At 42.3% G+C, this 121,896-nt stretch overlaps 2 protein-coding genes across 2 annotated transcripts; one reads left to right on the forward strand and one right to left on the reverse strand.

Annotated features, from left to right (window-relative positions):
- Positions 1-38,527: 38,527 nt before the first annotated feature.
- On the forward strand, positions 38,528-39,589 carry LOC139455436 (calphotin-like). Its single transcript, XM_071236990.1, has one exon. The coding sequence runs from the start codon at positions 38,528-38,530 to the stop codon at positions 39,587-39,589; it is 1,062 nt and encodes a 353-aa protein (XP_071093091.1).
- Positions 39,590-61,170: 21,581 nt separating this feature from the next.
- LOC139455447 (histone-lysine N-methyltransferase SETMAR-like) lies at positions 61,171-121,560 on the reverse strand. Its single transcript, XM_071237000.1, has 3 exons — positions 121,425-121,560; positions 61,727-62,104; positions 61,171-61,592 (listed from the first exon to the last, which is right to left on the reverse strand). The coding sequence occupies exons 1-3, from the start codon at positions 121,558-121,560 to the stop codon at positions 61,171-61,173; spliced, it is 936 nt and encodes a 311-aa protein (XP_071093101.1).
- Positions 121,561-121,896: the final 336 nt, after the last annotated feature.

The following is a 121,896-nucleotide window of genomic DNA, read 5'->3' on the forward strand; positions in this document are numbered from 1 at the left end:
TAGAATATTGCCAATAGTTATAAAGCCAACTCACTCACTAACTCATCTCATCAGCTCGCGTTATCTCGTAATCTCGCTTTGTTCCAGTCTCGTATCATTACATGTCATCTCGCGTTACTTCATATAATCATATCTTATAATTGTACATGGTCATCTCGTAGTGTGTCATATTATTATTAAGCGCTATATCGTATTATCATGTCGGGTTATTTCATATCATCTTGCGTTCTTATATATTATTATATCACATTACCTCATACTACAATTTCTCATTATTACCATTGCTTATTTTCAAAACCCTCATGGTGTCATGTCTACAAAGAAATTGAATCAAGACATTTACCTACAAATTACGACCCGTGAAGATCCGGAGTAGAACAGGTCTTCAGCAACCCATGCTTGCCGTACAAGGTGACTATGCTGGTCGTAAGAGGTGACTAACGGGATCGGGTAGTCAGGCTCGCTGACTTGGTTGATGCATGTCATCGATCTCAATTGCGTGGATCGATGCTCGTAATATCAATCACTGGATTGTCTGGTCTAGAATCGATTATTTACAGACCGCGGTCATATAGCTGGAATATTGCTGAGTGTGGCGTAAAACAAACAAACAAACCAACCAACCTACAAATTACAGTCAAAAGGTGTAAAGCATCATGGTGTTATCGCTCACGTGAATAAATAGCATCTGGGGGCAATGTGAATGTTTGTTTCAACGAAAGCATCACCCTTTCTGTAGATTCAGATCCAAGGAATGGTGCCCACCAAAGCAGTGTTTACAGACAAAGTAAGATCCTATATAATCAGCTTGACGATCGGCTTTCATCAGTTCAGATGCGTTTTCGCGAACTGATCTAAAGGGATTAGACCATGAACCTGTCATTGTGTAAAGTCATGACCATTTTTTAACCAACCAGATCAGATTATGTCCGAAAAGAAACTATTCAAAAACACACCGATACATTGATGACATAATAAAGTGTAGCCATGTTTGTGTAAAACAGACGCATTTGTAAGACCCAAAAGGATGTTTTGGCGTAACAGGATCAGTAAAGCTATATCACGTTGTTTGTAAACAATCAAGACAAACGAATGATAAAATGTGCAACAATCAACGTCGTTGTTGCACGATGACATATGATCATAAATAGTCATACATTTTAACCAACCAATCCCCTTTTTAGTGAGGTCATTCTGTGCCGCTGCCTCATGGGATCATCACGTTAACATTGAACATTAGCTTGTCCTTTCTGCTGTACAAATAACGGCCGCGTGTGGATTCTGGGTTAACATAGGCTTGCTTGACGTATGAGGTGACTTAATGGGTGGGGTGAGTGAGTGAGTTTGATTTTACGCCGCTTTTAGCAATATTCCAGCAATATCACGGTGGTTGACACCAGAAATGGGCCTCACACATTGTACCCATGTTGGGAATCGAACCTGGGTCTTCGGTTTGACGCGCGAACGCTTTAACCACTAGGCTACCCGACAGCCCCGGATGGGGGGAGAGACTCGGTGACACTCAGAGATGTTTAAACAGTGAGTGAGTATTGCTTAACGCCGCATCAGAAATGTTGCTGCTATTCGCGATGAGGATGCTTAAACAAAGAAAAGAAAGATCATTAAATGAATAGAGAATTGTTTAGTATTCACGCACGCGCGCGCGCACGCACGCAAACTCTCCCGTTCCCAGATACCTGCACTTGTCGTTAGAGACCAATCGGGTGGTCAGACTTGATTCATTGCGTGTCATCGTATCCCCGACGGTGTGGATTGTTATTCATTACATCAATCACTGGATTGGTCCAGAGTCGATTATTTACCGGCCATCGTCATATAGCTGGATCATTGCTGAGTGCGGCTTTAAACAACAGACTAGCAACAACATCAATCAACCGATATCATTATATTTCTTGTGCCATCAAACTAACCAGAAGTGGACATCCCGACCGGACATAAAGCACGGGCTGTACACATTGTACCCGTGTGAAGAATCAAACCCAGACAGACATTCAGCATGACGAGCGAGTGAGTTTTGTTTTACACCGCGAGTAGCAGATTTTACAGATTCAAATGAATAAATCAACAAAGAGGGTGTGGTGATCCTGGCAGAGTCAGGCTGGTTAGGCTCATCGTCAGCTCAAGGCCCTTGCCGCCTTTACACGCAGCCCAGACCGCGAATGGGACTTCTCCCAGGAAGCGCTGCCTAGTCAAATCCACCAAGAACTTTTCGGAGAATGTAGCGACTCAGCCTCCACTCAGCCAACACTGCAGCCTTCTACCCAGATTGTCAGAAGGGCGGTATTCCTGGCAGCAAACCCGGGTACTCTCCCAATGTCAGTCAGGTACCAAATCTAAGGCACCGAAATAAATGGGGTGCGGACAACTGGGTACTTGGGATGCAAGCGTGTCATTTCTGAAGCGAGCTCCGCATATTTGCCATGTTTTTCCCGAATCTTGTTAATCACATCAAAAAGGACAGATTTTAATTATATAAATGGTTTCATTGGATTTATCAAAAATGGCAATGTTAGGTGTATTGGCCTGGATAAGGCTGAGGCTGTATACGGGCCTATTCTAAAGAACTTTTTTAATGATCATTTTCCATGACGCCCTCTACATACTCCGGGTCGTACCATGCATGGACCTCTGAGTCACAACCATGGCGAAGGCGGTAATAAAATGTTGCTTAAGATACTGTGTTTGTGCCAAAGCTGGGCATCCACTGACAATGTGTTGGACAGTTTCATTAAATTCATTACATAATCTTCATTTCCTATTCACATTTTAATGCAAAATCGTACACTGACGGTTTCGACTGGAAAGTGACTGGTCCTGTGCAGCGAACAGAAAGCATTCTGTGTCACTTTTCAGCATCCGTCACAAACACATGCAAAGGCAAGTCAATTGTTCACACACAAAAAAACCACGGGAGCATGTCTTCATTAAAACTGTTTGAAAGCTTTATTTAGGCCTTGAATGTTGTAACCCTGATCAAACGACTTCTGGGCAAGAGCCGTACGACGCTCTTTGAAATCTTGGTATAAAGAGTATGCTCGAATATATCAAAAACTTGTGAAATGTAAACACCAAAGGCCCGAACTGCTGAAATATTGATCGACATGAAGGGAAAGTTGACTTGTCATATAGTCTTATGGAGAGTGTTTAGTCACTCAGAATCTTTATGCATAGATTTTTATAAGAAAAGACGAGCCGGCCTCACTGGTCTCTTTTATCTTAACGTTAGTCCTTTCACTCATGCGTCCGGATTCACGAGGTTTTTACGTATGTATCTATTGATGGACAGACTCGCAGATACGCATCTAACATCTGAATGCACGAGAGCTCACGTGGCGATATTCACAGCACGTTCACCACCACGACACACATTCAGGGCATAGTGTCTGAAGAAACGGAGTTGAACCGTACGTTTTGTTGTTGTTTTGACAATGGCCGAAACAGGAATGTGGAAGATAAACATTCGCCGATAAATACCATAAGGATATTTGGTGGGAAATATTTCAATAGTCGTCTTGACGCCCAACACGAGACCGACTCATTTTGCAATTTTCTGGATCATTTGAGACTTATAACGTGTTCTCTCCCCTCCGTTCAACACAAATCTTGTACTTTAGCTTGAGGACGAAGCGCCTAGCCTAGTAAACTTTAACCGAGGATTTTTCGTTTGAAATGTGGTATTAAGTGCCATCCGGTTAGAAGCTTAGTGGATGAATACTCCACCAGAAGGAAACGTCTCTTAAAACCCTGCAAATGTAGGAATATTCCCTTTTCCGATGTTGCAAACTGTCTTAACAATATTTTGATGGCGCAATAATGCTTCATTTAGCAAATGACGCCCGACATTGATGCGGAGAGAGGCTTATTGTTTCGAGATTTGAAACAACAATGGCCTCCATTTTTCAATTTCACATCCAAAGCGCACGTGAACCGCGCACTACGGACATGCGCAGTAATGCTACCCTGAGGACTTGCAGCAAAATAGTATTTTCTTGAAGTCAGGTACTGTATGCCCTTTAGAACGGATCACAGCAAGAGATGAGGAGTTTGACATTACTGCCAATTTGGCATGCGCAGACGGATCTGTAATAGTACTTATTTGAAAAAAACAAACAAACAAAAAATACTAATGATTTTAAAGAGGAATGTTAAACATTTTTCGATAGGCTGTACCTACTTTGATACTTATTTTCTCCAATTTACAGCTCTCTCTATTCGGTCATATTTCTACTTGGTTCTTGAAGAGCACAACTTATAAGTAAACAGACACATTTGTACAGAGGTAATAGCACCCTTTTCGCTATCATTGCATTCGTTCAATACTTTTCTCAAATGGACTTATAAAGACGTCTGTTTCGTTAAAAAGGTAAGACTGAGTACCAGAAAGTTAAAAAAAAATGTCCAAGGACAAGTTAAACGAAAGTAAAGTAAATTGGAAAACGGTTTGTTTGCAGCATCATTGTTTTACAAAGTTGTTTAACAAAAAGTATAAAATATGTGTTAATGCATCAAAAAGTCGTCAGTCAAGTAGCTTTTGTTTTACCATAACTTACATAAAACATTCAGCTAATGTAATTTGTGTCTCATAAACACAAATCTTATATAAATATAGGATGCATTGTGCAAACGAAATTGAAAACTAGAATCTGAAATAACGAAATCCGTTTGGAATGGCCAGTCGTAGAGTATAATGTGTTTGATGGATACAGAAAACATATTTCCTCGGTGACCAAACCCTTGAAGTTATACACGTGTATGTTGTACATTAGTGCTTTAACTCCTCAGAATATTTTACACAGACTGGTCAGTGTTCATTAGAGTATAAAGTTCGTTTCCAGACTGACCGCCTGCCCAGTGTCCAGGATGGTCATGAATGAAGATGAACGTATAGAATGTCTTTGTTTTGAAGACCACTCGGTAGCGAATTTCTGTCCTGACCGATCCGCCATATGTATGATTTATGAGATGCTTGTCCCCCTCCCCCCCCCCCCCCCCCCCCCCCCCCCTCTCTCCCAAGCCCCTTACCCCACTGATGGGATTCAGACATCCTATCCAGTGGACCCTTCCTTTGATGCTTGTTTTGCATGGCTGATATGCAACCCTGCGGAGCAGCCACGGCCATAGTAGACAGTGGTCAAAGAGGATGACCGCTCCTAGTTTACCCCCTGTCCCAGTCTCCTGGCGTTCGGTCGGTGCTCAATATCAACTCTAATAGGTTAGCGTATCACATATTACTGCCAACATCGGCGAACTACAGTTTGGACACCACATGGTAAACATGGGTTGTACGTTTTTATGGAGAGTTGGGGTTGCAGTTATTTTTGTTCCATACCCTACGTTCCCACCCCACCTCAATGCAACTCCTGAAGTAAAACGTTAGCTCTATTATAGAACGCTTTAAATACCAAAGCTCTTCCGACCCGTATGAACCTGTCCCTGTATATGTCGTAATGTATGATTTACGATGACCGCAATGCCGCTCCACCCCACGCAAACAGATCATCGCTTCCAGGCCTTTGCCCCCGTCGTGGTGCTGTCAGCTGTGACTCTGGCCGACCCAAGGAGTGACGGTCCCCGAAATGACTCCGCACCAAACCACCCCATTAATTCCCCACCGTTGTCCCCCTAGTATCACACACCGACCATGTATCATGGCCACCACCCACCCGGCCCCTCTGTCCAGACATGTTCCCCATCTATGAGATGAGATGCTCCCACGGTCCACATCTCCAACCAAGCGTACTTCAACAACAAACTGTCCCTCGGTCAATGGTCAGTCCTTCACGGACTGCCTAGGACTGACCACATCACTCGTCCAGGGCACAGCGCCACCGGTTAATTTCTAACACATGTGGAGATGAAATAAACTTTGCTCCTCAGCATGACATGAATTTGGTATTCTCTTTGTTGGAGCATGTGGGTTCATACAGTTTTATTGCCGAAAGAGGGAGTATGTGTAACCTCCAATAAATGACGTTTACGGCAACTGAGCAGAGAAGGCGTTCTGTTCCCCTGCCTGCGTGTAATAAGCCGGAACTTAGCGGGTTTCTCTCATTTTCCGTGCCATTGAATTGTCACAGAAACCAAACATTCTTACCACCGTTCCCCGCTCTCTGACAAAAAACTCTATTTTCTCGGCTACAGTCGTTTTACAAAGTAAATTACGAAATATACACAGAACGTTTTTTGGCGATTGCGACAACCGAAAATAGGTTCACTGATAACGACATTGTTACGATATCATGACGAATGTGTAGATGGATCATTAAAACTATCACAACAGACGTGGAAACGTTTGTCATGTAAATAAGCGGTAATGTACGTGTTTGTCGGTGTAGTATTCAACGGGTAATGTACTCAGAGTGCTGTAATTTACTTGGCTGCCAACACTCAGAACTCATCGGACATCTCACTATGGAGATGCACTTTACGGAAATAGGTTTGCCGATTGTACTGGAATCTGTGTGACGTCACAGTCTCTTTGTGTTAACTGGTCCCAACACAAATATGCGCATTGTACATGGACGTGACCTGTACTTGTACCTTACATCATGGAGCATGAGTGCATGGGATGACGGGCTGACGAATCTGACAGTAATGGTTTCAGGGAATTTTCAAAAATAGCACATGCGGTCCATTTTCTAATTATCGTTGACTCCATACCACGCGTGAGGTCACTGGTAGGGTAGTATGACGTACTGTTTCAATAAACAATATCCCAGTCCCACCACGTCATGGGACCACAAGAATGGTCTTCATCTTTATGTGGCCCCGGCAAACACTTTAACCGTATCTACCAATACAGGAGAGCGGGCTATGCAATATATACCATCAGGGGCATAATCGAGAGCACAATGTCTGTCCGTAACATTGATGTCGTACAGAGGACCAGAGTCGAGAGCACCATGTCTGTCCGTAGCATTGATGTCGTACAGAGGACCAGAGTCGAGAGCACCATGTCTGTCCGTAACAACTATGTCGTACAGAGGACCATAGTCGACAGCACCATGTCTGTCCGTAACATCTATGTCGTACAGAGGAACAGAGTCGAGAGCACCATGTCTGTCCGTAACATTGATGTCGTACAGAGGACCAGAGTCGAGAGCACCATGTCTGTCCGTAACAACTATGTCGTACAGAGGACCAGAGTCGACAGCACCATGTCTGTCCGTAACATCTATGTCGTACAGAGGACCAGAGTCGACAGCACCATGTCTGTCCGTAACATCTATGTCGTACAGAGGACCAGAGTCGACAGCACCATGTCTGTCCGTAACATTGATGTCGTACAGAGGACCAGAGTCGAGAGCACCATGTCTGTCCGTAACATCTATGTCGTACAGAGGACCAGAGTCGACAGCACCATGTCTGTCCGTAACATCTATGTCGTACAGAGGACCAGAGTCGAGAGCACCATGTCTGTCCGTAACATCTATGTCGTACAGAGGACCAGATTCGAGAGCACCATGTCTGTCCGTAACATTGATGTCGTACAGAGGACCAGAGTCGAGAGCACCGTTACTGTCCGCATCATCGACGATGGGGAGCACGGGCATAATTGACGTAGCCGTACATGTTTGTCCAAAACCGGAAATATTTTTGTGTGAGATCAATGAAGTACACTTCAGCAACAGCAACACATTTCAAGAGCATCATGTCATACCATCCCATAGAACCTACCCTTACAGAAAATGCACCACAGATGTGAATGACGACGCACCCCATATCCCCTTGACCCCCACCTATCAACATCAACCCCAATCCCAACCCCTCCCCACCTTCGAGTGACCAGTCTCCAACTAGTGATGTCCAGTGCCAGCAGTGCAAACACTTCAGGTATGCTTGTCCACTTTCACGGAGTGGCTCAACTATGCACTGACCTGTCCACATCGCCGCTGTGGATGGACCTGAGTAGAATGTCGTTTCCACCCCCTGTATCATAACAACTGTCCGCCACTTGAAACTTTCCTGGTATTCGAAACCTGTCGAGGAGAACCAGATCGCTTCCAACGTTAGGAGATGTTTTTGTCTGGAACCCCCTAAAGCTGCATGTTATCATATGGCAGAAGCCTACGCTCACGGCTGCTTCGCCAAGGAGATATATTCGCTTTGTTCCCCCTTCCCCCCCCCCCCCCCCCCCCCCCCCCTCCTCCTCCTCCCACCTTCCCCTCCCCCTCCCTTCGGGCACATCTGGTCAGGGTGGAACCGTTCTTCATTTTGTGTATACAAACCCTGATGTATCTGTAGAAATTCCTACTATATATCAGGATATCTACATCTCGGGACTAGGTGTGAGGATGGGTTTTGGAACTGACGTAGCTGACTCTGATGGGTGACGTTCATGAAATATCCGCAGTATTATCATCAATCTTACGCCTCAGGAGACACTGAGTGCATACCCGTCATAGGAATTAGTCCAAGTCATTATAAATGAGACATCACACGAGTTTCAGATGTTATCCCAGTGCAGTGAGAACACATAGTTCTAGTTCACACATCTCACAGAGTGACTTTAGAGCAGAACATTTCACCCCAGTAACCCGTCGTTTTAAAGCACGTTGACTGAATTGAGAATCGGATGGTTGAAATGCATTTCCTCTGGGTGTTCGTCTTTGCAATCCGACGGCTTTGATTTATATCATATTATCAACCAATGTCTGTTTCAGATTCGATAATAGACATGAGCATTGTTTTAAGCGGTGTAAAACAATAGTCACTTACACGTCAACAAGTACATAAAGAGCAGGTCTATGTGGTTGCATAAGATTGTGCAACACATGAAACATGCATTCTTATGTTTAATTGAAACAACTGCATCATTCTTGTGTATTGTCCTCCAGATCTTTACATAATATCGATGCATTGTTCTCTACATCTTCTCACAATATCGATGTATTGTTCTCTACATCTTCTCACAATATCGATGTATTGTTGTTCTCGACATCTTCTCACAATATCGATGTATTGTTCTCGACATCTTCTCACAATATCGATGTATTGTTCTCGACATCTTCTCACAATATCGATGTATTGTTCTCGACATCTTCTCACAATATCGATGTATTGTTCTCGACATCTTCTCACAATATCGATGTATTGTTCTCGACATCTTCTCACAATATCCATGCATTATTCTCTACATATTCTCACAATATCGATGCATTGTTCTCTACATATTCTCACAATATCCATGCATTATTATCTACATCTTCTCACAATATCGACGTATTGTTGCATTGTTCTGAACATCTCACAATACAAATGCATTGTTCTTTACATATTCTCACAATATCGATGCATTGTTCTCTACATATTCTCACAATATCGATGCATTGTTCTTTACATATTCTCAAAATATCGATGCATTGTTCTTTACATATTCTCACAATACCAATGCATTGTTCTTTACATATTCTCACAATATCGATGCATTGTTCTTTACATATTCTCACAATATCGATGCATTGTCCTTTACATATTCTCACAATATCGATGCATTGTTCTTTACATATTCTCATAATATCGAAGCAGTGTTCTCTACATCTTTTCACAACGGTGAACTTTCAATCAGTCAACTTGACAAACGGACACATGTCACCACGCTTCTTGTTTTGGGGGGTTGGATGTATTGCAAATTCCTGTTATATTTTTGTTTTATTTTTTATTTTTGTTAACATGACAGCATTTAATATGTGGTGTATGTTGCGTTTCCTTCGTGAGTGAATATAGTTTTACACCTCTTCGAGCAGTATTCCAATCATACCATGGCGAGGGACACATAGATTGTGTTTACATTGTACCCATATTGAGAATCGAAACTGGATATTCGGTGGGACGAGCCAATACTTGAACCACAAGGCTAGTCTCACTATTGCCTCGGTGGGCATTCCGTTTCTGATTAGACTCCCGGCACCCAAAGATTTTCGTCAGAGCCGTCTTAAATGAGGATCGGGTTGTCACAATCCAAGATCTGGCTGGTTGTGGGTTACTGTTGTCCATTATATCTACCACCGGTCTGCGAAGCCACGTTCAAGTATTTACAAGCCTCGTGATGATGGTATATATAGCTGACTGCTGCGTTAAACAACATTTACTCCATTTCCGAGATGAATATAATAGAGAATATGCCATTTATAAAACAATAAATTTTCTCCTCTATTTCTACCTCTAACGATATGGAAGAGAGCTAGCTGCACTTGCTTTTTGAAAATCTAGAATTGTTTTGGTTTCATAAAATACAATAACATATTCCACAGTATTGGTGCGGGACAACAGTCACATATCCCCTTCTTGGCAATAAACTTCATTTTATTAGATTTGACTAAAATATTACAAAAGTTTCAAAACGTTACTTGGTTGAAAGAAATGGTCCTAGGGTCCTAGACACAACAATGATACCCGTATAAAATACATCACCATCGATTAATATCATCTTTTGTTTGGTTCATTTATAGCCACCGTGGGTGTATACTCTCTTGACATGCAGTTTAGTATTTAGCAACGCATGACTTTGAATGAATTGCCCAAACACCAATATCTCCTGTGATGGGGAATCCATCATTGTGTTTTGTGTATTTGTTCACAAACTAACCTTTTTAGTTACTGCTCTTTAACCTGAATTATTCATATTTATTGAACAATTTGTTATATTGTTAATACCCTCGTGTTAACCATGTTGAATGTTTAATGGTAAGAAAATATTATTTATTACAAATCTTCATATCACTGATGACAAGCAGAGCGCAACGAAGGGCAATCATGGATTAGAAATACCAGTCAAAATAATATGACTATTTGATGTAATGGCAGTTCACGACCAGAATTGAGTAAATCACCAAGGTTTATTTTCATAAGTCAGCAGTCAATCACGAAAGTTCGTTATGCAGTTTAATATCCAGAGTTACATTTCTGGCAAATAGGTTTTGTGGTTGGTTCGTAGTCCGTGAGATTATGAATGATCAATTTTCCGCATCGGTGTGTATCTCCTACACGCCAATTTACCACGTGGTCTGCAGGGATCTGCGCGTACTACCCTCCCGCGGAGTGCTGCCCCCACATCACTACAACGCTCTCATTTCAACAACACCGCACCAATTACAGTCGAACCAGATGCAGAGTAAGACTGTTGTTGGGGTACTTTGAAAAACTGGAAAATCACCATAGCCTCATAAACTGTTCTCATTAGAATAGTTATTGGAGTTTCAAGTCTTTGAAATTCAATCTGTAATTCTTTCTATTTCGAACCTGTAGTAAAATATTTTAAGTTCGTGGAAGTGTTGAAAGCAAGTCACAAAGACAAAATGATGATTGACATGAGCGTGCGCGGAGATAAAAAATCCTTCATGGTTTTCATCACCAGTAATTGAAGGGTTTTGTTATTTTAGCTCCGTTTGCAATAATTCACGGTTGTAAATATATTGCGAATAGCAACGGTCACCCTGCTTACGACATTGACCATTTTTTCCCCAAACATCTCATATGCTTATTTTTGTCCAAAATATGAATCACATGGAGGCAACTGGATAAACATATCTTCGAAACAGCTTAAAGTAAATCAAAGAAACTTTTTACGACTTGCCGTATGTCGACATCCTATACCTATTTTCGGCAGTCATGTCAATGAAGATCTTAAACATGGGCGTCGTGTGAAAGCTTACAACTATTATGTGGCTCATATTCATTTCAAGAAAGATTTATGAAGTAATATCTTAAGGAATCCAAGAGGTTTCCGAAGAATTTGAACGGACATCTTTCCAAAGATTCCCGAATAGCTCACGAGACGACGGGTTCCAGTGACCCCTGTGTATTATGTAGAGTTGTTGACATACGGAGATTGATTCTCATGTTTTCTTTCTGCTCCAGTCGGAATCCTCACTTACAGATGATGATATTACCAAATCGACGATGCAAGTAGCGTTACTTGCCTTTGAAAGGGAATCCTTATATTTGAAGGCACAGTAATACCGGTAAATTGATTTGTTATGTACATATGTTTACGTGGAGCCCAGATGAAAGGTGGCGTATGGCAGAACGCTGGAGTGTTGCTGTCAGGCGTGTGGTCGGGCGAGTGTCTGGCATCAAAAATTATTGACAGCAATAATTGACAGTTATAGACATCACACGTGATGTCCGTTACGCCGTTAATTTCTTACCTAATCGAAAAAAGAGTGAAATTAGCATCAATGCCGGTGGTAAGGATTATGTGAGCTTTTTCTTTCACACCTCATCAGTACTGACATTTTTGGAAGAACTCTTCGAATTAGAATGTTTCCAATGTCTGAAAATGTGTGAACTGAACTTATGTTGCCAATATTTTCTTTATGTATGCCTTCACATTCATATGTATGTCCTAATTTAGGCTAATAGCGTCAACCAGCAGCGGATCCTGCCACGGATAAGGAACACAAACCTGCGCAATAAATTGCGGCACCTTCTAGTTCTAGTCCTCGTACACCTTCCAGCGATGCATATGAAATGGAAATGCTTGTGGCGTCACTACACCATTGCTTCTTACACTCGGCAAAATGAGTTTTGTGAAAAACACATGACAATAGAGATATCAGATAAATGGAATGGGTATAAAGTAGCGGATGCAAAGTCAAACTCATGCACGATTACATTGAATGTTATACGAAACACATAGATGCGAGTGCTCGCATTATTTTTATTATCCCATTTCATTCCTGCTGCTTTTTGTACAGAGAAAGGTGTTTGGTTGGTAAGAACATACACTTTCATTATCAGAACTCCGGATTCCTGTCGTGAGAACTAACTGACGATGTGTCATACTGTATCTCCAGGAGCATGACGTTATGGAACAAAAGCCACAAGTCACCGAACAAAGGCATTCGGCTCGCTTCAGTCCTATTTATAGTTCATCTCGGCGTTAGGAGGAATCCATATTGCAACTGACTTCATTGGTGTCACTACTTCACGTTGCTATTTTGTTACACAACATAATCTTACGGCAGTATTGACCGTTGCACGATATTGAATCGTTTACCTTATTTCTATTAGCCTTATTTTACAAAAGAAAATCACAAAATCGGCCGCCATGTTGACTGTACCGCGAAATCACCCACTATCACGAACTCCATTGGTGCCCGAGTGACAGTCATGTAACGGAATAAACCGAGTCGACCCGAATGTGTGTCATTGCAACTGTGCTGACGTTTTTTTTGTGAATTTGAAGATAAAGCCAACGTTTTGTTGCGGTTCTTTTAAAAAATCGAACGTTTCGTTAATGTTGTCAACAACATGTGTAACTTATCTTAGTCCTGGCAAAGCAGGTATGTTCACGTTTCTGCTGCACCATCACGGAACGCGTCTGTGTTGTGAAACCACTGTTCTTTGACAAAACACCTGTATATGTGCTCCCTGAAATTCACGGGTCATCAGCTCCTCCATGTTCCTACTAACTCCTTTTATTTACATATAGCTCCTATAAATGTTTCACAGCCTACTTTGAAGAGTGGCCATCCGTTCTTCGCCGCCATTCCGAATGTCATCGCGAACATGAGCCATTGTTTTTACAGCAGAAAATATGAAAATCCCAGAAGAGTTCAAACACCATGCATAATTAAAAGAACACCCACGATGGAAACAGAGGGAACATTGCACTGCCAATTCTTCTAGAACGATGGCGATCGTCCTTAAATTGCCAGTTACTTCTTAACGCAGGGCTTTAATTTTTGGAACTACTTTTTGCCACCGACATGGCGGAAGAATGTTGGGGTTATTAGGCTTTATTATGTGGATAGGTAGTGTTGCCGATCCATAGACAGTTTTATCACTTGCATGCAATTCTGTTGCCCTTATCTCTCTGAAGTTTGTCTCGACACAAGATTGCTTTACAAGCCGGCTACACACTTCGTTTGTTTAATATACTTTGATACCCAACTATCCGCCTACAGGTTTCATCATGTCTGCCAGTGGTGTTAGATTGACACGACCTACGTACTGCTTATTTATCAATTAAATACAAATGAACATTATCTGTGGCAATTTCTTCGTCTTCTTATATAAAACTAAGTTACATTCCTTAAAACGTTGAGTGCCACGACTCTTGGAATCTAGGAACTCCTGGATTTGCCGACACTATCGTCGATCAAAAAAGGGTTTGTGTTGCACGCAGCCAAATGCAAGATAAGGGATTCTGAGACTATGACGTCACAGTAAACATGATGCCTACTTTCGGTTTGTGGCCGTAACATTCTCATTGGAATATATCATCATGTACAACTGTACTGTAGTGTAGGGAATGTACATATATTTCAAGTGAGTAATTCGAATCGAAGAGAACGCCCAAAGGCCTCCGGGCATAATTCGGAAAGATGTTCAGATAAAAATAGCTCACCCAAAGTTCATACAGAAGTATCCTTGTTGAATCTGTGGTTTTGAAACTATTCTAACGGTAATGGAATTTTCGGGATTTTTTTGTAGCAAGAGAGAAGTAAGAATAGTGGTGGTCAAGTGGTAAGCGTCTGTCTGGAGAGTGGAAGGTCCGTGGTTCGATTCCCGGCCGCGTCATACCAAAAGACGTCAAAAGACGCCCTGCCTGGAGCGCGGCATTAGAGGCTTAAACAAGGACTGTCGGCACGGAGTCAGTATTCTGTGTTTGATTGGGGTATGGGGCATGGTATCTCAGTGGGCTAGCACTATAAAAATCGGCATTAGTCCGGACTAGTACAAGCTCGTCGCTATATCACTTGACACCCATGAATAGGTCTTCAGCAACCCAGGTTGCCGTATGAGGCGACTATGCTTGTCGTAAGAGGCGAATAACGGGTTTGGGTGGTCAGGCTCGCTGATTTGGTTGATGCATGTCACCGTATCCCAATTGCGTGGATCGATGCTCATTATGTCACTCATTGGATTGTCCATACCCGATTAATTACAGACCGCCGACGTATAGCTTAAATTTTGCTGAGTGCGGCGTTTAACAACACAAACAAAGACTTCACCTTACCTCATCTCATCTTAATCGAGGTTAGGGGTCAGTGAAAATAAGAACTCGGGGCCAGGACCCTGATGTATAACGGTTAAATAACCTGTTATACACAGTATCCCTGACTCTCCCTGCCTCCCCATCTCCACCTCAAATTACTACCGTTTTCCATTGTGCTTAAAACATTGACTAAAATATGTCGGTTTGATAATAATATCTTTGACCAAAATCAGGCACCTTTTTCTGTGTTTTTGGCAATGATTCATATTCTTTACGCTAAAGTGAAGTTTCAGGTGAGATGGAATGTTCTTTCAAACAGCACCTTTGTTGTAAAATTGCTGAAAGTTTTAAAACACTTAACAAACATAATGGTAGCTGCGAGATGATTTCATCATACTCAGTATCCACACACGTCTCGCTCGGTTGAAACTTTGAACACGAACCGAAGACGCGAAACAGTTAAAATCGTAATTCCAAAATTCTTGTGTTTGCTTTATTTTCCGTTTTTGTTGATTGAAGGTGTTTTTGCATTCTGCCTTGTGCGTCGCTCACCCATTGTGTTTGCGTGTCGCTAGTGTTTTTCTGCCTGTTATCTTAAGGTGTGCATCTTATGTGGCCTGAAGTATATCCCAAAGTTATCCCCCGAGTTGTGTTAGTTATCCATCTTTTGTTATCTCCAAATAATCTTCCCATCGTTAAGCCCTCTTTTTTCATCATATATCAACAACAAATCTTGATGGGACTTTTTACTTCATGTACGAAAATAGGCATTTCACTGGCTATTATAGCCTAGTACTTTATCCAGTTAAAACCTCAACAAAAGGCTTTGTGAAAGCACATATGGCCATGCACTCAAAACTACCAATTTCCTCGCGTTCCTAGCCTTGCTCCAAGGCTGTGCTGAATGATATGTCCATAGGTGTGTAGTAATTCTATCCTTATATTAAAAAAGTCTAGATAAACGGACAGTTGTAAGGTGGCCAGTCTTTTACTGTTCATATTTTTTTAGTCTAGATGTTATGATTTAAACTAATAACGTTTGACTTATAAACATGTGCAAGTCTATCGCGTATCATACCCTGCTGGGAATACAAACTTTGAACCGCTTGGTGAGTTCAAAAACGTATGAAATCGTTGAATTTCAAACAGCATGACGCATACACAGGGCATAAATCTTGTACGCGTGCGGGGTTTTCCCGAGGGTGGGGACTTTTGGACCTATCATCGGCATCCTCATAAACATCCCAGACGGCAACAGGGTCGACAGTACCGCGCCGACTACAGCACGGGCTATCGTGGACCACGCGTGGCTGTCTTTCATCGGAAGTGTTTCTCCCTGAAACAGAAAGAATGCAAATGAGAAAAATGCTTGGACTTCCAATACCGTTGAGAAAAAAACAACAAACATAAATCGCTTTGTCCTGCCATCTGGGGGGTTTATGACCATGATGGTGTTTTGTACCTCACGCTCTGCGCACGTTGTTCGCCCCATCTCGTGGCGATAGACCTATTTGCCTCCTTATCCATATGGCTTGGTTGATTAACTGAGTCTTAATATCTTCAAACGTCACGATGATGGTTTGTACACACACGTGAATTGATATATGCAGGTTACTGTCTATGGACAAGAACTGACACCAGCCCTTGGCTCTATGGGAATATGGTGATAGACATAAATTTATATACTCGTCGCCAAATGACACGCGAACAATAGAAACATATTGATTGGTTGGTTTGTTGTTTTACGCCGCACTCAGCAATGTACCAGCTATATGACTGCGGTCAGTAAATAACCTAGTCTGAACCAGACAATCCAGTGATTGATATCATGAGCATCGATCCACGCCAGAAACCTATGATTGTGGGTTCGAATCCCGGTTCGCCCCAATTATGTTTCTAGGTTTGTCAGCACCATACCCGTGCTCGTGGGTTTCACCGAAGTGGTAAACGTCTGAGACCTGCATCACTTTGGGCTTTCCTCCCACATTAAGCTGACACGCCGTGATATAACTGGAATACTGTTAAAAGCGGCGTTAAACCCAACTCACTCACTCAAGAGTTACCACTGTGTCTTTGTTCTCATCACAATATGCTACATGTAATTTCTAAACGTAACACGCTAATCCTGCACGAGACAAATGGAGAATCCCGAGTCATGGATCTATGACGTCACATGTGATGCTTTCGTGAGCGTCTGTTCACACAACATACCGGTATGTTCGTTTGTGCATCTAACTAATCTATCAATACTTCATATAAATAGGATTTCCTTTCATCGATTTCATGGATAGAAGTGGCCGATTTGTTGTGTAGAGTTGTGTCCCTTAATTGTGACAGGATCCATTGCCAGTTTTATTCTCGGATTCGCACCTTTATTAGATTACGATCATTGATCTGCGAGCTCCTTTCTAGGCCGTCACGGATGTGTTTAATCTCCATGATCTCCGCCCCTTGGGCCTTCCTCCGAGATCAAGCTGTCACGTGATGTAACTGAAATACAGTTCAGGGTGGCGTACCATCCAACTCTCTCACCTAGATCGAACGTGAAGATCCGGGTATCAGCAACCCATGCGTGGTACACGAGAGGTGACTATGCTTGTCGTAAGAGGCGACTAACGGGATCGGGTGGTCAGGCTCGGGTGACTTTGGTGTATGTCATTGTATCCCAGATTCGCATACCAGTGCTCATGATGTCAATCATTGGATTGTCTGGTAGAGATCAGATTATTTACATACCGCCGTCATATATCAGGAATATTACTGAGTGCGACGTTAAACAATAAACAATCAAACTCCGCTAGATCGGTACAAAGAGGTTGCCTAGACTATTATGTTATCTAGGGGGAAATGTGTACTTCGCGAACGTTTGGTCACAATGAGACTGACGCTGAAGCATGGCCTGTATGTCAAATACCTGAAAACATCTGAACAGTGCAAGATCTCACTAGCGCAAAATAACACCTCCATAAGGAAGTACTGAGAAAGTAAGATCACCCGCGATAAACCCATCTCTACTATGACGCATGCGCAGGACGTCGACCCTCTAAAAAACATGTATGCACAGGTCAACCGTCGGTGTCGCTTTGATGTCGGCCTGTTGCTTGATATCGACACCGCCGTTGTATTTGGATAACACTCTTTACTGATAAGAATCATGTGATATTGGCGAACTCAAATCATAGTCTATATACTGTTACGAGATACACACTAAGTGATGAATGTTCAACACCATAAAATGACTGCATCGGATATTTGAACACAACTGTACGCTAGCATCATAGTAAACACAGTACTAAATTTCACATAATTTGAAATAATCCACCGGATTGACATACTAAGCCATGGCCGGCGATGGGCTGGCAAACTGTTTAACGTATCATGTCGTCACGTCGAAAGTCCGGTTTCGATTCCATACATGGGTACAATGTGTTTCTCGACGTGATAGTGGTGAGATATTGCTAAAAACGGCGTATAATCAAAGTCTATATTGTGATACAACGGTTCTTACTTCGCGCATCAAATCACATGAGCACCTTAATTAAAAAAATGAAAAGATTTGGAAAATATCTGTTGACGCAGAGTTGGCGGTGCATTTGCTTTGCAAATCCTGCAATCGACCGAAATCTGCACGACAGTTTACGAACCGGATGTCAATTTCATTAAGCTATTTAGATTGGACTATGCATAGACTCGTTAGTCCAGCCAAACTTTAACTCAATACTTCCAGCTTCGTTTTGCGAGGATGGAAACTGGACTTTTATGGTCAGTTAATTTCCTTGCCTGGGATAGATGGAACCCTGTGAGCACGGGTATATTGTGCTGCTGATATTTAAATAAGACTTTATAAATGATAAGTTGTTATGCGATTTTATTTCATTCTTTACTCCATGATCGTCATCAAGAATGAACTCAACCGGATTTACATCTTGGGGCCACACACTGAAATACCTCGTCGCCCTCATCCGCCAGAAATACATCGAAGCAGACAGGGACCAATACATCCTCCCTTTTCAACCGATTTTAGTCTTGGAAAACAAATGTGCCCTGTCCCCTGTGCTCCGTGCCCTGTGCCCTCTGCTCCGTGCCCTGTGCCCTGTTTCCCGTTACCCGTCCTCTATCCCCTATCCCCTATCCCCTGTCCTCTGTCCCCTGTGCCCTATGCAATCCACTGTGCTCTGCCCCCTGTCCCGTGTCCCGTTTATAGACCCTATCATCACTGGTGGCTAGGTAACGGTAAAACCCCCCTTCACTACTGTCCACTAATCCACTGTTCCATTCGATCAACCATTTAACAAGTACCATCCACACGCATTGGTGAACCATTCAACAAGAACCAACACGTGTCATATACACACGCCAGTCACCAATTCAACAACAAAAGCGTACCATCCACACCAGTCGGTCAGTCAGTCATTCAAGGACAAACGCATACCACCCACACCAGTCTTGTCAAACATTCAACAAAAACAAACGCGTATCATCCACACACGTCAGTCAGTCAATCATTCAACAACAACAAACGCGTACCATCCACACAAGTCAGTCAATCATTCAACAACAACAAAGGCGTACCATCGACACACGTCAGTCACCCATTTAACAACAACCAGTGCGTAACATCATCACACGTCGTACAAACAATCAACACCAACCAACACGTACCACCCACACAAGTCAGTCAAAATTTATCCAACAACCAACGCATACCATCCGCCAAAGTCATTCAACACAACTAACACGTACCACACACACAAGTCAGTTAAACATTCAACAACCAACGCATACCATCCGCCAAAGTCATTCAACACAACTAACGCGTACCACAAACACAAGTCAGGCAACCATTCAAACAGCAACCAACCCGTACCACCCACACAAGTCAGTTAAACTTTCAACAACCAACGCATACCATCCGCCAAAGTCATTCAACACAACTAACGCGTACCACAAACACAAGTCAGTTAAACATTCAACAACAACCAACGCATACCATCCGCCAAAGTCATTCAACACAACTAACGCGTACCACACACACAAGTCAGTTAAACATTCAACAACAACCAACGCATACCATCCGCCAAAGTCATTCAACACAACTAACGCGTACCACAAACACAAGTCAGTTAAACATTCAACAACAACCAACGCATACCATCCGCCAAAGTCATTCAACACAACTAACACGTACCACACACACAAGTCAGTTAAACATTCAACAACCAACGCATACCATTCACCAAAGTCATTCAACACGCGTACCATACACACACGTCGGGCAACCATTCAACTGAAGAACCAACACGTACCACCAACATAAGTCAGTCAATCATTCAACAACATCACATACCATCCACACAACCCAATAAAAAATAGCGCCACAGTCGGTGTCGGAGACACCAAAATGTCCAAAAGGTGTTAAACTGAAACCCAGTCTTTGGCTACAAAGTGAGAATTTCAGTAGCGTATCAATGATTAGAGATGAAAGATACACAACCTAATCATCTATGTACGTCAAGGACGCGTGCTTCAATGAAAATGTAATTAAAACTGTTTATCAATAATTATAAGGACAGTTATGATGCACAGTGTGCCCCTTTTGAAAATGGCGTTGCAAGATGCAGATAGAGCCGTGAGCCGTTCTGTTTAAAAGCGATAATCAGCATGCCCCGAAATGACGCAGAAAGGTATACATACATGCTCAGTCTATTCGCTTGACGATAACCAGAAAGGCATGTTAATGAGAGTGAATCTGGATTTTTACGATGTTTCTCTGAAGTCCAGGAATTTAATGGCTACAAAGACATGTTAAAGCTTATCTGAAGTTGTTGTTAGAAGCATTTTTTTCGTATAAAAATGGATGAAAAAGGTTTAAGTTCGATGTTCAGACATGATAAATGACACTAGTCGGCGTGAGATGGCGATATCATTAGATTCGTGTTTACTTACCCACATTTTGGGATCTAGATACGTATATACTATACGTACGAATTCATACGGCTGGAACAAAGTCATAACGTACGGCGTCATTCATCAATACATACTAACTGATACACATCCACGTGGTAATACGCGTCAGGGGACTGAATCACGACGTATCGAGACTTATTCGATAGCCTAGCGTGCACTCGTCACGTCGAAGACCCGGGTTCGAATCCTACAATAGGCATCGTGAGTGAAGCCCATCTTTGCGGTGATATTTTAGGAATAGAGCTAAAGTGTAAAACCAAACTCGCTTATTTAGTGACGGTGCTGGGTTGGCCTCACAATTACAAACACACCACACATCTATGTGGGCAAACAATTCCGGTGAAATTTGACCGCAAAACTTATTGTTAGCTCTGCTCACTCGCTGACTCACTAAATCATGCCAACATGTCTTTATACGTGTGGCTCTACAGATCCAATTGTGTAAAACAACATGTACAAACCACGAGTGAGTGAGCTGAATACCGCTTTTAACAGTATTCCAGTTATATCACGGCGTGTCAGCTTCATGTGGGAGGAAAGCCCGAAGTGATGCAGGTCTCAGGCGTTTACCACTTCGGTGAAACCCACGAGCACGGGTATGGTGCTGACAAACCTAGAAACATAATCGGGGTGAACCGGGATTCGAACCCACAATCAGGTTTCTGGTGTTCCAAAGGGACGCAACTCTGCACAGCGTGTCGCGGCGCCTTAGACGATTGGGCCACCCGTGCCCCCTGTACAAACCATAAGTCAATAATTGAGATGAGTGAGATCATTTTGCTGCGTATCGAAATGGTAGAGTATGCTTAGTTATGTTAACAAGACCCTATTCACTCAATGTGCAATGTGTTAGTCATCTGTGTTAGTACCGACTGATACAGGGCGGTGGGTAGACTTCTGGTTAGAGCATTCGTTAGTCACACCAAAGGCCAGCTAGGTACACACTGTGAAGTCCATTTTTGGCGTCCCTAACTGGGATATTGCTGGAAGATGAAAAAACATGCTCGCACCACACCCACTCACTCACTCAACCATGCACACACACACACACACATACACACACACACGCACACACACACACACACACACACACACACACACACACACTCTCTCTCTCTCTCTCTCTCTCTCTCTCTCTCTCTCTCTCTCTCCCTCTCTCTCTCTCTCTCTCTCTCCCTCTCTCTCTCTCTCTCTCTCTCTCTCTCTCTCTGGTTAATACGGGACCGCCATCGTGGTCACGGAAAGCGGGAGGTCCTGGGTTCGATCCCCGGCTTCGTCATACCAAAAGACGCTAAAAGATGGTACTTGTTACCCTGCCTGGCGGACGGCGAAAAAAAACAAAGATTGGCCGGCTCGGAGTCTGAGTGTGTCTGAGTGGGGTATTCATGTTAAACTGCGACATGGTATCTCAGTGGGCAAGCACCAGACGTCAGCACCCACACCACCTGCATGCATGTCGCTATATACGTGTAATAATCTTGAACGCGACGTTAACCCCATTTCACCTCACCTTTAATAAATACGTTCATATTTAATGATCATTCGCTTAGATACCAATCAGGCAATACTCATCGATTTTATACAACTCAGAAATTGATATTGAACCTATTGAACTCTTTTAGCACATCATCAGATCAGCTGTATCTTTCACAAACAAGGTGGTGCCACGTGCTATCAAATTATGCCAACCGGCAGCTCCATTTGTCCGCAGTAAAAACACTCACTCGGGCAAATATCTCCCTCATTCTACATCGCCATTAATCTGAGCGATGGGCTGACAACTATTTGGAAATGGAGTCAGTTTGTTTTTCCTTCCGCAAGTCCTTTACTTCCTAAGTGTTAAAGGTTATTATAACAGATATTTTCTCGCATGTTAGATAAGATCTTAATTCTGTTGAGTTACTGCCTCTACTTCCGTAGAAAAGTATAATATTTGATATCATTTCTGAGTACCCGTCTTCCTATGGTAATAAGCAAAGGCTTGATCTCAACCAGATGTGTTAAATTCTTAACACATGATTTCAAACGACCTTTGTAAAAAGTTTGCTCAGGGGAGGTAATCGAGGCCACATGTTATAAGGCTGCCGTATAAACAGCCCATTCAGATACACGCGCTCGTCGCCTCGCCGCAAATTCCGTCACCCCTTAAGGTGTATTATTGAATTTTTACGCCAGTAATTTTTCCATTAAGATATTTACATTAGGTGTATTGAAAGTATTTATTTACCTGCAATGATTTACGCAGAAATTGGCGCACTTCAGTCGTACAATTCTTTACAGAGCTGGAAATAGAAAATAATTGTTTGGATAACAAACTCAGAAAATCTACGATCATCTAAACAGTAAAGTGTCCAAAGGAGGGGTTTACAGTCATTGATAAATTACGGTGGTGTTAGCAAATGCCTAACGGGAATGACGTCACAGTTATGGAGTGGAATAACAGGCGGGGCCACCAGTATGAGATTACGGTCTTCTGGAACTGATTTCTTTGACGAAGAATAAGACAAGCGGTGTTATAATTGTTAGATATCGCACGATCATGTTTCCATCTCACATAAGAGGTTATTGCCGTCGATGTTTGGTGGCAGTTTGCGTGTGAGTACATTATTTGCGAGGAACTACTTTGCAATGAGACACCGACCGTTGTAAATAATGGATCATTATCTTAATCACTGATTCTGCACCTGATTCTAGTCAGCCGGCCTAAGATGCACTGCATGACCTGTACAGGTCACCGGGACTAAATACTAATGGGCTTGTTTTATGCCGTTTAAACTGAGCGGCTTTTAATACAGCGCGGATATCTACCTCCCCCGTGTCATGCATGCCAGACAGGGTAGCAACAAGTACCATACTTTAACGTATTTTGGTATGACGCGGTCGGGGATCGAAGCCCGGACCTTCTGCTCACCGGGCGGACGGTGAGCAACTCTGCACAGCGACCTTCCGCCGTAGACCTAGACTAACATTTAGTCTCTGAAATCTTATATTACACAATATCCTTCTTGACACTAAATAAAAAAAAAATCCCTATGCTGATTCCAGTGGAATAGAGCTAGCTTGAGCTGGCTAGACTTGCTTTTGTATGCTTTTGTATGTATTTCTAGATTTATTATTTTTTCATAAATAAATATATTCCACGGTCATGGTGCAGGACTACTGTAGACCACACGTGCGTACTTCTCCCACATGCATAAGAGGCACTTTTGTTGTTATTTGTCTTTAGTGGTTATTATCATCAGAACCAAACACAAAAGACAGATAACATTCAATTTGATAATCGTGTAAATATATTTGTTATCAACTACAAGTAATTGTCACAGGAAAACAAACCTAATGTGTCAGTTTTCACACTACACAATGTTTTGGATTATTTATCTTGCATGCAGTGTAATATGCAATCTTTTGAAGCCGATTGTACGCAGGCCAGTCGCTATTTACTGAATTAAACATGGATGTCTGTATCACTTTACTCGGTAATAACGTGACATAATCCTAGAACCAGTCAGACCCGGCCACGTCACGCATATTTAAACAGCACCCTCATGTGGCGCCCGCATAAGTCAATATGTTGCATAATTCAATTAACCTGTCTATCTGAAGATGAGGTCGTTCGGTTTGTAATCCCTTCATCTGCATGATAACTGACAATAAAATGTTGTAATTCGAGTTATTAAACCTTTTCTTTGTAAGCTCGTTTGACTTGGCGTTTGGACGCGCGAAATCCGTCGTGCCAATAGATACCCGGCACGCAAGCTTTCAATCATTGACCGATTCAAAGCCACGCTTTAACCAATTGAATATATCTCAATTGCAAAATGAGAATTAATTTAACGCGTATTGGGTGTAATATAGGAGTGGAATGTAACGAGTAGTTAGATTCTTTCTGCGATTATGTATTTTTAATGTGAATCTCGTTACGGGTTCGTTGCCAGGGGCAGACAACTGTAATTACCTCCCCTCATCACGGAAGCTTGTGATTAAGGTAGGATGATGTTTTCGATGGAAGTGTGATACAGGATTGGTTCTTTAGAATATTTGATATGCCACTTTTGGGAATATCATTGATATGTATGCTGGAGTTATGGTTCCCGCAAAATGTATCATGGAAATAATTCCATTTACCCTGAACTTAAACCTTCCGAAAACTCGTTTGTCGGTTCATTATATATAATTGGTATATTGGTGCTGTATAATTGATATGTTGGTGCTGTATAACTGCTCTGTTGGTGCTGTATAATTGGTATGTTGGTGTTGTATATTTGGTATGTTGTTGATGTATAATTGTTCTGTTGGTGCTGTATAACTGCCCTGATGGTGCTGTATAACTGCCCTGATGGTGCTGTATAACTGCCCTGATGGTGCTGTATAACTGCTCTGTTGGTGCTGTATAATTGGTATGTTGGTGTTGTATATTTGGTATGTTGTTGATGTATAATTGTTCTGTTGGTGCTGTATAACTGCCCTGATGGTGCTGTATAACTGCTCTGTTGGTGCTCTATAATTGCTCTGTTGGTGCTGTATAACTGCCATGATGGTGCTGTATAACTGCTCTGTTGGAGCTGTATAACTGCCCTGATGGTGCTGTATAACTGCCCTGATGGTGCTGTATAACTGCCCTGATGGTGCTGTATAACGGCCCTGATGGTGCTGTATAACTGCTCTGTTGGTGCTGTATAATTGCTCTGTTGTTGCTGTATAACTGCCCTGATGGTGCTGTATAACTGCCCTGATGGCGCTATATAACTGCCCTGATGGTGCTGTATAACTGCCCTGATGGTGCTGTATAACTGCCCTGATGGTGCTGTATAACTGCCCTGATGGTGCTGTATAACTGCCCTGATGGTGCTGTATAACTGCTCTGTTGGTGCTGTATAACTGTTCTGTTGGAGCTGTATAATTGTTTCTGGTGGTGTTGTATAATTGGCCTGCTGGTGCTGTATAGTTGTTTCTGTTGGTGCTGTATAACTGCTCTGTTGGTGCTGTATAACTGCCCTGATGGTGATGTATAACTGCCCTGATGGTGATGTATATTTGTATGATTTAAATATCGACATAATATTTATAGCTGAAAAGTTGTTCGCTGCGGCGTAAAACAATTTTAAAAAAAACAGATGTATGCTGATGATGTATCGGTGGTCTGTTGCAGTTGATGATGTGAGTGGCCCACTTCGTGACACATCGCACATTGTTTAACAATGCCGCCCATTATCATATAACCCTATGACCCTCAGGCTCCGCCATAGAAATAGCCTTTCGGATTTAGTGAAACGGTTTCACAAGACCTCGCTGATCAGTTTCATACATAGTACTTTCGCTGTCTCATGACAGCTCTTCAGTGTAACTGACAATGACATATAATGACGTCATACTTATGTCATTGTCAGTTACACTGAAGAGCTGTCATGAGACAGCGAAAGTACTATGTATGAAACTGATATAAAGAAGATGATGGACTAACGTGGACTTTATTATTTTATTATATATTACATGTACAACGATTGAACATTTACCTCATTTTTGTATATATATATATATATATATATATATATATATATATATATATATATATATATATATATATATATATATATATATATGCAGGTAGGAATTAAATGTGTTACCTCCCGCGAGCAGTATATTATTGGACGTAAAGTGCTATATATATCTTTGCCCAGACAACACGTGCATTTCAGCTTAGAGATGGGTTTATTTACCTTTCTGTGTTCGAGATCCCCGTTGAATGATGTAATGAAAACTATATCATCACTTAGCGGCAGGGAAAGACATTCCTTCTAGCTGCGTCTCATTCTTCGTTGAAAGCGCCAACATTTCCCAAGTCTTGCTCACTCTAATGCTGGGGGTTTAATTCCCTTTTCCAATAAGTCGTATCAACGTCAAAACGAATAAACAAATTTGCACATTTCCATTTAATTGAATTACAAGTCGGAAACTTGCCTGGATTCGTAGAAGACGTATTATCAATGTTCTTAGGCACAAGATAATTTCAGATATATTCCAAGGTTTAGATTCTGCATGACTGTTCTTCGTAATCGATGTAAGTGTCTTGCAAGTGCAGCATCATTTATTGAGTGGTAGACACATTCTCGTGGATGTCATGTGTTAACCAGGTGGGCATAACAGGTTCAGAAAGTTTATCTTCCGTTTCGTATTTTGACAGGGAACTCTGTATATTTTAATGAAATCATGTTTTTACCCCAAAACCCCACTCTCTTGGAGTAGTTACGCTATGAGCGGGTAACATTTTGAATTAGTGTTTTTAATATCCATATGTCAAAGGCGTTTTTCTTGCTCGGTAAGACGAGTCTAATTATGCAAAGAACAGTTTTAAAAAACTTAAAAACAAACGGGGAGCGAAAACATATGTGTTTATAGTAAATGTGAGTGAGTATTGTTTACGCCACTTTTCGTAGTATTTTGCCAGTACTACAGCTGGGACTCACTCATAATAATAGGGGACGGTCGGGTAACCTTGTGGTTAAATCGTTCGCTCGTCACGCCGAAGATTCCCGATATGGGTACAATGTGTGAAGCCCAATTCTGGTGTCCCCCGCCCTGATATTGTTGGAATATTGCTAAAAGCGGCGTAAAACCATCTCACTGAACTCACTCATAAAAATAGTATTCACACTTTGTACCTGGGTCATCAGTGAAATGAGCTAGCGTTTTAACCACTAGTGAGTGAGTATGGTTTAACGACGTTTTTAGCAATATTCCAGCAATATCAGGGCGGACGTTCATATACCGCGCTTCCAACGCTCGGCCCACGCTCAACCAATGCCCGCCTGACGCCAATCTGACGCGGACCCGACGCATTTGAATTGGGCTCACTTTCTAAATGTCTAGTAAGGCGCCACTAACCAAATCTCATCTGCCCCACTGAAATGGAGTTTTTGTATCATTTTAGGTTAGTCTAAACTACACCTGAATATAATTCCGGAATACAAAAGCGGCAAGTCATCGTAGTAGTAAAAGGGTCCTCTCGTCAAATCCTGTGTTCGATTCCGCACACAGATTCAAGCCAATTCCGTAAGCCCACTGACAACTGATAAACACAAACACCCATGTCCCACTCATACCTCATACCTGAAAAAGTCTCCTTTCGAGTACCTCGTTACCCATACTGTAAATAATCTGAGTTTTCCGCGAGCGAGGTGTAAACTGTTGTCGTTGAGGTGTAGACCAGGTATCTGTTCTTGCCTTCTTCTTCCTACACTGTTACAACTGCGTCATTACTCTCCTAATTAGCAAAGAAACCTCAGAGAGATCGTTACCGTGAACAAGGCGATTTAGCGCGAAACGACCAACCCTACATATTAAAAAGTTCTTACAACTCTCGAGTTTTCGTAGTAAACGTCAGTCGCGTTTGTGTTCCACTACGCCTTGCTCACTGTTGCATTCATCTTCACTTTATAAACTGTATACATACAACACAGAGCGTTTTTGCCTATCTATTTCATCCAAATTCAAGGGAAACAACTTCCATAAATCTCAGTAGCAATAAAGAATATACATAATTTAAATGTTTGTATGTTTTAACTTCTTATGAAAATAATCACTTGATAACAAACTTTATACACTTTTATCAACAGTCTATCAATAACATGAGAACAGGTATGTAAAATTTAAACCATCTTTATCGTAAGAGGTTAAACAAATTCATACATCCCGAGAAAGCGCGTTTTTTGCGGCGTTGGCGTTTGATTACCTCTTGACAGGGGTGCTCGTTATATAAAATCCAGGATGGGTGTCGGAGCTACGGGGGCTGATTAGAAGGATGTTGCGTTTGTGTTTTAATGGAAGGCTTCAAGAAATCAAGAGGATGTGGCGTCATGGTCATCGTGATTACATCACGTCCCAATACATACTTAACTATAAGCATGTGTTTAATGTACTTTGATCTTGGCTACTCTCAATATATATACACTCTTTCCGATAGCCCTTCTTACCACTTCCCCCCTAAAATCGTTGCCAAAATAATTCTTCTTTTCACTTTCATCTTATCTTTGCAATTGACGCATATACATCTTCGTTAATGTTCAGTCCATGTCTAACGCCAACCCTGCAGTTTATCCTCGCGATCCATTTCCCAGCAACCCCCACGTTCCATCATCTTCGGCCATGTCCCCTGATTGTGATTTTGTGTCCGTTCCCATTGTGCTCCCTGGCTTCAGGGACCGCCTCCGTTTTCTTCTTGCAGACCGTCCGCCTGGAGAGCGGAGAGTCCTGTATGATCCCCGGCTGCGTCATACCAAAAGACGTTAAAAGATGGTACTTGTTGTTACCCTGCCTGTCGCTCGGTGGTCGACTCGGAGTCAAAAGACTGTGTCTGAGTAGGCTATTCATGTTAAACTGCGGCATGGTATCTCAGTTGGCTGGCATTATGAACTCGGCCTTAGTCCGGACTAGTACAAGCAGCCACGCACGCACGAACACACACACACACACACACACACACACACACACACACACACACACACACACACACGTCGCCATATAACTGCTATAATCTTGAACGCCACGTTAAACCCCATTTTAATTTACCTCACCCTGGCTTCAGAATCATCGACCTGGTACAATCTTCCATAGGCTCATCACGCTCAAAGATAATCTGATCACTTCACTCACTCACTGTGGTTCTATACATAATATGATTGAATTACTTTCCGCTTTGACATAAGCATCGTATGTTATTACGCCTCCATCGAACCATAAAAAATATTTTCAAGTACGATTAATACAGTCATGCTTTAACATCAATCCAGTCATATCACAAACTGTATTTGCGTCGTCAATTTTGCAAGTCCTGCATCAATCAAACCCTCCCGAATCAACCCTTTATTAATTCAACAATATCACAGCCAGAACCTGAATCTAAACTACAACAACCTAGCTTGCATTAGCACATCCTTATATCACTACTCAACGCACTCAAGCATCCATATATTAATCATCAACCACACCAACCAGCTGGCCCGAACCCACCCTACCTCTTCTCCTTCCCTCAGATCCTCACGCCACGCCACGCCACGCCTACCCTACCCTACCCTACCCTACCCTACCCTACCCTAGCCACGCCACACACCACAGCAAGCCAATATCTTCCTCTTCTGACAGATCCTGCAATTTGTTGTGCAGAGTTGCGTCCCTTGGCCACGCCAAAAGCTGCGAATGTGCCACAACACAACATAACACAACACAACAACATAACATCTTCCCCTTCTTTCAGATCCTCACTCAACACCTTTCTTCTCCCACGCCACACCAGCTAACCCGACCTCACCCAACATCTTCCCCTTCGATCAGATCCTGCAATTCGCTGTGCAGAGTTGCGCCAAAAACCAATGATTGTGGTTTCGAATCCCGGTTCTCTTTGATCTAGGTTTGTCAGCATCATACCCGTGCACGTGGGTTTCACAAAAGTGGTAACGCGAGAGACCTGATCACTTCGGGCTTTCCTCCCACATTAAGCTGACACGCCGTGATATAACTGGAATACTGTTAAAAGCGGCGTTAAATCCAACTCACTCACTCTTGCTGATCCTCACTCAACACACAGCTTCTCCTACATGACATCAGCTAATCCGATATCACCCACACCCACCCCTACCAACGCCAAACCCCATTCTCACTAGTCATATCTCATCGTACTTGGAAATATGAAGAGAAGACCCACAGACAATAACCTATCTTTATTTTGAGCTCAGCTGCCGCTTTGAGGAACACAACAGATGCGATACTTCTCTTTACGACCACATCCCGGCACCATCAGCATCTATGCCCGAGCTAGGGTCTGAAATACACACATCTCAAATTAAATTCGAAATCACCTTTATCTTGACTTAAATAATGAAGCATAAATCCCCAAACGACCACAGAAGCACGCGGCTATACATTAGAACACAAACAGCTGATACAAGTTCTCATATTTTAAATTGAAACAGATTTTAACTCCTTGAATAGAATGGTGTTAAAAATAAACTCCCTCGTCTTTCATGTCCGCCTACAAGTTGAGATACTATGGTCCTTGTTTTATACAATTTGGCTGAAATCTCCGAGGATTTGCCCCCATAGTCAATTTCAACATTCTCAGTTTACATATAACGTCTAGAATGTAGCCCCGGGCGATAAGGATATAGTGCTATACACATTTTTGTGAAGCATTAAAAGATTACAGTGTAATAAAGCCATTAAACTATTTCAAGTTGGTGTTAGGCTACGTAATAAAATTAATTCAAAATTTAACTCGATAAAATATAATTTATGGTTTCCTCAAATCGAGGTCATAGTGAACGCCCTACTCTGTCAAGACACCGCTTATTGCAATTGGAGAAGAACTGGAGAAGAACACTGAATAATTAGGAAAGCGGTTATCTGGCATACGTAGACTGGGTTCTGTCTGGTCATATCTGTAATTACCTTGGCGGTGCGCTGTCAAATATTAGTGCCACCTGGGCGGCAAGTGGGTGGGTGTAACATACAACGGAAAATAGAGTCGTGAATATTCGGTTCTGAACGGAGACATTCGGCTTGTCCCGGCATGTAAGGAGAAACTGCCTGTTACATAACTGACTTGTTCAACTGTATATATGCGCAAATAGTTCAGACAGACAGGAACCCAGTCAAGTTGCACAGTGAACGAGTGAGGGATGTTTTTATAGTTTGGGAAAAGGGGACACAGAGAGAGGGGGTGGAGGGAGGTGGGAGGAAAAGGAGGGAGAGACCAATATGATGACGTCAATCGGTTGTTGCAGTTGAGTCAGGAATTGACTGGTTAAACGTGTTAAACTTACGTAACTATCGGTCATGATGCAAAAAATATTATATTTATATCAACCATAACATGATTTAAGTTGGTGAAATCACTGGAATCGGCTGATTCCGAAAGTAGAATCAATAGGTTCGAGTTATTTCTCCAAGACAGAAAAGGGAGGGGGGGGGGGGGGGGGGGGGGGGCGGGCGTCGTAAAGACAACAATACACACGCCCAGAGAATTTTAGCATGAAGCACAATCTACAGCATGCTACCTATGCACATGGTTGATCTACTCAGAGCTTTTTATCCATTGTTCCGGGGGCACCCCAGAGTCCCGATAATGCGCCGTCACTTGTCCACAATTTATTACTTTAATACCAAATTAGCCCAGAAAGAACATATACCCTTTGAACCCGGAAGTCCAGAATTGCCAGCCAGAACACAGGTGGTGAAGTCGATCTCTGATAGTTTCGATAGGTTACTATGATTTAGAATGTATTATAAATACGTTTCTTCAACAGATTCACCTCTGAGAGTCGACATCCTCCTTCACGTTTAATTCAGCTGATAAATTCCGAAGGCGTTACTGAAACCTGGCCACAGGTGAATCTTTTTCTTCGGCGAATTTAAGCAATCATTGTCAGTATTGTGTTACGTGAAATATTCGTTTTCTTTAGAGAATTCAAGGATCTGATATAAGACCATGTTCAAATTAATTGCAGGAAATTGTTTCACGTACAGCACGTTGCCTGATTTAGACCGAGACTCTGTCTACAAGGACTAGGCGGCTGCGCATTCCAACAGAGAAACCGTTTATACCTTTGGTTAGTTCCACAACGGGGCTGCTGCCTACATCTTTGAAGTCACATACGCTAGCATTCACACGCCGTGCACGTACAGGCTATTTATAGATCTATAACGGAAACAGCACATCAATATTTATCAATATTTAACCATTATGATGACGTCATGCTATCGTTGCATTTGATTCTGAGCCAGGAATTCACTGGCAATTTTGAACGTGCATTTTCAAAAATGTAATACTGTCACAAATGTAGGTCATTGTGAAAAATTATAGATGTATGGGAAGGAAACTAATCAAAACTCTGGCTCTCGATTATGAAAACGCCCTATATAATATTATGTACAGGCCACAAAAAGGCTCGCTTGATCACGCGGAACTAGTAACATTCATACGAACCTTATTCAGTACGTCTGCCATGGTACCATAGTTATAAATTCATGAGATTCCTATTAAGATTTTTGAACGAATATCATTGCATAATGTTTGAAGCATCCAGGGTATAATATCTTCTTTATTTTATAATGAGTGTGAGTGAGTTTGATTTTACGCCGCAATATCACGACGGGGGACACCAGAAATGGGCTTCACACATTGTACCCATGTCGGGAATCGAACTCGAGCTCTTGCTTTAACCACTAGGCTACCCGACCGCCCCTTATTTTATAATACATACCGTGGACCCCTTCGCTAACATAGTTCGTTTTGAGTCCGAAATTACGCTGAAGTAACCGTCCAATGAAATTGCCACCATTGGCGAGAGAAAGGCTTTGCGGAGTTACTGACAGGAGGTATGGTGACGTCACTGCCAAAGCGAACCTGAAGTAGAAAATTGTTCCAGGGTATTTATCGTAATAGAATCGTCGATACCCTACATTACCGAGGATATGTTAGTCGTTGTCAATGTAGTTTCACCAGACCTACCCCTATATGTCTGGTCATATCTGTAATTAACTTGGCGGTGCGGACCACCCCACCCCTATTTTGAAAACCAAATGTACTATGTTGCAGGCAGTAAAATAATCTGAGAGAGGATTTTGATATATTGGACGCTACCCTTTTAAAAATGCTGGATCCGCCCTTGATAGGACGGACATTTGCAAAACGGGTGAATGACAGTGCTGATAGAATTCGCCTGCTCATGCGTCAGTTCTAAACAGTGGAGACATGTTCTTAACTATTTGCGTATTACCGCCCACGCGTGGCTGGTTGTTCTCTGTGTTCAATCTGATCATCTCGTGACCCAGCACAAATATTTAGTACTCAGGACAAATATTGACTCAGTAGGGTTTTTTATATATGTACATTTGTATTGTACATACTGGGTCATATTGACCTTCCTAAGTGAGGAAATATTTGTATAATTTTTTGTTAGTAAGGGGTGGGTAAAGTTCACAATGCTCGTAGCGGTCAAATTACAGCGGCAGGCGCCACAAATTGTTTAAGAAAGTGTGCCCACATGAATCCTTTGTGTATGTCAAGGGCGAACGCACTGTGTTTTGCTATCCTAGTACCCTCACATCATGATGAGTGAGAATGGTTTTACGCAGTGGTGTTTTATCAATATTCCAGCCATATCATCCCGGAGGACGCCAAAAGTGACGTTAAAGAATGTAGCCACGATTGGAATCGGTCTTCCGTGAGAGTTTACAAGGCTACCCCACCACAGGGCAACCCACACACCCGGGTCACATTGTGATACCTGTTATACCCGGTCGTCTAAGACACCACAATTAACTGTACAGACTTTCATCCCTTGGGTTTGACACTTTCATATATTGTTGGATCGAATCCCAAATTTCCCCTGAATGTAACCCTTGATTTGTAATCATCCAACCCATGTTCGGAGGATTCAGAAAGGTGAAGATTGTCTTAGATTTCGTGTTTCCTCCCTCATTGAGCTTACGCTCCGTGATAGGAATAATACACTGTTCCTAGCCCACTTGAATAAAGAACAATTCTTCCAGGAATTTTCCCTGAACTGAAAGCCGCACTAACTTCCTATGTACCAGCTTTTGTTAATTCAACTGAAAGATACACTAGCTTCCCCTGAGACACTATTGTTAATTCAACTGAAAGATACACTAGCCTCCCCTGAGACACTATTGTTAATTAAACTGAAATCCGCACTAACTTCCTCTGTACCAGCTGTTGTAAATTCAACTGAAAGAAACACTTAGTCTAACTTTCTCTGTATCAGCTGTTGTAAATTCAACTGAAAGATACACTAGCTTCCCCTGAGACACTATTGTTAATTCAACTGAAAGATACACAAGCCTCCCCTGATAAACTATTGTTAATTCAACTGAAAGATACAATAACTTCCCCTGAGACTTCCCCTGTTAATTCAACTGAAAGATACAATAACTTCCTCTATACCAGCTCGTGTTAATTCACCTGATACCTAACTTCCTCTGTACCAGCTCTTGTTAATTAAACTGAAAGATAGAATAACTTCCTCTGTACCAGCTCTTGTTAATTCAACTGAAAGATACAATAACTTCTCCTGAGACACTGTTGTTAATTAAACTGAAAGCTACACTGACCTCCCCCTGAGACACTATTGTTCATTTAACTCAAATCTACATTATCTTCCCCTAATCTGTGACAAACTACGTTAACTTCCTCTTTGACACTATTGATAATTTAACACAAGGCTATATTAACTTCCCATGTTACACTATTGGTAATTAAACTCAAGGCTATATTAACTTCCCATGTTACACTATTGGTAATTAAACTTAAGGCTATATTAACTTCCCATGTTACACTATTGGTAATTAAACTCAAGGCTATATTAACTTCCCATGTTACACTATTGGTAATTAAACTCAAGTCTATATTAACTTCCCATGTTACACTATTGGTAATTAAACTCAAGTCTATATTAACTTCCCATGTGACACTATTGTTAATTAAACTCAAAACAATGTCAAGTTATCCGGTGACTATTGTTAATTAAACCCCAAGCTACATTAACTTCCTCTATGACACAATTGATAATTTAACTCAAGTCTATATTAACTTCCCATGTGACACTATTGGTAATTAAACTCAAAACAATGTCAAGTTATCCGGTGACTATTGTTAATTAAACTCCAAGCTACGTTAACTTCCTCTATGATAATAATATTGTTAATTAAACACAAGGCAAAATTAACTTCCAATGTTAACTGAACTCCAAGCTTCGTTAACATCCTCTGTGACATTATTGTTAATTAAACTCAAAGCTACGTTAACTTCCTCTATGACTCATGAAATCCCGATGCCCGTTTACTACCACTTTCACTTGCCGACCCACCATGAAATCTCCCTCCCACAAGCTACCTAACCGTCGTGGCTGGGCCCGGGTGGTCACATACTTCGCAGTTTTATATATAGTACAAGTCAGCGTTTGTCACTCGTTGGTCGCTTTCTTTAGAGATCATAGTTTTGGAGTGTTTACATACACTGCATTTCCCCGTTAAGAGCGACAGTAGATGAACTATACCACTAAATGTCAACTCTTTGTTTGAACACATGTCTGCCTATGAATTCATCACGGAGTCTATCAATGTTAACAGCGTTTTGTACTCGGTGAGTCCTTTACGCTATGTATAGCTGTTATCACTGTGCCATGATCGTGAAGTAAATGTACCAGTAAGCTCAATTAGTTTTCTTCATAAATATTGTTTATCCGTGACATTCAAAGAAATACAGCAGTGATTTTGTTTTAACGCCGCTTTTAGCAATATTCCAGCAATATCACGGCTGTGGACAGAAATAAGCTTCACATATTGTGTACCCACGTGGAGAATCGAACACGGGACATTGGGCTGATGAACGAACGCATGAACCACTCGACTACCCCAATCTCATGAGAGAGAACAGATGGGTTTGAAGGTATCTCCCACTGTTGTGTCTGCATGACTACCTTGTGAGGTTCATCACTGAACAGTGTAACCTCGTTAATCCGCATTTTCCCAGTCACATTGAAATCTTCCGGATTAACAAATGTCCGTATTAACGAATCATTGTTACGGAACAATGTCGCTTTGCACACGTATTAGAAATGTCAGGCAGTAAGCGTTCGTAAAATAGGGGGTCCGGATTAACGAGGTCCGGACTCACGAGGTTTTACTGAATATCAATATTTGTGGTCTTTCGTCTTTTACTTCTTTAGATTTAAACTTACATGGAAATGTAACTCTCGATGCATGTGCACTACACAAACGTTTAGTTTCGGTATTTGCTGATACGTAACACATACGAGATCCTTGTGAGGATTTCTGGGAAGAGTTGGGATTATTTGTCCCAAGTATCCCTTGTTTGTTTGGTTGGTTGTCATACGCCACAATCAGCAATATTCCAGCTATATGACGGCGGTCTGTAAATAATCGAGCCTGGACCAGACAATCAAGTGATTGATATCATGAGCATCAATTAACACAATTGGGATCGATGACATGCATCAACCAAGTCAGCGAGCCTGACCACACGATCCTGTTAGCCTCCTTTTACGACAATCATAGTCACCTTTTACGGTAAACATGGGTTGCTGAAGATCTATTCTCCCCCGGAATCTCCACGGGTCCTATCCCATGTTTGAAGTACAAGACGACTTATAAGGGGTAGCCCAGTGGTTAAAGCGTTCGCTCGTCACGCCGAAAACCCGGGTTCAATTCCCCACATTGGTACAATTTTTCTGGTGTGCCCCGACGTGATATTGGTCGAATATTGCTAAGACCTCCCTCCCTGCCTCCCTCCCTCACTCAATCACTCACTCACTCACTAACTCACTCGTCTGTCTGGCCCATGTTCGATTTTCCCCTGCCACCGTGATACATACTACTTCACTTTTGATCTTGTCATGATGCACACAAATGATTCTCGTGGGTCAAGTGAATATTTAAATATATCTGACATATCTGATTATCCTTTATCAAAAGTTGAGTGATTTATTTGGAAGTTGCTGGCTGCGGAGTTAAGTATGATTCACTCACTCATGCTATTAATATGATGCTTTCAGTCAATTATTATCTATCACCGATCCATCGAAAAGACAATCAGCGGCCGTACAGGAGTAGGGAGTGGGGTAGGGAGAAATGGGGCGTTTAGTATTATTTCCAACCTTCAGCGACGTGCATACATCGTGGTTGGTCGGTCTCTGTGTGTGCGTGTCTGTATGTGTGTATGTATATGTGTGTCTGTGCCTGTGTTTGTTTGTGTCTGTGTATGTATGTGTGCGTGTTTTTTGTGTCTCTGTGCATATGTGTCTATGTCTGTGTGTCTGTATGTGTATGTGTGTTATTGTGTATGTGTCTGTATCTGTGTGTGTGAATGCGCGTGTCTGTTTGTGTATGTATTTGTGTCACTGTGTATGTGTGTCTGTATGTATGTGCGTGTCTGTGAGTTTTCTGCGTGTGTCTGTGTATATGTGTGTCTGTGTTAATGCGTGTGTATGTGTGTCTCTGAGTATGTGCGTATTTGTGTGTGTATGTATATGTGTCTCTGTGTGTGTATGTGTCGGGGGGTATGTCTGTGTGAATGTGTGTGAGTGTGTGTCTGTGTATATGTGTGTCTGTGTTATTGCGTGTGTGTATGTGTGTCTCTGAGTATGTCAGTATTTGTGTGTGTGTATATCTGTCTCTGTGTGTGTATGTGTCTGAGTGTGTGTATGTGTGTGAGTGTGTATCTGTGTGTGTAAGTATAGGTGCCTCTTTGTGTATGTGTGTGGGGGTGGGAGGGTCTGTGTGTATGTGTGTGAGTGTGTATTGTATGTGTGTGTCTGTGTGAATGCGTGTGTGGATCTGTGTATGTGTGTGTATGTGTGTATGTGTGTGCCTGCGCCTGTGCCTGTTCCTGTGTCTGTGCCTGTTCTTGTGTCTTTGCCTGTGTCTGTTCCTTTGCCTGTTCCTGTGTGTGTTCCTGTGTCTGTGCCTGTGTCTGTGCCTGTTCCTGTGTCTGTGTCTGTGCCTCTGTCTGTGCCCGTGTCTGTGCCTGTGTCTGTGCCTGTGCCTATGTCTTTTCATGTGTCTATGCCTGTGCCTGTGCCTGTGCCTATGTCTGTGCCTGTGTCTGTGCCTGTTCTTGTGTATGTGCCTGTGTCTGTGCCCGTGTCTGTGCCTGTGTCTGTGCCTGTGTATGTGCCTATGTCTGTGCCTGTGTCCGTGCCTGTGCTTGTGTCTGTGCCCGTGTCTGTGCCTCTGTGCATGTGTCTGTGCCTGTGTCTGTGCCCGTGTCTGTGCCTCTGTGCCTGTGTCTGTGCCTGTGCTTGTGTCTGTGCCTGTGCTTGTGTCTGTGCCTGTGCTTGTGTCTGTGCCTGTGCCTGTGCCTATGTCTGTGCCAGTGTCTGTGCCTGTGCCTATGTCTGTGCCTCTGTGCTTGTGTCTGTGCCTGTGTCTGTGCCTGTGTATGTGCCTATGTCTGTGCCTGTGTCTGTGCCTGTGCTTGTGTCTGTGCCCGTGTCTGTGCCTCTGTGCATGTATCTGTGCCTGTCCTTGTGTCTGTGCCTGTGTCTGTGCCCGTGTCTGTGCCTCTGTGCCTGTGTCTGTGCCTGTGCTTGTGTCTGTGCCTATGTCTGTGCCTGTGCTTGTGCTTGTGTCTGTGCCTGTGCTTGTGTCTGTGCCTGTGCCTATGTCTGTGCCAGTACCTGTGCCTGTGCCTATGTCTGTGCCTCTGTGCTTGTATCTGTGCCTGTGTCTGTGCCCGTGTCTGTGCATGTGTCTGTGCCTGTGCTTGTGTCTGTGCCTGTGCCTGTGCCTATGGCTGTGTCTGTGCTTGTGTCTGTGCCTGTGTCTGTGTTTGTGCCTTTTCTTGTGTCTGTGCTTGTGTCTGTGCCTGTGTCTGTGTCTGTGCTTGTGTCTGTGCCTGTGCCTGTGTCTGTGCCTATGTCTGTGCCCTTGTCTGTGCCTGTGTCTGTGCCTGTGTCTGTGCTTGTGTCTGTGCCCGTGTCTGTGCCTCTGTGCCTGTGTCTGTGCCTGTGCTTGTGTCTGTGCCTGTGTCTGTGCCCGTGTCTGTGCCTCTGTGCATTTATGTGTTTCTGTGTCTGTGGTTGTATTAGTCCGGACTCACTCACTGTCTCAGTACTAGCCCACTGAGATACCATGCTGCAGTTTTAACAGGGATGATCCCATCTATTACTGTTTTATCCCTTCAATGAGGATCCCCAGGCAGCAACAACACATTACCAACTAACGTCTTTTGGCAGGACCCAACCGCCGACCCTCCGCTCTAAGGGCAGACGCATTATCAACTACACTACGGAGGCGGTCCAGTAATGAAGGAAATGAGACCTCACGTCATGATATCTTTCTCCGTCAGAATGTTTTATACAGCTAATGGCAACCGGAAATAAATATATAAGGTAACGTGTGCACAAGAGACCATAATTGCTAGGCAGCAGGTGAATTTGGAAATTTAAATTTAAAAGAAATATGTCATATCTGTTTTATTAAAGCTCCAGCTCAACAAAACACCAGTAATGTTTAAGCCGAGAGAGATCTGGTGTCGAGTTGTGAGTCACATGAGGTTATATAAATTCCGATGTAAAGATTTTCCACATCCAGGTATTTGAGTCCGCGGGTATATATCAACAGCTGTCGGTCGGCATGGACAACAAAGGCTTTGCGTTGAATCACGCGTCGGGTGATCTTCTTCAAAAAATCAATTTTATATGAAATCAGTCAGGCTCGATTAGAAGAGCTTCGTCAGTCAATTTATTGCTGTGAACATTATCCCAACCTTACTATCGCAGTGTGGATACATAGGCTGGTGCGAGCAAACCAAATATTTAAGGTTCGATGCCAGATTAACATTCGGCCACCTCAGGCCCTCTCGCATTCAAGGCAATTCATTATATGGCTTCTTACAATAGCAATATCAATAATAAAATAATAATATACACGTCAAACACGCATTCGGACACATTCGTGTGAAATGAGTCGACTTCAACTAGTCGTAGTTACCTATTGGTTGACCTACATTCAGTCACCTGGAGAATGTCAACAGAGGTCACGTGTTTTTACTTCCTTGTAGTCACGTGACCAGGATCATAAATCACGTGACGATGGCTACAGTGAAGTGTTTACATGAAGACAGGACAATCGTCTCTCCGAATATGAGAACCCACTGGCAGAGACCCTTAAACATGCTCATTGTTATGTTTCTATGCTAAAAGGAAAGTATAGCTTATCAAAGTTAGTTTAAACGAACGTTGAAGTCTTGGTCACCGGATTAAATCCCACTGCTAAAACAACTGGAACCAAATGATTTATTTACAACCTATTTCCTGAACTTTTAAAGTGTTTTGTGCTGGCAATAAAAAATATTTTTAGAACACTGAGTGATTTTCAAAGTCGTTGTACATTAGGTGCAAACCGTTTCTCTGTAAGAACCTTAAAGACTTTGATCGGTGTTTTCGTTTAAACTAGTAACAGTCGAGTGCCTATCAGATTTCTTGGGTCACTTCCCAGCAACGGCAATGGTTATGTCACAACGCCGTCTAGACGTCCCCAACGTTGCTGTGCTCTGCCGTCGGTTACACGGTGTACAACATGATCACTCACGGGCATGATCAAAGCCAATAACTCTATCTTTGTCATGTTGGCTGTTTCTAGTCGGGTACTTGAGAATTCTCTGGGAGAGCTTCCCATAAACCGTTTTTCAAGAGATATTTGGTGTTAAGGGATAAACGCATACATGTGACAGATAAGAAACGGAAACCTTACGTAGAAGCTTGGTTGTATGTCACACTTGCGTATTGACGCAGTGGTATTTTTCGATCCGATTTCAAAATATTCCGTTGATATTCCTCTCGTATCCTCACTCAACACACAATGCATTTATCTATTTATTAACCAAATTACCGGTTTTTTAATATCATTTTTCGACCAGAAATAGTTTTGGGGAGAGGAAATTTAGGGGATAACTGCAACCGACTAAAAAAATAACTGAATTCGGCCAATTGGCACACCCGGCAAATTTGATTCCCGACTTTCCATTGTCCTCGTCTTCAAACTCAAATATAAGTGATGCATTTTAATTTTTAAAAGATCATCCAATGACACAGAGATAATGTCTTGACACTAATAACAATGACCTGACGAAGCCCGAAATAGGAAGAGTATAGTCCCTCCTAGTGACAGAGAAATTAGCATTAGGATTATTTTTTGAAACCGAAAAATGTATTGATAATAAATTATTAGTCTAAGTCCCTCTGTCCTTTTTTTAAGCGAGGCTCATACTAGGCCCAGTAAATCTGAGTATTTCACATGGTATTTATCTAACTGAATAAAGGCAAAACAAGACTCGTGTGTGAGGTGGTTGGTTAAACGCCGCAATGAACAGTTTTTCAGTTATAGTACTGCGTTCAAGCTTAAAAGGGGAGAAAGGTTAACTAGATAGCAGAAGGTAATCATTTTGGCGAAACTGACAAGGACAGGCATGGTGGTGACCGACCAGTGATCACAAGCAGATGAATCTGGGAATTGAACCCCCAACCAGCTGATCCTGGAACAGCATTCAGACGCAACTCGGCATGGCGCTTAGATCATATAAGGGGGCATGGGTGGCCCAGTCGTCTAAGGCGTCGCGACTCGCTGTGCAGAGTTGCGTCCCTTGGGCGCGCCAGAAACCTACGATTGTGGGTTCGAATCCCGGTTCGCCCCAATTATGTTTCTAGATTTGTCAGCACCATACCCGTGCTCGTGGGTTTCACCGAAGTGGTAAACGTCTGAGACCTGCATCACTTCGGGCTTTCCTCCCACATTAAGCTGACACGCCGCGATATAACTGGAATAATGTTAAAAGCGGCGTTAAACCCAACTCACTCACTCACTAGAACATGTATATGAATCACTGAAATCAGTGTTGGCAGCAGGTGTTCGCGAAAAAGATAAGCATGTCCTGCTCTACTGGCGGCAAAAGTACAGCCGTTAGATATACACTCAGATGAACAGCTGATCACAAAATACTAATAGAATATGAATAATAAAATTATTTCCTATATAAACAATATATCAATTTATCACATCATCGGGTATTACAAAACTCAAAGAAAAAAACAGAAATAGTCATTATTCCTTTAAAACAATTATCCGTCACCAAATTCTGGTAATTAAATTAAGCAAATTAAATTAGTCGTATCAGAGATCCACCACGCTAGACTCGCTGGTATTTCAGCAAATCTTAGAATTCTGACATATTTGAAAAAAGTCGCCAGGCTCTGACGACGTCAGGTCTAAAGTCTATCTGGTGCAATGTACTTAGTGCTGCCATCAGAACCAGGTCAATGTGTTACCTGACACTGCTTATACGTATGTAGATTTCCGTGCGAGTCGTTTCATTCGAAAATATGAGCTTGATTGACAGCTGCTTTGCGGCCATAACATGTCCGTCTTTTGGGGATGTGTAGGGGCGAACGTACATTACATGTTTGCGTCTAATTACCTGGGCTGATCAGGAGGATTTGGTTGGTTGGTTTGTTGTTTAACGCCGGACTCAGCAATATTCCAGCTATATGACGGCAGTCTGTTAATAATGGACCAGACAATCCAGTGATTGATATCATGAGCATCGATCTAAGCAATTGGGATCGATGACATGCATCAACCAGGTCAGCGAGCCTGACCACCCGATCCCGTTAGTCGCCTTTTACGACAAGCATTGCCGACTTTTACAGCAAGAATGGGTTGCTGAAGACCTATTCTACCTCAAAACTTCACATTTCTGAACAGTAGAAACTTTGTTACGTTGTCATTTCTCAATGTCCGTCGTCTGTCAGCGATTGCGTTTTTCGATTTTTCTTGAACCACGAAATAGATTGAACTTAAAGTTTGTTAATAAATAAAAGTTACCATGGCTTAAAATGGATGTGTCTGACTATGGCATTGTTGGTGGTGTTCTGTTCAACCTAACAACACACTGAGGCACTGGCATTTGACCACGCCTACTTCCACATGTCTCATAACTTCATTTCATGTAAATATTAACAGAACTAGCTTTAACTTGACAGCTAGCTAATACAGCTCAGTGTCAATATTGACAATTGTAGTGAGGTCACCTAACACCTGCATGGTCGGTCATTTTTCACTGTTAGTGTAAGAGGGAAGACCACTGAAAACACAACTCTATTACAATCAAACCTCGTTAGTCCTAACCCCGTTAATGCGGACTTTCGGACGATTACTGCAAATATGCGCCAAATAGGGGGGGGGGGGGGTAAATATTGCTTAAATCAAGTACACCACTATCGAATAACCTCTCTTTCTTTGTTGTTTAACGCCGCAATCAGCAATATTCCAGTTATATGACGGCGATATGTAAATATGGACCAGACTATCAAGTGACTGGCATCATGAGCATCGATCCACACAACTGGGATACAATGACGTGCATCAACCAAGTCAGCGAGTCTGACCACCCGATCCCGTTAGTCGCCTCTTACGACAAGCATGGGTTGCTGAAGGCCTATTTTACCCCGGATATTCACGGGTCTATCGAATAAATATTTCTTGCTTGTTTCATTTTTAGTCACCACCAAACATGGGCGTATGCTATCTTTGCCCGGCGGTGTATATTGGATCAAAGTTTTGTAATAGTTGGTCACTCAACGAGAGTGGTTTCACCACCGTCGTAGACGGCGAAAACCTTCATCACTCCGGACTTTCCTCCCACATACCGCTGTAAGGGAAATAATGTTTAGAGTGGCGTTAAATCAGACTTACTCACTGAAAGCTTAATGATTCTGTGCCATGTGTTTGTATGCCCATTTGTCCATTAACATTATTGATTAGTTTAGCTGTCACAGGAGAAGTTGTATAAAAATCTGGGTCTTACAATTTCTTTTAATTTATGTCCGACCACTTTCTGGTCTGTGTTTGTGTATCTCGTCACTATTTCTTTGGGGTTTTCAGACATTTAAACCATGGAAGATGTAATTTATATTTCCTATAATATAATTTAAGGTGAATTATTATCTGTGAGATAAAGAATTGTGTTGTGTTGACAGTTGTCTGAGAATCTCAGTTGTAGCTGGATGATAAACTTACACTTAATTACACTAGCAGCACTCAAGGGTATTCAAACTATCAACAAAGCAGAACATGAATGGCCGAGAGCTCTATCTGACGGTGCTTCGAGGGGTGTAGACTAACATCTAGTCTCTGAAATGAACACATCGTACAGAAAAAAAGTTGTTCAGTTATCTTAATAAAAATATAATAAAAGGGAGCCCAGTGACTCTCTTCATTTTCAGATACTGCAGTAATCTAGCTTGCCAAACATTATAGACTTGTATGGGCTGTATTTGATATATATTTTTAACAGGGTCTGTAAGACAGACTACGAGAGGTGCTGTATCGCCAGATAGTTGTGGGTGCGTAGTTGTACTAGTTAGAGATCTGACATTGTACATGCATACACGGTTCCTAAGTTTGTTTGTGTGGTTTTTGTTTAACGCCCCCGCACCCCGCAATATTCTAGCTACATGACTTCACGTCGATAGCGCGGGGTGGATTTCCCCACATGGGTAAAATATTTTGAACGCATTTCTGGTGTCTGTCCATGCTATTGCTGGAATGATGCGAAGTAAGTTCCTACTCACCACCCAACCACTCATTTAGCGATATCTGATAGCTAGCAAATAATAACCACTCACTCATTCAGCTATATCTTGAAGTAACCAAGGCAGTAGTTAACCTTTTTTGAGACGGGAAGGGGGGCAAATATTTGTACAAGTATCACTTATACCCAACTTGATTCAAATAAAACTGTTTCCTATAAAAAAAAAGTCGGGGGGGGGGGGGGGGGGGGTGGGGGGTGGGGGAGGGGGTTAACAACCAGTTAACGTTGTGTAACATGAACAACGCCGCTTCCCAGAGGTCGTTCGTACATTGTGAACACCTGATCCCCTTCTTGAATCTGCTCCGACAACAACATTGCTCACTAAGGGCCTATAGCCATGACATACCTGAGTAGAGCGTGCACTATGATCTGATCAAAGGATGCTGGTTTACACCGCAGTATTCAAACTATATCACGGTAGTCTGTAAATAATCGAATCTGGAGTCTGGACCAGGCGAGTCCGAGGTTGACAGCATGAGTAGAGATCCACGGCGCAAGAGGACGGTGGCGTACAATGTGCCAGGTCACATATTGCGATCGCACGGTTGTCAATAGTCGGCTGTCATGACACGCATTACAGGTGACCTAGTCCTGACTCCCAGCAATATATTCGTAACATGAATATGTAAGGCACTGTAGTTGCACCGTAATGTAATTTTGAATACGGCGATGCAAGGATATGTAATTGGTTGGAGGGTGGTTATTTTATCATAGGGGCAAGGTTGGAAATGGGGGGGGGGGGGGCTATCAGGAATCAGGTCACCCACATCACTGTGGGCAGGCAAAGCTCACTACACCCGTTTACATGACATTTTAATGATTCGGGTCCATTCATTTGACCTCTCATGGATTAAAAATCTCAATGCAGTACATAAGATGTGACAGAGGTGTCTATTTCATGTACATATCAGTACTGACCTGCAATAGATCCCCCGGGTTGCTGGGGCCTAACACTATTACCCTAATCACCAGCGAACTCGGCTGCAATCTATAGCTCTATCGCATCGGCGTGTTTACGTAACTCTGACACAAGGGATTTGTAACAAAATCATGTTTTGCATGTTTTTAACTGCAGACCTTAATCCGTCAAGTTGGATACGTGTGGCTTGGATTACACGCGATGTACAACAACCTGTCAATCAAAGATACATATATCAAAAACACAGCCCCCCAGCAGAGCAGCAGAGGGGAATATTTGAGTTTGAGAGCAGGGAGTGAGGGTTTCGCTCTGTGCGACTGGTCGAAGTTGGTGGAGGTGAGAGACCTATCATGGGTGGGTGGAGAAACGAAGAGCTAGACACTTTTAGGTGTGATGAAATGGGGTTTAACGTCGCGTCCAAGATTATTGCACTTACATAGCGACGTGCATGTGTGTGGCTGCTTTTACTAGTCCGAAATAATGCCTATTATAATAGTGCCAGGCCACTGAGATACCATGCCACAGTTTAACATAAACATCCCACTCAGACACAGTATATTGACTCCGAGCCGACCAGTCCTTGTTTGAGCCCTTAGGCAGGGTAACAACAAGTGCCATTTTTAATTACTTTTGGTATGACGCGGCCGGGGATCGAGCCCTGGACGCTCTACCATTGGACCACTACGGCGCTCCACTGTTTGGAGACCCACAAGAGACAGCCAAACGTTAGTAAAATCTATTTTAGTCCGGTATCCTCTACAATTTATCATACTTTTAAAACGTCCTTCGGTGATTACGACGACATATGTTAAGCCAGATGACGGTGACAGTTAATTTCCCCCGGTAATGCACAATCCACACACACCAAGCAATGTTGCGACCCGAACCCTACCTGTCCCTTTACGCATGTTTAACAGTGAAAACATGGATACCGCCTCACTATTTTTATACATCCCTTTGAATGTTCGAATTTCTTTCCGTGTATGTCCTCTACACGCCCGTATGATGCCCGCTGTCTCTTCATATGTTTGGGGCGGTCGGCTATCCTAGAGGTTAAAGCATTCGCTCGTCACGTCGAAGACCCAGGTTCGATTCTCCTCATGGGTACAATGTGTGAAGGCCATTCCTGGTGTCCCCCGCCGTGATATTGCTGGAATATTGCTAAAAGCGGCGTAAAACAATACTCACTCACTTACTCACTCACTCTTTATATGTTCATACGTATCTATTCGTTGCTTTCTAGATCCTTCCGTCACAATTGTTTGTACGCCTGTCAGCCTTTCGTCCATGTCTGTTCACCTCTGTCCCTGTCTGTAGTCTGTTTTCTGTATGCTCATGTCTGTTGTTTTCTGTCTTTTCTCTCAACGCAGTCTGTAGTCTTACATCCCATCTGTTATATGTACGTCCCTTGTATGTTCTCTGTACGCCTTGTATGTTCTCTGTACCCCGGCCTGTTCTCTGCACATCTGTCTGTGCTCTGGACCCCGCCTGTTCTCTGTACCCCTGTCTGTATACAATACGTCCTGTCTGTTCTCTGTACATCCATGTCTGTTCTCTGTACCCCTGTCTGTATACTATACGCCCTGTCTGTTCTCTGTACACCCATGTCTGTATCCCCGTCTGTTCTATGTACCCCTGTTTGTTCTATGTACCCCGTCTGTATACCATACGCCCATGTCTGTTCTCTGTACCCCGCCTGTTCTCTGTACGCCTGTCTGTACACAATACGCCCATGTCTGTTCTCTGTACCCCGCCTGTTCTCTGTACGCCTGCCTGTATACTATACACCCTGTCTGTTCTCTGTACCCCTGTCTGTATACTATACACCATGTCTGTTCTCTGTACCCCTGTCTGTATACTATACACCATGTCTGTTCTCTGTACCCCTGTCTGTATACTATACACCATGTCTGTTCTCTGTACCCCGCCTGTTCTCTGTACCCCTGTCTGTATACTATACACCCTGTCTGTTCTCTGTACCCCTGTCTGTATACTATACACCATGTCTGTTCTCTGTACCCCGCCTGTTCTCTGTACCCCTGCCTGTATACTATACACCCTGTCTGTTCTCTGTACCCCTGTCTGTATACTATACACCATGTCTGTTCTCTGTACCCCGCCTGTTCTCTGTACCCCTGCCTGTATACTATACACCCTGTCTGTTCTCTGTACCCCTGTCTGTATACTATACACCATGTCTGTTCTCTGTACCCCGCCTGTTCTCTGTACCCCTGCCTGTATACTATACACCCTGTCTGTTCTCTGTACCCCTGTCTGTATACTATACACCATGTCTGTTCTCTGTACCCCGCCTGTTCTCTGTACCCCTGCCTGTATACTATACACCCTGTCTGTTCTCTGTACCCCTGTCTGTATACAATACGCCCATGTCTGTTCTCTGTACCCCGCCTGTTCTCTGTACCCCTGCCTGTATACTATACACCCTGTCTGTTCTCTGTACCCCTGTCTGTATACAATACGACCTGTCTGTTCTCTGTACATCCATGTCTGTTCTCTGTACCCCTGTCTGTATACTATACGCCCTGTCTGTTCTCTGTACATCCATGTCTGTTCTCTGTACCCCGCCTGTTCTCTGTACCCCTGTCTGTATACAATACGTCCTGTCTGTTCTCTGTACACCCATGCCTGTTCTCTGTACCCCCGTCTGTATACAATACGCCCTGTCTGTATACTGTACGCCCATGTCTGTGATCTGCACCCCCGTCTGTTCTTTGTACCCCACCTAGTCTCTGTACCCCCGCATGTTCTCTGTACCCCCGTCTGTACACTATACGCCTTGTCTGTATACTGTACGCCCATGTCTGTTATCTGCACCCCCGTCTGTTCTCTGTACCCCATCTGTTCTATGTACCCCCGTCTGTTCTCTGTACCCCACCTGTTATCTGCACCCCCACCTGTTCTCTGTACCCCCGTCTGTTCTCTGTACCCACCTGTTCTCTGTACCCCCGTCTGTCCTCTGTACGCCCATGTGTGTTGTCTTATGTCCATACTTGCCCCTGTACCCCTGTCTGTACACTATACACATGTTTGTTATCTGTATCCCCGTCTGTTCTATGTACCCCTGTTTGTTTTATGTACCCCGTCTGTATACTATACGCCCATGTCTGTTCTCTGTACCCCGCCTGTTCTCTGTACCCCTGCCTGTATACTATACACCCTGTCTGTGCTCTGTACACCCATGTCTGTTTTCTGTACACCTGCCTGTTCTCTGTACCCCGTCTGAATACTATACACCCTGTCTGTATACTATACGCCCATGTCTGTTATCTGTACCCCCATCTGTTCTCTGTACCCCCGTCTGTATACTATACGCCAAATTGTATGTTCTCTGTACCCCGCCTGTTCTCTGTACCCCGTCTGAATACTATACACCCTGTCAGTGCTCTGTACACCCATGTCTGTTTTCTGTACACCTGCCTGTTCACTGTACCCCCGTCTGAATACTATACACCCTGTCTGTATACTATACGCCAAATTGTATGTTCTCTGTACCCTCGCCTGTTCTCTGTACCCCGTCTGTTCTCTGTACCCTCGCCTGTTCTCTGTACCCTCGCCTGTTCCCTGTACCCTCGCCTGTTCTCTGTACCCCGTCTGTTCTCTGTACACCTGCCTGTATACTATACACTCTGTCTGTTCTCTGTACGCCCATGTCCGTTCTCGTACACCTGTCTGTATACTATACGCCCATGTCTGTTATCTGTACCCTCGCCTGTTCTCTGTACCCCGTCTGTTCTCTGTACCCTCGCCTGTTCTCTGTACCCTCGCCTGTTCTCTGTACCCTCGCCTGTTCTCTGTACCCCGTCTGTTCTCTGTACACCTGCCTGTATACTATACACTCTGTCTGTTCTCTGTACGCCCATGTCCGTTCTCGTACGCCTTGTCTGTATACTATACGCCCATGTCTGTTATCTGTACCCCCGTCTGTTCTCTGTACCCCGTCTGTTCTCTGTACCCCTGTCTGTATACTATACGCCCATGTCTGTTATCTGTACCCCCGTCTGTTCTCTGTACCCCCGTCTGTATACTATACGCCCCGTCTGTCCTCTGTACGACCATGTCTGTTGTCTTATGTCCATACTTGCCCTCTCTACGCCCTGTCTGTTCTAGGTACGTCTGATTGCAGGCTGTGTCAATTGAACTGTTTTAGCCCGCCAACACCCCACCACCCTCAACCTGTCGGCCCAATCTACGTCAATCAGCACACCGACAGTCTGCACGCCGATCATAGCCATGCGTCACCGAAGAGCGCGCAAACTCAGACACAACTCCGATGTTACAATCGTGTATATAAGTGAACACATGGCCTACCGCAAACTGGTTTGCGCCAAACCTCAACAATATTTACCTTATCCATATTAAACGAACCCCAAGCCAGGAGCTTGCAACGCGCAGTTGGCAACCATGATCATTGGGACAATGCTGATCGATAGGTGGCAGAAAACCTTGGCAGGAGTAACTAGTCGATAAATGACTGTCCCAATAACAGAGTACTATATTCGCGACGCCGGTATTTAAACGCCTCTCGGTCACATAGCGTGCAGTTTGTACGACATAAGTTATCGCCGACGACCGGGCATTGTTTGATATTAACAGTTTCGTAATCGACATTGTTCCTGAAATAAATTATCAATTTGAATTGAATCAATTTGTCATGAAATCTATCGACTTCAAAATGCTCAGAGCAACGGCGGCATGCCTTTGTATGGCGTTGGCTTTCTAGTCTAACGCAGGGGAAATTGGAAATAAATGTTTTGTCTTATTTAACTAGTGTATATTACTATTCTTCATCAATATGTTTCATCAATATGTTTCATCAATATGTGCAGTTAATAGTGTGTCGGTTGGGTTTAACGCCACATTGAAAAGGGTCATATTTATATATCGGCGCTTCAGTTTAATATTAGACACATCGGCTGTATTCAGCCATGTCGTGGCGCAGGTGGAAGATCTTTCAGATGAAGATGTTTGTTGGTGAAGTCCACGAGCACACACAAGGTGCGAACACGCTAAAGAAGCACGGGTTGCTCAGTCTAAGACCCCGTAATGATCTGTACAGAATTACCTCCCTTGGGAGTACAAGACCCGTATAAACTAGGGTTCGAATCTCAGATTAACTCTGATCAGGATTTTTGGTACGCCAGTACAATACCCGGATTTCCCCAGCATGATAAACGCGAAAGACTTGCGTCACTTTGATATTAAAGCTGACTTGCCCACATTGGAATGAAATACTGTAAAATATAGTCACGTTAACCCAACTCGCTCCACCATGGATTATATCTTATTATCGGACTTATTTGAGAAGGGGGCACGGGTGACCCAGTCGTCAAGGCGCCGCGATTCGCTATGCAGAGTTGCGTCCCTTGGGCACGCCAGAAACCTATGATTGTTGGTTCGAATCCCTGTTCGCCCCGATTATGTTTTTAGGTTTGTCAGCACCATACCCGTGCTCGTGGGTTTCACCGAAGTGGTAAACGTCTGGGACCTGCATCACTTCGGGCTTTCCTCCAACATTAAGCCGATACGCCGCGATATAACTGGAATAATGTTAAAAGCGGCGTTAAACCCAACTCACTCACTTATTTGAGAATTTACTCAGGTGATACTGTTCTTATACATCTTGGCCACTCGTAACCTCAGGCGTAGGAGATGTTAGAATATGGGGAATAGGTTTTTATATCGATACATCCATTTATTAGAAGACATCATCCGGACTTCTGCTATAGACGGAGGAATTATATATATCATGTGAAATATTCACATGTTCCATTGTATTGTTGTTGAGTAGGTCTCGAGAGCATAAAAAAGGTTCAAGTTTTTAAGCCATGTTCAAGCTCTTGCCCTTACATTGTACATACAAAGACGTATACAGATCTATATACGTCTTTACGTCTTTGGTTAATGGTAGTGGGTGGGTTAGTTTGGTGTAACACTGCTTTGAACAGTATTTCAGTAATATCACGGCGTGTCAGCTTGATGTGGAGGAAAGTGATGCATGTTTTAGCCGTTAACACTTTGGTGAAGCCAATTTACCCTGGTATGGTGCTGACAAGCCTAGAAACATAATCAGAGCGTACCAGGATTGGAAACACAATCATGGGGTTCTGACACGCCTAAAAGACGCAACTCAGGACCACGACAAAGCGGGTTTTAAATAACTGGGCCATCCATACCACCTACATTGTCTAAAACGAATTTATTTCTTTAAAAATTGTTATCATGTACAAACACTTAAAGAGAATATTCCAGAATTTCAAGAAATTGAAATTATCAAATACTAGTATACATTTTAAATCAAACAACCACCTCAAAGTGAACATACAAGTAATATTAACATGCAATACATATATTTAAAAAATAAAGTTGCCTTTAATTATCTTCATGTGTAGTGTAATAAAATATAGTTTTGCCCTTAACTAGTATAGTTACAGCACGAGGACGTTTGTCATCGAAGTCAACATCATCACAGAATCTTATTCAAGATTGTTTTAGATGTATATGATCTAAGTTTTGGACTCGTATTTGGCAAAAAGCATTGAGTGGTAAGGTACTGTTTTGGAAGTATGGTGAAACCCACAAGACTCGTTTTCCCAGTTTTTCAAATCATCTTCTACTAACGCAACATACAAACACTTCCTATCTCATTAGTGCCCCTGGGAACGCTGCAGCTCGGTCATTTAAATGTTTTAAACCAAAACATAATGATATATTCTCCTGTGTGTCCAGTCAGTAACACTGTGGGTATGATTTAGAAGCTACTGGTGCTCGTTGTGGAATTTTTTTCTCATTTGCTGGATGGGTTAACAACGGCTGTGCACTTTATTGCTTCCGTCTTCGGCGATTTATTCTGATCTCGCGCACGTTCACAAGATAATGGCCTCTGTGTCTGACACTGCGTTCCTGTCAAAGCTAACTTTAAAACAAACAAAGTCATTTCAAGATGTTCGGACGGAACAAACACCCCGTCCACCCTTTCTTGATGGGAATTCGTGTTTGGGTGCTTTGGCAAGTCGAACCACGTGACACTTCATCTTTGTCACGTGACGTATGTCGAACCAATGGGAGCTGAGTTTGGGCTTTTGGGGATTTCGTGCAGTAGGTACACACGATCTGATTGACTTGAAGTGGATTTTGATAGCATTAGTGAGTATAATTAATTAAACACCTTTATTTTTATCTCGTAAGTGCCATGTCTGCTCACATAATGTACTTGACAGTTATTTCCGAGGCAAGTGCCTCTGATTGTCACAGTCACTTGGAGTGAGTATGGTTTTGTGCAGCTAAAGCAATATTTTAGCAATACACCACCGCCCCCAGTCAATCGGAGTAATTCGGTATGGTTTTAGGCGCTTTTAGCAATATTCCTGTAATATCGGGAGGAATCGGCCGGGGATCGAAACCTTGATCTTCCGATCTCAGGGCTGATGCTCTATTCACTACAACAGAAGTGAGTGAGTGAATGTGGGTTTTTTCAGCAATGTCCAACTTATAATGGAGTCCTCTTAAAAGTCGAGTCTCGGTCAGGCAAACCATTTTTTAAACAGCATTAAAGACATGAATACAATAGGTCATAATTGCCCCGTTAGGCTTATCTAACTGCCAAACAAATACATGTCCAGCTGCTGATGATGGGAATTGATCAATAGCAAGCTCATTCAAATCAGATCCTCCAACCTTACTCACTGGGGATTCCGGGTCATTACCCAAAGCTTGTTGTAGGGGATGAGGAATACAATAAACATCAATTCAGATACATCACGGTGTGAGGTTCATGTGCAACGAAGGTGGCGCAGGTCATGGACTATTTTTTATTTGGTGAAATCTGGGAGCAGGGATCTGGTGCTGACAACCCAAGGGTCATCAGGACAAATTCTGGATTCAAACCTATCCTCCACACACACTGGTAAGACTAAGGGACGCAACTCTTCCCAGTGGATTATGATACTTTAGACCAGTGGGCTAAGACGAAGGAATGAATAAAAGTGTTCATTAATTCAGATTTTAGATTTCCAGGTTTTTTGTCATTGATTTTAGTGAAAATGGGTAAACAGTGGTCGAATTAAGGAATTATGCTAGTCGTTCCCAGTCAATGCACGTTACCAAAATTAGAAAGACGACATTTCTGTTCTGGGTTAAGCGATACAAAGACGGTTAAATGAACAGAAAATGACCGATCGAGCCACAGTGTTGCTGTCGCTTGTGCATTCTATGTTTCTGAAAAGGACGATCTGTAACGAGAGCTGTTTCGACCTACCTATATTGGAAATGCCAAATTTTGAACTGAAGGAAAACTTTGAAATACGGTATGAATGATCAGACATGTTCAAAAGGCTGACAACAAGCCTATTTTCTGTTTCACTCTTGACTCAAGCAATGCCATGAAAGTAAATGAATGAAACGGGACGTTTTCCCGAACTTCGAATGAAAATCTGACTTTGAGCAAATCCGAAACCTACGTTGAAGTCTTTACCAATGCATATACTGTCTCTATCAGCGTGCCCTTATAAAGCAGCTTGCGTTAACGACTTGCGTTTGTTCAACTGTTAGAAAAGAAACGTGTCTTGACGACCTCCAAAACCAGACTTTTACATACATTTCAGCCTTATCCATACAGTCAGCGTTGTTATAGGGGTAATAATCTATGTAATAACTTTCATAACGATTTACAAACTTATTCAAGTCCAGAAAGGTAATTGACCTTTGGCTGTTTCGATGAGACCAAGTGAGAATGTTGCATATCATCATATATTGCCAGGAGAACCTGTCTGTGCGTAGTTTGCACCTGTTCCAACTCAAGCATGTGCAGGTGTGAGCAGAATGTCACATAGTTGATTTCACACCAACCGATGCAGCACCATCGATAGATTAGCATTGGATTACCAACAAGTCAATATATCTCGGGCATCAGCGCGTCACTTAAAATCCAGTCCGTCATTTCTATATGCTAATAAATACAATATTTTTCATATTTCCTGCGTCATATGAAGTTAAGCATAGTAAAATTACTCTTTTATCCATTGAATATAATGCTACCGCCCGTCTCACTTTTGAGAAAACTGCCCGAGAAACACATATTTGAACAGACTATACTACAAGGACTTTCCACTACACATTTAGACAGCTATGTTCAGACACGGTAGATAAGGAAGCGTCTGAAAATAAAAGAGACTCAAACGTCAAATGCTAATTTTGTTTATTTGTTTCTTGTTTGTTTGATGTTTAACCCCGCACATTATGAACAACGTCCCACGCTGACACACAATCAGCCAAGTCACGAAGCCTGACCACCCGATCCATTCTGATGTCAAGGACGACTAGCATGTATTCCCCGGGACATAATTCTAAACCGCAGTCCCCTCGAGTATACATTTCATCGTGACCATATCAATAAATGACGATCAATTATCATAAATGATGCATATCTGGTAAATGTAAATAGCGCTAATAGCTTTGCAAGAACTATTCGTCACCACTCGCCCCTTTCCGTAACCTTTTCGGCTTGTCCCGGAATAACACGAGTTGGTCACGAATGTGCAAGAACCTCCACGCCGGAATGTTCTCTGACTGACGTGAAACTGCACCCTCAGCAAAATGGTCCTCAAACGGTGATCGTAATGGAGAATAATAATAATTTTCGAATCCTATATTTTATTTTCTGAATTTACTTAGCGTTTCATGTGTACAATTTGTGATATATTCTTTTGTAATATGACTTTTAAATTTCATTTGATCATATCCATGTATGCCTTCTTTATTCTACTCACAACTAATTGATACACCGTGCTGCAAGCAGACCCCGCCTGAAACTAATCAAGCTTGATAAAGATGGTTCAGTACGCATGACGTTCAGTTCATGCTCACGCGGTTCATAATTAATCATTATTTAATGTCGATCTCTCTTTTGATAAAGCGGAAAGAGTAGATCTACAGGTGAAACTACAGTTTTTATGACATCATAAAACGAGTAAACTTTAACGATCTTGACGATAACCGGTTCCTTAAACCATTTTTAAAAATCATCATGCTTCCGGAATTTTGAAGAATTAAAACGTCAACGTCCGACAATACTCACTGCCAAAACAGTCTCCATAGGGCGTAAAAGGCAAAACTGAGATGGAGATTAGATATATGGATCACTGAAAATCACATGGGTGAGCAGGTTTGGTTTTTATTGTTTTTAAACGTTTTAAATCAAATTATATTGATTTTCTTTAAACTGAACAAGAATTATCCTTTAATTGCTGACTAAGCGCCTGTACAATTAAGCTTAAGATGTTTTCAATTGAAAATCAAATACATTTATTAACTGACGGCCAAAAAAGACTTTGCCATAGTTATAAAACACTGTAGTTAAAAAAACACAAAAGATAGATTCAATAAGTAAAGTGTATGGAAATGATCAAAATCTCAATGAAATCAACATTTAAAATGACATCATACAACATTAGATATTGGCATGACTTTTGTCCAAATTGAGGTTGGGTAGCACTAACAAGCTTACAACGTAATGGACAAAGAACACACACATCTAAAATCTAAGTTCAACGACACGTCATATTAATAGCGTGTATGGACACCCCTGCTTCAAGACACGCAAAAAAACTCTCCGGTGCATAGAAAAACTCGTCTGATGATGTTACGTGGGATACGTCGCCATTCTTCTTGGAGGGCCCGGATCAGTTCTTGTCGGTTGGATGGAGGGTGTGATCGCTGTGAAACAGGTCAATCCATGACATCCGAGAGGCGTTCTGTGGGGGACATGTCTGGGGAGCATGCAGGCCACGGCAACACGTTGACGTTGTTAGCTGCAAGTGGGTTCTGTACGATTCCCGCTGTACATGTGTATTGGGTCATGCATTTCTGTGGTAGTTTTTGATCAGTGTGAGTGTCTATCATGCTGTCTGTATCATTTCTATACCCTTAGTGCTCGAGTGGTTTTCGCAATTTCTGAAAAGGAAACGTGTAATGGACGTATATCACTTTCTGCATAGATCTGTTGTGTTTGGACGATGTGTTTTGCATTGATTTAGTTTGAACTTGTGTTTTCATTTTTTTGCAATTTCATTTTTAAGTGGCAAAGTTTCTTTTGGCCGTCAGTATATGATAAAATCAACCGAGAGATATAGTTTATTTTGCCCTCAGTTTATATAAGCCTTTTTTCTTCCACTACATGCCTTGACTACCAGAGGGGAAATAAAATATTGTTATTGAATAATTAGATTTCCATGGTTAACCTGGATAGATATGCAGGTGCAATTTCCCCGGGGGCACCGCCCCGCCCTACCATATGTCGAGGGGTCCCCTTTCATCTAAACACAGATACATGCTTTACGTACATCTGTGTAGATCTTCTGTTTACCATGTCAGCTGTTTACATGTTCCCAAGAAAGGTTTACATTTTGTAAATATTAGCTTGAAAGATGTTTTCCGTAACGAATTTATTTTATTGTTTATCGAGATAACTAGACTGGTTACGTTTGTGTGTTCAGATGTAACTTTTCCAGAACAGAGCTAGAGCCTGGATGGTAATTCAACGTTTGGTGGGGGAAACATTCTGAAATTCGAATCCAATCACTTCTGTGTTTTCTCATGCCACGTGTCAAGTATGATTGCGAACATTGATTTTGAGAAAAAATTACCCGTTAAATTACCAGCCAGTGGGTTCTCCTTTTTATACGTAATTTTACGCATGATAAAAGTCTGTAAAAAATGATTTTAGTATTACGACTGCACGTGGCACTTTCGATTCGATTTGCTATTGACTCGTGAAGGTGATGTATGGTTACCGGCAGGGCAGGGCTTCTTACCCTTTTCGCGAACACCTGGTGTCATAACTGATTTTCACTGATCCATTCATATCATTTTCATCACTATTTTGCCTTTTGAACCCCATGGAATCTGTTTCGAGGTTATTCTGGCGTTGACGTTGTATAGCTGTCTGAAGGGTCAGGGTCAAGGGTCAAGGGTCATTGTTTTCGTTATCTGGACCATACCGTTATCCCAAAAGAACCAAGACAGTGTAACCCGGCTTAACTGCACCCACGTAGTTGGAAACTCCGCCTGATGGACGAGTAGTGTGCAGAGCTGCTTACACATCAGACAGATCCACTGGTCCAGGGTTCGAATCCGCGATTTATCGTTATGTTCCTTGGTTTGTTAGCACCATGTCTGTGCTTGCTGGCTTCACCAAAGTGGTAAAAGACCTGTATGATCATGGGATTCCCTCCTACACTACCCTTTGGATGTAACAACATAATGTGGTTCATGGAGATGTTGTGATGTGCTTTGTTAAAGGGGATTTCGACGAAATTCTACTGTTCAAAGATGCGTGAAACCCACTACTTATTGTACAAAACGTATGTCTTCAAATATATTGACAAAGATCTATAAAAACTCGCTATGTAGGGTTTTTTTCATTTGCAAAAGGTACAAACGTACAATGTGATACATGTATCACCGTTGCTCTCAGCGTTTTTATATTCTGTTGGGTTTTTTGTGTGTTTTTTGTTTGTTTGTTTGTTTTTGTTTTTGTTTTGTTTTTGGAGGGGGGGTCATTTCAACACTATGTGTTGTGTTTGTTACATTTATTTCACAACACTCAGCAATATTCCAGCTATCCAGTGGTTGACATCATGAGCATCGACCTACGCATTCCTGTTAATCGCTTCTTTCAAGCATGGGTTGTTGAAGACCAATTCTAACCCCGATCTTCGCAGGCCTTTTATAGTAAATAGCCCTATATCTCATTGATTCATTGAATCGGTTCAAAGTGATCATCTATGTTTTGAAAAATGTCGATTACGAGACCGTAAATATTTAACAATGTCAGCTCGCGGCAACAAGCCTGACCAAGCAATCCCGTTAGACGCCTCTTAAGACAAGCAAGTTAGAAATGGTCTTCAGCAACCCATGCTTGTCATAAGAGGCGTCTAACGGGATTGCGTGGTCAGGCTTGTTGACTTGGTTGAAGCATGTCACCGTATCCCAATTGCATGGCTCATTGTATTAATCACTGGACTGTCTGATCAAGACTCGGTTATTTACAGACCGCCGTCAAATAGCTGGAATATTGTTGAGTCCGGAGTTAAACAACGAAAAAAATAATAACTTTGATCATAAAATACCCCCCCCCCCCCCCCCCCAATTTTCCAAAAGCCCTGCATCAGCGCTTCACGTGATCAGTTCCCAAGAATAATTGGCCATAGTAACCGCCTGACTTTCCAGGCGTCCAAGCAAGTAATGTTTTTTTACGCTATACATACATGTACGTCAATCGCACCACTCCTCCATGTTGGATCTGAAAACGAGGCAGTGCCCCAATCACGTGATATTGAAGTATATACATGTATGCATGTGACATGGCGATTGCATCAGATAACGGTATCAGTTGACGTGATATGCAAACAGAATTATATCATGACAGTGTAAACCTCCGCTGAGTGTAAAACATATTTACATGCCTCGTTATATAACGTTCAAATGTTATAGAGTATATTTCACAGCATGAAAACTTTTAGTTAAACAAATAGAAGTATTTATTCAAGGGATATATATATATTGGCGTGGGTTTGGACACAAGTTCTGTCGGATTGACGGTCATGTTGGCTATCTCCCATCTCCCTCATTTGCTCTCAATCCTTATATCAAACAAAACCAATATCCCTCATACTGACTCGCAAAGCGACGACAAGCTGAGTTTGCTTGCTTTAAACGGGATAGAAGTAAAAGGGGTATTTGGTTATTGCTTATCACCATTAATCCTAATGTCTCCATTGATGTACTGTTTACCTACTAGTTAATGCATTCTGTTAAACACCTTGCCCGTGTGTTGACGCTGGTTTGCAGTTTAAGTCTAAAACGAGGCTTTGGTTATTTACTCTATTAGACTTTGACAAGGCTATACATGTAAGCCTTGTGTAAGCCTGATGTAAGCTCAAAGCGATGAATTTGTGTCCTTGTTTATCGTTATACAGTAAACTACTATAGTATACATGTATTATAGTTTATTGCAGAGTATCTATTTTTCCTTCTTTTAGCGTTTGATTCAAGAAAACTTTTCATAGACTTGTCACTATTTTTGGCCATGTAGACAGCGCATTTAGAGGGATATTAGATTCCCTTGCGTTCTGTTTGTGAGTTAATTGCAGATTCAACAGCCTGTATCGCGTAGTGTTTCTTCTGCATTCTATGTTCTTTCTTTCACTTGTCTAGATGGACTTGATTGCAAACTTCGTGATAAATGTATACAATTCTATAGTAAAGTTTGGACCGAGTCCAAGATTCGAGTTAGCGCAATGTATTTTTATCTCGAATTCGAGATAAGCGGGCAAATGCATATGTACTGAGGCGGTCGGCACGGACAATAGGAGACATTGGTACATCGAGATAACAGGGTTCGACTGAATATTTTTATGAATTAATTTAATTTGTTATGTACATCCAGAGAAAAAACATTTAGACAGAATCCATTCTTGTTATATTTTCTGCTTTTTAGAGCAGTAGAGACCTGTCAGTTGACATTAGGCGTGCAATTTGACACTTTGTTTTATGGTTAGGTATCAAGGTATATACCGCCCCTAGTGTGATCGAAAAAGGACAAATAAGAATAAAATGATAAAGGTTTTCAGTTTGGTTACAAGTGCGGTAAAGCCAAATACGCACATGTTTTGGAATTATTTATAATTATTATTCAACCGGTAAACCGGACTCGGCTCTACATGACGTTTACAACAGGTAAGTGAGTGAGTTGAGTTTAGCGCCGGTTTGTAAAGTATTACTGTTATATGTACTGAGTGAGTGAGTGAGTTGGGTTTAACGCCGCTTTTAACAGTATCACAGTTACATCGCGGCGTGTCGGCTTAATGTGGGAGGAAAGCCGGAAGTAAGGGTCTCAGACGTTTACCACTTCGGTGAAACCCACGAGCACGGATATGGTGCTGACAAACATTGAAACATAATCGGGGGGAACCGGGATTCGAACTCACAATCGTAGGTTTCTGGCGCGCCCAGGGACGCAGCTCTTCACAGCGAATCGCGGCGCCTTAGACGACTGGGCCACCCTGTCCCCGTTATATGTGCTGAAGATACGCGGGCCATTCAAAATATAACCAGCCTAACCTATTTGCTACTGCTCCTCACTTCTTCTTTTTCCACATAACCACCATTGAGGTCTATGCACTTTGTCCAGCGATGTGTGAGAGCTAAAAGCCCGTTGTGATAGACACCATGGGGTTGTTCGTGTAACCACCCCTCCACTGCTGTCGTGAGTTCATCATCGGACCGGAAATGACGTCCACGCAGTTTTTTCTTCAAGTTTGGGAAGAGAAAGTAGTCGCTTGGTGCCAGGTCTGGTGAGTAAGGTGGATGAGGCAATACTTTGAACCTGTTGCGCTTCACTGCGGCAACCGCAAGTCGACAGGTGTGCACTCTGGCATTGTCATGTTGGAGCAGCACACCTTTTGTAATCTTTCCACGACGTTTGGCAAGAATAGCAGTCCGCAAACGGTCCAGGAGATCGGAGTGGACTCTCCAGTAATAGTCTGGCCACGTGGCAATTAGTCAATGAGCAAAACCCATTTGGTATCCCAAAAGATGGTTGCCATGACTTTGCCATCCGATGGTTGAGTCTTAAACTTTTTTGGACGGGGTGAAACAAAGCCAGTCCACTGCTTACTCTGTTCTTTGGTTTCTGGGTCATAGTGGTGTATCCAGGTTTCATCGCCAGTAACAATTCTCTCCGTAAAGTTGTCTGCATCCCGACTGCATTGCGTCAAAAGTGCCTGACACATTGACGCACGTACAGCCTTCTGATCATCACTCAGACATTTCGGGACCCATCGGGCAGACAGCTTCCTCATACTCAGACGATCATGCAAAATGGTATGGACACTTCCCTCTGAAATGTCCATGGCCTTGGCCATTTCTGACACCTTCATTCGCCTGTCTTTGACAACCAGTTGTCTTACAGCTTCACTGGTTTGGTCATTGGTCACCTCTCCAGGCCTGCCAGGGCGTGGCTCATCTTCCAGGTTCACCCGACCCCTCTTAAATTCTGCAACCCAGAATTTGACCTGTGCATACGAAGGTGCACTGTCACCATAAACATCTTACAATTCATCATGTATCTCCTTTCCCGGTTTCCCTTTTAAGTAGAGGTACCTAATAACAGCCCTGTATTCAACCTTTGACGACAATTTGGCAGAATCTACCCTTGCCATCTTTATAGATCACGTGTGTGACTTCAAATACAATTTCCTCAGTGAAACTTTGTCTATGTGCGTGACATACATTGGTGACAAGCATGCAACCGTTAAGATCTGATAAATAGGTTAGGCTGGTTATATACTGAATGGCCCTCGTATATGGGAAGATGAGACCAATTTACGCCTTTTGGGGATTCCGGATCAGAATACGTCCCCCACTCCTGTCGGAAGGGCGGACCAAAATGAAGATCGGTATATTTCAAAATGACTCATTCTGTTTCATCATGACCCGACGTGCGAATCGATGCTCATGTCGTTGACCACTTGACCAAGCATCAGGGTCGGCGTCAATCGAATACTCGAACACACGTCGCTCCCCCTTTATTCGTGTAAGCGAACTTCGTCATATCAGGACATGAACGTTAATGGAATACGTTTTGTGATGGAAATACTATGTCTGAATTTCGCTACTGTGGAATACAATATGTTCGCGCAAACGACGACAGATTATCTCATCACCCAACCATACGAACTAGGTATCATTCAGTACACTGGAGACATACTGTTTTAATGGTGATGAGTATTGTATTAATAAACTCAACTGGTCGCCCTCAATTAATCCCGCCATACGTTGCCAAAAAGTCCTCAACAACCTCAGGCGAGATTCGATAACGAGCCCAAATGGTAAATGTGGAGTGGGTCAAAGGTCTTTTGACTGGTATCCAGAATTAACTTGAAACATTAAAAAACACACGCATACGTCTTTTGGACACAGACCGGAAAAGAGTTTTGCTTATCATGACGACGTTCTTTATCAGAATGTCTCGCAGACAGACGAGCAAGTATATGAATGGGGATGAGTAGATAAAGGGTAAAATTACAGAAAAATCTTTAAAACTATGACCTTTATCAGAATAGTCGAAAGCATCCTTGTGAGTGAGTGAATTGGGGTTAACGCTGCTTTGAAAGTATTTTAGCGGCATCACAGCGAGTCAGCTTGAAGTGAGATGAGAGCCGGAAGGGATTCAATGCAGTCTTACGTTTAACACTTTGATAAACCCGTGAACATGTGTAGGCTGCTGACATAACATTCTGGCAGCTTAACGCAGACGAATGTGCCACCCGCACACCCTCTTTTTGAAAATCAGTATGTGTTGCAGTATTTGTTTTGTTTTTTTGTTTGTTTGTTTGTTGTTGTTTAACGCCGCACTTAGCAATATTCCAGCTATATAACTGCGGTCAGTAAATAATCGGGTCTGGACCAGACAATCCAGTGATTAACCATTAAGTGAGCCGGATTCGGTTCGGATAGTTACAACATGGCTATCCATTACAACATGGCTAATGTTGTAGCTCCTTCGATTATCCATTATATTATATCTCCATTCTTGTCCAGTCTGCCCAGAGATTGGAAGGTCGATGGTTCGATCCTCGGCCGAGTCATACCAAAAGACGTGATACTTATTGTGCTGTAAATCCGGCATTAGTCCTGCCTGTTACAAACCGACAGACCGACAGGCACACACACACACACACACACACACACACACACACACACACACACACACACACACACACATGTGCATGCACATCGCTATGTAAGTGCAATGATCTTGAACGTGACGTTAAACTCCATTTCATCTTTACTATTCCATAGACAATTCGTGACGATAGCTTAATTTAGAGCCCAATTCTGACGTCACGACTCTAAAGCTATGTCGCTATGTAAGTGCAATAATCTTGAACGTGACGTTAAACCCCATTTCATCTTTATTATTCCATAGACAATTCGTGACGATGGCTTAATTAAGAGCCCAATTCTGACGTCACGACTCTAAATCTATGTCGCTATGTAAGTGCAATAATCTTGAACGTGACGTTAAACCCCATTTCATCTTTATTATTCCATAGACAATTCGTGACGATGGCTTAATTAAGAGCCCAATTCTGACGTCACGACTCTAAAACTATGTCGCTATGTAAGTGCAATAATCTTGAACGTGACGTTAAACCCCATTTCATCTTTATTATTCCATAGACAATTCTTGACGATGGCTTAATTAAGAGCCCAATTCTGACGTCACGACTCTAAAACTATGTCGCTATGTAAGTGCAATAATCTTGAACGTGACGTTAAACCCCATTTCATCTTTATTATTCCATAGACAATTCGTGACGATGGCTTAATTAAGAGCCCAATTCTGACGTCACGACTCTAGAACTAGCCGTCCATTCTGTTACACTCATCAGCGAGAGACACTTTGTGCAAGGAGATATAATGGATAAAGCTGATGACGTCACTTCCTGAACGAAGCTATTGTGGCTTATGGGTCCAGGGTATTAAAAGAGATAAAATACACTTGAGAATGACGTCGTGGCATCGTACCTAATACGACCAATCATTGCCTTACTAATGTCATGACGTAGAATAGTGCTGCTGCGACGTGAAAACATATTCTCCCTCTTATCATACACAATCTATTTCCTGAACTGAGGGTAAAGTTTACGAATTTCATGAATCGTTAAGCTCGAAGACATCTTCGGAATGGCTAAATATCAAAGGTAAAGGCACGGGGAGTATTAGAACACTAGACCTGTTTGAATCCTATGTGCCCCTATCGGCTTACCCAACTAATGATATTTGTTAAACATCCCTGCATTCTCAAGAAGGCGCGCCTCAGTGCAACATACTTATGTACACAAATTGAACTTGTTTGGTGCACGTGCTCAACATGATCAAAGACCTTGCAACTATACACCTTAAAGTTTAATATCGGTGTATATGTATATTGCACGGGCATTAAGAGACAAGTGCGTAGAATTATCCGCATTCGTGATCACTCGTGCATTTTCGGATAAACGGAAAAGGTCGAGAAGTGCTGAATGTTTCTGTCGCATGAAGTTTTCTTTAATGTCGAGAGACATGAGTACTTGTTGAGTTCCGTTTGGGTAAATCCACGTTTAATGTGGATTCCATTACACTAACAATTTCAGTGATGCACAAACGAATTAAATCGTGAAAATATTACCATTGTTTGTTCAGGCTCAACGCCGACATGACTGTTCTATTAGACATGTCACGTGACTGAGTGCAAAACAACACGATGCTGCCAAATACTTATTATAATTAAACTATCGCCATGACACCAATCGGTTGTATGTTGTATATGTATATTGTAATCATACTGTCACCGACACAAGGTCGCCTGTAATACATTTATAGCATTCTTTGATTCAGTGTTATAATACTTATAACGCATCTTAGATGCTGTGATGGAACGATGGAGATGATGAAGAGGATGTTCCTGACGTACTTGGAGCAATCGGCAAGTAACTGCGTGCTCTTGTGTTTAATTATTTGTTTAGCTTCGCCGTTTTGAAGATGGTGAAGATAAGATGTCGCGAGGGAAATATAATTAATGTAACGCAGGCATACCCCTCATTAGAATAGAAATTAACTATACCAGTAACCTCATGCTGTCTGTCGGCAAGTGTATCATATTCAGTATGGCTTATGGAAATTATTGTGTCTCATTTGGTATAAGCGTTTGTCGTCATCTTGGAGGTTCGGTGAGATGAAAATAATCTCCACACGTGACTGAGGGGGTGGGAAAATATTTGGACTCGGTTGGATGTTTTTGGCATCCTGGAACCTCGTTCTAATTTCATGTGCAGTTAGTTTTGCGTTATGTGTCCTGATTTGAAGAACGTTTTAGACGTAGTTGGGGCGATGAACGAACACATCTAAAACGTGTAACGGTTCTCATTTGTATGGTTTCTTGTATTGCAGATGGAATTGTAGTGCTTGTTAGGGAGCAATTAGTTGGTTTTTACGATGTTTTTAGCACTAATGTAGCAATATCACGACGGGGGGAGGGGGGGGGGGGGGGCACTAATAATGGTTGTTACACTTTGTACCAATGTGACGAACTTGTCTTACCAGAGATATTTGGATAGAACGGTGGTCGTTCAGATAGACTATCAATAATTATCAGGAATACGATCAATCTCATTAAAATCAGATCTTAGTTTTCGCTACCGATGAACAAAGATCTGAGGACATCCCATTACAGGTCACTTCAGAACGACCTTTCGCGAACTTTGACCGACCAATGAAATGACTGACAAGAAATCGACAACTCGGATGAAAGGTCGTTCTGACGTGACCCGTAATGGGATGTCCTCAGATCTTTGTTTAGCGGTAGCGAGAACTAAGATCTGATTTTAATGAGATTGGAGGGATGCAGAATTGGTGCAGGTTTCAGACGCTTACCACTTTGGTAAAACCAACGGACAGCGGGTTGTGCACAAACACGGCGAGTATAGAATTCGAATCTCCGATCATATATTTCTGGAAAATGTACATGATATAAGAAATAGACTGGAATACTAACACCCTTGCCATACCATAGGGTATGTATGAGCATACGTGTTTTACCGTCAGTGTAATAAAAGTGGGTGAGGTTACAGTGATGGGATAGATGTATGATCTCTTCGACAACATTCGGTTTGATAGTCCCAATACATTGAACTGCATTCGTGGTGTAGTGGATATCTATTCCTCCCGTTTGCATGCCCGTCACTTTCTAAGTGAAATAAGGTTGAAGGCGACATTAAAAGTCCATTTCAGCTCAATTCATCTCGCCTCGCCCAACCTCACCTCACCTCACATCACCTCACATCACATCACCCATCTCACCTCACCTCACCTCACCTCACCTCACCTCACCTCACCTCACATCACATCACATCACATCACATCACCTCACATCACATCACCTCACCTCACATCACATCACATCACCTCACATCACCTCACATCACATCACATCACATCACATTACATCATATCACATCACATCACATCACATCACATCACATCACATCACCTCACCTCACCTCACCTCACCTCACCTCACCTCACCTCACCTCACATCACATCACATCACATCACATCACATCACCTCACCTCACATCACCTCACATCACCTCACATCACCTCACCTCACATCACATCACATCACATCACATCACATCACATCACATCACCTCACCTCACCTCACCTCACCACACCTCACCTCACATCCCCCACCTCACCTCACCTCACATCACCTCACATCACTTCACATCACCTCACATCACCTCACATCACATCACCTCACATCACCTCACCTCACCTCACCTCACCTCACCTCACATCCCCCACCTCACATCACATCACCTCACATCACCTCACATCACCTCACATCACCTCACCTCACCTCACATCACATCACATCACCTCACCTCACATCACATCACCTCACATCCCCCACCTCACCTCACATCCCCCACCTCACCTCACATCACCGCATCTCACATCACCTCACATCACCTCACATCACATCACATCACCTCACATCCCCCATCTCACCTCACATCCCCCACCTCACCTCACATCACCTCACCTCACATCACCTCACATCCCCCACCTCACCTCACATCACCGCATCTCACATCACATCACCTCACCTCACATCACATCACATCACATCACATCACATCACATCACATCACATCACATCACATCACATCACATCACATCACATCACATCACATCACATCACATCACATCACATCACATCACCTCACCTCACCTCACCCAACCTCACCTTACCTCACCTCACCCAACCCAACCCCACCAAACCCCACCTCACCTTGCCTGTAAACACCCAAGTTTGGACCAGGTAAACCGGTGGCGAGCTTGCACGCTGTGGCAGACTCTGACGCACAATAAGCAAGGTCCATTGTAACCATCCAATCCTCAGACTTCTCCAAACATGGGTACTGGGGATCTGTTGAGTTCCGGTATCACAACAAGGGTTCTTTGCAACACATGGCGTGTCGGGAGAATAGTAGAGCTATTATTAATTATGTTTAGCGATAGATCAGGGTCTTTACATGACGCGGCAGTGTTGATAGGCACAAGAAGTAGCTGTTAACGCATGCCACATGCTTGTTACTTGAACCAGATATACGACTTACATTGTTTGCGTAGACAGATCATTTTCTTTTCAGGCACATGTGTACTAAAGGATTTACTACCTATATAGTATATAACTTTGGCAGTTTGCAAGGTGTTAACAACAATATATTTTGTCAAAGACTCGTGTTCCGCTGAAAACATCAGAACTTTCCATGCCAACCAATGTCTTTTTAGAATTTTATGTTTTTATCAGGATTCTTTAAATTTACAACCTTAACATATTTCCTGTGATTTCTTACACGGTGATTTGTTCACGATATGTGCACGGCGGGTATGTATAAACTGCATGTGCTTGGCTATAGAGTTAGCCGTGCGACATAAGCCACGTGTTTCTATACTGAGGGTGCGCTGGTTCACCTTTGTGCTACGTTACCTTCATATCAGAGACACAATAGCTATTATCTTACATATTTATCACTCAGTGTCAAGTGTCGGTCTTAGTTCGTGATTACATCCTGTCTTTGTTATTTGGCAACATTTTTAAGACCCAGGGTGTCGTTATAAACTTTCCCCAGATGACACTGAATTAACTCAGGATTCTTTTCAAAACATAGTAAGAAATATATTCACAGATAAATCATATAGAAAGTCATGACCAGAGGCCACGCGATGACGCCGAACTTTTAATATATGTCAGGAGTTGTTTTTTTGGTTGTGGTTGCATATGACAAATATAACAATATTTAGTTACAAAAATATTTTACTCGGAAAAAGGGTTGATATATCAAGGAAAGAGAAATCATAACTAACTAAGCCTTTTATATAATTTCAAATTGTTGGTGATGCTTTATTAGACAAAGAGGGCGCTCGTCACGCAGAAGACACGGGTTCGATTCCCGACTTGAGTACAATGTGTGAATCCCATTTCTGGTGTCCCACGCCGTGAACTTGCTGGTATATTTCTAAAAGCGGCGTAAAACCATACTCTCTCACTATTAGACAAAGAAGGGACGTGTGCCTCGGGCATCGGCGCGTCACCTTAAAACCTGCGCTTCAGTTGTTGTTTTAAAAAATAAAAACTATTTTCAAATTCAGCGTCATATGAAGCAGACCCTGTTATCCATAAAATAAAATTCTTGTCAACTGACAGACATTTTTGTTGTTGGATCGAGTCGAATGTGTGCCGTGTAGTGTCTGGTGGTATTCTTGGTGCCCTCCTCACGTTTGAAGGGGCAGTCGGGTAGCCTAGTGGTTAAAGCGTTTGCTCGTCACGCCGAAGACCCGGGTTCGATTCCCGACATGGGTACAATGTGTGAAGCCCATTTCTGGTGTCCCCCGCCGTGATATTGCTGGAATATTGCTAATCAATCACTCGCTCGCTCGCTCACTCACTCACTCACTCACTCACTCACTCACTTTGAGACAAATGTGTCCGAGATACATTTAAGTTTTTCTGCAGTCTCAGATACATTCGTGTGAAGTGACATACGACATACATCAAGGTGTCACTGGCTATCTGATGTCATTTCTAACAATCACTACCAGCAACTCGGGGGAGCGTTTGACCAATGATCTGTTCAACAGCTGAACAATTTGATATCGCCAAATCGAATGGTTTTGAAACATCTCTGACATAGACATGACCTTGAACATTGAAACTCGAGGTCTTGTGACAAAAACGCACTAGTGAGTGAGTATACTTTTACGCTGCTTCTAGCACTCCCAGGAACACCCCAACGGGGGACTTGACTTTAAAGTTTCAAAGAAGTACCCATGAATTGAACCCGAGACTTCAGGCTGACCAGCGAAAGGGGTAACCACAGGTCCACGATCAGACGAATTTTGTCAGAGTGAGTGAGTGAGTGAGTATGGTTTTGCGCCGCTTTGAGCGATATTCCAGCAATATCACACCGGGGACACACGTTGGACCCATGTCGGGAATCGAACCCGGGTCTTCGGCGTGACGAGCACACGCTTTAATGACTAGGCTACACGACCGTCCCAACTTTGTCAGAGAGCGACTTGCTGAGGACTGAGGGTCGGACATACCACAACGGGTATTCATTGTATTGACAAAAATTTATGTATGGGGAATCGAACATAGTGAGCTAACGCCGAGGCCATTAGGCCACCAACCACACATTTTTTGTAGGGGTATGTCTAACATATACATACCATTCCAGACTTGAAACAAAATGGACAAAATGCTTTTGTTGTTATTCTTTATGAAATCAAGTCATATCAGACGTAACTGCTTTGTGATAACGTTTTTACATTCTGTGAAATATATTCTGACATGTATGATTATGGGTAAATCATATTTGCTTCACATCATGTCACACTGTGAGAATGGCGAGACTCTTTCCCGATATCGTAAAGATAACGCCTGACCTCAGGTGCCCTTTGACCTACCTGCGAAGTCAAGGTTCGTGGTTTGTCCTATTTAATATGTTAGTTTGTTTGCGCAGCGTGAAGAGCAGACCGGAAATGTTCAACTAGAACTGCTGTGTCAAGTGGGCTTTAAAGGAGCAGTTCACGTCCACGCAGGTGGCATGACACACAGATATAATGCAATAATAATCACGTTCATACAGGGGTCTTAAAGATGTTTGCAAATATGACGTTTTGGTTTTTAATATTGAAATTTATTTATGGCAAATATTCAGCCAATATACTTTGTAATACTCGATGTGAGTGAGTTGGGTTTAACACCTCTTTGAGAAGTTTGTTTGTTTGTTGTGTAACTCCACAACATTTCTGATTCAGGTAAACACCCATTTTAAAGTAATATCTAGATAGCCTAGTGACCACAGCTTCCACCTGGATCCGCTTGACGTGGGTTCGAATCCAAGACTCGTCTCTATTATGACCCTTTGCAGGACACCACCTGCGCTCTTCCAGATTTAGTATTGTAATTGTACTAAACTTATTCATACATAGAAAATATCATAAAATCCTATTTTAATTTAAAGACGCATTTATCTCTTAATATAGGTCCGAGACTATGTACGAAGGATCTTAGGTGGTGACTTTGTATGTTTAAGTCCTGCATTCGTGCACAACAAACTGAAATAAACTATATGGGTTGGGTGAGTGAGTAAATATTTGCCTCTGTGTCTTGATAAGTACATTGGTGATGTGTTGAAGCTGGTTTGCAGATTAACAGTCCAAAACGAGTCTACTATAGGTTATTGACTCTACATGACAGAGCTATGTACTTGGGCCGTATGTAGCCTGACGTAAGTTCAAAAGTTAAATCGGGGGTTGTTTATCGTTATATGGTTAACTGATATAGCGAACTCGGGGCGAAACCTTACAGAACCAGTGAGTAAGTGAGGTAGGATTTAGCTCCCCTAATATTTCTGTTCAGTGTAGGGAGAGATAATGTTGACGGTACGATTGGGATCCCATTGTGATTCAGCGTCAGAAAGGCCTCCAGCATCCCTCGTTTCGTCTTAAGCGTCAACTAAAATGAAGATCAGCACCACTATCAAAGACTCGTGAAGATCCGGGGTAGAATAGGTCTTCAGCAAACCATGCTTACCGTAAAAGGGGACTATGCTTGTGGTCAGGTGCGCTGACTTGGTTGATGCATGTCATCTTATCTCAACTGCGTGGATCGATGCTCATGATAACATTCACTGGATTGTCTGGTTCAAACTCTCGATCATTAACAGACCGCCGTCATACAGGTTGAAAAATGCTGAGTGTGGCGTTAAACAACAAACAAACAAACACACCACTATCAAATGTATTTCAGCTTTATGCATTATATTTGTTATATTTGTCTTCGCCGCTGCCAGGAATATATCACGGCAGTCGATAAATAATAGAATCGGGGTCAGGCACCGAAAGAAAAGATCAACGCTCAAAGCAATCAGGATATAATGACACACTATACAGAACCGAGGACCTAATTTACCCTAGAATCACCAAGGGGTAGAAGAAGTTACGAAACACGTCTCTACTATAGTATTCTTCTTGTGTCAAATAAATTTGTCCTGTTTGAGGTACTTGGATCACAGTCTATCCGATAATACCCCAGGGGTATTTATGAATTGAGAGGAATACCAGATTCTTGCAATACCAAATAAGATTTAAATTATTTATATGGTTTGTAAATCTCGTTGACAACATGTCTCCGACCCCATGGGGCCCCGTCCCCCTCCCGTTGACAACCCAAATACGCTCCTGTGCTCGTGACGCTGCACCCCATCGACAGATCAACTCCGCGGTGAAGGAATATCCCACAGTCCCGTGAAGCTTCGCGTCCAGACACAAGAAAGCTCACATCACTGCAGTTGACGAGATAGGAAAGTCAAGGTCTCTCAGAATTCTGCCTTAAATTACAGTCTGCCGAAACTACATTAAATCTTGATAGGGACTTTGTGGAATAGAAAATAGTTCCTTTTATCTCGACCAGGATTAGCGAGTGGACCGCCATTATCGAGTAGTCGATTTCTCTCGCTGAATTCGAGATCTTGCGAGATTTAGTCTTCCTATATAAGACGTGCGTGTACCACTACTCATAAACTCGAAAGCTAATAAATTTATGTTTGTTTTTTGTTTAACGCCGCACTAAGCATTCTTCCAGCTATATGACTGCGATCTGTTAATAATTGAGTCTGAACCAGATAATCCAATGATTGACATCATGAGCATCGATCCACGCAAGTGGGATACGATGACATGCATCATCCAGGTCAGCGAGCCTGACCACCCGATCCCGTTAGTCGCCTGTTACGACATGCATAGTCGCCTTTTACGGAAATCATGGGTTGCTGAAGACCTATTCTACCCCGGATCTTCACGGGTGTTAATAATTCATTAGGTCGTAAATAACTGCATATGCTCACACATAGAGCGCTCGAAACTTTTAAACAACACTCGAAAGCACCTGTATCTACAATTACACAAAACGCAAAAGCCAAACCGCTTAGTTTTTTGTTCAACATGAAGTCATGCCACGCGCATGCCCAGTACATTCATGTAAATCATCATACAACCAATAACAGTGGGGGATATATAAACAAAATGGCTTACGGCTATAACGATAGTTATCAAGATGTAAATTATGTCTGCAGTTGACAATATACATTGGTTTACCGCCATGTACAAATCAACAATGGTATTCTAACCAGCTACATAATTTTGATGAAAAGGCCTTGTTATCAAAACCATGTGGGACTGTTATTCGTTATGGCGTCGAACGCGCGAGGGTGCAAGTTCCGGGCGTAAGTTTGAAAAAAAGACGCAAGCAGAAATTCACTACACTTGTGTTAAATCTATGTGTCTATTTAAGCACAGTTAATGGGGATTCCGTGCATCGAGGGCACCTGTACCCAATAGTTGAGGTCGAATAGACTTCTCATTGTGATCTGGACTAGGTGAACAGGGGCGATTGTATAGCCTACTGGTTAAATGGTTCGCCCGTCACACCGAAGGACCGGGTTCGATTCCCTTCATGGGAACCAAATGTGAAGTACGTTTCTAGTGTCTCCCGTCGTGATATGGCGGGACTATTTCCGAAAGGCGGCATACAACACACTCACTCACTCATTGAATGGGTATGACTACTAGTGGTTGGCCAGCCATAAGAAACGGTCATATTTGTAGTCTGGCTGTGTTGGTGTGTATTCTTACCCTTTAGGCGTGATTCGTTTCTTACACACGTTTGGCAGCATCGTGTATACTTTAATACACTTTGAGGAGTGTGCTGATATCGATGGAATCTTGTGAAGCTTACAATGGCGAAACCGCTCCTTAATTATCCAACCAATCCACGCCACTGACCCAATCAACCATACTACTCACTAACTCAAAATCACCAAGTTACACACATAATAATTCACTCACTCACTCACTCACTCACTCACTCACTCACTCACTACCTCGCCATGCATGTGTGAGGAGACAGCGAGGAGACTGTCGATGACTTCCATCTTCGTTTTGGATGAAACCCAGTACCACTCCTACTCCAGATTAACGCAGCATCAGTGAGTGAGTGAGTATGGTTTACGCCGCTTTTAGCAATATTCCAGCAATATCACGGCGGGGGACACCAGAAATGGGCTTCACACATTGTACCCATGTCGGGAATCGAACCCGGGTCGTCGGCGTGACGAGCAAACGTTTTAACCACTAGGCTACCCGACCGCCCCTCAGCACCAATGAAACGGTGACGCGAGCAAACAACAGAGCAGCCAGGGACAGCAGATTCAATCTTCTGATTTTAAAAGCATTTACCTGATTTTAACCCTCCTGTATAACATATCTCTCGCTTCAATATTTCTATTTATTTATACCACACAATCTGCGAGGACGAGATATTGAGATTGCGTAACTTTGATTATAATAACTGTGTCCATTACCAAAACCCTTTTCATAATCATATCCATAGTCCAGCGTACGATTCCGACCCTACTACGCGTAGAATACGATGTTCAAGATGTATCCTTGTATTTCTTATTTCTCCCCCCACCCCAATCCCCTCTGTACTGCCCACATCTCCCAACTACGAGTGAGTCAGTGAGTGACAATAATGCTAGTTGTTTAATGCCGCTGTCGAATCGGCTTTCAGCAAACCGGTGGTCGATAACATGAGCACACTCCACACCGGTGGGATTCAACGCCCTTTATTTTACCAAGAGACATATTGTGACCATGTGGTCCTCATTAGTGTGTGTTTTTATGACAAGCATGGGTGCATAGGACCAATTCTGCTCGAAATCCCTACGGGGTCCCCAAATAAGTAAAAAAGAACGCACAAACATTTTTTCATCGGCCATGTGTAGTTAGACGTACCCGGCTAAACACAGTCAGGTCTTCTGCATGTTTCCGATCGTTAATCTGTCTCGGCAGAAAGCACAATTAGCTAAAACGGAGAAACAATAACAGTAAAACCTGAATACAATCACTTTTTGTTCTATAGTGGCCTGCTTCAACGCATTTCGTTTCGCAAGGTACTTTTTAAAATGTTTGATTTAAAATTACAACTTCGTGTGTAATTACTCTTTTAGGATGGATAGATCTTTTCGGGAAAAACAACCAATATTGTTCGAAAAATATGGTCTTCAATATGGGTGGCCTCCTGGCAGTGATAAATGATCTCCATGTGCAAAATCAATATTCGCTGTTGCATGTACGAAGGGAGGTAACTGGTTTTAGAATTATAACGGTAACTGGAATTAAATGTGTCCGCACGTAAGCCTCTTGTTACTACCGTCCTCCATACACAAAAGAAGTATATCTTCGTATCTTCGCTCTGTTACGTAAATATTTACGATTTAGATAACGCGCTGTTTTTGTTGGCCAAAATGTCGAAAGAATTTGGAGTGATTTTCACGATAAATGAAAGTGAGTGACTGACAGAAAAAAAGGCTAAATAATACTTTACGCCGACTGCTAATCTGCCGGCAATCGACCTTGAAAAGAAATAACTTAATTTTCTACAAAAGAAACACCCCTTGTAACAATTAAGACAGGCAGGACGTATGTGCCGCGAGAGTGTGGATCGCCTCATTAATTATGGCACCAATGATGGAGGATATATTAAGGAACAATTCCAGAACATTGATCAAGTCATTGACGCAGAGTATTTTTTAAATGTTTAAAGGCGGGCGGTGGGCTGCACATCACATGACCTTTTTCTAGACTGGACCCAATCCAGGTTGTACAAAATATATTGGATATTCGTTAATTGTTGTGATTTGTTCCATTTTTTTGGTAAAAAAGGTATGGTATGGCAGTACTTTTTTATTGCTTTTGCGTACATTTAACGAATTTTCTGTCATTTTGATGACAAAATATGACTGATGGACTAAGTTGTTCAAAATATGGCAATTGAATTGTAGGTAAAGGCGTGCATTGAAAGATGTGATTATAGTATATCCTTGTCCGATATTTTCGGTTTCAAAAATAATTATTATATCAGATCTTACTCTGAAGAGGTACTACCCTACTCTATCGGTTTGGTTTTAAGACGTGATTAACACCTTTTTACGTAAATAAACTTGATGAACGTGCAGATAAGAAACATATGTATGTTCAGTTTGAACGAGCGTGGTTAATTGTTACCGTTTGCTCATGCAAAAATATGCGATGATGCTGCCAAATTAATGCTTTTAAAGTAAAGAAAATGAAATATATGTGTTAACATTTTAGCAACACTCAACCCTTCTAATTAAACTGTAATCGTTCTACAGCTGGGAGACGTTTTTTAATGAACATGTGCAAACGGAACCTGTATTGCTACGCTTAATATGTGGTCATGTTAGATTGAATTTGAAAAACAGGCATGTCATAAAAGTTTAAAAAATTAAATGAAATTACATTTTATCACGCCCTTCTTAAAAGTAAATTATCCGAACCACCGAAATCTTCCTCGTACCGGGTAAACAACTTAACGTTTCCCCAACAAGCCGCCATGTTGTCTTTCTACACAAGCCTCGTTTTGAAGCCCTAACAGGAAACCAACAGAGTGGGTGGGTATTGTAATAAATAAATTACAGATTTGAAAACTGGTTGTTTAAATATATATGCATAATCTCAATTTGTTTAATAATACCTAGTAGTGATTATTATTTTGTTTTTATTTATCATTTCATCGTTATTTATGTGTTAACGTTATACATGACAATAAGCATATTCATAGCACGTACAAAACCATTATGCTTTTTTGTAATTCAAGATGTATCGAGAGTATCGTTTACAGTTTATACTCACTTCGGAAGAAAAGAGATAAGTGTTTTGTTTTAATTTGAAGATACTGTGTTGAGAATGGTGTTTGTGTATATTAAAGCAATTTGTTCCATCTTTTTATGCGCGACAATTAGAAAACGAAAAATAAAAAGATCTATTTATTTTGGCAGGGCAGTTAGAACAATTATTTATTAGCGCCCCACTTGCACTTATTAATGATGTATTGCGAATCTTATCTCAAAATTCAAAATGTAATAAATTTGTATAAACTGCCTGTATTCTAATCCACGGGAAGGGGTTGGGGTGGGTTGCAATCAAATTGCAGACTTCGCAAGGCAAAACTAGACTCTTCGAATTTAAACAAACCATTTATTAGCTAAAGCGTTTATCTTTAGAACGTGAATGCTTTTTAATTGTCTCTTCTCTCTTAATTCAAAAATTACCACAAGACGGGTTTACTCTTTTATGTCCTAATAAAATCACAAACATCACAGAAAATGCTTTTTCTAAATGCAATTTCAACTTTCTAGCTTGAGAAAGGAGTAACCTTTGTTCGCTGAATACCAAGCGGTGATATGGGAAGCTGGAGAGAGACACGTGGGTGTTTAGACTTTTTAAAGACAACTGTCAAAATATTTTGACATTTTGATCTGTGGGGGCAATCACGGAGTCAGCACAGAGTAGGTATACGCTGTCTTTTAATTGGGTGGTAAATGTAAAAGAAATTATTTTCTTAACATTCACTGCAATGTTTTAGTTGCGGGGGACGTTACGTTAGTATCAATATTGAGATGCTGGCCGGAAATGTCTGTTTCGACATTTGATTGGCGTATTATCTACTCATTACTGTTACGTTTACGGTATTTTGGAAAGGCAAAGACAGAGATGCTATCAAAGTAACATGACCCTTGTTACCGGAAGAGAACAATGTTATGTGATGAAATTAACTGCATTGGAAGAACGAGTCTGCTGCTAGGGATATTTGGGGGCTGCCACATGTTTCAATTTTTTATGGAAAACATTGGAAATACTGTTATGTAAATAATTCGACATGTTCTTATGACTGATATCTAGTCATATATTTTGCTTTCACTTGCTAACTTTGGATTCCAAACGGATTATTCATCTTCTGCCTTTGCCAACATCTTCTTCGAATATCTGTTAGGGTTAACTATCTGTTTGTGTTTAAAAATAGGAAAAAGGCTACTTCAAGACGTCTTAAATAATACATTTCAGACACACTTTAGCAGTTTGTATTTGTTATGAGGCCAAAACACACAAGTGTTGAAAACAACCACGTCAACTGTTCATGCATGCTGATAATGTTTTAAATGATTTCTAAACTTGTAAAGATCCTTCAGCTGCGATTATCCTGTCTTTCTCCAAAGTATTTTTTTTTGTTACAGGATAGCCTTCACATACTGTATTACCTATGTTAAGGGCGACGGGTCCTTAACTTAGTAACGGGATCGGGTGGTCAGCCTCGCTGACTTGGCTGATGAATGTCACCGTTTCCCAAGATTGAAGTTCATGATGTACATCGGGTACTATGTGTGAAGTCCATTCCTGGTGTCCCCGGCCGAGATATTGCTGGAATATTGCTAAAAGCGGCGTAAAACCATACTAACTCATTCATTCATGAAGGTGAAATTGGGTTTAACGTCGCCTCCAAGATTATTGCATTTATATAGCGACGTGCATGCGGCTGTGTGTGTGGCTGCTTGTACTAGTCCGGACTAATGCCTATTATTTACAGATCGCTGGGATATTGCGGAGTGTGGCGTTAACTAACAAACAAACAAAGTCTCTCTCCTTATTGAGGGCGGTTCAAATTCATGTCCGAAAGTGACAGGCGAAGCAGCTTAAGGTCACACAAAACCAAATGTTTTCCCATAGACCTCTTCAGTCACGTTATATTTTTTGTTTATATTACTAGGTATTTAAAAGCTATTAAAAGTACACGTGTGCAGTATGGCCTTAAAGCAGCAATAAAAAACATTAGACATCATGTTAAAAAAGATAGCACTAGGTATTGAAAAGCACGGTCTGTTTTAATACCTGTTTGGATGTAAATTAAAGAATATAAAAATCTTACACAACATCATCCAATCACAGCTGCCAGATGTCTCGTTTTCGTTAACTGTGGGAACCACTGATTCTGATTAAGTGTAGTAGAACAGTAACGTTAATAAATCAGATGTAATGGCGAGCTTAAGCTGACCGGCCCTAAGCTCTCATACCGACCCTGAAACAAATATATCGAATACAGCCCACGCAAGTCTATAACAGTGGAAAGTCTAGACCACTGCAATTTGTAATGGGCATTTTAAGGAGGCGGTGGATGTAATTCGGGTTTGTTGCTGAATATTATAGATCGGAAATAACATTATTGTAAAACATGTGATGTGAAACAACAATCAGATCGAACACCGCCATCTGGACTTACATATGGAACGTATGTATCTTTATATACATCTTATGTACAGTGACACTGTGAAGATGCGGGGTGGAATCTTCAGGAACCAATGCTTGTCGTAAGAGTCGACTAACGGGATCGGATGGTCAAACGGGACTTTGATGACACATGTCATCGTGTCCCAGATTGATGCTCATATCAATCACTGGATTGTCTCTGGTTATTAACAGATAGATGCAATATTGCCGAGCTCGTCGTAACAGACAGACAACAGACACAAATCATATATAGCTGGAACCTTCACACAGAGAAACCCCTGTAGCTATTCCGCGTTATTCCAGATATCCCTTCAAATTTTTCAGGGCAATTTATTTAGGGATCTTCTACATAAATAAATATGAGATATTATATCAATCTATCTAGTAATATTTTAACCTGGAAATGTGTTAATCGGAAAGATTCCAATATGAACAGTATTGTCTAGATTAACAGGGTTTTCTTATAACGTATATGATCATCCTGACGGTGTGACGGTGGAACAACAGGAAGTGACGTCATCATAACCGGTGATCTTCACAATAAAACTTTGAACTCCAGTGTCTACAACAATTTTATCAATGTATACCATTCTTAGGCAATATGCTTTCATTCTGTCAATATGTTTTCCGTCACGACGGACAATGGTTTATGCCCTATTGAGCTAATGTAGTTGCCAGAAATAGATTCATCAAAGTATGCTATCAAGAGTAGATATTTTTGTTTTAAGTATGTTTCCTGATGCGTATTACAATAAGAAATAGTTTACCTTCGGGAACATCTAAAAATATGTTCAACAGATTGTTGAAACTGTTTAAGGCACACAAATTGTGTAAATTCCGTTTTTACATCAAACACATGCCAAAACTACACAAAGAAGTGAAAGGGGAGTATAGCTCGTTTCGGTAAGAATGTCCAAATTGACACCCCACCTGCGCAATGAAGGAGATCGCAGTGATACAAATTGTTCAGGATAACGTACACCACTAAAATACGTTGAAGGTAAACACATTTAATCTACACGCTCTTAAATTTAGAATATCTAATCACAGTGTTTGTGAATATCAGCAGTAGAATCCACTATTGACAAGGGCAAATCCCATACTGTGTTGGCATAGTTCATAAAGTGCTGAAATATTTCTCTAAAATATTTGTTTTAAACAAATTATATCGCGAAATATTCCGTTAGCACGTGTCCTCATTTACACAAGAGCATTTCAAACTACACACCCTTTGTCAGCACTTTAATATAACAAAATCAACCCGCTGCTTGCATTAATAAAAAACTGTCAAAACTTTCAAATATTTTTGCAGTGATAAAGTTGAACGCTCACCTATCCAGACAAGAAAGAGATTCCTAAATTGTTAGCAGTAAGTATTGTAATTAATCGCAGAAGCCTGAAGCTGCTTTCCTGATAATAGATCAAGCTGATCTTGTTGGTATGTCGAGAAGAATATTGTCGAGACTGTTAATGGCCGCTGTTCGCTGCTACATTTTGTGTCGACCTGATGCCTGTTGACAAGCAAATTTGTCTTGCGGCATAAATCTTCGTCTAAAAAGGATTTTTTTCTGCTCGGTAGAACTTTCAGACATTTCGTGACAATATGTTGCGTAGTTGTTGCCTGTAAGACATAACTGTGTCTGTTGACAAGTGATGAGTAAAAACAAAGACTCATAATAATGTTCCGATGTATTGTCAAATATACTTCTTCCCAATATATCGGCAGTGTGGTGCTACAGTTATCTGTCTGTTACGTGCAGCAGGGCCGTTTTTCAACCCTGTACCTATTTTACAGAACAGGGCAGAAGTGGACAGAATGCAGAATAATCGCAGAAAGGGATGCGAGAACGCGCCACGCGTGTTTCCAAGACAATTTGTGACTTTTCAAACACTACCCGATAAAAGACATACCATACAGTCGGGAAAAGGTCAGTGAGTGCGTCAGTACTCTCAACAAGACAAGAGGGATGACTTCAACTTTCCAATAGTCAACCTTCCCTTTATGTCCAGCCATATCCCTGCAGCTCCAGACCGCCTCCGTGGTCTAGTGGTAGAGCGTCCGCCCGGAGAGCGGAAGGTCCAGGGTTCGATCCCCGGCCGCGTCATACCAAAAGACGTTAAAAGATGGGACTTGTTGTTACCCTGTCTGGTGCTTGGCAGTAAGGGGCTAAAACAAGGACTGGTCGGCTCGGAGTCAGTATACTGTGTCTGAGTGGGGTATTCATGTTAAACTGCGGCATGGTATCTCAGTGAGCTAGCACTATAAATCGGCATCAGTCCGGACTAGTACAAGCAGCCACACAAACACATACATGTACATGCACGTCGCAATAATCTTGGACGCGACGTTAAACCCCATTAATATTTCACCTCACCTCACCCTGCAGCTCCAGCCCTTGGTGTCTACATTTCACAACTATTGAGGTACAATTGAGCATATTCTTTCTACCAAGCTTTCAAAGAGCGTCATACGACTCTTCCTCAGAAGTTGTTTGATCAAGGTAACAACATTCAAAGCCCAAGTAAAGCTTTCCAAAAGTTCCATGGACACATGGAGGACATTTCCAAATTTGACACATTGGTGACACAAATAATGTCACTTTGACTTGTATTATATTACCGAGTGAACAATTGACTTGCCTTTGCGTGTGTTTAAGACGGGTGCTACAGGTGGGGCAGGATACGCTCACCTTTTCGCGAACACCTGGTATCATAACTATTTGATAGCGATTCATAGACACATGATCATGTTATAGTCTGATTTTGGCACAGATTTCTTGTGAATAATGGAAAGGGCGTTTGACCAATATAGCTAGCATATATCTGACTTCATCTACATCAGTGGTCCATATGTACATACTGTATAGCTCTGTTCAGCATCTATCTCGCTACATCTGCTGCTAATGGTACACGTGTAGACTGCAGTGACCTTCCTCTAGACAGCATCTATCTCGCTACATCTGCTACTAATGGTACACGTATAGACTGCAGTGACCTTCCTCTAGTCAGCATCTATCTCGCTACAACTGCTACTAATGGTACACGTATAGACTGCAGTGACCTTCCTCTAGTCAGCATTTATCTCGCTACATCTGCTACCAATGGTATACATGCACAGAAAGTATTGATCTTCCTCTAGTAGGTATCTTTCTCGCTACATCTACTACCAATGGTACACATCCACAGACAGTATTGATCTTCCTCTAGTAGGTGTCTCTCTCGCTACATCTACTAGCAATGGTACACATACACAGACAGTATTGATCTTCCTCTAGTCAGTATCTATCTTGCTACATCTACTACCAATGGTACACATACACAGACAGTATTGATCTTCCTCTAGTCAGTATCTATCTCGCTACATCTACTACCAATCGTACACATACACAGACAGTATTGATCTTCCTCAAGTCAGTATCTATCTTGCTACATCTACTACCAATGGTACACATTCACACACAGTATTGATCTTCCTCTAGTAGGTGTCTCTCTCGCTACATCTACTACCAATGGTACACATCCACAGACAGTATTGACCTTCCTCTAGTCAGTATCTCTCTCGCTACATCTACTAGCAATGGTACACATGCACAGACAGTATTGACCTTCCTCTAGTCAGTATCTATCTCGCTACATCTGCTACCAATGGTACACATACACAGACAGTATTGATCTTCCTCAAGTCAGTGTCTCTCTCGCTACATCTACTACCAATGGTACACATACACAGACAGTATTTATCTTCCTCTAGTCAGTATCTATCTCGCTACATCTGCTACTATTGGTACACACCCACAGACAGTATTGACCTTCCTCTAGTCAGTATCTATCTCGCTACATCTACTAGCAATGGTACACATCCACAGACAGTATTGACCTTCCTCTAGTCAGTATCTATCTCGCTACATCTACTACCAATGGTACACATTCACACACAGTATTGACCTTCCTCTAGTAGGTATCTCTCTCGCTACATCTGCTACCAATGGTACACATGCACAGACAGTATTGATCTTCCTCTAGTCAGTATCTTTCTCACTACATCTACTACCAATGGTACACATTCACACACAGTATTGACCTTCCTCTAGTAGGTATCTCTCTCGCTACATCTACTACCAATGGTACACATTCACACACAGTATTGACCTTCCTCTAGTAGGTATCTATCTCGCTACATCTGCTACCAATGGTACACATGCACAGACAGTATTGACCTTCCTCTAGTCAGTATCTATCTCGCTACATCTGCTACCAATGGTACACATACACAGACAGTATTGACCTTCCTCTAGTCAGTATCTCTCTCGCTACATCTACTAGCAATGGTACACATCCACAGACAGTATTGACCTTCCTCTAGTCAGTATCTATCTCGCTACATCTACTACCAATGGTACATATACACAGACAGTATTGATCTTCCTCTAGACAGCATCTCTCTCGCTACATCTGCTACCAATGGTACACATACACATACGGTATTGACCTTCCTCTAGTAGGTATCTTTCTCGCTACATCTGCTACCAATGGTACACATACACAGACAGTATTGACCTTCCTCTAGTCAGTATCTCTCTCGCTACATCTACTAGCAATGGTACACATGCACAGACAGTATTGACCTTCCTCTAGTCAGTATCTATCTCGCTACATCTACTACCAATGGTACACATGCACAGACAGTATTGACCTTCCTCTAGTCAGTATCTATCTCGCTACATCTACTACCAATGGTACACATCCACATACGGTATTGACCTTCCTCTAGTCAGTATCTCTCTCGCTACATCTACTTGCAATGGTACACATGCACAGACAGTATTGACCTTCCTCTAGTCAGTATCTATCTCGCTACATCTGCTACCAATGGTACACATACACAGACAGTATTGACCTTCCTCTAGTAGGTATCTTTCTCGCTACATCTGCTACCAATGGTACACATATGCAACCAGCTGTGAGAACAGGTGTAAATGTAATCTATCTTACAACCAACTTCTGTTGTCCTTCTTCCAAACTGCTGATAAAATTCCAGCTAAACTAGAAGACAGTAATGATGTTGATTTTTTGTAGGGCCGGTGTTTTTTTCTGAGAAATGCCAGGTTAAGTCTAAGATTTAAATCCCGCTAACAAGCGTTCAAGCCCTAATTGTTTTCAATCTGCTAAAATAAGATCCAAAAAAGTCATTGGATTAGGTGTCCTGCCCTCGATAATAAGGCCTACCTAAACACCCTGCATCACTAGTTCATCTTCTAACAAGACGAAACATGCGCCATAAAGAAACCCTATTTATCCTTCAGTTAAATGTCTGTTGAATTCCCTCTATGCATGTCGTTCATCTGGAGGCTATGTGATCCGGACGAGAATTTTGTCTCCATTCGTCACTACTCGTATCCTTCCGTAACCTCGAGCTCTCGGAAGGTCATTCGGCTTGTCCGGAATACCACGAGTTTGACCACAATGGATATAACTCAAGTCTGAGATACTTATACTAGTGCGATCTACATATTTTAAATAGGGGGCACGGGTGGCCCAGTAGCCTAAGGCGCCGCGATTCGCTGTGCAGAGTTGCGTCCCTTGGGCACGCCAGAAACCTATGATTGTGGGTTCGAATCCCAGTTCCCCCCGATTATGTTTCTATGTTTGTCAGCACCATACCCGTGCTCGTGGGTTTCACCGAAGTGGTAAACGTCTGAGACCTACGTCACTTCGGGCTTTCCTCCAAAAATAAGCTGACACGCCGTGATATAACTGGAATACTGTTAAAAGTGGCGTTAAACCCAACTCACTCAATCACTCATATTTTAAATGAGAAATGTTGGGCTCAATAATAGTACATTGTCGTGAAAACATAGTAGTGTTCAAATATTTGCGTTGTTTATGGGGTGACCTTATGGAGAGTAGTGATGAAATGCCCGGCATTCACGGCGGGAAGAAATATATACGGATAACAGAAGGAACCGGTCTCGAGAGGTCCCGCTCCAGTTTAAAATCTAATGTTGTTGTTTTTATTTGAAACAATCTCATTAAAATTACAGCTAAGTTCTCGCTGCAGCTAAACAAATATCTGAGGACATACCATTACGGGTCACGTCAGAACGACCTTTCGCGAACTTTGACCGACCACTGAAACGACGAACAGGAAGTCGACATCAGCCAATTGGAAAACAGCTTTCTTTACGGCACTGTAAATTGTAAATAATTATTATAACATGTAACTAAAATGTTCATATTACTTATATATGTGTTACAGTGCAAACCTCTTCTATACCACATTATTTATCCAATGAGGACGCCGCCTCACCAGTGACAATGTCGAGGATGAGACGTGAGTAAGTGACAGAGCGGGTCCCCGCATCAGGAACCATTGGCCACGTGATCCCGGCGTGCGTTCTGCACATGATTACAATCAACATGTGCATTTTGGACCGTCATTCACCCATTCACAAAAATGGCTGCTGTCGTCTTAAAATGGTGTTTGTCCTTCGTCGTCCCACTGAGCTACCATCCAAGGGCGAAAGGTATGTCCATGGACATTTGCCCTACAACAATTAGAGCTATGAGTAAAATGCAAGAAAAATGCAATCGTTTCAAATTCTGTCGAGAAAACTAATTATGAGAAGGTCTATGGCCCCAGATGAAGTTTTCACAAAATATCTGCACTGCAGTTACCCACAAGATGAAGAGCTGGCTCGTGCTAAAAAGGTAAATTCTCTCTGCAAATCTCCTACACAGAAGTTTTCATACATTTTAGTCATACTTTCGTACTTGATTGAAATTTGAAAGTTTTAGGAAGTAACACGCGCACTCCCATGAACTGTTAGAACACTGCAAAGTATTTGCAAATATTGAAAACTGGCAACATTAACGAGCTAAAAATGTCTTTTTATCATTCCTAGTACTTCAGATCTTCTAGTGTGCTACAAGATTCCGAGTGCAAATGGGATACAGGGTTTTGGAAGATAAATATGCAAATAACTAGGAAAGCTATAGCCAGTTTGTCGTGGTGGATATTGCTTCGAAAAACATGTCACCATATCAATTAGTTACAGCATTGTAACACGTTTATACTTAAACCCGATCTACCCCCACTACTCAGACACCTGTAAAAAATGTATACATGTCAGATTACTTATAATTTTGTTTGTTTGTTTGTTGGCTTGTTTTGTTTAGCAATATTCCATCTATATGACGGCGGTCTGTAAATAATCGAGTTTGAACCAGACAATCCAGTGATTGACATTACGAGCATCGATCAACGCAATTGGGATCGATGACATGCATCAACCAAGTCAGCAAACCTGACCACCCGATCCCGTTAGTCGCCTATTACGACAAGCATAGCCGCCTTTTACGGCAAGCATGTGTTGACAAATTTTACCCCGGATCTTCACGGGTCCCTTTAAGAAAAAAAACAGCCTGTATGTCCATTGTCATTACCTGGCCTTTGGCAGGTCATAGGACCAAACTTTGTCCTTTGATATTTCCAGTGGCCAACTGGTCCTTAACATAAACTGTCATTTGAAAGTTTGTGCGTCCAAACAGGGCCCGTGTCATAAACATTGAACATAAATATTTTTGTTGTATGTGTACCTGAAGAAGTTCGTTTGTTTTGTTTTTGTTTGTTTTTTGTAACGCTGCACTCACCAACATTCCAGCTATATGACGGTGGCTAGTACTTAATCGCGTCTGAATCAGACAAACCAGTGGTTGATATTGTGAGCAAAGTCCTTCATGGGTACGATGCACTCAACGAAGTACCTAGCCAGGCTACCTGACTTTTACAACATGGTTGCTCGGAACCTATTCCAACCCGAAGTCCTCACGGAGTATGTTAAAAGAGGAAAAGTGAATTATGGTTATTATTTGTCATACTGGCTTAAATTATTAGTTGTAGTTATCAGTCCCTAACATTGTCGTATTCGTCGAGGCTCGTCCGTCTCCGTCGCGGATGTGGAAAAGGCTTACCTGAATGACGACAGCAGTCTGTGGTCGAGCCTCAACCAAACATACCAGTGACTTGATGCTGGCACCATGCAATGAGACGATAATTTGAATCGTTTATTTAATATAATGAGACACCTCAGGTCCATTTGTAGACTAACATCTAGTCTCTGAAATGAATAAAAAAATCATTTTACAGAAAAAACGGTTGTTAAATTATAGTTATAAAATATTATAAAAAGGAGCCCAGAGATCTTCATTTTCAGACTGATACTGCAGTAATCTAGACTTGCCAAACATTATAGACTTGCATGGGCTGTCTTGGATATATTTGTTTCAGGGTCAGTATGACAGACGAGTCCATTCGTTGAATATTGTTATTGGAATCGTTTCTTTTAAACATTCAATTCATAATAAACATTGCGTCGTGCCACTGCACAGTTGTCCAAGTAAGAAGTCGGGCGCTTTAAAATACAGCAGGTTAGGTTAGGTTAGGTTAGGTTAGCGCTGGTAGGGCAGGACTTCACCTGTTAACGAACACCTTATGTCATCACAATTTAATGGTGATTCATGGACGCATGCTCATGTTATGGTCTTCTTTAAACAGAGATTTCTTATGAATATAGAAAAGGTTTGTCGCATTTAATTATTATGTCATGTTATGTTATGTTATCTAATATTAAACAACCCAATTGCTTTAAATATTCACCAAACATCGCCCAAAAAACATGGTTACACGGAGTTTTTTTAATTTTCTTTTTATCATGGTCCATCTTCCATGTTGATTGACATGATGGGGGAGGGGGGGGGGGGCATGGTTGAAGCACGTGACACACATTGTATTGTGTAAGGTAAACAGATGGAAGAATATAATCCAGTGCAAAAATACTCCATCTGTAACAGAGCAAGATAACGTTTTCAGTATCGGAAACGAGTTGCTCCTATAATCATCCTCTCTGTTTTCATCTTTATCTCAGTCACGTGACTGGTAAGTAATTTTCTCCCGCAGCATCTACGGTAACATCAAAGACGCGTGAGATGGAGTGTTTGCTCTTGCATATCACTCAATGCGCATGCAGCACTTTCTCCGCGAGGTCTCAAAATCGGGGTGTAATCTTCCAGGCAGAATATTTCTCATTCTTTCAAGCATATTTGTCTGATTGTATTTTAGATCGTAATAATGCTTACGAGGGGGAAGATGTTTATGGTCCCTCCTACTCGCATAAAACTTTGCTGTAATATGTGGGAACGAAATTCCATTTGGAATTCTGCTTGCATTAGGACTGTTAAATCGTGAGCTCGTACCTGGCATGGTTTAAATCTGTTCCCTGGAAGAAATATCCAAACAGATTGACGGGCAAAAGAAAGTGTACACCCATATTTGATAGCGGCTAAAACGAAACACAGAAGAAATGGTTATTCGATTCGAACATTCACAGACCCCGTGATATCTAACTGTAAACGTGTTGACCGTGCCGACTTGAAAACATTCACTCATAGTTACACCCCTTGTCCGTGCAAGGATCCGCCAGTCGATGGTTCGAATCCCAGATACGATCCGAGTGCCATTCCCCTGCCAGTGTATTTCACTACAGCGGTGACGTGTTCAAACTGCTTTACCTTGAACGATCATCTCCCAGTGAATTATCGTGTCACGACGGCTGTCGGTCATGGCGGCGTATAACGACATTGATAAACTCACTAATGCATCGAAGCATCAACTAATCTATAAGTATTGTCGTAAAAGTTTTGAATTTTCAGTGTAAAATGGAGCGAGGGGCCGACCTTACACAACTGTTACACAAATATGAATACATGACGCCTTTTTATAGATAGCAACTTCTTTTATTCTTTATACGACGTCATTATATTGTTATCTTTGTACATTAATCCTACGTCATTGACTTTGTCATTTTTTTGTTATCTTTGCATATTCATACCATTGTGTAAACATCATACACGCAAACGCAAACGCAAACGCACGCACGCGCGTACGCACGCACGCACACACTCTTGATCCTTATATAGTCGGACTCAGAGTATGTGACATTCTCTCAGTAATAGGAAGAACACCAACACTGAGTTTCCAACATTGATACCTTTTGGGAAATCGAAAGTTGAACTGTGTTGTTACGAGCCAACGACTAAACCACCAGGTTCCCTGGCAGTCATTTGTGAGAAACGAATATGCATCATAGTAAACATTGATCAACGCCCAAATTAAAAAAAACTTGACGTGCCCTAATTAAATCAAACAATTAGGTTTAAATTTAATTTTGACCTATTAAATAGTTTACTGATTAGGATGTAATGGAGTCGTAATAACGAGGTTCGGGTGTACTCACATTTTCCGTTTAACAACGAATCTGTACGAGCATGTTACCTTTCGGTTGGGAACATGGCGGAACAAGCACGGGCTTCAGTTCATTGTCAACCATCAAAGAGCTCAATTTCTATCATACACGGCCTTCTTAGGCCCTCTTAGAAATATATCAAACAATCTTTATCAATACCCTGGCCTCCAATTCAAATACCTGATGAACAAGCTTCCATTTAGAATTTAAATTCTCTTTTATCATACCATGCCTCTGTACCTTGCACTCTGGGATCAGAACCATTGTCGAACGTTCACTTCAAGGCGTCACCTTGCGTCACTGGGGCTGCCCGGGACACTTTCTCCGCAGAATAATGCCACACAATGCTCTTTATGAAAATAAATTGTCAACTAACACTGTGAGCCCTTAGCGAGTTAAACCCCAAGCATTTCAAACCTTAACGGCGAATCAGTCACCCGTGAAAATATGTCTTTACGAATTCCTTGACATTATGTCAGTGTCGAGTCGTAGCGGGTAGACCGCTACAAATGTTTCGGGGAAAATATAAACTCCTGGCAGTAGTAGGTCCTCTCTGCTAGGAGCCCCGCACATAAAGACCCGGACCTCTTTAGTGTAAATAGCCACACGTCGGTTTATCATAAACCCGAGACTGCATTTCTTGAATACGTTTAGAGCAGATAAGGTAAAGGTTCAGCCTAGTAACATTAGTACGTTAAGGAAGACAGTGAGCGTTACACATACCAGCCAATGTGTGAAACCAGTACGGGGGACATTTCTTTGTTGCGTATGGTACTCGTGGATATCATAATTTTTCTTGGATATTTCAAAAACAAACAACAAATTACCGATGTCGTTAAGGTTTTAAATTTTTTTCTGTTATTTTTAATGATAGGGGCAACAAAGGGATTTCGGTTATATCGTGGCGTCTCAGTTGAATGTCGAAGAAAAGCCCGATGTGTTGCAGGTCTTAGACGATTACAAGCCCATGAGACTAGGTATGATGTTGACAAACCTAAAATCATAATAAGTGTGAATCTAGGACTCGACCCAGCGGTCGTAGGATTCAGGCTAGCTCAACGGACGAATCTGTGCGTAGCGAAATGCGGCGCCTAAGACGACTAGGTGCTGACAACAGTCGTAGAAGAACAGGTTTCTCTCTCGAAACAGGATCCCCCGCATTAGAGGTGAATGAAAATGCTTAGGAAATTATACCGTCTAACCTACCTACTTCCTACAACAAGAAACCACGCGTAAGTGTGTGCGTGCGTGCGTGAGTGCGTGCGTGCGTGCGTGCGTGTGTGTTCAAAGGTACCTGAACTTGTGATCACAAATGCACCCCTTCTTTAAAAATCAATGCTGTATCGACTGCTGCAACCCGTTTAATATATGATAAGATTTTTATCATTCTGTGTCCAAATACATATACTCGGTTACGGCGAACAGATAAAACCCATTGTTGCGTGTTTCTTCACATATATTTTGTGGTCCATTATTGACGGTGACACTGTCTGTTTAAGTCGCTACACCAACCGGCATCACGAACACCTGTGGCCTTGACCTCTGAGTGCTACCCTCTGGTGTTGTCAGGTCAGCCAATAACAACAAACGTTACTCCAGGTAGTCATCTATGACCTCTGATGACCCGGAAGTTCGTAAGGTCAGCCAATGACAACACCCGTTACTGCCGCCGACTCGATATGACACACGTAGCGTCAACACATCGCCGTCGGAACCACCACCAACCGCCACCGCGTTTTCAAAACTAACCGCAAAATTTACAAGAAATTACTAAAACCAACTAGCAGCAAGTTGTCAGTCAGACAGAGAACCTTCTGAGCGTCCCACTGTGTACGCCGTCTCCGAGGTGACATCTTCCAAGTAATGTGTACACGTGTTGCAAACTCTGTGTGTACAATACGCTGATACTTGAATTTCCTTTTTCTGTTTCGACTTCGTTTAATACAATATTTAAAAGGATCATGGACTATCTCGTCTCCTGCGTATTTCTCTGACATTCTTTCAGAATGGGTGAGTATGGTTTTACGCCGCTTTTAGCACTATTCCAGCAATATCACGACGGGGGACACCAGAAATGGGCTTCACACATTGTACCCATGTCGGGAATCGAACCCGGGTCTTCGGCGTGACGAGCGAACGCTTTAACCACAAGGCTACCCGACCGCCCCTTCTTTCAGAAAACATGTTATGGACTTGGCTCAACCAAAACAAGTTCGCATTTTTCTAAGTGACAATATGTTAGGGGCGGTGCGTGATGTTGGCGATATCATCACCCCATACCTTTGGGCTTACTTACAAGCCTAATTTCGGTTTCGTCTTTACCAGCTGAGATCCCTCAGCGCTTTCTAAAACTACCCAAAAAATCATGCTCGTGCGCTATGACCTCTACCCTAAGATTACAGTTTTTGTGCGCGAGATGATATATGGATATAACGGTGAATTTGGAGGACTGCGTATCTACCAATATCTAAAGTATACGAATATTAAGTGCTATAGTTTATCGAACTGACATCACAGACCATCTGAAGTTCACAATATGACAGACATGTTTAACAAACGATATCTTTAACTTCACTCTGAGTTTACGTGGATGGAAATGTGCAGTTGACAAGTGGAATTTTCAATGCACAGTCAATCATTTGAGGAACAGCGGCGTGCCCTCATTTTGCTTTCTTTTCTTGACAAGATGTAGAGTTCACCATGAACCGCCACAAATATGTGATGTGGGTTTTGTTTGAAACTGCAGATTTCTCTCAACTCCCGAACGGCCATTAATTTTACACCCTTTCTTCATACTCTGTGAGGCACTTGTCCAAATATCTTCACGCTCTTACTCTATCTCTGGATCAACTTTTAGTTTTGATCTTATCACATCTTGGTTAAATGAAAAAAATATTTCTGCATAAAACGAGATATAAATTCACCACAGATGCGAGCTTGCACATAATGCCTCATTGTGATGGGTTCGGTAATTGGAAAACAGCTGAAGGATGAAAGGAAGATTAAGCCAATGTCAATGCGTTACCTTTGAAACCGCCAAATCTAAAAGGTACGCCTGTTCGCCCACTTTTGAATATTTTTATATTGTTTCCAATTATTCCACCGTGATATTTTGACGGCAGTAAGGCAATTACTGACATTTCGCAATGTTCAATTGCTTGCTTCCCTCTGAGTCAGAACTGCCATCACAGATGACGCAATGTTCAATTGCTTGCTTCCCTCTGAGTCAGAACTGCCATCACAGATGACGCAATGTTCAATTGCTTGCTTCCCTCTGAGTCAGAACTGCCATCACAGATGACGCAATGTTCAATTGCTTGCTTCCCTCTGAGTCAGAACTGCCATCACAGATGACGCCATGTTCAATTGCTTGCTTCCCTCTGCGCCAGAACTGCCATCACAGATGACGCAATGTTCAGTTGCTTGCTTCCCTCTGCGCCAGAACTGCCATCACAGATGACGCAATGTTCAATTGCTTGCTTCCCTCTGCGTCAGATCTGCCATCACAGATGACGCAATGTTCAATTGCTTGCTTCACTCTGCGCCAGAACTGCCATCACAGATGACGCAATGTTCAATTTCTTGCTTCCCTCTGCTTCAGAACTGCCATCGAAGATGACGCAATGTTCAGTTGCTTGCTTTCCTCTGCGCCAGAACTGCCATCACAGATGACGCAATGTTCAATTGCGTGCTTCCCTCTGCGTCAGAACTGCCATCACAGATGACGCAATGTTCAATTGCTTGCTTCACTCTGCGTCAGATCTGCCATCACAGATGACGCAATGTTCAATTGCTTGCTTCACTCTGCGCCAGAACTGCCATCACAGATGACGCAATGTTCAATTGCTTGCTTCCCTCTGCTTCAGAACTGCCATCGAAGATGACGCAATGTTCAGTTGCTTGCTTTCCTCTGCGCCAGAACTGCCATCACAGATGACGCAATGTTCAATTGCTTGCTTCTCTCTGAGTCAGAACTGCCATTACAGATGACGCAATGTTCAATTGCTTGCTTCCCTCTGCGTCAGAACTGCCATCACAGATGACGCAATGTTCAATTGCTTGCTTCCCTCTGCGCCAGAACTGCCATCACAGATGACGCAATGTTCAATTGCTTGCTTTCCTCTGAGTCAGAACTGCCATTACAGATGACGCAATGTTCAATTGCTTGCTTCCCTCTGCGCCAGAACTGCCATCACAGATGACGCAATGTTCAATTGCTTGCTTCTCTCTGAGTCAGAACTGTCATCACAGATGACGCAATGTTCAATTGCTTGCTTCTCTCTGCGCCAGAACTGCCATCGAAGATGACGCAATGTTCAGTTGCTTGCTTTCCTCTGCGCCAGAACTGCCATCACAAATGACGCAATGTTCAATTGCTTGCTTCTCTCTGAGTCAGAACTGCCATTACAGATGACGCAATGTTCAATTGCTTGCTTCCCTCTGCGTCAGAACTGCCATCACAGATGACGCAATGTTCAATTGCTTGCTTCCCTCTGCGTCAGAACTGCCATCACAGATGACGCCATGTTCAATTGCTTGCTTCCCTCTGCGCCAGAACTGCCATCACAGATGACGCAATGTTCAATTGCTTGCTTCTCTCTGCGTCAGAACTGTCATCACAGATGACGCAATGTTCAATTGCTTGCTTCCCTCTGAGTCAGAACTGCCATCACAGATGACGCAATGTTCAATTGCTTGCTTCCCTCTGCGTCAGAACTGCCATCACAGATGACGCAATGTTCAATTGCTTGCTTCACTCTGAGTCAGAACTGTCATCACAGATGCCTCTGCGTCAGAGCTGCCATTACAGATGACGCAATGTTCAATTGCTTGCTTCCCTCTGCGTCAGAACTGCCATCACAGATGACGCAATGTTCAATTGCTTGCTTCCCTCTGAGTCAGAACTGACATCACAGATGACGCAATGTTCAATTGCTTGCTTCCCTCTGCGTCAGAACTGCCATCACAGATGACGCAATGTTCAATTGCTTGCTTCACTCTGAGTCAGAACTGTCATCACAGATGCCTCTGCGTCAGAGCTGCCATTACAGATGACGCAATGTTCAATTGCTTGCTTCCCTCTGCGTCAGAACTGCCATCACAGATGACGCAATGTTCAATTGCTTGCTTCCCTCTGAGTCAGAACTGACATCACAGATGACGCAATGTTCAATTGCTTGCTTCCCTCTGCGCCAGAACTGCCATCACAGATGACGCAATGTTCAATTGCTTGCTTCCCTCTGCGTCAGAACTGCCATCACAGATGACGCAATGTTCAATTGCTTGCTTCCCTCTGCGCCAGAACTGCCATCACAGATGACGCAATGTTCAATTGCTTGCTTCTCTCTGAGTCAGAACTGTCATCACAGATGACGCAATGTTCAATTGCTTGCTTCTCTCTGCGCCAGAACTGCCATCGAAGATGACGCAATGTTCAGTTGCTTGCTTTCCTCTGCGCCAGAACTGCCATCACAAATGACGCAATGTTCAATTGCTTGCTTCTCTCTGAGTCAGAACTGCCATTACAGATGACGCAATGTTCAATTGCTTGCTTCCCTCTGCGTCAGAACTGCCATCACAGATGACGCAATGTTCAATTGCTTGCTTCCCTCTGCGTCAGAACTGCCATCACAGATGACGCCATGTTCAATTGCTTGCTTCCCTCTGCGCCAGAACTGCCATCACAGATGACGCAATGTTCAATTGCTTGCTTCTCTCTGCGTCAGAACTGTCATCACAGATGACGCAATGTTCAATTGCTTGCTTCCCTCTGAGTCAGAACTGCCATCACAGATGACGCAATGTTCAATTGCTTGCTTCCCTCTGCGTCAGAACTGCCATCACAGATGACGCAATGTTCAATTGCTTGCTTCACTCTGAGTCAGAACTGTCATCACAGATGCCTCTGCGTCAGAGCTGCCATTACAGATGACGCAATGTTCAATTGCTTGCTTCCCTCTGCGTCAGAACTGCCATCACAGATGACGCAATGTTCAATTGCTTGCTTCCCTCTGAGTCAGAACTGACATCACAGATGACGCAATGTTCAATTGCTTGCTTCCCTCTGAGTCAGAACTGACATCACAGATGACGCAATGTTTGCCCATAAGCATAAGTGAGTGAGTGAGTGAGTGAGTGAGTTTGGTTGAACGCCAGTGCATCAGTAATATCACATCGTGTCAGTTTGGTGGGAGGAAATTCAAGTGAGTGATTCGGGGCTTTAATGTTTACCACTTTTGTGAAACCCACGAGCAGGGGTATGACACCGACAAACTAGAAACTATTATGGCACATCTGGAATTCGAACCACGATCATAGGTTTCTGGCACGTCACAGGGACGCAACCCCACCCGTGCCCCAATAACAATAAATAAGTTTGCATCTATGTTTTAGTGTAACTGCAGAAATACCATGACACGCTACACTAAAATTGGGATTCGTAAATTTATACCGAATCTTGCCCATGGGTGGAATCGAAACTCAGAATTCTGCTTGACGAGAGAACGATCTCACCACGAGGCCACCCCGCCTCACTCTAAAGAACCCCCGAGGTGCGGAAAAGGTATCATCATTATTCATTCACGTGAACAGGCACAACTACATAAATACCAAAAGGGACATAACTGTTCCTTACAAGTCTCCCCCTGTCCAATTGCACCAGCGTTTACCAGCATCAACTATGCACTATCACACTCGGTGTTGTTTGAAAGAAAATTGTATTTATGTTTCAAGGAGGTCTGCTTGAATTTTGTCTTTAACATTATCAAGCTTCGGGCGGTAATGCGCATGACCTTCCTATCCAAGAACACGCCAAACAGAAGGGCCTCATCATTAACAGAGAACGACTCTCGCGTTACGGGGTCAGAGTAAGGAGCTTCAAATACGTTGCCATCAAGTTAAAAAATGGCACTTTTAAAAGTCTAATTTGATTATTCTTGGTTTTTTATAAGCTCAGCAGGTTATTCCCGGCAATTCCGCTCTCTACGTAGGAATAGAGCTGAGGCTAGCCGCGTTTTCGATCTATATCGTGGCTTGATGACAATACCAGGGAACTTGGAACATGGTGGTCGAAGAATTTGTAATGAGACTATGCATAAAAACCTAGAACTCGTCTTCACCTGTGACTGTGATTAGTGTGTGGCATGTTGTACATTACTACAGCTGATCATTTGACATAAGCCACGCCCACATTGTAGAGCGCTTTTGCATTTATGTCAATTTCAACATGGGCCAATCTGAAATACGTGCTTACCAATAGACGAGCGTTAGCGCGGGCTGTTATACATACATATGTTTTGTTTCCACGATGGAAAGCTTTTTTACATCATTAATTTAGAGACGAGGCATGAATGTTGTGTAATGAAGTGTGACGATCGTCCTGTAGGATTTTCTGCTATGTTTCTATTATAGCACTTAAAGTGTGCTTTTTGGTTATCAGCAGCCGAGCTTGTTGACACTAAGTAGTTAATAGAGTGTTAATTACGTGTGCGTAAATCACAACAATAATGGATGCTGGGTGTTCGTTTTTCTTTAATATGTGTACGCTGAATGAGCACGGGGAAACAGCTAAATTCATTTTGCATAAATGCATCGTGGGTATTTGAAATAAAAACACATTAGTGAGGGAGTGAGTGAGTTGGGTTTAACGCCGCTTTTAACAGTATTCCAGTTATATCGCGGCGTGTCAGCTTAATGCGGGAGGAAAGCCCGAAGTGATGCAAGTCTCAGACGTTTACCACTTCGGTGAAACCCACGAGCACGGGTATGGTGCTGACAAACCTAGAAACATAATTGGGGCGAACCGGGATTCGAACCCACAATCATAGGTTTCTGGCGTGCCCAAGGGACGCAACTCTGCACAGCGAATCGCGGCGCCTTAGACGACTGGGCCACCCGTGCCCCCTAAAAACACATTAATAGCTAAATAACTTGGCATCTTTTTTTTACAAATTAAACATTGGAAAGAATATATACCTGGTGAACAACAAAACCCTATTGGCATGTATACACATTGCAGAGACAAAATATACACGTGTTAACAATGCACAAACACAATATTTGCAGAATTGTAAACAAATGAACAATACACCCATTCTACAGTTCACAATCCCATTAGATATACATAAGGTTAAAAAACACTTTGTACCCGTATCCACAAGAAAGTTGAATACAGATAGATAGATATATTTACACACTGAAGACCCGTGATGTCCGGGTTAGAATAGGTCTTCAGCAACCCATGCTTGCCGTAACAGGTGACTATGTTTGTCGTTAAAGGCGACTAACGGGATCGGGTGGTCGAGCTCGTGGACTGGGTTGCGTTTCATTTGCGTGGATCCATGCTCATGATGTCGATCACTGGATTGTCTGGTCCATACTCGATTATTTACAGACCGCCGTCAAATAGCTTGAATATTGCTGAGTAGGGGGTTAAACAACAAACAAACAAACACACGGTGAATATACATGCGAGTATCGTACATGTACAGTGAAAATGTGTGTGCGTGTGCGTAGTTAATCGAGTCATTAGCAACGATATACGCAACAGGGATACATTGACATGCATCAACCACGTCAGAGAGAGAGAGAGAGAGAGAGAGAGAGAGAGAGAGAGAGAGAGAGAGAGGAGGGAGGAAAACTAGTGAGTGAAAGCATGAGCTCGGGTTACGAAGACAGACAAACCGCCACCAAGCAGACCCCGACCACCCGATCCCCATTGTCGTCGACATGAGGCACTTAGGGATTGTTCTGCCCTGTATACCCACAGAGTCACATATCTATATGCAGTGAACACAGCAAAAATATCACCCCAATGTGCGCACGTAGGACACACGCTGACATGGGCCGGTTTAAAGGTATCCCTATTTAGGTCGGAACCAGATACAGTACAGATCAATACTACCACGGTAACCGCTGAGAAACAAGCATAGCGTTCAATTAGCTTTCATAGGCCATGTTACAGGGACAGACAATAGCTGGATGAAATATACTCCCAGAGGAATCCTGCTAACACGTGCCGATCCATAGCTCTACCAAGTGTGCCTGTTCAACGTACGAGAGAAAATGGATGGCGATGACTGGGTTAACTGCCCTTTGTTCCGCGTTCGTAACGACTTCCGTGTTCATCTGCAATATGGCCTTGCCATCCGCAGCTCGTGTTTACTGTAAATTAACCAGACTGGCATGGGTGTTTTTCTTTAAAAAAGTCGATATTCCCCTAAAACACGAGACGCTGAGATTCAGCAACGCCATGAACTGCACAACGAGACATCACTGGTGGAATACAACGTTGATGTTTATGTGAAAAAAGAAACGTGAAGTACATTGTATTTGGTCATATATAGTGCGTTCGTATTAAGACGTCATTTGTCAGAATAAGAACTATTTTAAGTCAGGCCACATGGCCCAGCGCGTAGATGTATGAGTATGTATGACATTGGACATAATTTGGTATCCTCCTGCCTGTTCTCACGTTATTTTTTGTTTAATTGTTGTTTAAGGCCGCACTCAGCTATATTCCTGCTATATGACGACGGTCTGTAAAAATAAATCGAGTCTGAACCAGAAAATCCAGTGATTGACATCCACACAATTGGGATACGATGACATACATCAACTAAGTCAACGAGTCTGACCACCCGATCTCGTTAGTCGCCTCTTACGATAAACATAGTCGCCTGTTCGACAGGCACAGGTTGCTAAAACTCTTTTTTCATCCCGGATCTTCACGGGTCGTTCTCACGTTAACGGGTAGACTGACATATAGCTCCTGAAATATGTATAGGGTGAAACAAAAAAATATTCTACAAGGGAGCCAACGAGTGTATTAAAGGAGCTATCCAGTCTCTTGAATGGCTGAAAAGGAGATCAGTTTGGGCTGCTGGAGATGAGGAGTGAACGCTGAACCCCTGATGTTACGAAAACATCGGATATAACGAACTATCGTTTGTTACAAAAACAATTCTAAACTCCGTATAAGTAATGTGAATGCGTGAGTGAGATTTTTGTTACGGCGCTTTTGGAATTATTGTGACGAACGAAGGCTTTACCCTCCAGATAACACCATCGTTCGCCGGGAGTTCGTAACATCCGGTGCTGTATGTTAAAAAACCCGGAAGACATGTTAACATGAGAAATGGCAAACAGCTAAATAGCGATACACAAAGTGTTCATCACAACCAGGCTCATCTCGACTTGTCGGCATATCTACAAGAGAACATCTCCAATCACGACATGAACACAACTGACATCTGCAAGCGATGAATGCATCAAGGAACACCTATCACAAGCACTATAGGCAGATGTAGGCACACCAAGAGATATGGAGCAAGCGGCGGTGTTAGAGAGCAAGCGGCAGCTTCGTTGGAGGAGTTTTATAACCGGTGCTAGATTCTGCCTCTCATCGTCTCGTGGTCTGGTTGAGGTCTCCAACGATAAGTGAAGTCTCTCATTTCGTCATCAGTGCATCATTAAATGCTCTTTGCATCTAAATCAAACACAGACAATTAGACACTACGTTAGCGTGTAATGTTGGCGGAAATTGTATTCAGCGAATTGGATTCATCTTGTGTCTTGTGTCAGCTTCATTAAAGTTAGAAATGGTTCGTAATAACTTAACGTTGCGTTGAAACCAGATAGTTACAAGTGTACACTCGCTCTCCCGTTCTCTCTCTAGAGGAACGTGCATGTAATTGCATATAATCCCAGTTATAATAACCGCCGTGTCACAAGGGTAATGCACGACAACGCAAAAAACCTCAGCACTAATAGCGCAATAGGGCACTTCAGCTTGTCATTTAATTTAAGGTCAAAACTGTTTAACAGAATGAGTACAGAACACGTTTTTGTGGAGTATAAAAAGAAATTTGATAAGAAGATGAAAGGATCTTTTTACTCCGACCTCGGGCTGCTTCATCGTTTATCTGTTTAAAGTATTTTAAGTGAGAGCTGTTTCAAAGTTATTTTCAAAGATGGTATCAGAGGCCAGACCCAGGCAGCTGGCTCCTTAGGGCGTTCTGCCGTTCTGGCCTTCCCTTCCACAATACAGACTTACGTGCTTCCAGATTTCAAAACAGACATAGAAACATCGTGGAGCACATGCAGTTGATGTTGTGTGGTCGAAGCGCCGGGACGTCAAAGAAGTCGCAAGTAACATTCGTCACAGCAGGGATGGAGTGGCGCTTTGTCGTGGTTCCGTGTTTGTCTTCAACCACGTCAACACCTTGGTGAATGTGAAAACATATGCTTCAATGTCTAATGTTAAAATAGGATTTTGTGAAGTCCTGATGGACAAATCGGCTAAGATGGTGACTGTTCATATCATAATAAGATTGACTGCAGAAAGAATTAACGATTCTTTTGCTTTGTTTGTTCGTTTGTTTGTTTGTTTGTTTGTTGTTTAACGCCGCTACATTGATGGGGACGAAGGTGTAGCCTAGCGGTTACAGCATTCGCTCGTCACGCCGGGCACAATGTGTGGAGCCCATTTCTGGTGTCACCCCGCCGGAATATTGCTAAAAGGCGTAAAACCACACTCACTCATTCACTCAGTCTATGACGGCGGCCTGCAAATGGGCGAGTCTGGACCAGACAAACTATATATATTTTCAACAACGTCCCACGACGTAGGGACAAGATGACACGCAATTAGAATGTCCAAGAACGTATATGTACAAGAAAGACTACTTTTCTCGATATAATATCTATAAAAAAAACATCATCCTGGGTTCATTTTTGTTTATTTGTTGTTTAACGCCGCACTGGTCCAGCTTTATGACGGCGGTCTGTTAATAATCGAGTTTGAACCAGACAATCCAGTGATTGATATGATGAGCATCGATCAACTCAATTGGGACACGACGACATGCACCAGCCAAGTCTGATCACCTGATCACGTTAGTCGCCTCTTACGACAAACATAGCGTTTCTTACAAGCATAGCCGCCTCTAACGATAAGCATGAAGCCCTATTCTCACCCGGATGTCGCGGGTCAGGGCTTATCTTATCATATGTGGCAATAATCTCAAGGTTAACATTATTTTCTTCAAACAGGACATGAAATATATTAGATACGCCACTCGCAAAGTTATTGCAATATCAATAATTACAAAAGTTCATCAAAAAGTGTTTTTTTATAATCTTTCCCGCTTTTGACAAGGGTATTTCCGTGCTGTCAGGCGTTTTAACTGTAACTTAATCAGAAACGAATAAGGCATGGAAAGCTATTGAGCGTTCTCCAAACTCCAATATCACTCAACACACCATCTGTACAAATGGAGAAATATAGCCGTACTTTGAGTCACACATTTGCTTTCGGTGCCTTTTGGGTCGGGAAATGAGTAGAATCCTAGTGCTATGGAGCGAGGAATTTGTTTACAATGCTCCTGTTTTAGCCTGTAACTGTGTCATCGGAGTGTATATTCAATACATAGCCCATACACGTAACGCACTTACATCATGGTGTTCTTACTGTGGAGGTCGGGATGACCTAGCAGCGAGGCGTATTTAACCTCTAAATCGCCTTAAAATAGTTCCAACTACAGTTCCAAGTTCAGCCCTTTGCCACAAGTGGCAAGTGTGATACTGAAATATTGTCTTCGTGTTATAATGAAATATTGTCTTCGTGTATCCGTAGAATGATTAACTGTGTAATGTTCAACGAAACGGGACGGTCGCTTTGTGGTTAAAGCATTCGCTCATCACCCGAAGGCCCAGGTTCCGATTCCCCATTAAGGCACATTTCGAGCCCATTCTGGTGTTCCCCGTTAATATATCTAAAAGCGGCGTAAAACAATACCCGGCACCTTCTCATTCAACGAAACAGAAACACGGCATATTTCTACGTACAGTATGGATTCCACGACGATATTGAACCGCGACATCCAATTTGGGTACGTCAGTGCTTGAGGTTACACCAGTGCTGAGAAAGCGTAGATGAAGCTGTCAACACTGTTCACGCCACGTCATGGTGCCCCCTCCTCACCTGGATTAGGAAAGCTATCGGGCTGAAGAATGCGATGTAGATCCCGATAATCAGCTGCTAATTAGATCTAACGAAGTATGACTACCAGTATTATGTCTAGCGATCCCTCTCACGCGAGACCTTGCGAGATTGGCTTTCTCTGAATACTATCTGTTTGAAAGCATCGCTGTATATTAACGGTCAATCTATGCTTACGTAAATTACATAGAAATAGCTCGATTACATTTATACGTACAAGAATGACATTTAATCAATTTAGACCCTCTTTCCAACTGACGTTTTCACTATTTTGGGCTATTAGATATCATATTGCAGAGTTGTGGGATTTTGCAAAGCATTCCGTGTTGCGCTCGTTGATATCAAGTGAAAAACTATTGTATGAAATTCCGAACAATTGATGGAGTTCCTCTTTTTTTTTAGAATTTTTTTTTCTAGCAGTTTCGTGAAGGAGGGGTCTGATGGCGCGAAGGGAAGCAATGATACAACTATCTCCACCACAACGTGTTGGTGGTCTTCCAACAATAACGTTCACGTTTGGGCAAACGCCATGTCCGCCACCGAAATATGTCCGAGTGTCAGTATAACTCCAGCATTCAGCTGATTGAATGAGCGCAAGAAAAACAATTATAACTGGTAGAATGTAACGAGAAAGCTCTTTTCTATTTTAATTTACAGTTACAAGATCCGATTTGGCAATTTATGACTAACGCCCTCTTTGAAGGTAATAAATTACGTTTCATATATGTAGTTGTGGAGGCAGTCGCTTTCATCCACTGCTAAAACGTAGTCATTCATAATCTCCATACAGTGGTTCCTACCAAGGTCGAAGCAAGGTGTAGGATAATGTGGAACACTTCTTACACTGACTGGTTACGGGTTAGTTTTGCGTTGCGTCATGTTTATTGTTGTGTAAAGATGGATTTTTATTGATATTTATTATGAAATCTATATTTAGCTTACACCCATGTTGGGATTTCTCTTTTCTTGAATGTCGATATATTCGAACAGGACACGGTAAATATATGTGTTATGATTTGTTGTCCCATAGCAAACAAACAAATAAGACATTTAGAAATAGTATAGTAATTGGTAATAATAGTAATAGTGATATGCATTGTGGACAGATTGAGTGAGTGAGTAAACAGGATGCGTCGTCACGAGTTATGACGCGTGTTCGTTGGGTTCGTTGGTTTTTCATTCATCGTCATGAATTAACAGTATCTACATCATGCTGCCTACGGGATACCTTTGTTGTTTAATACCGCAGCTCTAGCACGGTGGCCTGGATAAAATACCAGTCGGTGACAATGCTCAATGCAGTCGGCTCTTTCTACATGTTTTTTTGTAATTTACCGCCGCAGCCCGCAGGTTTTAGAACCGCCTCGGCGGTCTTGTGGGTAGAGCGTCTTCCCCGAGAGCGGAGGGTCGGTGTTTCTCTTCCAGACCACGTCATACCTTAAGACGTTAAAAATGGTACGTGTTGATACCCTGCCTGGCACACTTAAGGAGATAAAACAAGGTCTCGCCTCGGAGTCAGAGTGGGGCATGCATGTTACACTGCAACATGGTATCTCAGTGGGCTACCACTGTAAAAGGTCCTGACAAGTTGGTTGGTTGGTTGGTTGGTTGTTTAACGCCGCACTCAGCAATACTCCAGCTAAATGACGGCGGTATGGAAATAATCGAATCTGGTCCAGACAATCCAGTGATTAATATCATGAGCATCGATCCACGCAATTGGGATCAATGACATGCATCAACCAAGTCAGCGAGCCTGACCACCCGATCCCTTTTACGTCGCCTTTTACGACAAGCAAAGTCACCCTTTACGGCAAGCATGGGTTGCTGAAGACTTATTCTAACCCGGAATCTTCACGGGTCTCCTGACAAGTACAAGCAGCTACACACACACGTGCAAGTACGCCGCTGTACGAGTACAATAGTCTTGAACGCGATGTTAATCCCAGTGCCCCTCCCCACATTCTATATATACTCACATGTAATCATCATATGTAGTGGAATAGAATTATAGTAATTTCCTAAATTTGTACTGAGGGTCCCATTAACTCAACTGATAGTTCCATTTTATTGTCAATCAGATTTTATCTTTCGAATGAGACTTTCTGGGCTGGTTTACAATCACGTGTGATTCACCACACGAGATATTTAATGAGTACAAAATTAGGAAACTCACTTTACTCGTTTCTTCGAAGCAAAATAAAGATAAGGTAAAGGCTAATTCGTGTTCATCAGGGCCAGTAAATACTTCTGACTACTATAGCACATATGTCTAATGAAGCCCACTGGTAATTTATAACGCTGTAATCGGACCTTGAACAGCGGTTGATGGTACGTTAAGCCTCGGCGCGACCGTGTGTGCGGACATGAAATAGACGTGGGAATTTATAGGCCTTGTCCTCCGACATCTACAGAAGCTGAAACACCCCACACGTGAAGATGCTCATACTCGTCATACTGACCACGCTCATCGTTTAAAGTGAGTGAGTGAGTTGGGTTTAACGCCGCTTTCCAGTTATATCACGGCGTGTCAGCTTAATGTGGGAGGAATGCCTGAAGTGATGCAAGTCTCAGACGTTTACCACTCCGGTTAAACCCACGGGCACGAGTATGGTGCTGGCAATCATCGTTTGAAGAAAAATCTCATGTAAAACTGAGTGAGTGCTTGGTTTAACGGTGCATTCAGCAATATTCAAACTATATGACGACTTTCTGTAAATAATCGTGTCTGGACCAGACAATCTTGTGACTGACATCATGAGCATCGATCTACGCAATCGGGATTCGATGACATCCATCAACCAAGTCACCGAGCCTGACCAGTCGCCTCTTACGACAAGCATGGGTTGTTTTTAGCAACAACCCACCATTATCACGGCGGGGGACACTAGAAATGGGCCATAACATGTTGTACAAATGCATGTGAGAATCGAACCCGGGTGGTCGGCGTGACGAGCGAATACTTTAACAACTAGGCTACACCACCACCCCATGGAATTCAGTTTCTCTCACAGTCTTCTTTCAAAAATGCTGGAAGATTTTTTATGGCTTCGATACTTTTCCCTCTAACGGTAATTTCCCGAAAGTGGTTTTCGGATATGAGAGGTCCGATTAACCCAGGTTCTAAGTACAAAGGAGTTAAATGTATATCCGTTGCTGTTGGCTACTTATAACATGGGTCGAGTTATTTCTGAATGGTATTGACATGTTTTACGTGATGGAGTGGCAGAGTAGGGTAGGTTTCGCTTACTGTAACCAGGCCGACGCCCCCTACAGGTGTTCGGTATTATTTCACCTGTAAGGTACCGCAGGCACTATACATATGTCCGGCCTCTGAATATGGGGAGCTGTGGAGTTCTCAGAGTTGCCAGATCATGTCCCTCCCAAATGAAATTCGTTTCGACTCCAATAAAAGAACCGTTCGTCCATGTTTTGACAATGTGCCTCATGTCGGGTTGCACGCGCGAGCAGTGTCAAGCAGTGTGGGCGCATACGCGCGTATCAACACCCTGCGCGAGATCCTCCTGCGCAGCTGTTCCGGAAATAGTACGACCTAGAAGTTTTTCCCGTGTTTGCTCTGATTCTTTGTGTCAGACGAATGTTTGTAATCGAAATAAACGAAATTTCCCTCCGTCGTTGCCAAGTAGTAACAGCCTGTATCTCCACACCGTACACACAAAAAACCCAGGACTAGCGAAGGGCTGGTTGTGTCGCGGCCATATTGTCGTCTGCTGGGGTGTCGTCTGCCTTGCAGATAAAAAAAAAACAATGTGTACGGTTCAAGGCTGATAACACAGATGTTGTGTTCGTGCAGGTCATAGCGTTGTTATGTCAGTCCATGCTCCTCCTATTCTGAAAGAAATGGAAACAAACATGTAAGCACGTGCTAGCCGCCAAGTCAAGTATTTCCACCGTGTTTATGAGTCTACCTCTTTATCACATTGCTCTGTCTTATCCGCTGCCTCGTTCATTACAGCCTCGTTAGTGAAGGCCCAGACGGTTTAAAGTTAAGTTTAAAAGGATCCAATTTGTAAGCGCCACCTAGCGGAAGACATCATTTCAACCGTCAATTACGAACTGACTGACGATGGAACATTGGGTGGGAGAGCAGATAGAGAGGTAGTATGGTTCTGTTGCAAATGTGATCCTTTGATAAGAGAGTTTTGGAATTGAATCTATTGCACACTAGGTTATCGTAGCGAAGACGTGCAAATCCACTAGAAAGGTCAAAATCTCACAAGGAAGACAACGAATCTTACGACTGTTGTTCCAAAATAAATACGCCTTGTCAATTACTTTCCGGAAATCCTTGAACGACTTTATGCATTCCCTGACAGTTGCCTGACACTCCCAAACCCAGTGTTGATTGCAAGTGGCATGCACTAACACAAACGTGCACGTAAAGTGTCATTCTATCATTTGGAAAAAAACAGTGTGCTTAATTTGGGTACACCAACGTAACAAATTTGCTTTACTTTATAAGCCTGCCAACGTTTTTACGTCTTCGAACAAACAACGATGTGGTAAGCTCTACATAACACGTTATTATTAATTATAACAACCAGATTGTGACATAAAACGGGGCCACCATACTGATAAAAAATAATGAAATCACTACAGGTGAAGTTTTGAGGTATGATCATCGGATTTCTCGTTACACATGACACCGCATCCGGGTTAGAATAGGTCTTCAGCAACCCATGCTTGCCGTAAGAGGCGACTAACGGGATCGGTGGTCAGGTTTGCTGACTTGTTTGATGCATGTCATCGTATCCCAGTTGCGCAGATTGATGCTCAGGATGTCAATCACTGGATTGTCTGGTCAAGACTCGATTATTTACAGACCCCTGTCATATGGTTTGAATATTGCTGAATTCGGCGTTAAAGTTGAGGTGAAATGGGGTTAGGCGAAACGTTGCGTCCAAGATTATTGCACTTATATAGCGACCTGCATGCACGTGTGTGTGTGTGTGTGTGTGTGTGTGTGTGTGTGTGTGTGTGTGTGTGTGTTGCTGCGTATACTAGTCCGAACAGATTCCGATTTAGGGTGTTAGCTCACTGACATACCATGCCGCAGTTTAATATGAATAACCCAGTCAGACAGTATACTGACTCAGAGCTGACCTGTCCTAGTTTAGCCCCTTAATGCCGAGCATCAGGCAAGGTTACAACAAGTACCATCTTTTAACGTCTTTTGGTATGACGCGGCCGGGGATCGAACCCCCGACCTTCCGCTCTCCGGGCGGACGCTCTACCACCAGACCACGGAGGCGTTCGATTGCGGCTTTAAACAAACATAGAAGAAGAACATTTATTGTACATAAACACCCACAAGGGGAAAGGGTTCAAAGCATAAACATGACTAATTATAACGGACATATAAACATTGATATATACACTGTAATAAAATATTGTTATTATTAACCAAAGGCTCGCATGATACAAGATTTATTTCCAAATTTATAAGATACGAAAACACACGAGGTTAATAATATCTTTATCATATGTTATTCGTAAAAAAGTTAATGTTTAAGACGTAATTTTTACGTTTAGAAACAACGTATGAACACAATTTGTGAACCGCTCAATTTGTGATACACTTCTAGTGCCAACCGACTTGCAGACATATTTGTCACCATGTCGCCATGCGACACGTAAGGAAACATCAATCTAAGCATTTTGGAAACGTAAATAGTTTATCGAGAAAGTAAGTAAGCATAGGTGTAGGTTAAGTTTGAAAGTTGTTCTGCTTGAAAACCTAATCAGCATATTTATCGGATCATGATACCAAGTTTATCGGATGGGTTTATCGCATCGATAACACATGCCTAGATATGATTAAGTCAGGAATGTATGTCTTTTCGTTTGGACGATGTGCCTCGACGGTGAAAACGGTGGGGCATCCCCTCTGTAAAGATGTCATACAGAAAACCTAGGGCCATCTCCAGCCAATCCACATTCATGACCCTTTAAGTGAAGGTGAGGGGGAAAATGGGTTTCATCAAGATTATTTCTCTCATATAGCGACGAATGCCGGTTTCATGGTGTTGGCCTGTTGAGATTTCATGCTGTAGTTTATTGCTGTGGATATATCGTCCCGGAGAGCGGAAGGTCGGTGGTTCGATCCCATTGTCGCGTCATACCAAAAGACGTTAAACGATGGTACTACTTGTTACACTGCCTCGTATTCGGCATTAAAGGGATAACACAATGACAGGTTGGCTCTGAGTCTGTGTCTGTGTCTGCCCATGTCAAACTGCGGCATGGTATCTCAGTGGGCTAGCACCATAAAACCGACCTAAGTCCGGACTAGTTCCAGCAGACACGTCGCTACAGGTTACACACAACCAAATGTTTTCCCATAGACTTCTATAGTAACGTTATAGCTTTTTAAAAAATAACTAGGCATTCAACAGCCATTACATTTACATATGTGCACAGTCTGGCCTTAAAGCTGCAATAAAAACACAAATTTTGGCTAGGTTACCCAGCTCCTTTTCCGAGTACAGGAAGCTGAACACACCAACCCCAGTTCCGCACCAAATATCACCTGCTTGAAAATATCTGTGCTTACATAAAGCACAAGTCATCTTGTTCAAAAGGTCAGCACCAAATATTGAAAAATATGGGCAGTTTTAATTACTGGATGGATGTGCATTTAAAAGACATAAAAATCTTACACAATATCATCCAATCACAGCCTGCATATGTCTCTTGATCTGTACTGAAGGCTCCCTACGAAAACCGCACTGTCACAACCAGTTCTGATTTAGTGTAGTAGAACCTGTACAAGTGCAATAATCTTAACGGGACGGTAAACCCCATTTCACTTACTCTCTCCCAATTCAGCAGCGCGGAAGCGGGAAGCAACGGTGGTCGCCGTGCTGTACTCGATTTAGGAAATGAACCCTGGTCTTCACATTAACCAATCAGCTTCCCAAACTGCCTGATATCTGAATAAACATTTACCTGTTCACACTGAAAGTACACACGCACCCACTGCCATGGATTCCACTCTCAAGACCTTCATTCGATCACCAGATTGGGCAGATCGTTAAAGTTGACATGTTTGTCAATCTTCAAAGTAAATCTGAATTAATAAATTGATCAAATGTACACCACCCTTCCAAACTAAAACATTTCATCCAGCTGTTGTGTTTCTAGTTGTCAGCGGCTGATAATGATAAGGATTATTTTGACGTGTTCAATACTTGCATAGAGTTGTCTCCCTGGAGATCGCTAGGTGGCGCTGTTTGGGGTATATGTAATGCTTGCACATGACAGCGTGTCGCACTGCCTGGGGGAAACATTGTTTCGGACATGGTGTTTGCGCCAGTCAAGTGGATTTTCAATTATTGATATTTTTTAAAGTAGAGATTAGACTTAGAAATAAAGTGATTCAACTGTCACCACTTCTAACTGACTTTAATTTGTTACATTCACATTACGTAATCTATTTCTTCCGGGGGGTTCTTATCTCATTTCATTGTGACATATTGAGACATGGGTTTAGTCGTAAGTGTTGATTAATTAAATTTCCTTTGTATGCTGTTGTTTTGCATTCACATGCGTGTGTAAACTTGCAACGAATGAAAGCAATTAAAGAATAATAGCAATTTGTTGATTTTCACATGTTCATTATTCCACGAGCAGAAAAAATAACTTTCCTCCAGTTTTGGGTAAAATAGATCAATTGTGAGTGAATATCAATTTTTGCAGATTTTAGCACAATTGCCACATCACGATGAGAACACATTAAACTCATGTGCGTCTTCGGCGTGACAAACAAACGATTTAACCACAAAATGCTATCAAACCGTCCTTTAAACGCTAGAGGAAAGCTAAGATATTTGATTACCATGCATGGTTGGGTGGATGCCAGCTAGTTTTTTGTCTGCCCTTATCCCAAAACATAGACTTCGACAGTCGTAGTGTTCAGGTCGCTAAGTCAACGAAGAACGTTAAAGACAGATAAGTTATATTTTGCGTAAACAGTACATGAAAAAACAGTGGCAATAGTCTACAAACTACAGTTACAACAGGTTTGTCTGTTGTTTAACGCCGCACTCGGCAATAGTCCAGCTATATGACGGCGGTCTGTAAATAATCGAATCTGGACCAGACAATACAGTGATTGAGATCATGAGCATCGATCCAGGCAATTGAGATTCGATGACATGCATCAACCAAGTCAGCGAGCCTGACCACCCGATACCAATAGTCGCCACTTACGACCAGCATAGTCGCCCTTTACGGCAAGCATGGGTTGCTGAAGACCTATTCTACCCCTGATCTTCATGGGTCAAAACACACAGGTACATTCAACATACAAAAGAGGTGCATTCTAACAGTGTCATTATAAAACAAATGTAGTGTAATATTATGATATTCAACAATGTGCCAATTGAGCAGAACTGGAGTAATGTAGATACAAGAAACGTATTCACAATTGTAAATCTCAATATAATAACAGATCTTTGTAATTATTTCTGGATAAACGTTGGTTAAAAATATTAACAATTATTTCTTTTTATAAAGTGTACAAAATTCTTTATCATGATTGAGGATAATTGGAGAAAATATCTCTTTCATGACTGTATTTGATACAAGACATTGCATAGTGTTGTTCATCTTCTAATACTTAAAACGTGGTATTTTTTGGTATATCTACCAGTTTCCATTTTTAGTTTATGATTACGTGGACGAAGTTATGAGAAATGTGAACTATGAGCTTTGTTTTTTTACAGCGAGTAAGATAATTCTCAATCATCATTGATGACTTAACAAACTTGCATGTTCTTCTTGCTGTTGGATATGAGAGATTCCTTTAATGAATGCTTTAACATTTGAACATTATTTACAATGGATTAAAATCGTTTATTTGTGTTTACCGTTTCAAAAAATATTATCATCTTTCATTTATATTTATAAACCCGTATTTTAACCAGAATGATATTTGCTTCCAAACCATGGTTCATAATTACATCTGTTGAGTGATCTCTATAAAACCTGTAATTCAATTAATTTCTTAATTATTTGTTGTTATAGTGGGTGTATACTACTGGGAGTTCTACCCTACAGGTATATTTATGTGTTTTCCTGCTTTCACCAAGTAAAACTGAAGCTGTAGTTTCTCTGGTAGAAATGTATCAATATCAATATTCAATAGTCAAATGACTGAAGTAAACACGAGTCCCTATAAAGTATGTTTACATTTCCAATGCATCACAATTGGTAATAATACGAGTACCGAGCCTATCGACAAAATACCTCAAACAGTGTACCACTGCCCATCGCCCTATATATGCATCAACGTTACTGTTGCTTGAATGGAGAGCTATGGTTCTTCTGTGCAAACATCGTCTAATGATTCGTGACGTCCCGTGTAGCGTCTTCTCCGTGTTGTATTCTTCCAAATGTTGCGCCGTCACACCCATAACGTACTTATGTCCAGTGGACCAACAACATTCATACATGTGTGTCAACTGACGGAGGGGTGCTGTTTGTCAGCTAGTGCACTGGACAATGACTTGACGTACTGAAATCAAGCCACTCCGCAATGTCAATACAGATTACTTAAACCTCCGTTTGCCAAGACCATCAATACCACTTCTCAACATGCCCTGTCCGTAATTAAATCATGTTTTGAAAAGACGCACATGAGTGGAAGCCAGTTGAATAAATACAACAGCGACAGAAATAGATTGTGCCATGAGAGACAGTTGACCCGCAGGTGTGGAAAGATCGTCTGCTCTCGCGCCCTCGTCTGCTGCCTTCTGACCCGCCCCTGTTCTCGCTGGTCTTGGCCAATAGTTGGTTGTTTGTTTGTTGTTTAAAACCGCACTCAGCAATATTCCAGGCGGTCCCATTCAGGGCCCCTTATTTCTGGAGTCCATGTTCAGGGGATTTTTGTCTTCCCTGAATCATCTAAGCGCGTGTCTACACAGGGCCCCTTAATTCATCATTATCTGTTCCGCATTTGGAAGTCTTTTGGGAAACCTACATTCAGCGCCAACTCATGGTGATAGTCTTCACTTGGCTCCCTACCTTCAGCGCCACCTGATGGCGATTGGTTTTCACTTAGATGGTCTTCACTTGGCTCCCTACATACAGCGCCACCTGCTGGCGATGGTTTTCACTTAGATGGTCTTCACTTGGCTCCCTACATACAGCGCCACCTGCTGGCGATGGTCTTCACTTGTCTCCCTACATTCAGCGCCACCTGCTGGCGATGGTCTTCACTTGGCTCCCTACATTCAGCGCCACCTGATGGCGATGGTTTTCACTTGGCTCCTTACATTCTGCGTCACCTGCTGGCGATGGTCTTCACTTGGCTCCCTACATTCAGCGCCACCTGCTGGCGATGGTCCACACTTGGCTCCCTACATTCTGCGCCACCTGATGGCGATGGTCCACACTTGACTCCCTACATTCTGCGTCACCTGATGGCGATGGTCCACACTTGGCTCCCTACATTCTGCGTCACCTGATGGCGATGGTCCACACTTGACTCCCTACATTCAGCACCACCTGATGGCGATGGTTTTCACTTGGCTCCCTACATTCTGCGCCACCTGGGCCCACTTGCAAAAAGTGATCTTAGCGCTAAGATGATCGTAACTCTTAGCGCTAAGATCGCTTTGTGCAAGTGGGCCCAGATGGCGATGGTCCACACTTGTTTCCCTACATTCAGCGCCACCTGATGGCGATGGTTTTCACTTGTCTCCCTACATTCAGCGCCACCTGATGGCGATGGTCCACACTTGTTTCCCTACATTCAGCGCCACCTGATGGCGATGGTCCACACTTGTAGATTATGTGCCTCTACTTTAAGGGACCCTGTGGACACAGAAGTGTGCTATTGCTATAACTCAAATGCCCAACTTACGACCTTCTATGCCACCCGTCAATACACGGACGTGTCGCGTTTCATTTCAAATCACCCCTTGTCACCCATATGGCACCAATGAGTATGGCTGTAACAGCCTATATTTGTTATTGAATGCGAGGCTTTTATGCGAGAAACATAAAACTATTCTTTTGTACGCAGACCATTCGATACCAGGGCATTACCCGTGACATTACTCCGACTCGTGTAAAAGTAATAGATTTAATATTGATGACCGATTGGTGTTCATCATTAAATGTGTCCTTTACAAAGAACCTTTATGTTATACAGGGAGTTTGAAACTGTCTGGAATAACAATTTACACTGTTATTGTACGGCTAGCAACTTGGAGTCTCTAAGGTAGATGCTCGTCCACGACCAAAGGCAAGTTATACGCAAAGCTGTGTATTCAGGGCGTCCATGACGACAGTTTGCTAACTGCTCGAAATTGACGCATCTAAATGGAATTAGACGTAAATAAATCTTCAACATGCCACTTAACGTGAATGTAAAGGCACGAGCAGAGCTGCACAAAACTGTCACTGTAGAGTAAATTGTGCGCCTTCTGTTCGAAGCTTCTCAGGCATTTGAGAAAATAAACTGCGATCTCTATATGCAAGTGTTTCAGTTTATGGACGACTCAAAATCACCTGCCTTAATCCCTTGGCTTTTTCTGTTCGGGCTGTATTCATTCAGTTGGTTTCTACTGTTTGAAAATCCATGCGCCTGTTTGCCTTTATATATGGGCGGCGGCCAAATGAAGTCCGTCATCCGATTTCTAATATTTTAAATTTCCTCACTTACATAAACTGTATGTAGTTACGTGAAGGCGATGTTGTCATTAGTTACATGTTGTATGATGTTTGAGACGGAGTGGTGAAGTGAAATGAGGTTTAACGTCGCGTCCAAGATTATTGCACTTATATAGCGACGTGCATGCACGTGTGTGTGTGTGTGTCTCTTTGTTCTAATCCAGATCAATGCCGATTTTATAGTGCTAGTCCACTGCGATACCATGCCGCAGTTTAACATGAATACCCCACTCAGACACAGTATACTGACTCCCAGCCGACCAGTCCTTGCTTTAGCTCCTTAATGCCGAGCGCCAGACAGGGTAACAACAAGTGCCATTTAACGTTTTTTGGTATGACGCGGCGGGGGTTCGAACCCCCGACTTTCCGCTCTCCGGGTGGACGCTCCACCACTGGACCGCGGAGGCGGGTCTTGAGACAGAGCGAGTGAGTGAGCGGGGTTCCACGCCGCTTTCAACGTAATGTTTGTTATATCCGATTCGTTACACGTGAAGACGTGGGTTAGATTTGGTCTTCAGCAACCTATGCTTTTAAGAGATGACTAATGGGATCGGGTGGTCAGGCTCGCTGACTTGCTTGATGCATATCATCGTATCCCAGATGCGTAAATTGATGCTCATGAATCACTTGATTGCCTTGTCCAAACTCGATTATTTACAGACCGCCGTCATGTAGCTGGAAAATTGTTGAATGCGGCCTTGAACAACAACAAAAAACAAATATCAGATTTGTGTTGACAGAAGATTTACAGTAGTGCGTGAGTAAGTTACAAAAATTACATCGGCAATGTTTCAATCATGTAAGGATGGGAAGTGTACAGTTGACATTTACTGCTTCGGTGGAACTCCGGTTAAAGTACTCTCAGACCAAGGATCATAATCAGAATTGGGATTCGAACCCATTAATATTGGTTTTTTTGGCGAGCAACTGTAGACAAGCCTTCTTGTAGGTGACGGGAAGATGTCAATGATGAATATAGATCGGCGGATCCTGTAACAAGTAAGGGATGTAACTCTGCTCGATGTGATGCGACGCCCTAGTCCTCTTGGTGATCTGTTACCCCACTGAAACTATTTTGGGTCGAACAATCACTATTTGAAGTGTTACACATTACACTCCTTTGTAAAACAAGATAGAATAGTTATTGGGTTTTTTCCTGGCCAAATGACCGAGTGGGGCGGTGGGGGCGGTTTTCACCTGGCCGACGTTCTTTCTGCATCATCTAAAATAGTCATAAAGGTCGGCCTAGTTCAACACGCTTCGACTGGAAAATTGACAGTAACACTGGGCACTAATCAATTTATATTTTGTTCCAATTATTAAGTCCATAAAAAAACGATTTAGTTTCTACGAAACCGAAGTTACATAAAATGAAAAGTAAGGGATGAAGTTACTATATAGTGACATAATACTCCCTCTATAGCTTTTAGAGAAATCCCCCGCAAACACTTGCATCAACATTCTATGAAGTATACTGAATCATGCTCAATAGTAAAATTATCTATTCACTTCTGAGTTTAATTCTTAGAATGCAGAGAAACTGTATGTAACCAAAGTATAAGAAAACACTTCCGTTTGTAAAAGTTTATCAATAGATCATATATATAGCATTTGAACGGTCCTAATGCCAGCAAAGTTTTGCTACAACTTCTAGCATATAAGCAGGTAGTTTCCACGTATGTTCTTTCATTCATTTACTACAGGAATGTCTAAGACCCAGTCAATCCACGCCAGCCAGCCACGAGCGGCCACGAGTTAGCGCTCTGCTTCACGAGTGGACGCTTCCCGTCATTCTACGATGAGAGACACAGTAAACAAAGAAGTGTTTATTTAAACTTTTAACACAAAATACGTCCCTTCTGTAAACGGACCCAGAAGCAACGACTTGAGAATGTTAAAATGTTTAAACATTAGCCGGAAATGTGCCAAGTTTGAAATTAAACTTTACCTTCCAATCGACGATAATTTGGTCCAAGACACTTAACCTTTTTTTATTCAAAAGACCCCTATATCTGTATTCCAAGTTAATGAGCTTTCCAAGAGGGAGCGGGCAGATGGGGGATCGTGCAATCATTAGGGAATTGCTATCACTTTTTTAATCCCCCCCAGGATGATACACAGCGTTCCAGAAAAGATGAAATTCAGTATTCCACTTACAGGATCTCGGCAGATGCTATGCTGTGTATAAGAATCTCAAGACAGAATTCCGTTTGAAGCTTGTAGATAGTTCTCTTTCGCTTTGAGACATTGTACAGTGATTTAGTTTGATAGCTCATCTATACAGCGGCGGACTTCATCTGTAAACCATTGACAGCGTGAGAACTAATTCGCACGGTCCTGAGTATAAATGGGCTAGTGAATGTTGTTTAGCGCCGCAGTTTGCAAAACTCCAGTTATATAACGGCAGCTCTCTCTCTCTCTCTCTCTCTCTCTCTCTCTCTCTCTCTCTCTCTCTCTCTCTCTCTCTCTCTCTCTCTCTCTCTCTCTCTCTCTCTCTCTCTCTCTCTCTCTCTCTCTCTCTCTCTCTCTCTGAGGGTACCCCTGAAGATCCGGGTAAGAATAAGTCTTCAGCAACCTATGCTAGCCGTAAAAGGATTGGGTTGTGAGGCTCGCTGACTTGGTTGATGCCTGTCATCTTATCCCAATTACGTGGATCGACGCTCATGACATCAATCACTGGATTGTCTGGCCCAGACTCGATTATTTACAGACCGCTGTCATATACCTGGGATATTGCTGAGTGCGGCGTTAAACAACAAGCAAACATGTGGACATACTGGACTCAGGACCGTGGAAGTGGAATGGACACGAAATGGACGAGATGTTACGAACGCGTCTGACCACTCAATTCCAATATATGCGGACTCTTACGACAAGCCTTGGGTGCTAGGTACCTATTCTGACCCGTAATCCCCACAATGACGTAGTTTAGTAGACTTGGTCCAGTTTTTGTCGCTAATCCCTCTCATGCAGAGATTTATCTGTGTACTTATTACACTGACTAGTTCTGGAATATAAATGTGCAATACTTCACATGACAAGTAGACTTTGTGTGAGGTTATATCCATTGTCTGCACTTGTTCCTGGGTGAGCGCAAATATCAATAAATGGTACTCAAAAAACGAAATGTAAGTTCGAGTAGTGCAATAATGCAAAAATGCAGAAGACTTACCTTTGATCTCAGTGTAAGCTTATCCAATGTTAAACATATTTCCAACCTATTGAGCACCCGCAGACAACACTACATTGGTTCTGTTGGTGATTTTAGTATTATATTTCCCTTGCCGAACCAAATGGGCTCCATGAAAGCACTTAGAGTAACGTTATTTCATGACGTAATAGCTACCGCTGTTCGCGAACACCTGTGCACGTGAAATACGTGCGATGAGCTAACAGGTGTCACATGTGTAGATTCATGCACTCGGCTGTGGTTGACACCAGTTCCGCCAGTGGACACAATATGATGCAGGGTAATAATTACTAATGAGTAAACCTGGAGAACCTGACAACGTGCATTTCAAGAAATTAAATGTTGTCACTGCCATGAATCAAATAATTTGAGTGGTGGTAAATACTTTCGTACTGTAATAATACTAATAGTAATACTAATACTAGTACGATAGTTAATGTTACTATTATGGTTGCTACAATTACTGCTGCCACTACTACTACTACTACTACTACTAATAATAATAATAATAATAATAATAATATTATTACTAATACTACTAATACTATGACGACTACTACTGCTTCTGCTAAAACTACTGCTGCTACTAATACTAATACTAATACTACGACGACGACTACTATTTCTACTACTAATAATAATATTAATGGTTCTGCTAATACTACGACGACTACTACTACTTCTACTACTACTGAGCACTGCTGAAACTACGACTACTACTACTGCGACTACTACTGCTGCTACTACTACTACTACTACCACCACCACCACCACCACTACTACTACTACTACCACCACCACCACTACTACTACTAATATAGCTACAACAATTACTTCAACTGTTACTACAACTACATCTATGACAAGGGAAAGTAGGTAGCCCTATTGCCTGACATATTTGTGTTTTTCAGGTGCCGGGTTGAAGCGTTTGTTCAAATCCCTGGTTCATAACGATAAGGAATATTGGCGGTCAGCACCTGTTCACGTGGGCTTTACTAAAGTATTAAACGTCCACCACCCGCATAACATCGGACTTCCCTTCCACAGAATGATTGTTACAACGGTAAACACAAATACAGTTACAACCGACCCAACTACAACACAAGGACCGTAAAATAAGAACAACACGTTCTAACATGACCAGCTTTTACGTCATTTTCCTGGCTTTATCAATTAGTGTTACTTCATAACATCATTTCTTCTGAAATCAGATAATTCATATGCATTGACATATGACAGAGTTTACGGCAACAATCAATAACATTTTAATGCGACCAGTGAAGATCAGGGGTAGAATAGGTCTTCAGCATCCCATGCTTACTGTAAAAGACGACTGTGCTTGTCGTAAGAGGCGACTTTGACAGGTGGTCGGGCTCGCTGACTTGGTTGAAGCATGGTATCCCGGTTGCGTTGATCGATGGTCATGGTATCAAGAAATGGATTGTCTGGTCCAGACTCGATTATTTACAGACCGCCGTCATATAGCTGGACTATTCCCGAGTGCAGCGTTAAACAACAAATAGAACAAAACATCATGAACTGAAAATTTACACTATCAGAGCGTATTGGATTGCCGAAGCGACAGTAAAATAACTTCACTGTTACTATAACCTTACATGGGCATGAAAGAGTTCGTTTGACCTTTTCGAAGTGTCGTAAAATATAGATGCATGACCATAAATGGACAAGATTTGACAACGCATCTGTTATTTGTTTAAGTGTTTTGTTACGCAGCAATTAGCGTTGTTACACCTGCGAAACAGTGGTCTGCTAATAATTGAGTCTGGCCCAGGCTAATCAGTGGTTGCCATGGGCAACGACCCACGTCATCGGGGTTCGATGACTACCGTTTCAATTCTTAGAGGAAATATATAGGGCCTATCTTCAACCTATTCTAACGTTGGTCCTCGCGGCCAATTAAATTTGTTTTGTTTGTCTGGACCAAACAATCCAGTGATTGACACCATGAGCATCGATCTACGCAACTGAGATATGGTGACATTGATCAGCCAAGCCAACGAACCCAACCACCCGATCCAGTTAGTCGTAAAGAGAATGCATAGATTTGGTTTTTTTTAGTTTGGGTATTTTCTTTAACGCCGCACTCAGTAATAGTTCAGCTATATGACGGCGGTCTGTAAATAATTGCGTCTGGACCAGACAATCCAGTGAATGACACTATGAGCATCGATCTACGAAATTGGGATACGGTGACATGTTTCAAGCAAGTCAGCGAGGCTGACCAACCGATCCCGTTAGTCTTCTCTTGCGACAAGCATAGTCGCCTTTTACGGCAAGCATGGGTTGCTGAAGACCGATTCTAACCAGGATCTTCACGGGTATATTCTCTTATGAAAAATAAATGTCTCGGTTTGGTTATGTTTTTAAATGCCACATATTCTCTTATGAAATATATATGTCTCGGTTAGGTTGGGTTTTTAAATGCCACATAATTTCTTATGAAATATAAATGTCTCGGTTTTGTTTTGTTATTAATGCCACATATTCTCTTATGAAATATAAATGTCTCGGTTTGGTTGTGTTTTTAAATGCCACATATTCTCTTATGAAATATATATGTCTCGGTTTGGTTGTGTTTTTAAATGCCACATATTCTCTTATGAAATATAAATGTCTCGGTTTGGTTGTGTTTTTAAATGCCGCATATTCTCTTATGAAATATAAATGTCTCGGTTTGGTTGTGTTTTTAAATGCCGCATATTCTCTTATGAAATATAAATGTCTCGGTTTGGTTGTGTTTTTAAATGCCACATATTCTCTTATGAAAAATAAATGTCTCGGTTTGGTTGTTTTTAAATCCCACACATTCTCTTATGAAATATAAATGTTTCGGTTTAGTTATGTTTTTAAATGCCACACATGTAATGATATTATGCGAATTCATAAGATTGAATAATAGTTCTCTTTTAAGTTTGGAATTGGCGAAATGGAGATATTTACTGCTTAAATGTGAATATTTTTCACAGCCGAGTAAAACATTAAATTCAGAACAGTATGTATATAGAGACGTATTCAGTTCTGAAAACTGTTAGAAGAATCTGACCATGCTCTGGATGAGGGTCATGACGTCAGCTTGAATAACTGCCTGACATCATCTGATTCCGCATCATTTCTGTATATGTATCATTTATCTATAAAGCTATTTTACATAAAAGAGGCGTGAAACACACCGAAAATGGACATTATTTCCAAACAGTGTTTGAAATTACCAAAAGATACAAGGATACCATCAGGACCCACAGGCTCTAGAAGTTGCGGGCCCTGACAATCTATTCAGGCCCTCACTTAAAAAAAACTGCAGCTTATTATGACAAATAAATTAAGACCCAAATTTACTGCAGACCATAAAAGACAATTTTAAACTATACGGACCGGACACGAGATCTACCTGCAACGGGCCTACGGGAAGGCACCTGTTTCGAACACTGTTTCCAAGGCATGTTGGACGACGGTCTGTAAATAATCGAGGCTAGACAAGACAATCCAGTGATTGACATCATGAGCATAGCTCCACGCAATTGGGATCGATGACATACATCAACCAAGTCAGCGAGCCTGACCACCCGATCCCGTTAGTCGCCTCTTACCACAAGTGTAGTCGCCTCTTGCGGTAAGCATGAGTTTCCGAAGACCTATTCTCAACCCGGATCTTCACGGGTCTGTTGCTTTGTTATTGTAGTCATTGTGGCGACAAGGACATGACAGTAGCGCACCAAGTAAAAAAAATAGGGATGATAGGTTGGGAAGCCACCCACAAGTGATTACGTGAATGAAATCGGTCGAAAGGTGCAAGATTTAAAATAATAGTTAACATCAACATGTGTGCTGAGCACAAACCTTTAGAATGGTGTGGGCAGGGTAGCAGCAGTGGCGCCATTGGCATCGCATCATGGTAAGTGACCAGAAGAGGTTCCTTCTCGACTTTACAGATGGCGGGAATCGTTTTTGGAGACGTTCTATGGTCCAGCGCCATGCCAATCTGCTATAGAACAATCTTCACCCGTCATAATGATCGATTTCACAGGAGTTCGCTTTTGTGATGAGGTTTTGAGGTCAGTCTTGGAATCCTATTATCCTAGAATTGGTCTTAAGTTTGAATTCCAAAAGGATAACGCCCGACCGCACAAAACCCAAGGTCAGATTCTTCCAACAGTTGTCCGGGCTGCTGTCATGACCCTCATCCAGAGCATGGTCAGATTCTTCCAACAGTTGTCCGGGCTGCCGTCATGACCCTCATCCAGAGGAAGGTCAGATTCTTCCAACAGTTGTCCGGGCTGCCGTTATGACCCTCATCCAGAGCATGGTCAGA

Source organism: Haliotis cracherodii, unplaced genomic scaffold (assembly GCF_022045235.1).
Source record: "Haliotis cracherodii isolate W230 unplaced genomic scaffold, xgHalCrac1.p SCAF_1, whole genome shotgun sequence".
In the NCBI taxonomy this organism is placed as follows: Eukaryota; Metazoa; Mollusca; class Gastropoda; order Lepetellida; family Haliotidae; genus Haliotis; species Haliotis cracherodii.

Coding starts and splice junctions, on each gene's coding strand:
- LOC139455436 (XM_071236990.1), top strand. CDS start 38,528: ATGCCTGTGCCTGTGCCTGTGCCTATGTCTGTGCCTGTGTCTGTGCCT.
- LOC139455447 (XM_071237000.1), bottom strand. CDS start 121,560: ATGGCGCTGGACCATAGAACGTCTCCAAAAACGATTCCCGCCATCTGT. Junction 62,105..121,424: donor CTGCCCACACCATTCTAAAG/GTTTGTGCTCAG, acceptor TCTGGGTTGCAG/AATTTAAGAGGGGTCGGGTG. Junction 61,593..61,726: donor CCCAGAAACCAAAGAACAGA/GTAAGCAGTGGA, acceptor CCACGTGGCCAG/ACTATTACTGGAGAGTCCAC.